The following is a 133,944-nucleotide window of genomic DNA, read 5'->3' as shown; positions in this document are numbered from 1 at the left end:
AATGGGACTGTCGAATAAGACGGGTTTTCAAATTACACAGGTTAAAAGTGAATGAAAGGTCCATACAAACAAGAAAGAGACAAAACATTTAGTATGTAGCCTTCAGTGTTGCTATAGGAAACTGCGAACACGATTGCCAATTTGAGCATACATCATTCAATAACCATGGTAACGCCATGCACAAATAAGAGGGATACAGATTTCAGAGGTTTTCCAAATAAGAGGGACAAAAATGTACTAGATATGAAGGAACTGTAAAAAATGTTCAAATAACAGAGGTTTTTCAAATTGGAGAGGTGTCAAATAAGAGAGGGTTCACCGTATTATTATTAATAGTCCTATTCAATTTTTTATTAAAGATATTTTTTTAAATAAATACTATAAAAGCTATATCCCCACTGAACTAAAAATAAAACAACGCCACCAACAAGAAGCCACGAAGCGCGTTCGCCGAGGAAATCACGTATAACAGTAGAACAGATTCCCATAGATACACATCATCAGCATTTCTGCGATTCCGCGGTGACGTGAACGTATGGCATTCCATTGCTTTGACTGGATTGACAGTCGAGTACTACGCGTTAGATGTTGCGAACACACTTCCCCTATTTGAGACCTAAGGTAGAGTCAACGTGGATTTAAATTTTCGACAAAAATCACACAAACCGAGATCGCTGCAGTATTGACAGGAAACGCGTATAGCTTGTATTGTCAATTTGATTATACAATGTAACATTCAGTTTATATAATCGCGGAAATATTCGTAGTTCAAAAACTGTTTTTGGTCCTATTTTCGAAAGTTTGTACTTAATTACGTTAGTGCTCCTATTTTTTGGCAACGCAAATACGGGTCAAAAAACGTAAGCAATATCAATAGGTAGAAAAATGTTTAAAATAGTTTTACTATCTCACATTCCTCATATTGACGTTGAGAACCACTTTAGTTAATCATTTCACGTTGTTTTGATCACTTCGCTGACAATATTTACAGTCCTTTTGATATGAGTTACACATTAAGTAGGTATTGAAAAAAGTAAGAGTCTGACGGCTAAGGAGTACGGCACAAATTATTATTTTTCTGTTAAGTTTTTGCATAATTCGTCCTGAAAATTGTGATATTTAATACTATAAATATCGTAGTATGTGTCGACATACGCATTCTAGAGTTATGTTCGAGTTGTAAAAGAATATTCAGCAAAATGCAAAGTGGGTTATTGTTACAACTTTCGACAGACGCTCATTGATGTGTCAAAAATCAACATTTACTATTGTAGCATTTAAATATACACCTATTCTCACTCTCCTGTAAATCCCCCCCCCCCCCCCCCCCCAGGGCGAGGGCAAATGTAGAACACCTCGAGCACTGTTCTAGCAAAACTGTGAAAAGGTTGAAGTCATTGATACAATTTGATTTTATTTCGACCTAAATATGTTATGTAACGTTATGTTATGTTATGAAAGGAAAATAATCAAACTTCAGTTTTTTCGTATAACTGTTACAATGTTTAGTGCTTAGGAGTTCATAATCAGTGCAAACTTTAAAAACTTTAGTCTCCATTTTAAAGCACATGTGTAATCTAGTTTCAATTACGTTATATTGCGGACTTCTCATTTGTTTATTTAGCTATGACTTACAGTTTTTGACCAAATAATCAAATATTTGATCAAACTATGCATAATTAAATTTAAAAAAAAACAGCAACAGTAAAAAAGGGTCGAATCTATGCAAATGCAAAAATTATTTGTTGCCAAATTAGATGAACGACATGCCGAAATCTGAAGCGAGAAAAGCAAGCATAAGCATGATATATTTCCCTATTGCAAGAAAGTTTTCAAACGTATGTTCAAACCAAAATGTTGATGCATGAATCTTCTTCTTAATTTGAAATAATTTTTTTGCACAATTTTGTACGTGTACTGTTTTTGGAAGGAATATAAATTCCTTAAAGCCATTTAAATAATGGTACGGTTTGACGAGTAGTTGAGCACGCTGTAAAACATAACTTTTTGTTATAAAAGTGATTGCTTCAATTTTTGACGTACAGTAAAACCGTTTTTCCATCTAGGGCATGTTCGAAGTAATCCGAATGGTTACTGTACCAAGACCTTGAAGACGTGAAATAGGCAATTCAAAGCATGTGTTCAATGTTCCTTTCGCAAGGCGTAGGTTAACGTTGATTTATCTATTTATTTTATTTGATCAAGTAAACCCATCGAAGTAAACCCATAGCCGGTCTCGTAGTACAGTCATCAACTCGTACGACTTAACAACATGCCCGTCATGGGTTCAAATCCCAAATGGAACGTGCCGCCATACGTAGGACTGACTATCCTGCTATGGGGGGAAATCAATATGTCACTGAAAGCCAAGTCCACAAGTGGTACAGGCAGGCCTTGACCGGCAACGGTTGTTGTGCCAAAGAAGAAGAAGAAACCCATCGAACTCGTTTGGTTGAAACGATTAATGTTAAAAATAACTATAGTGATATTAGGATAAATGTACAAATTGTGATTATAGCACTAATTATGGCTATAACCAGCAATGGGACCTTTTCCGTTTTAAGTTGGTAGGCTGAAATTTCAGCGTGTCAGCTGTTTGCATTTTATAGTTTTTGAGCAGCTATCTAAGTGGGTATGTAGCGTACCTCATCCACGCACTACAGTTGTCATCCAACCGTCATCTAGTGTCATTTTGTCATCCAACCTATAACTGGAGGACGTGTATGATTGGCAACACCAGAAGAAAATGAGCCTTTTGTGGCAGCACTGGCCCACTCGATGTCAGACGTCAAGCTGAGATCTTCATCCTCTTTCTGTTTCCGCACTTCCAACGCGATGGACGTACGTCGAGTCCGAAGAATCACCGCGCTTTATAGTGCGCAGTTTGTAACATGTACAATAAAGCACTAAAGGTATAATATACAAGTGGGTCTATCCCAAGATGTATGTATTTAGAAAGCTGATTTTTATTGCTTCTGCTTCTGAATGAAGTTTTTAAGAGTGTTTTGTGTATTTGTCAAGCCTCCAGAAAGCCCGTTTGAGCCAAAGTTTTCACCCGTCTTGTCAATAAGTGATATTCAAATTTGGTTATAAAAACATGCTCCGAGACCAGCTGAACTACATACACTTTTATTCTACATTCCACCACCTGATCTCTTTTATACACCTTGGGATAAATTAAAACGTTAAATATTGCGAGGGTTGCGAGTAGTACTATCTACTCGAAGTCTTATGGTATTGTAAATAATCTTTATGTTTAATTCATAATTTGTTTTTAAGGTGTTATTCGTTGAAATTATCACTATTTCAATTTTTGTGGATGTTTGCAAAATAAAATGTCAAAATTCAGGTGTTTAGTATGCTGCAAATTGCACTGTTATACCTGATCTGGGGGTGCTATAATTATAACTGGTAAAACTACCCAAGTGACATTTTCGAGTAGATTTTTTCGTTTATCGAGTTGCTGGAAGCTTAAAGAGCAGACTTAAAGTTAGCTTAAAGAGCTGGCGATATCATCGAATTTCAGCTTGTTATAACAGTTGAAACGACAGAGTGAAGCGTTTTTTTCTGGTGCCATTTTAATAATTGTCATCATGTTCTGCACAAGCTACCGGTCCAAAACAAAACACGCGCCTTCAATCCGTATCAAACAAAAGTTTATTATAAAACACGCTTTTACGTTGTTTTTTTTTTTTGGTCCGTGCGTTTCCTCGCTATTCTGATACTCATGAAAAAATCTTCGTTCCTTCTTACACAGTGTTTTGGTTGTTGAACACGGAGGACGAAACTGTAAGCTTCTTGTTTGGGTAAAAGTAAGGCTCAGCCCTCTACGTTACGCTAGCGTTACGCGTAACGCCTGTTTATCGCAAACCCAAGCAGCAATTTTTAACGCCTGTTTTAACCGCAGTGGATGAGCAAATCAATAAATAATCATGTTAGGCCGTAAATACACGACGCGCGTTTCCGCGCCCACGGAAACGCGTATAACAATCCAACCATAGAAATGAAATGTCATTCGAACGCGCTACCGCGCAAACGCAGAGATGCTCTTGCTGGATATCTCTGCGGAACTGTTATACGCGTTTGAACGCGCCCGCAGAAACTCGCGTCATGTATTTGCGGCCTTATAATATTGTTTATTTTTATATGATAAATAGAAAAGCAACAATTTTTGAACAAACATAAATAAGTAAAGCAATCGCTATACTACTAAGATAATCGACGTTCTATTGTATGTGCATTGCGGTTGTGTATTTTAGTTGGTAGGTGCAGTGCTGCAAAATGTCATAAAAAAATCTGACTGAAACAAAATCCATATCAGCGTCACGTACTCCATTGTGATAATCACAGGATAATCACAAACTCAGAACGATTGGTGTGACTAATACATGCTCATGACATGTTTGTGACCATCGCTTGGTCAGTCACTATATAACAACTTTTTTTTTTGCTGTGATTAATTTTGCAAAATGTCACTGACATAGTCATGACAAGTTCTGGCTGAAACAAAATCATCTCAGCGTCACGAGCTCTACTGTAATGATCAGAGGCGAGCATCAAACAGTTGGTGCGACCATCACATGCTATTGATGTATTGTTGGTTTATTCTATTTTGTGCCGATGCTGATAAGGCCATTTAAAGCCCGTGTCAATAAAGGGTGAAGATGCTCATTTATAAGAAGCGTAGAAGATCTAAAACAAATCCACTTAACACAAATATATAGTGGCAATTTGGTACAGTGGTAATAAAGAAATTGTTCAAAATGTGCCGAAATCTGTCTCGAGTTTTCGGGTCTCGTCACACATACACACACACACACACACACACACACACACACACACACACACACACACACACACACACACACACACACACACACACACACACATACACACACACACACACACACACACACACACACACACACACACACACACACACACACACACACACACACACACACACACACGAGCGGTGTGGTGCGGGAAAAGTGACCGTCCACTTTATCATGTCGTGATCCCTCACCCCGCTCGGTACTTTGGATGAGGATAGTTAAGCCAGCAATTCCTCCGATAAGATAGCGGTAATCCGATAAGGTGCTCGCTTGTGCGCGTACATGCATGCGTGCGTGCGTGTATGTGGGTTCATGCGAGCGGAAAATCCCAAACTGTTTGATTCTGATGCGTGCATTTTCATCCGCTGCGGCGATCAAATTCAATGCAGTTTTACAAAAAGCTCCGTGCGAGCGATTACCGATACCTAAGAGACAACACAACATGTGAATTAGCACCACCTTCTTTACGCCTCAAAGTCTTTAAAAAAAATAAACAAAAAAATCTTCGCGCCCGGCTCTGTTGTTGGGGATGTTAAAAAGACACACGATCGAAGCAAACGTACATATGATATGTAGAACATTTTTTCCAATTCAGCTAGCGGAGGCAAGTGGAAACAACATTTTGAATTGAATCCATACAAAAGAGGATTCTGGTTATGTTTATTACGGTGCGCGTTTGGTGGTACATCTGACCGTCCAGAATCTGGCGGCTTGTTGGCATGGTGTCGTTATTATGACGCCGAGCGACCGGAACTGCCTTGGAATGGGTTCGGTTCGGTAGGTTCATGTTTTGGTCGATTGCATTCCGTTGATTTGGCGCGCCACAGCGGTAGATGTGGGTGTGGACTGCTATGCTAAGTTATTCTTTTTCTTCTTATTATTATTATTATTATTATTATTATTATTATTATTATTGTTTTTACGGCCTACGCGATTATGTCGGCCTTTTCAGGACTAGAGTACCACGTAACCGGATAGTCAGCCCTTGTTACGGCGGACGGTTAATACGCGGTTAGAATCCACGACGTGCATGCAGATGTGCGGAATGATGGCGGTGCTGCGGGACCAGCGGGCAACTTGCATACTGCCACACTGTCTTCTGCCCGATGCATACGCTGCAGGCAAGGGAAGGATACACCTTCACAATAAAATAACACCGTAAAGAACATCTTCTTTTCTTTGACCGATGGATCATAACATTCCGGAAGAACACACATTCGGCGACAGTTTGACACACACATGCACACTCACACCCATGCGCAGACGGCTCAACCTATCTGTATAATATACAACATACGAAAGGTAAAGCTTATTTTCACATAAAGTTATGCTTTATGCATTCTGGTTAAAACTTTCCTTTTCCTGGTTTGCACGGCCATGGCCACCTGTCTCGCGTGCCCTACTTCGAATTAGGGTTCTGCGCGTTGCACAGCAAACCCACCAACGTGAGCTAGCTATTATTTAGCCATTTTTACTTTGCAGCGTTTGAACTACGTTTTATTGGTTTGATTTGTGAAAATTATACACCACAGAAACAGGTGAGAAAGAGATGGAGGGAAAAAGCACGGACGACGGCTGACAACGTTTTGCCGTTTGGCGCACTAACACATCTAAACCTTCGACAGTCCAGGTATAAGGTGGATCCAGGGACGGGTAGCTCGAAACGCTGTTCGAAAACTGCTGTTCGGCGGAAGGAGAAGGCCTGAGAAAATGAGTGAAAGGCAATGATTTCTTCCGGCGCTTTGCACAAGAGGTAGGGGCTAAAAATCTGCCTAGACTCGCAACCTTTTAAATGCGAGGGCGCTGGGGCTGTGAACTTGTATGGCGAGCGAGCCCTCACGCGCCCTCGCAAATCACTAAGAATTGCATAGCGGTACACCGCCTTGTTTTGCCATTTTTTCAAGCAGGTGCTTGAATCTAATTGTAGCTTCGGGGCTAATCTAGGATGAAAATCGCAGGCTAGTTATGTGTGTTGCTTTGTATGGAGTGTTTACATGATTTCAGCCTCCAACTGTCAAACTCCATATGTAAAAACTGACTAGAATCGTGAAGGGCCCCAATATTTTCACTCTAAACCAGTAAAGCATTTGTGCTTCATTATTTTCGTGCTGGTCATTTCTGTTTGATAAATATCATCATTTTAAAATATGTGGTAAAGATGTTTGGTATCTCAAAGTTTATTAAGCCATAAAGGCGTATTCTATTCTGAACTCGATTCGATTCGAGTCGAGAAAAGAACTCCAAAGTGAACTTTTCCATACAAATGAACACACAAAATTCATCAACTGGACGTGGAAACGACTCTATTATAAGAATAAAATACGCCTGATAGTCTAAATAGTCGGAAGATTGAATTTCATATGTACGATAAACTCTGATTAATTCTGATTAATGATTCTGATTAATATTCATTGAAATATCAGAAAAATCAGTGATTTCATGTTCAATTGCATTGGAGCTGTAACTCGGGCTTATGCTTGGACCATTGGCCTGTATCGCATACCATTTTGATTGCGATCGAAATCGAGATCCGATGAACAAAAGTGAATTTTTTTAAAGTTAATTAACAAAATTCACTTTGGCATCGCATACGGATTGTTAATTCGAACGTAATCGAAAAGTCAGTTTCGACCAGTAGACAAATCCTATGTAAAACATCGAGCAGTCGACAATTTTGTCGACAATTAGTATCGCATACGCTCTTTGTCGATCAAATTTATTTCGACTAGGTATGGGGTAGTCGAAATCTCTTGTATAATCTGATTTCATTCAATTTTTTTTTGGAAAAATAATTTCAATATGCATGCAAACATGAAAAATACCAGTGGAATTATCATTCACAAAACAGTAATATTATGTTTACAGTGTGTGTTTATATATTATGTGTTTATAATATTCCTAATAATCAATTTCACGAAAATAATATTCAAAACAAATAAATACATTTTAATTAATTTTAATTACCATTAGGCTTCAAAGGCCTTGGCTAGTTGGACGAAATAAACAGCCAAAAATAGCTGTTGCGTCGCTACTAATTCACATATGAAAACGCAACATCAATAGAATATCAAAACATAATTAAAACAACATCAAATTAACAAAACTATTTCCCATCAAATGAAAAAATGCCGCCAGTCTGCATCAACTCTCTTGACCGCATGCATTAATGTAAACCAACGAAAGAATTGACACTAGACCAACTGCTCTACAAGTCGACCGTTTACGTTTTCTCGATCGAAATCGACAAATCGTATGTGATGCCTATTTCTAGTCGATTTCGATTTCGATCGACAATTGTGGTTCGATCGCAAACGAGTCGTGTTTTCTTATACGATATGGGCCATTATTACATTTACTATAAATCCACACTATCCACAAATTATACCACTTGCCCGTACTAAAAAAACGCTACATCCTGGATGTAGTTTGCTATAATTCTTTTATTTGGCGTAACGTCTTACGCGGACATGGCGACCTGTACAAGCTTTCGAAACTTAATTCATTACTCCTGCAGCCAGGTATTCAATCCTTGCTACGGATGTAGGTCCATTCTGGGCTTGAACCTATGACGAGCATGTAATTGAGTCGTTCGAATTGAATACTGTACCATGGGACCGCCCGTTTGATATGTTATTCATGTTTGCTATAATATACATCACAATTTCACGTCAGCAAGTTTTTATAGCAAAGTGTTGAAATATTTCCACAGCAACGGTCGTTTTCAACCAATAACTATAAAATTGAAAATTGCTGGAAATTTGAAATATTTTTATAATATTTCACAACTGAACCGTTGCAATTCACGTTAGGCCCGGGTCTATGAACATATTTCGGAAATTTTTGTTCTATGGTAACATTTCTGGATACTTCTATTTACATACTTCATTTACTTGGAGGAAGAAGAATCTCTGTCGATCGCGCTTGTTCCGCTTATCCGGCTCAAGTGGTTTAGCTGTATTGTCCAAGCAAGGGGACGGCCGAAAGACTAATTTATCAGAAATTAGTCATCTTGTAGGTTAACTAATTACATTATTCTAGAATGTAAAAAATAGTTTTTCTATTTATTTCAAATCGTATAACCAGACATATCGAGTAGAGGTTCGTGAAATGAACCAGAACCGTGCGGTTCTTTCAGTTCCCGATAAAAAATGAAAGAACTGGTTCACATAGACAGAACGGTATGGTTCATTTGAAATATCAAAATATAATAAGAATCGACAAAATGAGCGCATGCATTAATAATCATTTTGAAAAAGAAAAAAACAACTGAAACTATTCACAAGTATTTTTCGATATACGGTATTAATGCGGACCGGAGACAATAGCGTATCTCGAATATTAGCGTATGTCGAATTTCGAGGTTCTTGGTCAAATTTTAGATAATTTTATATAATTTTGCTGGAAATAGCAGGTTTTAGTCACCAAATTAATTATTTGATCTGATGCCAAACGAAGATTAAAATGTTGCACCTTTTGAAATAGTTTTAAAAATCCAATCAAAATGGAATTGAATTGTAGTTGATAAATGTTGTGCCAAATCAATTCAATTTGCTCAAAGAACAGCCAAATTTAGAATATTGCGTAAAACGAAATCGCTTCTGTCGAGTATGGCGTTTTTGAACCAGGAAACCAGGAAAACCAAAACCAGGAAAATTCGATTTTAATCTGCACAATGCTTACTTTTCTGGCAACCAATCTTTAGTATTACCGATTTCAGAATAGTGTAACGATTCACAGACTCTACAGGTTGAAATTCAATTCACTGCCAAATATTGAAAATGTGATTTTTAGTTGGCACATTCCTGACCGGACCATAGTGACTGACATGACCATAGTGTCAAATTATTATGAACGGATTACGACCATAATAATAGCACCGACAAACCGACGTGACACTTCGAACAAAATGAGCTTCAAAAGTTGTCTCCTTATTTCAAATGAAAATACGTTAAACACTAGCGCCATCTCTATAATGATTCGCTTACTACACTGACATAGAGAAGAAACTGCTAAACCCCCTTTTTGTTTTTCTTCGCAAATTCCAATGCGTATTGTTTTATGTACTTCTCACATCTTTTGCATTGATTTGAAAACTTATAAAATGATTTTCCTGGGTGTTTTGTCCAATAATTCTCACAAAATCTTGCCTCACACCTCCTTCGCCATTTGTATTTAGAAAAGTTGTTTACATCGAAGCAGCAGTGAGCAGAGCTTACTTTGACAGAAGTGTTCGCCTCACTGGTAAATGACAGTACTTTCATGTGGGACACTTTTGTAACGCCAGTATCATGTCGGTTTGTCGGTGATAATAGTGCCAATTATGTGACTCAACTGCTTGAGAAAAAATGCTCATTTTCTATTATGATTCGTGTTAGAGCACTCGATTTGTCTCTGATTTGATATATCGAACTGAACGAAGGTCATTTGCCTTGCATTACCTGACTCAAACGGGGACCGTTTTTTGTCAAACAGCTTTCCGTCAGGTTAAAGCTACGGTAAGCGTTTTGTTTTACGGTTTAACTACTAAATACATATATTTAAACCACACGAATTGCATGTAATTACATTCAAAAGGGGGTTTTTGTAATTATTCACTGCAAAAAGGGTGGGAATAACAAAATACACAGAAATTAGAAAATCATACCACAAGCGCTACTTTGCATGACATTGCCAAACACATTTACAGAACAATAATATGCCACACGTAAAAATAATCATAAATTGGTACGATACTTCCTGCGTTACGCGTTGCAGTTTGTTTTGACAAACAAATCCGTTTCAGATCAATTTGGTAGCAATGTCTCGAGTCAACGAAAGAAGTCTCTAACAATCTTGTATGATACCGATTTCTTCGTGTAGCGCGATTTTGTTTGACACATTTCCGTTTGAATCAGATAATCGACACTAATGTCAACTGTACGATCGTATGAAGTGTCACAATAAAGAACCATTCTGCTTTGGATAGTTGCTTAGGCAACATCTTTAGCATTTCACCTTTAGTCTTCAACCTTCTTGCGTCTTCAGTTCTTCCGCCTTCAGTTCTACAGTCATCGGTCTTCTGCCTTCTGTCAGTTAATTATTGTAAAACCAGTGCTTATTACAATACAAAAAATCCGAAAATTTCTCGGCAAGCCATGATATTTTTGTGATTTTGAGCTATTGAGCGTTCAACTAAAAAGCATACCGACTAAAAACCGTTCAACTATTGAATTCTGACTGTATTGGTATGAATAAAAGAACGAATGAACTGAAATCATGTTCACGTGATAAATAATATTTTTTTACCTTTGTTCCTAACCTAACAAAAATTAAAGCAGCTCGGGATTCTGAGGCGGGATCGGAAACAGGATAAAGGAAGGTTGAAATCAAACAGAAGGAGGGGTATCCTGTATGGTGCGAAGGCATTTGATGAAATTCTAAAACTTTCACACGTCTACACAAGGAAATTAAAAAATCCCTGCTGTCAGACACTATGTCCCTGGTAGGTGACAATGTGCCCGTAAAAGTGTGCTATTGTCTTGCAATACAAATCCGCAGATCCCAGTATCTTCAACGTTTTCACGTATCGTTCCGTAGTCTTGCGATTGACTCCCGCCGATTCATCAAAGTTTCCCGCAGTCTTGAGTTCTATCAGAAACCCTTGCTGTAGAAAAATGAATACAAAATGACAGCAAAATATTCGATTCAAGCACTGTGTAGGAACGAGGTCAAGTATTGTAGAACGATTTGACAAATAGCCAAAAGTTTGTTACAGGAGTTTGACATCTGAAAGCCCTTTTCGATTCAAATTTTAAATTTTAGTTTTAATAGTGATACGGGTTGGTAATTGCAAGACAATTGTTAATACTTTCATAAATTTTACAGAAAGAGTATGTATGTCTATAGTAATAATAAATGTTTGAAGGTATGATGAATTTTCTATGACTCTCTGCTGTCAAATAACAGCCAAAATGGCCAAACTAATTTTGGCTAATATTTGACCTCGTTCCTATACAGTCCTTGGATTCAATTATTTGTTGAAGTATGCATGTAAATTCCAACGGCTGGTGCAGTTATAAGTCAACCAAGTCCCTATACTTACTTTGATAACAACATTCAAAATTTGAATCGAAAAATGTCAAACTGACTGTAACGATCTTTTTGCATCTCGTAAAATTGTTCTACTTTACGGGACCACGTTCCTACACATATTTTGTTCTACATATATTTACATATTCACTTTGAGTGTGCAGCAGATACTATCGATTAAATGTCGGCGACATTACTGCACAGTCGGTGTTTAGGATTGCAATGCGCCAACATATAGGCAATTTGATTTACACCTTAGTTAAGCCACAATACAACATCAGCGCCATCTTAAGCGATAAAGCAACTACTCCGCACTTAACAATAGCGCTATCTACATAGTTAGTTACGCAAATCGTGTGGTCAAAGGGTGTGGTATGGTATGGTAATAATTGTGAAGCATTTGTATATTATCGGTAAGAAAAGAAAATTTTGGGTTTCTCTAAAAATATCCTAAATATCACAACAAAAATGCATTTCATTTGTAAGATATGTTGTACTGAAGGGCTTCATATATCTTCTTCTTATTCTATTTGGTATAACATCCTACGCGGACATGCTGACCTGTACATCATTTACGCCGCCGAATAGACAGTCCTTTGCTACCGGGGGACAGTCTCTTCTAGGACTGAACACACGAGTTGACGACTGTATCATGCAATTGATAGTATTCATTTATAGTATGATTTTTTGAAACATTTTGTAAGGCAATTTTTTTCTAAAGCATGGTATGTATGTAGACAGTTTATAATTTCAGTGGCAATATTCAGTTGGTCCAAATGTGAATTCAAAAATTGTAATATAAATGGCTAAAATTATACTTAATGAAGCTTCACAATAAGTTAATAAACTACTTTCATTTGGCTTATATTAGAATAAGACGTATGCTTACAACCCACAAGGGCCAGCATAGTTACACTTACTTTAAATTTAATTAAATTTAATTAAATGTGACTAGGAACATTATTGCTCTGGTATTATAAAATTGCTGCTCATATCCTACCCATACGATTTTAATTTAAGGGTAAAAATAAAAACGACGTGTGTAAAGATATACTGCATCACGTGTGTTCTGACATGACATACTGAAATGCGGGTGTGTTTTGTCGTAAATGTCGGATGTTTTATTTTAAAAGTTGATTTTATATTCTTGTAAAGGAGCAGGAAATATACAATCTCGTTTGATGTGATGTATGATGTAAGAATATGTTAAATTTAATAGACTGCTGTAAGAATCTTCAGATCGGAGAAAGTAGATATCATAGAAGGTAAATAGGTAACATTCCACGAAACGATTGTTCGATGGCGAATCTTTCGAATTCCGTTTTCCGTTTCCATGACACGATTCTTATGTGGATTCGAAAATGATGATTTTGTGAACGTGTATACATTAACATTCATTATTACAGTATGTAAATCACTAGAAATCTTTAAACGAATGCTTTCCCATGCACAGGAATATCATAATAAAAAATAAAATAAATAAAATGCACAGTTTTCTTGCACCAATCAAAAAATAACAAACAAGGATTCGTGCCATCCAGCTTACAGCAGGATTTCACGAAAATGATTCGCCAAACTCTGCTCGACTTTTTCGTTACCATGGAAAACCGTGATTTTTACACGAGTTTTCAAGCAGCAATCCTTCCGTCAAAACAAAGCTAAACAAAACAAAGTTTAAATTTATTCAAAAACCCAATAGTTGCACTCTTAGCAAAATTCACAATTATTTTACTACACATTGTATAGTCAGATATCGTACACATTCCAATACATTGAAATAAATTTTTCACTGAGGTAGGAGCAAATGAGTCAAGCAGACTGTGGTGAATCTTTTTCAAGCCATTCAAGCTATCCATCGCTGGATGGATAACAAACATATTTGCTTGCCATCTTTTGACAGGCTGAGAGAAACATCGTGTTTTTTCATCCTTAAACATTAGTTTATGATTATTTCCTGGTCTTAAACGTTCTAACGGTTGTATATTGTGTATTTCTTACTACAAGAACCGGTGTTGTACGAATTATTTTGTTAAATTACGAAAATTGTATCCTGCTAAGATTCGTGGCATGTGAACGCAAAAATATTGACGAATCTTTTTTTGACACTTGTTTCTGGTGGAAGGGGAAAGATTCACGAAGACAGATATGCCGTGTCTGAGCGTGCCTTATCGAATAGTGTTTAGCACATTACAAAACGCTGTTACATTACATGTTTGTCCTTGGATTAAGCCAGAATTCCGCAAAACATGTATGATGGCACTGAAGACTTTGGGCTGTGCAATAAATAGGATCGAAGCATAAGTGTTCTACAAAAAAAAATCAAAATGTTTGCTACCTAATCGTGAGAATGAACTATATTTGCTCGATTTCAATCAAAATCAAACGATTCTTAATGTACAAATCCATTCATTGTGTTAGAAATGAATAACAATTTTTTCATATTTTCATATTTTAAAGACTTCTAAAAACGACTTAATACATAAGGACTCTTCAAAAAAAAAAAAAAAATAGTAGGCACAAATGCTCAATTTTCACGAAAAATACTGGTTTTCATTAATGTTTTATAGTTATTTGGATAAACAACAATGTATAGCAAATTACCCTATATGATTTTGTTTTAAAGAACTGAATTTTGTTTATACATTTTTCAATTCATGAAAAAAGTAGACCATTTCACACGACGAAGCTCGTACTACTTCGTTAAATCATCTTGCATACATGACTAAGACTATAACCATCGGCAAGACGGTTTAAGTACATTTAAGTAGAGGTCGGAGCTAGCAGCGTAGGGAGAAGCTCACTGAACGGTTTATGGGCTAGACATGTCTCTCAATCATTACGTTGGCCAAAGTCACGTTTTTTGAACATGCGTAACACGCATAGCAACATCAACTTGAGAAGAAATCAAACAAACCTTTTGTAAAAGATGAGCGTAGTATATGTACTTATTCGACTGTTTCCTTTCGCAGAAAACACAGTAGTCAGCTGTAAATGCCACATACCCTCATTAGTAAAACAAAACATATCGCCAGTCAGTTGCCCTGGATTGTTGGCCTAGTTGAGTTCAATGTAGCTTTGAATATTCTGATGAAATATAAAACTAGTAGGAATGTATAAAACAGAAAAAATATTAAATATATCTTGTATAGAACAATAATTCATACATCCAATCGTTTTTCTCTATTACAGTCGTTATTTGAAGAACAAGGTTCTTAGATTTGTTCAGTCATCCCTACATTACATCATTTTACTATCCTTGTTCAAGAGCCTTCAATGCGTGGAGGGAAATACTTAATTATACTAATTAATACGTTGGACTTTTGCTTAAATAATAAGTAGACCTAAAACAATTAAGTGTGTCACATCGGAATTAAACGTTCGGGCGTATTTCCCAATGTACTACAAAGAAAAAAAGTATTTTAATAAAGGCTAATCCAAGCTGATGTCCGGTATTATAAGCAAATTATTTAAGAAATATTTTATGTTTTGAAATATTTGTTATATTTTTTACTAATTTTTCCCGTTTATTTTTCTTTTCAGAACTCAATAATCCACACTACAGCTTATACATAGTAGTATGCTATGTATAAATGTGTTTTGATGACCTGACTTAAATTAGTGCTTTGAAGCTTGAATTTAAGTTTCGTCGATTGTATTTTTGTTTGCTGCTCGCCTTCTATCCATAGCTCCAAAGCCAAAGAGCATCGTCGTTTGGCAAGCACATAGCAGAACAACAATAAAACATGACTACAACTTTATCCATCTGATCGAACGAATTACAACAACATAAAATTGTGAAACGAACAACCAGTTATGCTCTGATAATCTTTCTAATATTTGCGTATCCACTAATTCATTTTGGTACAGCTACAAAAGGTTCAGGTTGCTTTTGATTACCATTGTATATGCGTTTAGCTAATGATAGCTGAAAAAGTCCTCACCTTTTGAACGTGTTACGATACATTTACATTACGATATATTTCGCTACAGTGATAAGAAATCATCTATAAGTGCTCTTGGCGATATCGCGTCGATTCTTGAATCATATGATTGGAACATCGCAAACACCATTCAATGACATAGTTGGAGATCAAAAACCCAATCCATTAGTAGCCAGTTCTCTCTTGGAACATTCACGAAGGCATCAGTGTTGTTCGATAGGATTCGGTGGACCCAAAACCAAAGCGACGACTGTATAGCTACGCATTTTCATGTGATATCTTTTTGTATTTTATGCTACCAATTGTGAGGAAGAAATTAAACATCAAATTCCACACAAATTCATGGATTTATGATACTCATTTGCTCAATGCGACAGACACATTGGTGTAGCTAACGGAGCTAAGTTGTCTGGTCAAATAATCGTTACTGTCATATTCACTTGCAAATTTTTCAATCAGTCAGAACAATCCAAAGACAAAAGCTAAACATTCACCATGACTATGAGTACAAATAACTGTGAAAGTATGACATCATACTTCACAAATTCCTATATGAACTCAGATATGCACGGCCACTACCCGGGGACGGGAGTGGACGGCCTGGACACGAGTCAACAGATGTACAGTCATCATAACCAAGCCCACGCGAACCAGGCAAACATGCCACCATATCCGAGGTTTCCTCCCTACGATCGAATGGGTTACTATCAACAAACAATGGATCCAGCGGGATACGCGAGGGCAGACAGTCCGTCAAGTCAGGTGGGTGGCGTGATACCTCCTCAATCCAACGGCAATCCGTTACAGCAGACGCAAGTACAACCCCAGCAACAGCAACCTATCGTTTATGCGAGCTGTAAATTACAGGCTGCCGTTGGCAACGGTCCAAATGGGCTTGGTACGTATGGGACCGAGAATGGGTCTCCTCCGCTGGATCAGATGGGGCATCATATGGGCACAGCACAAATGACAATACCTCAGCACCATATGGGTCACTCGCAAGGACAGGTAAATTGAACAGGCAATTGAATGAATCGGTATTTTGAAAAGTAATCCAGGTTGTTATTGCAAATGCCTTGTTAGTTTGTTTAAGATGTTATGTTTTCATTTATTAACGAAACATCTTTGCTATTTATTGTTTACGCCATATCGTCTCTTATTATTTTGTCCTACAACTCTTCTTAGACCGTTTTCCGAATATGTTATCGATAGAAATAACATTATTAAACACTTTCAAGATGTTTTGCCCAGCTGTCATTATTTGCGACATTCGGGGTGTTAAAAAACATCCCGCGATTGTTGAATAATGCTGTTTCTCGCTGGGAACTAATCTGGAAAGCAGTGTATTATGTACTATCTTCCTAAACTACCAATTGAGTAATTTCTGGTACTCCAATAATGATTTGTATATCAAATACTAGTTTTGAATCAAAATTAATAAAACCACTAAATAAATCGGAAAACCAAAGTAATGTTTTTGATAACATTGGTTTCGATATTTTTCGAATTACTGAAGTTTTGCACTCTGGACTTAACGCCATTCGCTAACTTAACGCTTAAATCTGCCATTCATCCATATTTTACATACCATATTTATTTATAACCATAAATTTATAACTGTTTAGTTTCCAAATATTTTTTAATAAGCGTTTACACTTATAATTGTAATATGTGTTAATTACATAGTACGATCAAGTAAGCAAATTGTTTGTATAGAGCTGTTGTTACGTTTGCTGCATAACTTTTCATATGATTGTTGTTTGCTTTTCCAGGAATGCTATCCTGAACAAGTACATCAAACCCCACAACACATGGCAATGTATACGAACGCGGGGGGAGGTCCACCGGGTGTAACACAGCAGCCAAATATGATGCATCAGCAACCTCCTCCACTCCATCAAGGACAACAAGCTCCGCCAAATAGCCAAAATGCTAGCTCTGGTCTTCAGTCGCCTTTATATCCTTGGATGAGGAGCCAGTTCGGTAAGCTAACAAAATGGGTGATTTTTTTTTAAGTTTTAATGTAAGTACTATAGTTTTTGTATTTTTTTTTTCATTGTCTATAATTATGATGTATACCTACATTTGCTGTATTTATACATGGAATCAGAATCGTACTCCTGCGATTTGATGGTGGACATTGCATATCTCGTAAGGCTCATAAATAGCTCCCACAACGATTGAGCTAAGCAATGAAACAATAATTTTATTCATATTAATATCAAGGAGACAGTTCAGTTCCGTTTTGCCCACAATCGTTTTGCTTTAGGCAAAAGGTTTGCATGATCTATTTCTTGGGGCAGTCCCATGGTACATCAATTCGAACGAATTTTCAACATACACGTTGTGGGTTCAAGTCTCATACCCGGCTGTTTGACTTAAATAAATCTCGAAAACCTATATCGGCCGACAAGACCGCGTAGGTCGTTATGTCAACAAAAAGAAAATCTGGCTGTAATAGAACTATCTGATTTTTGTTCACTGTGAACCCTCTTTTCTTATACTTAAATGTTTGAAGAACGATTATGTTAAAATATATTTCTACCTTTTTATTTGTGTATTGCTTAAGGGTTTTCTCTGCTACACATTGCAGAACATTTTGTGGTTGCTACTGTGAGAAGAACGAAAGGATAGAAGCAAAGTTATTTAAAATTTACGCTAAATTTCTCGTCTGGTTAGTTTTTTTTTTCAGATGTTTTATAATACTAGTCAGGGAAACTTACCTTAATGAAATGTATGTGTATCCCTGACATCAAAATGCATAATTGGAAGATAGGGGATTCTTTTGGGAATGAAGTAAACGCCAACACATGATCAGTCGAATTATTTTTCGATTACAATCCTACCACAAGGGTTGAGCCATTTTGAGCTATCTAGCTGAAGTCAATTTTCAGCTTAATCATTAAACCAGTACGTAATGTCGTGTATGCGTCAAATGTATTGTGTCAAAATGGCCTCCTAATGATTTTTTAATTTTATGCTTCACAATCGTCCATCTTCTTCAGCCTCGATTTGCCCCACTACCAAGAATGTACATGATCATTAGGCAGCTTGTGTAGAGTGAGTGCGTACCAAGTAGTTATTATGTATTTTGTTGTGAAGGCACTGATGGTTTTTGATTGACAGGTTTTAATTTCATTGTACCGGTATACTCCAAATACATTAATGATAATTCTCGTTCCTAGAGTTGTTATTGGGCGCAAGGCATTCACTAGGAGGAGCGTTTCACCTGAAATGAAACAAATAATTTCAACATCAATCATTAAGCAAGATACTTAGTTGATTCGAATGTGTGAAAAACTATGTAAAGGATTCTAAGGACTTTGGTCTGCCATTTTGTTAAACCAAAATGTTTAAAACAATGTCTTGAGTTTTTGGTCATTAGAAACCACAATACAACACGTAAAACAATTTTTCAAATAAAGCAATCATTGTCAATTGTTAAAATAATTTCGAAATCGAAATTACACCATTTTCAATAAAACAAATAAGAACATGTATAACTTTCTTTAGTTCTACAGTGCATGAAGTGTTTAACTAAAATACAACAAAAACATATATACAGTGAAATCCTTCTAAGATGGAGTCTCTTGAAGATGAATTATTGAAGTTAAACATTGAAGGTCCCGTCATATTGCATACATTTTAATTCTATTCAAGATGATTTTAGTTGCATATGCGATTTGGCAAGGTGAGTTTTTGCATGACAGTTCACAAAAATATTGATCAAAGGATATCAGTTTTTTCCCACGGTTTATTCGATACTTCATAGTTTTCTTCAATGAATATCTCTCTAAGCTGACGGTCCTTTAAAAATTGACCTTAGAGAGATTTCACTGTATAATAATTTTGTCAAGCTAAATTACAATAAGCATAATTCAAGATCACAAAGACATTATTCAAATGTTTTGCTGTATAACTTTGGAGATTTTTAACTTTTTGTTGCATGTTCGATATTGTAGCTTACCAGTGGTATGTTCGATCCGTTACTTTCTTTTAATTTGTTAAGGAAAATCCTTTCCAACAAACCAGCAGGATATGATTGAGCAATTGTTTCTTGAAACAATGTTCGGTCATTCTAGTATGTACGACCTTAGGTTATGTTATTTCAAGTTACGACTGCCAGCTCTGTGGGATGTCCCATCGACCTTTTTTGCATGCTGCGATATCCTACGTCTGACTGACAATGCGATGCGTGCTCTACTTTTACCGGATCAATGCAAATTTTACACCCAGTTTTGCATTTTAAGCTTGAAGGAAATCCGTAGTACCAGCTTGGCTTTCTATAATTCCCTTTTTGTTTCTGTTTGTTCCATTTTGGTTCTTCTTTGGTTCAGTTGGTTCTTACCAACAAAGTTGACAAGGGTATTGCTCTCAAATGCGGAATACATTCAATTCTGTATTCTCATTTTCAATACAATTTATGGCGTAATTTACAGCCTTTCAAGTTGGCTATCGCAAATTACTTGCTATTTACACGTATAAAACACTGTTGCATTCAATCAGGTATAATACACACATTGCAGAAGTAAAGCTGAAAGAAAATAACAGATAAACACACGTAAAGTTAACCATAGGCTCTAGTTTCAAAGACGGTATGGTAATTTGCTATAATATTCGATGCTGTTTTATTTATTGATATAATATGGTAACAACAATTCATGAGTTTGAGAAAAGCGGCCTCTTAGGTCATCTTTGTGAAGACTACCATGACATAATCCCGACCATACATTGTAAGATTACCTTTGTACACCTTCATACGTCATCTTAATGTAACTTATCCTCATTTTCAAAATGAGTTGGACTCCTACATGCGTTGTGGAAGCAAAAAGGGTATCTTCAACCGAGAGTCTTAAAACGCCATCAGGTGATACCGAAGCAATCAAGCTGGTGAGTAACATTCGATGCACTCCTGATGATGGCTCCTATCCGTGCACATCATGATTACCCAGAACCTATTGCACCTTGTGAAATTGTAGTCTTGCATATACAATCTGAAACTCCGCAAAGTGAACCCTTAAAATATTTCATTTTCTTTTGCAATGTGATCTACATTCTGCTTACCATCCTTTTTCTTACAAGTGCAAACAATTTATTTGGACGTTAGGAATCATGTCTTGAATTTTCTTAGTTCATCAGCGTGTAGTATTCAACTAAGAGAAGCAAACCCAATCCGCACATGACACCGATTCTTTCCAATGTGTAGGAGGAAATTTGATGAAAAATTTCTTTTGATTGTGTTTCCGATGTTGATAAATGCTACTACCAGCGTCGTTTATGGACGGGGAAAGCGAACATGTATGCGTTGAAGTGTGTGAAGCATCCCTTCGGTTTGCGTTCATGCGTCGGAAAATCGGGCATTCAGAAAAAAACGGTAGAAAGAGTGTGTCCAATCTTTCCTTTAACTTACGTTATAGTTTATATTATATTATTCATCCAACAAGCCTTGTACAACAAGGCTTATACACTTTTCAATATTTTTCACTTACACAAGTATACATTGAGTACTGCAGAATAAGTATCGGAAAAGAAGATAGAAACTAAATATCATATATCAAAACGTTTTAGATCTTTGAAAGTAAAGACAAAAATAAAAAATAAAAAATGAAACTGTGAAAGTCTTCCATTTGGCATTCCATGCCAAAGTGTTCCATTTTCAAGCCTATGTACAAGGTAAGATTCTTCTTACCTCATCATTGCTTTGCATCCAATAATCTATAATATCATATAACTATCATATAACCATTTCAATATATTATAACATAATATAATATAGTGAAGCATACTATTTTTACATTAAATTACGTCTCTTTTTCATTTGTATCATGTAAAATCAAATTTAATTTAAACTCAATTTAACACAAATTAATTAAAACTTATGTTTAAAATGTATTAGTTTATTTGCGTAACGACTTCACGTAATCAAGACGTTGTGATTATTCACAGCAAATTGTAATGATAACGTCAAACTCAATGATTTATCCTCAGGAATAAAAAAAATTAAACATTTGTTTCATATTAACATTTTGTGTAGTTTGAATCGATTCTTTCAGTTGCTCAGTGTGATTGATCATTTTCAGACAATCTTTTGTAAATTGTGTTTTTAATGTTTTTGTTTTCAGTTTGGGATCATTTAGTTTTTAAAACTCAAATTTTTGGTAAATGCTGTTTAGAGAACTTTTTATGCTTGTTAGTGAAAGTTGATTATTTCCAACGGTAGTATTGTGCAAAATAACTAAAACTAGACATATATAGTTAACGGTTTAGCAAATGGTGGTGTTTAGATAAAACTTAAAACGAGAGTTTTACGAGCTAACGCAATACTTAAAACTGTAACCGAAGACTTTAGAAGAAAAAATTACAATGTGTTGAAAACTTTCAACTGAAGTATTCAACTTTTCTTTAATGACACTACAGTAAGTGGTATACTTCATGGTTCATATTCAATTTATTCTTTAGAATTATTCAAACGTTGAAGCATCTCCTAGTTGAATATTCTCCTCATTGAAGCACCTCCTAGTTAAGCTGCCGGCAAACTTGGCGACCAAAATAGCCAAATTATACAAAAATGTTCGTAAAGCTTCACGTGAAAGGCCAAATTGTTAAACCAAGAGTAAACATGTTTTATGAAATATATGAACTTTTTAGAGACGCTCTCTCGATATCAAACAGCAGCATGCGGCTCGCGAGGCTTAGCAAACCGATCGGCAAACCGATCGCTGTCCTAGTTAATCCATTTGGGTCGGTCCCGTAATACAGTAGTCAACTCAAACGTCTTAATAACATGCCTATCATAGGTTCAAATCACATATGGACCATGCCTCCCATACGTAGGACTCAATATCCTGCTATATGTAATCAATAAGTCACCGATAGCTAAGCCCATTGGTGATACAGGCATTCTTTTAATTACTAACAACGGTAATTGTGCCAAAAAATAAGAAGAATCTCATCCATGATTAGGCTTTATTAAACTCATGAAAACTAGCTGGTAAAGCCGGATTTAAATAGCGTTTAATGTTTGTGTATATAACATAAATATTTTCTCAGTCACATGACGTATTTTCTCAACAAACATACCATCAAGAAATTTTGTTTACCGCATTTGAATTCAGTCTCAGCCTCATGTGTGAATGCGTCAATCCACGGAGTGTATAATACCCTTTTAATTACCCCTATGAGATGTTTATGGGAACAGCACAAAACGCAGCAAAATTACTCATTTAATGCTCTTACTAGATAATATGGTACCTTTCGCTGTCCTCGATTAGCATGTTATTAAATATTCATTTCTTGCTGGGTACTGAATGCTTCTGGGAGCTTGTTGTGTTCTGAGGGTCTGTGAACTTTATTATCCCTTTCCTGTATGGTAGCACTTAAAAGTTAACTTTTACTTCCTGAAGCTTACAGAAAATAATTAACTACTTAAAAAAGTGTTGCAATTCTCTTAGCTTTTGCTAGAGGCTTTTAGTTTAAGTTTCTAGTCCAAATTTCTACGTGAATGGTTTGTTGGATTGGTTGGTTTTGTATATATTGTTAATAAAATACGGATCAAACGATTATTGATTTTTTTACGTGTCGATGATTACGTTTTCAAAATTGTGTACACAACGAATGAACGAAATGTACATTTAATTATAATTTTTAGTTTTTTATACTTTGAAGATGATAAAATGGATAGATGTAATAAAATGAAAGCATGTGAGATCAAATCAGAGCAAATCTAAAGTTCAATTTTGTCCATAGCAAGTGTTAACAAAATACATAAAATACAGGTCAATATTCAGTACTATTTAAATATGTGCAACATTCAGCCTAATCAATGCTCGCTTGTGTAGTGAATGCTGCACTATGGTTTATTTGGACTTTTTTGCTCTTAGCTCTTTTTGCTTATGAACTGAAAAAGCAACATTTTACATATAGTATCGATGGGTAACCAAACACAACCAGTCTAAAAATACATTCCCAATGCGAAGGAATACACTTCCTTTTTCAAAGCTTGACAGGTTCGAGCGTTTAAAGGCATACGAATCGAAATCTAAAAAATGCCTCGGGTTTCTTAAAACCAGTATTTTTCTTCTACTCACATCCTGTGAAAAGAAAGCTGCGTACAAGAGATGAATAATAAGCATCGTCAACAGCGCAAGACTTGGCCCATCCCAATGTCCCCTATCGTTTTTCGTTATTCTAAGGACGTGTATGCTCGGTCCGATGCGGTGAATCGTTTGCAAAGAGCCTAGATGATAGACCCATATCAACATATTTGACAGCCGACTGGAGTACAAACATGACCACCACCATGGCCCAAAAACCGATTGTTTTCACTTTTCTCCATCCGCTACCAGTGAAACTCCTATCCTTGCTTAGTGAAGAATGAGAGCTTATTTCCCTTCATTTTGTTTTTCTCAAAAAAAAAACGGAACATCAAGCTTCATCAGTTTCTTCTAATACTTCTACTTCTACTTCTCATTCCCAAGAATTGAAAAGAGAAGATATTTGAATTAAACAATAAGAAAGCAGGATCACAGATCGACGGTAAAGTAAGATAAACATTTTTCGGGTAAAAAAGAACAATATTTTTTACTCAATATCTTTGTATAAGTTTATTGCATGTCTAAATCATTCATATTTGAAATAAAAGTAACATTATCCTCAGAAAATGGTATATCTTGATATTCCTCTTAAGACCGCTGGATATGCAAATTTTGCATGTTAAGGTTTGAAAGATGTTGGCCATTGTTCATAAATAAAATTAATAGCTTTATAGACCGTATACATCGTTTTACCTTAAAAAAATTAAGTTATTTCAATAGTAATTTTTATTCTTTACATTACTCTAGATATTTATATGCCTTTTTTAATTATTCGTCAAAATATTTCAGGAATGTTTAGAACCAAGCATGTTTCTGATGCAAATGAAACAAAATTGCATGTGATATATATGTAAACTTGATTTATCGATCGATTTTTTTTTGTGTTACTAATAACTTTCATGTGCATTACTTGAAATTATTGGAATAACGAAATCAATAATAATACACAACAAACAAGAGTTCTTTTTTCCTGGGTACAAAAAATAGTAGCATTATTGAGCATAATTTAGAAAACCCTTGAATGAGTCGCTTAAGTGGCATTGTTTTATTATTTTTTTATGGCAGTGGATTAAGATATTGAAACGGTATGTGTTAATAACATTTTCACAAAAGTGTAATAAATTTTTAAATGGCTAGTTCCATTCGATGAATTAACTTAACAATCTTCAGACGTGTTTCAGTAGAAATATGTTTCAATCAAAAATGAGTGATGCATCTTACATTATATTTCATTACATCGTTTAAAACTGTTTTGTATCTTTCCTGACAATACTTGTACTTCAATAACCAAATCGATCAACTTATATGAAGGAACATCTAACAAATCCAAAAAACCTTATAAGTTTTGTTTACATTTTGAAGGCTTTAATTATTAAGGCTGAAAATCTTCTCTTCTGGGATGGTCCAGTGTTACAGTCGTCAACTCACTTCACCGTCATCGGCCGGTATCAAGCCCTGTATTGACTGTGCCGTCCATACGTTGAACTGATTATACTGTTATGAGTAATCAATAGTCTCTGAGAGCATGCCCATTATTGATACAGGCTGGATACACGTCAAGGGTTGTGGCATCAAAGAAGAAGAAATCCTTAGGTTTGGTATTGGTGTGTAACCAATGTATATCTTTTAACTGTTAATTTTCCGCGCCCGCAATCCCGGATGCTGTTTCGCAACAATTGTTATATGCAGTTCATCTTTGATTTCGCAAATGCGAAATTTCGGTTCGTGTATTTTCATGCTAAGTCAGCGGACCACTTTACTATATGATGTAAGTCAATCACATGCCCGCGGCACGATGCTTGAAAACATTAACCATACTCGGGATTGCGGAACGTAAATCAATCAGAAGCAATCAGCAATATACTAAGCAGAAGAATTATTGTTAAATTTCAGATGCTTTTAATAATGCTCATATTGTACAAACTGTAGACGTATAAGTTTAGACTGGAGTATCAACCAAAATGTTGTTTTCCCAACACCTTATAAATGTAAAAATTCTACGTGTTTGAATAAAAATTTTAGTCAAATGCTCTAAAGAACTTTATAATTATTAATATTTTTTAGTATTATAATTGTTATTAGTATTATGATTATTATTATTATTATTATTATCATTATTATTTTTATTATTATTATTATTATTATTATTATTATTATTATTATTATTATTATTATTATTTTATTATTATTATTATTATTATTATTATTATTATTATTATTATTAATATTATTATCATTATTATCATTATTATTATTATTATTATTATTATTATTATTATTATTATTATTATTATTATTATTATTATTATTATTATTATTATTATTATTATATTATTATCATTATTATCATTATTATTATTATTATTATTATTATTATTATTATTATTATTATTATTATTATTATTATTATTATTATTATTATTATTATTATTATTATTATTATTATATTATTATTATTATTATTATTATTATTATTATTATTATTATTATTATTATTATTATTATTATTATTATTATTATTATTATTATTTTAAGTATTAGTATTATTATTATTATTATTATTTTTATTTTGTTTATTATTATTATTATTATATTATTATTATTATTATTATTATTATTATTATTATTACTAGTATTATTACATCGCTTAATTTTAAGATTTAGTAGTGCACCATCCTTTGTTTGTCCTTATAATGCCATACTAGAAGCATCTCATTCATTTCCATTATTCAATTGACTTACAGAAAAACAATTAAACATGAATATTTCAATAATATTGTTTATCGTTTTATATTTTTTTTCCAGAACGAAAACGTGGGCGACAAACGTACACCCGTTATCAAACCTTGGAACTGGAGAAAGAGTTTCACTTCAATCGCTATTTAACACGACGACGAAGAATTGAAATTGCACATGCTCTATGCTTGACTGAACGCCAAATCAAAATCTGGTTCCAGAACCGACGAATGAAGTGGAAAAAAGAAAACAAAACCAAAGGTGAACCGGGCTCGGGTGATGAGAATGACATGACACCACCGCAGTCTCCAGCATAAAAACGGCACGGTACCGTCGAGAATCGTTCAAAGCAACAGTAATTACTTCTCGTACCAAAAAACAAATAGGAGTAACTGCCGTCCGCGTGTTTGCAGATTATCGGAATCGAGTTCCTCCATCATTAAATTAACGATCTAGGATCAAAAATTTGAGTCTTCGCAGTGACATGAATACAAAACGGTGTGTGTTTCAAGTGTGTGTTACTATTCTTTTGCCTATCGAATTATTTGAGCTCCAATACAATCATTTTATTTACATACATGGTGGTTATGGTTTTGTATTTGAAATTAATCACATACATTTATAATCTCGTTGTACTAGCTAAAGTAAGCAACACATCGAATATGAATTCATTGGATCATGTAGCGATCAATCAAATGTATTTTGGGCTGGAAAATATTAGGAATGCGCAATGTAATAAAAACAACTTATGTGACCTCAAACTTAATTTTAAAGACAGAACTAAACAATTATAAGAATTGACTTTCATACATAAACACGCAAAATGGCCAGCAGGTCGTTAAATTACTACATTGAAATTAAACATAAACTGTTACTAGTAGGTTGTACACTATCAAAGAAAACAAATTGTGTGTACAAGGATTTCTAATAAACATGGACTACTCTAACACAGTAGTTCCAATGACGATGTGTAGTCGAAACGAGGTCATAGAAAAAAATCATCATGGAATTGTATAAAGAAAGGTCAAATCAGATAATAAAAAGGAAAGAACTGGGTTAACTCATATGAATGTACAAAATTGCGTCAGTGACCGCAACCATTTCTCTTAGAGGAATAAGGATTTTCATCCATATGTTGTGGTGCGACTAATTATAATTAAACAAAAAGAGACAAATGTATACAATTATCTTATAATTGTTGTGAACAAAAAAGTGAAATACGTATAATTTGAATCCAGAAAGATCATCATCTGATTAATGTTGGAAAACTGATTCGAAAACTGAAAACATATAAGAGAGAAAACAAATAGTCTGCTTGGTCCTCATGTAACATCAACAAACAACTTGCATTACCAAAAACATGGATCACAATTGTATGAATTCGATTCAAGACTTCACTTTGATTGTCACAGTAAAAATTTGAAATTTTCAAATTCGATCCAGTTGCTGTGTATTGGTATAATATGATCATATTGTAAATGTGACATTGAGTAAAGCAAACATCGTTTTAATTCACTATTACAGCGACGATTCGTATTTCTGTAAGCAGAATGGCTCAGAGTACATAGCATAAAGCATTAGAAATATGTTGTCTAATTCTCTTGAACTACATGTTTTTCTAAGCCACGAATAAACAACAACATTTCAAAGCAACAACCCCCAAAATGAACTCATACCAAAGTCAATAGAATAATTATGTTTTTTAAGCTCCTTTTATCAGCATCATAGTTTTCATAGTAATCATCAACAATTCATGAGTTTTTGTATTCTGTTCAGCTATTTGCAATACCCTGCAATTCATTGTTTGTTTGTTTTTTTTTCTTCATGAAATGTTTTACTGTTATTCTGATACAATAACAACGCATCTAGAAATATGAGCGTAATTTATTATCAAGACATGCTTTAGTTACTCGCTCATTAAACAAAATAGTAGAACAAACTGGTAACAAGCGAAAGTGAATACACAAACACAATGACAACATAATTTTAAATGTCTCAAATAACAAAAAAATTGAATTATTCCTTAAGACATAATAAAACACCCAGTGGAATAATAGTTAAGGAAAATGGAATCTGGTCAATATTCTCCTTCGAGATGAATGTGCATTATAAATAAATGCACCGTTGAATAAATTTTGGTAATTTACCGTCTCATGCTATGCGCCTGAGATCAAAATGATGAAAAGGAACCGGTAACGTTGTATACGATTTTGTACAAAAATCTTACAGTCGCTATTTACTGTGCTATTTAAATAGTAAAATTTACTTGACACTAATTGTATACATTATTTTAAATTACGTTTTCAGGATAATAAGAAACAAAATTGGATGGGTTAGAGTTTTATCATCTCACATGAATGTGTGAATCTGTAAGTTGCAGGTAAATTTATTTTGTTGTGATATTATGGAATTTAAACTTTTCTACTTGTCTGTCTAATGTTGGCACAATGTTCAACTCATCAAAATCAAAACATAAGGGATCATTCAGAAGCCTAATTTCCAAAAATCGAATATACGTAAACAATGATACATTGAAAGTAGAAAAGCAAACCGAAAAATAACAGTAATTTATAAATATAACAATATTTGGTGGTTTAATTTGCGATCGCTGAAATAAGCCGTTCTGAAAAAAGCAACAAAAACAAATAAAGCAAGCACAAAAATAAAAATAAAAACTGTTAGCCTTTAAGGGACTGTGTAACTGTAAAGCAAAACGAAATGATAATATGTATCTTGGATGATCGGAACAAACTCTAGGAAATGTTTGTTGCCATCGTTTTGTTTCTTTTTTTTTAGAAATAGCAGTACTAGTTGCGCCCAAGTGACATGAAAATTGGGGTGAAATCTCTGATTGAAATATGAAAGTGGAAGTATGTAAAAACTGTTTCCGTAACAATTTTTCCTTAATGTAATTGCCGCAAAAATATCATGATGATAATAGGGGACAAAATCTACAACATTATTTTAACTTGATTTTGGAAGAAGCAGTTTACCAGGAGTTGGCCGACGAAATTGGATGTATTAGATGCCCACAGAATTTAACCATTTAGCATAAGAGCAGAAAAAGCAACCTTGCAGAGAAGGTCCAGTAATTTACTTATTGCTGATACACACAAAATTCAAACAGTGACAGCAAATACATGTCCCATCCCGTGATTGACACAAAATTTATCACGTGAGCACAACAAGTGAAACAAAGAAAAAAACAACAAATGTGTAACTAAATTTGTACATACAACTAAGTTCCGAAGGCAGCCAGAAAGTAATAAATGCGAAAAACAAAATTCAAATTTCAAAGCATGAAAACAATATTCTGCAACATTTCGACGAAATCGTAAAGATCGTTGAATCATTGAACCACGCCTACTGCGCAGGTGTAACACACTTTACCACGCCTATTTTACAACAAAACAAGATGAAGAAAATTCGGAATCATGTTCAGATAACGAAGCCATTACGAAATATTTCATATGTTGAAATATTTCGCGAATGACTCAGAGCTAGCAAAAAAAACAAATATTAGATTTTTTTCATTTCGTCTTCATCTCTAGTCGCTTATTGCGTCTTTTATAAATGCTCTATGAAAATATCTGCCGATTTGTGTCTATACGAGTCAATGTAGTTGAAAGTGAAAGAGTGCATTTCTATATTGAAAATTTCATTTTGAACTCGAACAAGATTTTAATCTCAAAATCATAATAATTCAAGGTAAGTCATTATGTAGTCCGTTTTATTACACTTAAAAAGATTTTAGTTTTAGCTAATTCATTGTCTTATAACACTACTAGAAACATTCAAATTAAATCATCATTGTGAAATTCTGCTATTCATTGGCATGTGTTGTGAGGAAATTCCAACAACCTAAGATTTAAGCTTAAATATTTTGCCTGGCGTTTGTAAATCATAGTATCTGACTAGGAACATCAGAAATAATCATTTATTAAAACAATTTTTCTTGTCTTTATACCCTGTGTTGCACATGTGCTACACGCGAAGAAAGGTTTGCTCCAAAAACAATTGAGAGACTGTCATCTGGATTTTATTTTTATTTTTGATAGTTACTGTGATTTGTAAAGCTTCTAAAACTGGAACATTCTTTAAAAACTTTTTAATGTAATTGCTTTTTTTATTATTATGTAATGAATCCAAAAAATATGAACCATTTACTTAAAGCTTTATTATACAATCTTCGGTTTGTTTAATTGTACATTAATCCATTTCATTACAACATGATCATGCCAAGCTATAAATACAACACTTATTCTAAAAAACGAATTTTACATCACCTTAATCACCTAACCATTTCGAAGCAGTGAAATAATTGTGTGGGTATGTAAAAACTCAACTACTTTTCATTCATTTTCGTACACGTTTAATGTTTGCAGTCATATCTATTGTACGATATTATTTAAACTTCAACAACGCGAACATGGTACAACAGCAGAAAGATAAAAACATGTAATGGCTCTCAGTACCAAACAACCAATTCTACAAATCCATCTTATATTCTTCGTTGATGCTCTACTTTTAAAATTAGCTATGATAAAATGAACTATGCGCACAAATAATACAACCATCACACCGGCTTAGTTTCTCGATTAGTATATTTTTTGCTAATTATTTCTGCGTAATTCCCGTTTACCATCGCCTATAGTTACACTCTCATGCGCTTTTGGGTGTGAATGGTCTTACGGAAATTCAGGAGCATACTATAAAATATACACCCTGCTCCAACAGCATTAATCCGAATGTCATTGTCCGTCTTTTTGTTTTCTTTCGTATAATCGGTCAATGTTACAGAGAAAAAACGAACAATGCATTTTCTATTACACAAAATAATTGTACTATTGTCATTCAATTTTCTATTTTGCTTGTGCTACATCCTCTTCAACAACTTTCTAGCAATAGATTAAGTTTATGTGTCCATCTAGCTGATCTGAAATTGATGTGTTTGAAAGTTCTGCTACCTTTGGTCTTATGAAAGATATCCCTGATTTTGATTACGTTTGGAGACAACACAAAATGTTTAAATGCCTGTTTGACACAAAATCTCAAGGAAAAAAGTTTGTTTTACAAATACTTTTGAGCAACTCTACGATTCGTTCGTATTTCATCCTAGTAAAAAAGACAGCTAAGTACTGATGGTTCAGGACACACGCACCTACTTAAACGGAGCAGAAACATAAAGCCATATAACCTAATACGACGGGGTGACGAGTCTCTGACAGAAAATTGATCACTCTGTCAGTTCACGACACAGCTCAACACTCAATCAACGGATATGAAAAACACGCTAGTCTTTATGTGATAAGGAGCACCTATGGAATATCACAAAATAAGCCTACACCAAATGCTAAAGTACCATACTGTATAGTACTATGAAAAAGCCTACACCAAATGCTGAAGTATCATACAGTACAACACATGGAAAAGTCTTAAGAAAAAATCATGTTTGAATATTTTGAAAATGCTATCGGTCTTAAAACACTTGAACCATAACTTTTCAATATTTCTGATACATAGTTTGTAATATTGTTTATAATTGCGATAAAAAAATCAAGCCACATATAGTGTAAGGTTTCCATTTAGATTTCAATTTTTTCTGCTTAAGACATAGTTTGCTTCTATTCAAATTTATAAATAAACATATGACCAATATTAGATATTTATTCTTCCAACAACAATCTTTGCCAACCATTCCAGAACAACAAGATATTTTTTTACGGATTTATAACAGATTTTATGCAAACGTAATGCTGAGAATTAGTATGACGAAATAACATATCCACCATGGATTCAAACCCTGTATTTACTGAATTCCTTTACACTGGACTGACTGCTATAAGTCACCAATAATACACAGATGAAAATCATATAAGCGGCTTAGGGAGGCATAGACCGACTAAGTTGTGCCAAATGAGAAAAGGAGAAAAGGAAGATGGTTATAGGACTATAGAAAACAGGTTTTTTACAACTCCTTTATTGGCTCTATGCTAAAAACTACAACAAATGTTAACGGACAACAAAACGCATTGGATTTTAATAACATTTTTCATGATTTTGTTATTGACAAATTATTATTTTCGTGCTTTGCAGTCTTTTCTAGCGTCAATGAAATGATATGAAATTACAAAAACCCCTGATGGTGAACCAATTTACGGAACTGATTCATTTAAGATTGAAATAATTCGTTTGACTCAGGAAAACATTTTAAAACTAGGACAATTTACTTAACTTCTTGTCGTAAAGAAATTATTTCTGTACACTATGAGAAATATTCTTACTATTATCACAATTGGTACGCTTACCCTTTACCATTTCCAGCACCCTTCATTTACCCATACCCATTCAAAACTATTATCATTACTGCACCATTGCACAGGTAACGGAAAGGCTGAGAAATTGTTTGAATTTATGGTCTGATTTAAGACTGCACAGATTTGACCTTCATTTATGTTCACTCGTCCTATTGGTACTATATTTGGTAATGTGGTATGATTCTTTTTTTCCAGCAACAAATTATTCAGCAAGGACTATACCTTTTTGCGGTTCCTTTTATTGGTTTCATTTTTGTCCTGTTACACTCTACTGTCTTTTATGTTCAATCAAAGAGTTCTATAGTAGTTGAACCCATTATTTTCTCTAGAAATAATGAAATCTTAAGTCAAGGTTGGTAAAGGCTATTTTAAAATCCTTGAAACAAGTGAAATTGACCTGTCCCGTGTGTAGATAGGAGCATAATAATCTTACTGTTAAGCCTTTAATCAAATTTATAGGTTGGACACACAAATTTGCACCAGGACTTTTTTTGTCAATATCTGTACCTGTATATCTGTATCTGCACCTAAAACAGTTACACAATGACTGAACTGTATCAATGTTTCAATCCATCTCAATAATTCCACATCGTTTTATTACATGGTATAATGAAAAGAAATATTACCGAACCAAGTTAAGTCTTTAATTTCGACAATCATAACTAAGTTGTCAGCTTATTTTAATCCTTTCACGAACAAGGGAAATATGTTTTGCTCTTTCAAAATTCTTCATTAATTTAGTCATTGTATTGATTTCATTCATTGTATTGATAAAATGCGAAAGCAAAAAACATATGTCGATGATAGCAAATTTATATCTGAACAAAAATTTTGAAATATTTTCTTACTTTATATTCATAATAGTATTATATTGACATATTTAGACATCGATGTCTTATGATTGTAAAAGAGTTAAAGAATTTCTAATCATCTACGAACATCCTGAAGTGAATGGAGTATTATTTGGTATAACAGAACGACCTGAGTGGTTAGGTAATCTTTTGTTATCACGGCATGAAAATTGATAGAAGAATGTATAAACATAGTGGACCACAATATCGCTTTTCGTGCTTAACTCATTGACAAAAAGCAGCAATACATGAGCGATTGTGCAGATGACGGTTGCGATGGATGCAAAGAAGATGAATCTGGTTTTCTGCTATTATTGAATCCTCAGGCTACATACCATGCTATGCTGTTTCTCGCCATTGACTCAAAGTCTGGCCGATAGCCTTTTTTGCGTCAAGTTTTGAAAAACTGCCACATCGTTAAATTTAATATGAAACTCATTTAGTTAAAGTGCTGCCAATTTATTTATTTATATGTTATGCTTGTTTTGCGCTCTGGTCAGCGAAGAAATGAATATTACATCACGAGCCACTGACACCTTTTGCAGTATTCTCTTGGTTAAAACTACCGTATGAGACAAACTGTCGCTCAAGCAAAGCACCATTTTGCAAAGAGGAGTTTTATATCATCAAGAGTGATCATGAAAACTAAGTATTTGCATATTGCAATTTTAATTTTGGTTGTGTTTAATTCATCAAAATAAGTGATATTGTAACTTTATCATGCTAACTTAGCCAAAATTATGATAACTTTGCACAATTTTAAACTGACGATTGATGAAGTGATGAAAAACTTTATATCGTGTAATTTGTTTCTGTTTTGACCTCAACTCTTCACTATGGAACTTCCTTAAATTTAGATTCACAAGCTAGCTTCACCAAACTTTTAAAACTACTTTTTTATTTACATTTTTACTTTATGTCATATAAAAAACACGTAATCTATATATAACACCCTTCTGCATGCTTTAAAGTACCACATAATTTGTTTTGATGTCTTTAAAACAAAATTTGTAAGTTTTTGGTGAATTTTTCCCACGCTACTACTCAACATCAGAACAAAATCAAAAAATCCAGCAATTGCTTCAGAAAACACAGAAAACATTAATGAGGAAAGCTTAAGAGTCGAACCCATTATCGCAAGGAAAATTTGTAAAACATAATTACACTGACTACTTCGAATTCAAATAAACTACTACTACTAATTTGAAGTGTTTATGTAATGTGCCAAAGGTATTATCATGTGATTTAATATTGCTACAGAATTTAATATAACTTCCCGCAAAAATGCGTTATCAAGTTGACTACTGTAATGATTGGAAGCTAACTAAATCACTACCATAGTATAAACTAGTAGCTTTATATACCAACAAAGCAAACAAAATGGGGATATAATCAATACATTCTACCATGCTCCCTCTTAAAATGACCAACCTAATCATAAAAAAGAAAAAGGTATAGGCAACGTAAGATACACTTAAAATGTATGCAATGCTTGATAGCTCTTCATTTATCATTCGCCGTGTGATTGATGAATCTGTCACCCACGCGTTTTCATTTTCCTATTTTCCTTGGCTAGTCATGCATCGTTTTTCTCGATGTTTTGGAAAAGCCGGAAGTAAAAAAAAAGAAAACGCATGCTTATAGTGCGACCTTCTCGATACATTGTTTTTCAATGTGGAATGGTTTCTTAATCATTTTATCAGTCTTATGCCCAAAGTCTGTTAAGAGCACGTGATAATAATCTATACAAAAGTTTTAAACTAAAACACGATTTGAAATGTAAAAATTACACTAATGATTATTATTATAATGATTAATATTACTCTTAACAATATTGTTAAATTAAAACAAAAATCTGCAATAGGAACTTCAATCTCTGCTTTGTTACATGCGATATTTAAGACCCCCAGGCACTTTACATGGAGTGTAAACCGCTAGACACCAAGTGTCTGCAGTGTTGTAAACAACATCAAAGAATGCTCTTTGTTTGAGAGTTAGCTTAAGTTAGAATTAAGTTAAGTAAAGTGTAACATCTGAAAATGTTGAGGTTTTAAAACAAGCTATACTCATCAAAACAAGCGCTATTAGGTGAGTGCAAAGTTTCCTTGAGAATAATCAGTCAGGGCGAGAAACAAACAAACAATATATATATATATATATATATATATATATATATATATATATATATATATATATATATATATATATATATATATATATATATATATATATATATATATATATATATATATATATATATATATATATATATATATATATATATATATATATATATATACATATACATATACATGTATGTCAATTGTCCATCATTGTTATACAGTCTCAAAAATCGTATTAACGTTTTTAAAACTCTATTACGGGTTATCTAATGCAGGTGCAAAGTCCGGCCCGCCGCAACATTCAATCCGGCCCGCGAAAGTGATTCAGTGCTTTTGAAAGATGAGAATAAACTATTCATATTTAAATTACTGAAGATCTATAAAAATGACATTTTATACCATTGTACTTTTTCAACTTTAATGAAAGTAATATGGAATGACAGACCAATTAATATGTTTGAACTCGTTGTCTATGTGTAATATACAATTCCCGTATGTTATATAAAAAAGTTACAACACGACAATAACACTTTTGGAATAGAAGTCGCATAAGTAATGTTGTGTAGAGAAGATATAATAAAGCCTGGTTGCAGTAAGATTGTTTGATGTTTTCAATGCGACTTAGCTACTTTGTAATACAAATATAGTGAAATAGCTCCATGCAGTTTTCTCGCGATATTGCTTGTTTGCCATTAGTTCTTTTTAATTTCACACAAATCAGTTGGTTTCATTTTTATCAATTTCAGGACTTCTTCTTCTTCATTGGCACAACAACCGTTGTCGGTCAAGGCCTGCCTGTACCCACTAGTGAAGTGCGCTTGGCTTTCAGTGACTTATTGCTACCATAGCAGGATAGTCACTCCTACGTATGGGGGCACGGTCTATTCGGGGCTTGAACCTATGACGGGCATGTTGTTAAATCGTACTAGTAGACGACTGTAACACTATTTCAGGACTTTTTTCAGTCTAATTTGAAAATAAAAACAATCATTAAAAAAAACCCTGTTATTTTTATGAGTGCAACGATTCCACACGGTTGCAATTTACGAGTATAACGATCTTCAAAGTGCTTTTTCGTAAGGAATCAGATAACAATTTGTCTGACATGACATTACTTGTTCGTGAAGCATTTTGATAGTTATTAAATGCACGTTTGTCTAGAAAACTTAGCCGTTAAGGATTTTGTATCATAGTCATAATATCCTCAATAGTTTTTGGCGGTGTGAGAGGATTGACTGATTACATTTTTGTTCCTCTGTTGTCGATGCTTAAATGATTAAACATCACAATTAGTTTTTACAATAAGTACTAGCACTGTTGAACCATGCTTAGATGATATAATTATAGAAAACAGCAAATACACCAATTGCATTGCTTGGCATCATAAACCAATTGTTTTATTTCTGAAATTGTATAATGTAATAATTTAAGCGCAAAATATAAAAAAAACTGCATAAAAAAAACTGGGCAAAAAAACTTTGCCCTTTATTTCAAAAGTTTGCCGATTCTTGATCTAATGTGTTCCCTCCTGGAGGGCTCACACAATACGAAACCACATTACCACATCATTGTTTTACCTACAACTCTCAGTTATGTGTCAAGGTTGTAGTAATTTAAAAAGTACATCCCTCTAGCTACTGATGCTGTATAAATTTATGACGTAAACAAGATTGGAAGCATAAGCAGGACGCGGCTATAAGCTTAAAAACCATATTGAAAGGAATGATTCAATCTTTTCGTAGCAACCACGTTCATTCCGACAACACTTTCTCTACTTTTGTTACGATTGCTGCACGTACATACGTTGCAAATAAGTATTAATATAATTTTTTTTTGAATAACTAAAATGAACGAAAGGAAGGCATTGATACAAAAGAAGGAAATGAAAGTAAGGCATAGGCACCCAAGGGCATCATGGAAGCCTGTAAATTCAACTTGAGGCTGTAATGAATGACTACATGATTTTTAGGACATAAATATTGAGTTTTGCACCTTTGTCATTATGAGAAGACATGAAACATATATATTGTGTTTATTTTGAGGCTAGCATTAAATATAAGAATGAGTACAATTAATAGACAGTAATCATATTTATTTCGATTGAAGGACTACATTTTTGCATTGTTGTATTGGTAATGAAACATTACTAATTAACGTAGAAACTGATTGCATGCTTTATTATTTGTAACATATATGCTAGTGTCTAACCTTTTCATTTTTATCTAAAATAACGAATGTTTCTCAAGAGTAATGGGCAGTAGGTTTTTATTGCATTAATAATAAAATAATATGAAACATTTATTGTGTATGCATAAAATAAACTTTTATTAATCGCTGTTTAGTCAATCAAACAATCAAACATGAATTTAAATACTTTGTTCATATCGTTCAATACTGTTTGATATGAGTGATATTATGTTACAAAATGAAGTTGCACACTGTGTTTTTTTATCATAATCTGCAAGCCTGATCTTTTCTGTACACAATGCTACTATGTCGGCTTCATGTAGTTGATAGCACAAAATATGTGCTGGTAAAATTATCTTATTCATTATTTTGTGCAATACTCTCAAATCTGGTCACATGTTGATTTTTTTTTATTTCTCGTAAGGACGGCCTGGTCTCGTAAGGACGGCCGTATCATTAAATTGTTATCATGTTGGAATTATTATATAAGAAATTTTAGATTTTAGTTAAAGAAAGCATTTCACCCAACAATGACCGATTGATGATTGTAGTACCAAAACATAAAACTAGTTTCACGTTATTAACTAACCTGAACAAACTGATCAAACTGAACAATCAGCTTCAAATGGTTTAATCTTTGTCAAATATTTCTTTCTACAAATACGATTACAATCATACTTGAAGGTACCTAAAATAGAACAGTTCTAAATGACCATTTTTGAAGGATGGCTCATGTTGTCGAAGATTCAAAATCAGAAGCGTCCATAAGTAATGATGCTATTTCTCTATCGCATACATTAATGCAACCATTAGTGCGATATTTTTCCAACACCATTTTGTGAATCTAAAGATACAGATATAAAATTGTCATCATTACTAAAGTAATCATCCGATGGTTAGTAATCCCGGGAAAATTGATTGGTACTTCTTCCATTAGACATTTGAAAGAGGCCACATTTTGTATACTTCAACTACAGTATTGAAAATATAGTTTATAATAAGATGACATGATCATAAGATTAACAAAGGTACATAAAACGCTCTTAAAGCTATATTCAGAGTCCTTTAGGGTATATAGCTTTTGAAGGTTCCCTCCCCGTTAACAATAATTAAAAAAATAAACTACATTCAGAGTTTTCCATGAGAAGCCATGATTAGTTTGTAGTGTGGAACTAGCTGCGTGTGACTCTTTTGGTGATATTAAACGTATCCATAAAACATAATTATTGTTTTTACACTTGTATTACTTTTACATTATTTTTTCCTTTTTTTTACTGGCGACAATGATGGTTTATCGATTCTTCGAAATGGATTGCACTGGAAAGATTCAAAATAATTAAATATAATTACAATCATCCTCATTACTAATGTATTGCCTCTTCTGGGAAATTGCGACTCCAAAGCTTATAAGATGCACGTAAATGTCTGCATATCATCCTTTTGCATTTTTTTTATTTGAACTGATCAGTAGCTCAGCTGGTACGTAGTTCCGTTTGACAATATTATTTTTTCCACAAACTGCTTTAAATTTTGGAAACCTTCAATACGCCGAATTGTCCATCATTCGCTGAAAACCATTATATTTTTCACGCTTTCAAAAAAATAACTACTTCAATTTTAAATTTTAATAAAACTTTTCGCTTTAGTATTTTTAAATTAAAAAAAAATTATTATCTTATATATCAAGAAAGAACAAACCATACAAGTTAATCGCTGTAACTAAATACTTTATTGCAATTAACATACATTTTGCGACAAGAAAAATATCAAATGAGCTGTTATGTTATTCCATAGAGGAGAGAAAATTGCAAGACAAATATGCATAATTTGATATTTTTGTTCATCGCAAACACTTGACTAGACTGTAAATGCATTTATACCTGCAAGGAATGAGCTTAGGGAAAAGGTCAACCTTTTTACTCAATGTACCTGGCCACATTTAGTTTAGTTTTTGTTTCGACATGACCTGGCATGTCCAAGTAGATCGTTATTTTTTAGGATAGCTATAGATACAATATTCAATTATAAATATTATAAATATTATAAGCTGCGATGATCAATAACTAGCTTAAAGTAAACTTACAATCCCGGAATCCCAGTACGCAGTTCCCCTTGTTACCATTGAAATAAGAATACGTTGAAATTCAATCTTTATCATTCCTCTGCCCTCAGAGGTTTTCAAATCGCGTTACTCTTACCGCTCAAAAACAACTGTGTTTCTTTGTCATCATTACAAAGCGTCTCCGAATTCCCCCATCTTTGGTGCTGAATGATTCGGTATGGCGGAGTTTCTCTTGATGTTGACGGATTGCTATCATTAATCTATGACGTGCACGATTTTCCTAGGGAAACACGACTAAGCCGTAGCCGACCTGTCAGTCATTCAGCCAGCCAACCGTCATTCAGCATCCCGATTTTCGGAAAACTCATATCAAGAGAATCTTATTCGTCCTCTGGAGAATTCTATATATTCCTCTCTTTGTCTTGTTCTATGCTTTTACTCTTTTTTTTTCTCTGGCATTCTTTCGATTACGTGCTCCACTCTTTGTCTCCCTCTTGTCAAATTTTCAGCATTCTCTCTCTCTCTCCATTTCACTCTTTGTATTTGTTACTCTACCAATCGTCCTTTCCATATATGTTCGTACTAAATCGTTCTTGTGACTGTTGTCCTGATACATTTTGTGCTTTTCACCCAAATTAGCATTGCTGGAAAAGATATGGTGAGAGTATGTTGTGCCATTGAATTTAAGTGTTAGATGCATCTGAAGGTGATGCTATAGACATATTAAACAACAAACACGGATCCACGTTCGGGAACGCGAATGCAATGAAAATAGGAGAGTTTCAACATATTTGTTTTCCTCTATTCATTCAACTGGATAGTTTTATAATTTTTGCATGAATTATCCTGTTTTACCTATCATGTTAGTAGCAGTTGATTTGAGCCATTTTCTTATCACCATTTGCTGCAGTGATTTTCTCGTTTTTTTTTATTTTTGTTATTAAGTCATTATTATTTGATGTTCACTTCTTATTATCTATTACCGTACTATTCAAATGATTATTTTTATAAAAAAAGCAGACCTAGCTATGAATCACTTTGAACACTCATCGTGGATGTGCCAAAGTAATTTGAGACAAATAGCTACAATTCGTGACCAAATATATTTTTATTTTATTTTGCATTTTATTTATGGTTATCGTCAGTCATTGCTAAAAAGGTCCATTCGAGACTAGAACCAACGACGGGAATGTTAGAAGGTTGTGCGAGTTGATGACTGTATCTGTCAATGTAATTGTGTAGGGTCAATGTTCCCAAATTGTATACAAAGGCGCAAGGCATATCGAAACGTAGGGAAAACCGGGTTCCCTCAATGAATCCCAATATGTTTCATTGCATCGATTACTATCACAATGTTAATCGAGAGTGTTTTTTTTTTACTTTTTCAATTAACTTTTTTATTTTAGAAACAATTCCAAACAGCATGTTCTAAATTCATGTTCGTTGGTTTTGCATTTTGTATGTTAGTATTTTTGAATTTGTCCATGAACAAAAAAAAAGAATAGCTCACTTATAGATTATTTAAAGTTAATCATGAACTTTATATACAGTAACTAATACTAAAATTTGAATGATTTCCATAAACACTGAACATTTGGCCAATAGCTGCGGGATTAAAAAAATCTTAATATCGAAATATCACAATTTTTAAGTAGAAAATTCCCAAACAGCTCAGAACTAACCATATCATTATCAAACATTCATAGCTCCAAACTTACCATAACTAACCTAAAACTCTAAACAAACAACTCAAGAAACCACTGAATGCTATGATCCCTCAGCTTCCTCGAAGAAATGGTAACAAATTTTAGATCAAGTTTACACTATTTTTGTACCTCAGTCCAGATTTTTTTTACTTCAATTTTTCATTAAAGTCGCTTTTGTTTTGCTATGAAAATGTAATGCTTGTTACATCGTTGTGTTTTTATAGCATTATTCTTACCAACTTTCTCATATACACCTTGCACTCTAGATTGCGTTCTCCTCTGTTTCTATTCTTTGCTAGGGTGAATCGTGTCTTCTTTCTATATTGCTATTTTTCTTTCTCTCTTCACTTTGGATTTGGCGCCATGTTTTTGAAATGATGCAAGAAATCATGTTAAGGTAATCTTTAATGTAACGCTAGGTAACGTTATGGTAATGTTATAAAATACGTAACGTAGTGATATGTGTAGTATGAAGAGTCAGAAATATCAAACGAAATCATATTAAACAATATAAACAATCTATGTTTTATTTTGTATTCAAACAGTGCTTAAAACAAAAAAATCTTACGAACGTGAGGTTTGTATCATTACTCACTTTTACCATAATATTAAATGCCAAAAACACACGAACAGGAATTTCGCGGTCGCGAAATTTCACAAGATAAGAACCTATGTAGAAACTGGCAATTGTATCTTTTTCGAACTTTCTCATACATGGGGTTTTCTGCAGGCGGAATATCACGCCCGCGTTATTCCGATACCTGCATTTTTGAAAGATCGAAAGAAAAGACCAGTGATAAGCGATAATGGTTAAAAATGGTTTTGATCGACTTTTTTTAAAGTTGAATAAAAGTATTATAACTCATTTCAAACAGACAAAAACAAAAAAAATTTAAATGCATCTTTGTTTGTACACAATATCTGAAATCCAATATGGTGGACCGTAACTGTCAAATGGATACCAACCGGATTATTTTTATAGAAATTTCAGCTTATGTGCTGGAATTGTTAGCGATTAAAAAGTGACGAAAAATATCTTTTAGATTGAGTTTTTTTGTTTTGCAGAGATGTCTTTTCCGTTAATGTTCATTCATATTTTATATTGTTTGGTACAGTTTTTAAACTGTAATTTTGTTGAACCGAAACAAGTTTGATGATTCGGTAAGAGTCATCACACAAGCACAGTAAAATGTAGCTAAGGTTTTAAAAGCCAACTCGGCTATCCATTCTTTCAAATTAATCCTGCAAGCCGAAATATCACCTGAAATTTTATCGGGGTGCCCCTAAGCATCTACCAAGAATACTTTTTGCATATGACGAGAAAATGGGCATCACGTTGTTTTGAAATTCTAACGGACAGTTTAATTTGTCAATATAAATTGTTTAATTTTCAGTTATTTGTTTTAATGATATTTAGTGAAGAAATTGTTCACTGATTTAGATGATTTTCAGTAAAATATGTTGTAATGTGATCGATTGTGCATGGGGCCACAGCGGCCATCGAGTAACGTCTTGCGGGAGGTCAGTTTTACTGACATGAGCCGAGGTGGTACGAACTTGTTCAACTGTTCGTTCAAGTTGAACACTGTCGGCATCCACACATGCGGTCCAAAACAGCCGAAGTCATACAAAATCATGAAAAAGTCTGCGCCTTTGCGTTCTAACGCCCATCCGACGTTTACCGACCCGCAACGAATAATTGTGTTCGTTAAATGTGTGTGCGTATCAGGTAGCAGCATTTGTACTGCTTACTTGCCGTATTCCGGTGTGATACCGAGCGAGACGCATAGACAACGCATCTAGAGGAAATGTGTAGCCGTGAGGAAACTTTTCTGTGTTTCTTTTGCCTTGTCCTTGCCTTTAGATCCTAATGGGTGAAGCATGCATACCTTTCGGGTACGTTCGTGGTATAAGCTCGGTCTCTCTCATCTTAAGGGTGAAGATAGAGTCGTATGCAATCGGCTCTGCATTCGGGCGTGGGCAGGCCTGTGGGCGCCGTCTGTACTCGGGTAACACCAAATTAAATCCGGATTTCGATAGTCCAGGCAATCATGGAAACCCGGAAGAGGGTTCCCTTACTGGTTGTAGCTTGAAGGGGTAGGTGACTTACCTTGGGTAGGCGACATTTTCAAGCTTATTAAATGAGTAGTTGTAGACGAGTTTAAACAGCTGTAAAACAGTTTCATTTAAACAATAAACTGAATAATTTTTAGCAGTACATTGTAGCATATCTGCTTCACATAACTTATTATAATACACATTAGCAGGTATGCGTGTCAAACGATAAATTTTATGAAGCGTTCAAGACCTCTCAATACCTCGGAGATCACCCGGCCACTTTTTGCGTACTGCTTAATCTGTGCCTGATATTCATAAACGACATCGTCTACGCGCTTCCAAACTGTCAAAAATTACTTTATGTCGACGATCTCAAGATTTTCACGCCTATTTATGATACTGATACTGAGACTGCTTGAGATTTCAGAACTGTCTGTACAGATTCATTTCTTGGTGCAAACTAAATCGTTTGAGTGTCAACGTCAACAAATGCTCAGTGATTACGTTATCGAGAAAAAAGATTTCCAATACTGTAAACTATAAAATCGCAAGTAAATTCAGTTTCTAAGAACTAACTCTGTACGTGATTTAGGTATGCAATTAGACTGCAGGTTAGCATTTCTAGATCTGCATATCCAAAGCGAACCGCTTATAGGTTTCATTTTGCGTACTGGTAACAATTTCAAAGACCATTTTAGTCTCAAATCTTTATATTGTGCTATCTTGCGTCTAATCACCGCAGTAGATTATAGATAGAATAGACACAATTCAAAGAAGGTTTTTACGCGTTCGATCGTTTGCCTTGGTCTCACGATTGTACTTATCCTATTTACCGCACTTGGTGCCTCCGTTTGGGACTGGAGTCTCTCCAATATAGACCAATGACAACATAAGCCGCATTTCTACATACGAAAATGTGTGGTGCTATTGACGCCTCGTGCATTCTTGAAAATGTTAACTTTCGTGCACCTAGTCGAATCCTTTGGTTAGAACCTTTTTTTTTGCTCTAATTTCAAATCGACAGAGTTCTCAAATTGCCCTATTTCAAAATTGATTAATGCCTAATCCTCTACGAATTACCCTGTCGATTTTAATATTAGGGTGAACAATCTTAAATTACTATTGCGAAGCGCATTTTAAGGAGATTATTTTTTTATTTATTTTTGGTTAATACTTATTTTATCTCTTTTGTTTTTCCAGTTTGTTGTATTGTAACGTGTGTGTTGTGTAGGCCTTTAGTAGGTCGATGACTTTTATGAAAAAAATAAATTAATATATAATTAAATAAATAAATAAATAAATAAATTACATTAATGCAGAAATTAAACAAAACAATTTAAAGTGAAGACTCTTCAGAGTAATTTTGTACTTAAAAATGAACTTTTGACGGTGTCATCATATTCCATACATTTTATGCCTCTTCAAGATGAATGTCTCCCTAACACTGGTTTTAGACGAACCAAAAAAACTTCCGCGACATTTTTTGACGACACTTCCCATCTGTCACATTATATCTGGATGACCAACTTTTGTACCGCGAAAAATTTTCTGCGAGCTCTTTGTGCTAATAAAACCTAACGATTTTAGAACAAAATCAAGGGCACCCGTGATTGTCGTGGGTGTGTAAAATTTTCACAGACAAACTGCTTCTAGAGGACCCAAAAAGTGTTCTGCTACAATTTTTGACGACACTTTCCATCTCTCACTCTGTGTATAGACGACCAACTTTTGTATCGCGATAAATTTTTTGCGAGCTCCTTGTTCTAAAACCACGTCTCAGTTGTTTTGTGTTTTTTTCACAAAAAGGCAACGCTCGCATTTCGCAACATTACGGTAGAAGTAAGCGATACATTTGTGCTAAAACATAGACGGTCCGACAGATAGAAAGTGTTGCCAAAAATTGTCACTGAAGACTTTTTGGGTCGTCTAGAAGCAGTGGTGAATATTTTATAAGCTGCATATGCGATTTGGCAGCCCAAATTCTATAAGATAAATATTTTTACGACAGTTCAAAAAATGTTTGTCAAAGGATGCCAGATTTTTTTTAGGTTTCTTGGATACTTCAAAGCAACGCTTTCATTACACTGCTTCTAGACGACCCAAAAAGTCTTCTGCGACCATTTTTTGCGACATTTTCTATCTGTCGGACCGTCCTTGTTTTAGCACGAATGTATTATTATTATTATTATTATTATTATTATTATTATTATTATTATTATTATTATTATTATTATTATTATTATTATTATTATTATTATTATTATTATTATTATTATTATTATTATTATTATTATTATTATTATTATTATTTTTATTTTTATTTTTATTATTATTATTATTATTATTTATTGGTTTATCTTCAACGGGCCTGATGGCCTAATTAAGATGGATAATGGTACACAAAAAACATGGCATAGCAAAATCAAGATTTGAAACTTACTTGTAGACATCTTCGTAGACAAATCTTTTTTGATTCATTATGTGTCATCTTACGAGAAACAACCATTCCTGGATTGATTTTGATAGCATTTTGATAAATATTAAAAAGTGTGTTTTATGGTGCATCAAGACTGAAGTGCAGGTAAAATCGACACCATGATGGGGTAAAATCGACACCTTGTGGAGTGATTACGACACATTAGTTTTAACTTTTAAAATAACAAACTCTCATGGCCGGTTGTTTTGCATTTAAGTTCAACAAAATATTTCGTACCAATTTTAAGAAAAATGAACACAATTTATATGTGCGAAAGAAATAAAGTTACAAGCAAGAACAAAAATTTCGTTACAAACAGCATGGGACCAGAATCCATATAGTAGAAGCTGTGGAGATTGTATCTAGTTTACGGAATGAATAGTTTAGATTCTTTTAAAATATAACCTTGCAGCCAGTATCTTCGAGCAATCTTCTTTTTTTTTCATAAATCGAAGGGTGTTCAATTTTGTTTTTCTCTGTCAACTCGAAAGCCAAAAGTCCAACATCGGTCAATGTGATTCCATACCAGCGACTTTTTTTTCTTCAGTTAAGCTTAAATCGGCCTAAAGTAAGCCCACAATACAGTCAAAGACATAACAATATTAATTTTAATGAGCCTAAACCATATATTAAGTACATGTTTTTTGTGCGAGTTTGGCAAACATTCTATGAGAGAATGATAGCTAAATTCCATAATTATAAGCTCCTTGGTTTGTTGACATCGCGAGTTTTAAAACTTCCAAGGTATTTTTAATTGAGGGTTTGCTCAGCTTGGTTATTACGTTTGCTGTTCATAGCTACGGAACCTCAGTAGAAAATATAGGCACTTTCAAATTACGATATTTTAAAAAAGTTAACATGTTACAAATAAGCATTGCACTATTAAGAAGTGCGATGTTGATTTTACTCCCACTTTCAACACAAGTCTAAGTGACATTTTATACTATATAGTTTAATATAAAAACTACGCACTTTGATGCGGAACTATTCAATAGTGTTTATAAAACAAAACTATAAACGCTGAAACTGTAATTTTGTTGAATTAACGCCACAATTCCTGAAGTCCCAGAAGTAAAAAAATACATCGGCTATCATTTAAAACCATCACGTGTTTATTTTGTTGTTTTTTGACAATTGTAAGATTTCTGATCAGTGAAGTGAACTCAAATATTCGAAATAGTTAAAATGAATAATGTATACCAATTGTTTTCTTCAATAAGCTCTGTAAATACTAAAACGGCAAGGTGTCGTTCTTACCCATAGTATCGAACCAACCCTGACTTTTCCTACGCTTTGTGGAAAATCCGTGGAATGTTCATTATTTCCAAGAATAGAAAATATACCTTTTAATCAACATCTTACCTTACAAAACTTACATGCTTGCAATTATTTCTGCCATGGAATGAAATCCAGCAACACCTGTTGATTAGGTTAGGAATTTGGCAAAGTACTTCAGCACATACACCTCTTTACGATATTGTATTGTTCGCTCATTCTTAGTTATTCTTCCGATTATGAAATGCAGTAAAATGAAGATGCTTAAACATTTACTCTCACACAGCTATAATAAAAATTTTAGGTTTCTGCATCCAACAAATTCAGGGAAAATTGGCACATCATCCTATTATCGAGATCATCATAATTCTGTTCTTTTTTGTTGATCCGTTTTAGTTTTCTGTTCGCTCCATTTACTTGCTACTAAAATCCTTTTTTTGATGTTCACGTGTGTCTGTATAGTTTGATCACTATGTCTAGCTACATCACCTAATGGTCATCATCATTAACATTATCATCACTCACATCATCTTAAGCAACACCATCATCATCATCATTACATTGAGTTAATTGGTTCTTATCGTGATAAAAACTGATTTTCCTTAAACTCATAAACTGCACCGATGCATGAAGAGATGATAAGTCATGCAAATAATTTCTTATGATGTTATGTATGAAGGAAATGACCATTGTGACTTTTCTTCCTTATATTTAATGTTGTTCACCATTCCATTGCAGACCTTGTATGGTGAAGTACACTTTCTTGTGCAAATTATATGTTTCTAAAGTAACATTGAATATTTTTGAAAGTTGATGAAAGCCTTAGCATTTTATTAGGCTTTCACAAAGGTTTAAAATGAACACAATTACTAAACATACTTTTGGTACCCTGGAAGGGAAAATATATTTATAATCCGGCCTTTTTTCCATATTCTACTTGATAGCTGAGTTTTGATTTAATGCATTTCGACAATTATACACAAAAAAACGAAAAATGTATCGAGAAAAGGGCAAGTTGTGATTTTTATGTTCCAATTTATGTTATACTACTATACTACTACTACTACTACAACTACTACTACTACTACTACTACTACCACTACTACTACTACTACTACTACTACTACTACTACTACTACTACTACTACTACTACCACCACCACCACTACTACAACTGCTACTACTACTGCTACTACTACTACTACTACTACTACTACTACTACTACTACTACTACTACTACTACTACTACTACCACTACTACTGCTACTACTACTACTACTACTACTACTACTACTACTACTACTACTACCACTACTACTACTACTACTATATTCAATCATGTGTTTGTAGCTTGCTCGAAGCTATTGAACTAGTAAAGCGTATCATAATTGTGTAGCTCATGTGCTGAGTAAATGTAAAGATTTTATTATTTTCTCTTTTTGTGCAATATAAATGATCATCATTAATTTTTATGAGGAGATAATTTATTGTGATATTATCATCGTACTTAATCTTCGCAGGTAGAGACATCTCTCGCATGTCTTGGGGTTGTGTTTTTTCCATTTTATTCTTGTACTCAAATTCAGCTGATTATATGTCAACGAACTTTACGACTCTATTACTGTTTACTGAGCCTTCGGGTCTATTGAGTAACGGGTTATTTCAAATCAAGTGTCGAAATCAAAAGATTTTAAATCAACGCATCGATTATCCTACGTTGAGCTATCTAAGATTGGTTATATTCATAAGGAGATCTTAGAAATTTTCCGACAATGACTTAAAATAGGGCGAAAAGGCGGCGCTCTACCAACTATCGAACAAAACAAACGTATCGAATTGTATGGAGGTACGCCGTCGGAAAACTTGATCAAACAAGACAAACATCGTCTCAAACCTTGCAAATCATCGTTTTTCGGGCGCATTTAGAGGGGATTTCATGTTCCAAAATAAAGTTGAGAAGTGAAGGAAAAGCTCATACGAACTAAAAAGAGACGTAACATTTAGTACGCAAGCATGCGTTTTAAATGCTTATATGACTTTTACTGTTGAAAAAAAAAAGGCAAACACGATTGCAGTTTAAGGGCGTTTACACGCCCCATATCTCCATATATTTAGAGAATGATTGTGTGTTTTTTTTTTGGTTTCAATACACCGTAAATGAGTATGTAAAGTCCCTCTTTTTGGTCGAAAATGTCCTAAATAATATTAAGGGGGTGGACAATTTTCGTTTGCGTCAGTGACATTACATCCGATTAAATACAAAGATGTTCTGGTGCATGGATATCCAAAAAGAAAATACTGGAAAAAGCCATGAGCTTTGTCTAGGAAATGCAACAAGAAAAAAGTTTGAAAATTGAGAAAACAATAGATCTCACTGCTTTATTAAATGAGAAAGACCAATTCATAAAAGAAAAGCACTTAAGTGTAAGGTCAAAACTAAACTTGCTCAGAAAATAACAAAAGAATACGAAAGTAAACTTTTCATTTGCATGTGCTAGAAGCACGAAGAACATGGCCTGAATCTATTAGTTAAATTGAAAATAGCTTTTTGTAGCTTTTTTATTTTTTAATATAAAAGTGTTGCTACAATATATCTAACAAAGTTACAATGTTTGTATCAAATGGTCCCGTGGTACATACGTTGATTCTCACGACTTAACAAAATGTCAATCGTAGGTTCAAGTCTCTGATGGGCCGTCCGCTCGCTTCAAGCACTGACTGAACTGACTGACTGCTTGGTACCGAAAGCCGGTAAAGGATAGAATGACCGGGGTAGGTCGATACGCCATTAAGAAGTATCCGACAAAGACTCGTGATGGGTGCGAATCTTTTTTAACATTTATTTTTGGTGAAAGGAGAAATATTCATCTACAAAGAGATAGGCTATGTTAATTTACCTATAATTGGAACATGCATTATTGTGTACTGTATGGCAACACCATTCTCAAATAAGTTTTGAAACAGGGTACTTATTGTTTTATTTATTGTTTTATTTTATTGAAACACATATATTCGTCCAATTGAACCAGATAAAATCATCTAAACCAGCTAAATTGTAATTTAATAATATGTGTAAACTGCTGAATAATATAATATAATAATATGTACTTTAATATTTAGATTTTTCAATTATTTTTCCTTAAATAATTTCATTCTTTTGATTTAAAACAACATTTTTTTCGCTTCGGATTGTTTTTTTATCGGGCAATATTTGGCGACGAGTTCTACTCATGAGGTAGAAACATATACAAATACCCAAAACATGCTTTTGGCTCAAAATGCATTTAACAAGGGAAAAAACTTCATAAGGAAGACAGCAATTTAAGGTAGAGAAGAGACAGAAACAGAATAAACAAAAATAGTTACAGTCTAATGTATTCTGACATTGACGAATGAATGACAATTTATCAATCTTCATTGTGTTTTAGCGCGTTTTAATTTGCTAGGGAACGCAAACAGCACGCCACCGGTGCACTACGCATAGACAAGCTTTATATGAATGTTCTTTAGGGGACCTCTATGAGAATCTTAATTCTGCGCAAGGGCTGCTGTGACGATTCGTGACAGTGACGTTTGTAGCAATCGACTTGTGTAGAACCAGCGTTCATATCAACTCAAAATGGTTGATATGTTTGTATTGTCCCTTGACACACTGATATGTAGCATTTGATAGTATCTAACGCCATTCCTTCTTTTCTTGTCTTAAGAATGTCTTAAGAAGAAAAAAAAAACAAAACAGATCTTAACGTTTCTTGCAATGTATACAATAATCTATCATAAATGTTTGCTCTTCGTTTATTTTTGTTAAATTTAACTTATAGTTTCCTTACATGATTACTAAAAACCTGATTAGTTCTACATATTGAGTCAAAATCGACACATTTTAGAGCCAATGTTTCCCTCTGTTATAAATGGCCGACGTTTACAAATCGTGAGGAAACAATGTATATTTTAGTACTAGCTTATGTAGCTTTAGGGCATTTTTACACAGTTTAGTTTGACGATTTTAAGAACAAATAATTTATTTTACTATTCAACGTTTGGGTACTATATTTATGATGTTATTGTGACAGTTTCTTAAACGTCGGTTTTCTTTCTTGCATATTATTTTATTTGTATAAACATAAGGATGTTTTGTCAGTTTACGACAGCTTGATAAATTTTCTTCTTCTTCTTTGAATTAACAACCGTTGTCGGTCAAGGCCTGCCTGTACATCTTGTGGGGTTTGCTTTCAATGACTTATGGATTATCTCCCATAGCAGTACGTATGGCGAAGATCGATATGGGGCTTGAACCTATGACGGGCATGTTGTTAATATGTTTAATATTAAGAGCTCACGACTGTACCACGAGACCGGCTTAACATGATAAAACCGGCTTGATAACAACAATAACAATAAAACAATAATTAATAACAATTATTATAATAATTCATACACCATCCATCCATTCCAGCTGGCTTTGTTTGATTGATCAAATAAACTTTGAATCACTCATATTAGATTCATGTCTATCCATGCAACTTGTTAAACTCTCTTGTCTCATTTTTACCATCGAACAATAAAAAAAGATTGAGTACACTATAGAATTCATATTTGATAAATTAAAATATTGAAAATGTTTACTCCTCTTTCAGATAGCGTGCTAGTAACACTCGACAGAAATCATTTTGTACATCACTTGAAGGTGTGACTGCATAGCATCACCAAGCATTGGACGATTATGCCTGTGTTTTCAATTTGGGTTTCTTTTTATCAACACCATTAAAATATCATCAATCAAAAGCTCTTCATACCACACCCTTTGGTTGGGTTTTACTTTAGCCGTTACAATAGACATGGTTACATTGATAATTTATTGCTTTTAAACGAAAGTCTTCACACTTCAATCGCTTGATGAGGTTATCAGAGCTCTCGTTGACCTTATGTCACGAATGAAGAAATTATGATAAACAATACAAATGAGGATTCACGAACTAAGAAATGGGATCTAAAAAGTCGCTATCAGTTTTCATGCATTTAAATAATGTAACACATTTTTTAATTATGTTTTCGTGCACAATACAACAAAGTATCCGAAGAAAAAGATTTCAAAAAATTATAATACCTTTCGAAATCTTTGGGATTTTTATCACATTAGCGCACTCAAATGCAGCATTAAAATAAACATTTTTCAATGAATGTAAGAAAATTGCACATATATAACATCTGTCCTTTTCAAATTAGCTGCTAGTGCTTAGTTGGTTAGCTGCTTAGTGTATATAACGCCTACCATAACTTTATGTAAAGTTTTACGCAAACTATAGAAAATTCTACAGAGTTGGATAAATACATTGTTCAAAATACTATTTTACATCTATGTTTAAATATTTTTTAATTTTTAGACCATTATTGTATAAATTATTATAAAAAAGAATTTAGTAGTTTAAAATAACTAGAAAAACACTTTCAAAAATAGTTTTTTACTAACTAATGCATATAAAATTAATCCAAAACTACTAATAACATATTTTAGAAAAGTATTACAGAGATACATTTGAATGATTTTTAAAAAGATTGTATTTTTTTTCTAAATGATTTTTATGACTGAAATCAATTTAAAATGAAGTTAATATTTTTTGCAGCTAATGATTGCTAAAAAATACAAACCATAGTATGTAAGAAGATTTTCAAATCATGTTTTGAATTTGCCATGAGAACTTTATCAATTTAATGAATAACGGTTCAAAACTGACCCGATAACACAAAAGTGACATAAACTACAGCGATTTTTAGCGCAATTCAAATATTTGCTGTTAAACATACTAAAGAATGTAATCATAACCTTATTTTTTACGCTATACCATTGCTGTTCTCTTGGACCGCCTCAAAGGCGCCCGTAGTTGCCTGCTTGTAAAACTTGGTCGTGTATTCGCAAGGTTGTTTATGAGTCTGAATAAGAGCTGGCTGATCTCCATCCTGGTTTGAATGATCAAGAGTTATATAATTTCTATTTAAATCTTTGGTAATAATACACATTAACATAAACTACATATGTTACATAAGTCTCGAAAGCCTGTATAGGCCGGCATGTCCCCGTAGGACGTTACGCCAAATAGAAGAACATGTCACATGAATAGTATATTGAATTTAAAAAAAGTTTATGCAGATGCTGCTGTTTGAAAAATGATTCACTGTGATATGTTGATTCCAATAATACTAAAATTACGAGCTAACGATGAAAAACATGACAAATTCAAATGATGATATCACAACCCTTTCAGAAACTTATTTCAAAAAGTCTTACAATACAGACTTACTCAGTGAGTATGCTATCAAATCTGTGAAACGACATTGGAAAAGGAATTTCGACAGGCTTGATAGGTAATCGTTTGTAATTAATGATTCTGTCTTTACATTTATTCGTCTACATTGTGACCTTTTCTCCTAGGATCAGTATATTGGAAATATGTGACGACTGTGTTCTCTCGCAGCTAGCTTAGAAAAATTGAAAGTGTACGAATACGAAGATTTTAAATAGTATTAATCTCTTTGACTATTAACGTATTCTGTTGCGATCAACGTTCATAGAGAGAAGCACAGAGATAGGGCAAAAAGGAGAGACATAGCACGAGAGAGAGAAAGAGAGAGAACTAGTTACATTTTTCTTATGACAACGACAACATAGGTATGAAACTGTTGAAGGAAATACCTTACCACGGTATTGGAAACCAAAACGCTGTCCTCAGCTGGTGGCGTGTCGATCGTTGGTTCGGCATAATTAATGGAGTGTTGCGTATCTTCTGTTTCCTACCTTAAGTCACGGTTCAACGATCTTCGCAGATCAAGAATTCTTTTCTATTCTTTTTTATGGTGTCCACTTTATTAAGTAAGTTGTAGTGTTATTTTTCTTTTGTCGCTTAGTACGGTTCCTCGAGTTTCACCAGAAGTTCCAACACTGCGATTGGTAGATCGAGCGCTTGGTTTGCTCGGCATAGTAATGAATTAAGACATCTTTTTTATTCGTCCAATCCCTACACACATACGCCTACAGCGTCGTCCCGCCGTGACAGAGTGGAAGTAAAACATTATAACTAACTTATTAAATTTAAAGATCATTAAGAAAATTTATCATTATATTTAAGATCATCAATTACAGAATTGTTACGTTCTCTGTTTCTGATTGCAGACGACGCGTTTGGACGATTCATGTAGGTTTTTTTGTTTTACTTTTGGATTCTCTCGATCTTAGAGTTGAAAAATGAACATAGATTGTCGGCCAATACTGCTAACCGATCGACGATCTGATCTAAAGAGTGTAAGATATAAGCGTTGTTACTGCATTTTTAATGCGTTTTAAGCGTTTAATAAAAACATTCCGAATTGGAAAACTTTTTTTTAAATTTGTTTTACAGAGGCTTTGGACCTTCTGGCTGAAATTCGCCTCCAAAAATTGGAAAACAATCCTTTAAAATACTGGTAATATATTTCAGGAAGTGTTTGCATTTGAAAATAAGGAAAATGCAGAAGATTTTCGAGTTGAATAAATGCAGTACAGACATTTTCATTAGATGTGAAAATAATGTTTATGTTATTTATTTATTTATTTATTCGTCATATACAAATTGGTTCTTTTCCAAAACAATTTTACTATCCTTTCCAATATGTGACATCTTGGCAATTGCAATTCAACTGATATGATCTCTGTTTAAATAACCAACTGTAAAATTTGCAGAACATATCTTAAATCGCAACACCATTAATTATCTTGATCCTGGACATGATGCTCTCCAGCGCTGGTGAAAAATAAAAAAAAATCACTTATGTTAAAATTTTCGGTAAAGAGCTGCAAAAATACACCATATCGTTGTATTCTATTCAGTTTTTCTGTAAATCCAGTTGACGTTTCTTTATTAATAAAGTATGTATATTGTATATAATATTGAAACTTTTCGCAAATACTGCCACGTATTAGGCTATTATATAATAGCATTTTCACATTGCAGTAGCTTCGGTGCGATGGTCATTAGACGCGTGCAAATGCTTACCTAAAAATAGCATCCTTATTTGTGCCTGTAATCTTAACGCCAAAGCTAAAGGATTGTGATTGTATGCGACACGGATTAATTAGTGTTCATAAATAATATTTCAAACCACATGAATTGGGATTGGAGACAGCTTTGTCTCCCGGTGAGATGAATCTCGCTACAAAGCCTTTTTCTAGCCTATTTCTCTACTTGTCTGTAAGAGTGAACCAAGAAATAGCTAGAATACGCTAGTTACCAATAAAATTGTTGTCCCTCGTTATTCGCATGCGTGTGTTAAGACTGTTTTCAATAGAGTGAGCGATTGATCTTGATAACGACGAAGCAAAAATTAGCATGATGGAGTTAACTCTCTGTTTTCAGTTTCCTCCCCTTTTGTTGATGAAATAATAGCTACTGCTACAGCAACAATCATAATTGATTGAATGTCAACGTATTTCCAGACCAATGTTTTAGTAGTTATTAAATCCAATTTCCATCTCAAACAACTCTTTCATTTTAAGTCATTAAAGGATACAGGATTCCAACATCTTTTCAATTATTGTTTAAAACTTTCTTACAAGTATCGTTGTTCAAAAGTGTAATTTATTATTTGGAATTGTTTGTTAATGTTATTCATAGATAGAAAACTGGGGAGAACAATTCAATTTTAAATTTAAAACTCCTATGATTAGGGTAATTTGTCAATTGTTGGCCACTTAAGGGAACAGATATCGTATTTCATATGTTTGAGGTGGATAATATTACAATTTTCTTGTTATTTGTGTCTATTTTACGTGATTATTGTTTAAAAAATAGTATGTATATTTTATTTAACTTTTAAGTTGGCAACCGGATACCCGGGTATTTTTTTCAACTTTGAACTGCAATAACTTTTGATTCATTGCTTTTATTGACCTGAAATTTTCCGTAGTCTCCCAACTTTTAATTTATGATTTTTTGGTGCATAAATTGTAATTTTAAATAGCCTGTAAGTATTTTATTTTGATTTTTTTTAACTTTGCCACTTAAGTTGGCAACCAGCATACCCGGGTATTCCATACATTTTGTATGGAGAATGACGTTTCTCTTCTTCCTCTTTTCGTATTGTGCTTATTTTCGAGTCAAACTCAAGCGATTCCAAATTTCAATTTGACCGTTATTTTTGTAATAGAATGAAAACACTTAATGAATAAATGAAATAGAAGAGAATATATGGTCGGCATTACTTGCTTACAGCATTAAAATATAGAAAGCATTGTTTACCTATGAAAATCGTCACTTTTTTGCATCAAAACGTGTGGAATACCCGGGTATGCCGGTTGCCAACTTACGTGTGTAAATCTGGTTGCCAACTCTACGGTTAAGGAAGAAAATTTGTAAATAATGTCAAAACATACTGTTTTTTTAAACCTATTCAAAAGTCCTTTTCTGCGTTATTGTGTGCATTATTAAACACTTTCCAACACACTGAAATAGACAAAAACGGTCCCTGAAATGGATGATTTTTCGATCGAATAGTGCTTAGGACAATACGAAACGCTATTATATTGCACGTTTGTCCTTGGTTCAAGCCGGTATTCCGCAAAATAAGTAGCGAACTTGCACCTGCTGCCGCACGATAATGGTTAACAAAACACTGTCAAACACTGTCAATTACACCTCCTCTTTGTTCCAATTATTAAACAATAGATTAAAATGAGTGTTCTTTACAAAAAGACAAAAATGTTGATATCTAGTTGTGAAGATTAACTATATTTCTTTGATTTCAATCAAAATATTCGGTTCGAGTATTTCACAGGGCGAAAAAAGAATGAGGAGTAGAATTACTAGTTGATTAGCTAAGAAATTCGTTCGATTTGATAAAAAGCTACCGTGTATTTGTGTATAAAAAATAAAAAATTACCCTTTAAAAATTGTAAATGTAGAATATGCGCAAGAAATGCTCAATGTTGAAGGAAAAATGTATCATAAATCTTTGGAAAAACAACAAGTGCAATAATTGGCAAATTACCCTATATGGATTTCAATGGAAGTAAGATATAACTGCAAAAAAGGTAACATTTTGCTATTGTTTTTTTTTTTGTTAAACGTACGCTGGCTCATATTTACAAGAGTTCCGAAAGAAGGCTGTTGTTGAAGCGATTAAAAATCTGGACCAACTGACAATGAAATTTTGTGAAAGGTTGTAGAGCTCTCATTTATCAGTTAGAATCAGGGGAATCAGAATCAGGTGGCGAGTTGGGGGGGGGGGGGCGGTACAATATTTTCATGCAAACGTTGCTCTTGAAACGGAGGAATAAAACATTTCAATAATTATCATAATTATTTACGACAGCCGCAATCGTAGTGGTTGTATTTTCCGGTATTTTAGGATGAATTACATAATTTGGCCAAAGAACAACGTCACACAAACTTTCTTCAGTCCTCTCCTTTCCTCTCAACAAACTTATCACAATCATCACGAAAACGTTTAATGGAAATGGAAATGGATTAGGCCGTATTGCTTTATCCGCCCAGTGCACTTGACATTCTCGAAAATTCTTAAACCACGTTACATTACAACTCATATCCTGCAATTAATTTCAGGCTTTTTTATTCGTTATTTATCTAACACTATCTTTAATATTGTTTTTAATAAATCTACCTTTGGCTCTGCTTAACGGCTATAAGCAAGGTGTATGTATATAGAAGGTGAAGTCATTCAGAACAAATTGACAATTCACGACTTGACATAACAATACTGGGGGCACTGATATAAAAATCGATGCTGGCTGGAGAGGACATGGAAAATTGTATGCATTTTGACATAACAATACTCAATCAAGGAGATCAGGCAAACGCAATAAGACTTCACCTTCTCAATACATACACCTTGGGTTATCAGTGCTAAATTTTCCAATTAACATAAGAAAAATCCTATTGTATGTTTCATCAATAGCAATACACGGAAAGTTCAAAGTACAAATAAATCAAGCTCTACGGATTGTTTAACTCGTGTTGCGGGAACATTCCGGTTGCAAGAGAAACAAACAAATTTGTACAAATTTAAAATCATCATGTCTTTATCTTTAGTCATTTTAAAAAATGAACATGCAAACAGTATTTTTTATAAGAGCTCAACTTTTCATACAATCAATAATATAAAAGTGTTGCCATTGAGCAAATGTTACCGCAACATATTCAAACCCGAACCTGTATCATGGTGTCCATATGTGAATATGTATCCCGCTATAGTGAGAAATCTGCTCGAATCACTGGAACGCAACACGTCTAAAACAAGGAATTCTGTTCAAGCTTCTAGTTTAAACCGCAAGGTGGCACTTTTGCAGGGTTCTTAACTAGGGAATCCAATGTTCCTTGCTAAAACTTACAATTACTGGTCAAATGGAAAACAAAAAGAAAAAAAAAAATAGGTTTATCGGAACAGTAAAAGAGACGAGCGGATAAATAAATAAATAGGAAATATAAAAAATAAATAGAAAAAATACAGATACAAAATTAAATTGCAAACTAGAACAATATCCTAAATAAATTCATAGCTGATCAAAAGGCATTTTAAGGTCAACTTGAATGCTTAAATTGCTATTAACTTGGGTCATTTGTATAATAATTGGCCTTTTCTATTTCTAGAACCTTTAAGAAAGTTGCAATTAAATACAAATTACAATTTAAAGGCATTTTTGCTGTATCATTTGTGGTTCATTGAAAACTCGTGTTTTTTACTTCAATTTTATATTTTTCCGTCGTCTTTACTTACTCTACTGACTAGCAGAAAGTTTGAAACTTTTATTTTTATTAATAGGAAGAGATATCTGGGATTCTTTGTGACCCTATTCCTTCGATCTTTCAATTTTTAATTTTTATTCACTTGCTGATTTTGATACGTTTCTTTGCTTTTTTAGCCTTAGATGGCCAATATAGTCGTTTTCTATTCCACGCTTTTCTGTTTTCATGTCTGCGCTTCTCTAACCGTAGATAAATACCTTTCTGATTATCTCAAGTATGATTATTACAATTATCGCGAGACATACCACCATTTAAAGTTTAAAGTTTGCTAAACATGGTTACTTGACCATAATAATTTAAAAACCCCGAGTGAGTATGATATACAGGTGGGCTTATCTCGAACGATTTGACAACTACACTGTAGAAAAGCCTCAGCACAATTTTTCGATAGATAATCCTGTCATTTTGGTGTCTTTTGACACTCATTTCGTCATCAAGGTGTTCATTTTACTGGTCTTTTTGAAAACTGGTATTCCATGACACTTACGATCAAAATGCACAATGCTACAAAAAATCGATCATTCCGCTTTGTATGGGGAAAAATCTGTGACACATTGAGCGGTGGAAATTATCGACTATCAGCAAAAAACGTCATCAATCAAGGTTGATGTTTTTGAACCAAAACATTATGCAAAGCAAGTTGGTAAATGTTTTGGTTCTTTTTCAGTATTTTGGGTGATAAAAAAGTCATTTATAAAATATAAAAAATGATTTGCCTACACTAAATACTGAACTCGAAGGGAATCGTATTTATGTAGGAGTATGAAAGAAATAGTTATACTGTTAGTTTTACGTGAGCGCCTATCGAATTTTTTCGATCGAAAAATTGAGCTGAGGCCGATAGAAATATTATTGAATATTGTTTAACGCCGTGTAATTATTGGATTGTGTCGTCCTAAACTACTCAAAGTCGTGTGCTAGAACTATCTTGAACTAATTATGGTGTTAGAAGAATGTAAAAAAACTAGATTTTAATCGCCGCTCGTAGATGGTTTGTTGTTATGTTAGTGAAACTGTTCAGTGTAAAAGCGTTCCTCGACCTGACAAAACTGATTATCAATATCACTTAACGAGACGAACTTTAAGCTCACCTGTATATTGTACCCCCATTAAAAATACATTTCTCCAAATTCAACGCAAATAGAGAAAGATGAACAAATATAGCCACAATCACCATAGCAATGAATAGAAAAAGGGGAGAGCGCATTGTAGAGCGCAAAATGCATATGATAAAATCTGGTGAAAATAAGGCTCACAAAATTCGGCGTCATACCGAAAATTACATTTTCACAGCAAACACAAAAGCGACTTCAAAAAAAAAGTGTCTTTCGTCACATTTATATCCTTCATTATAAGAAAAATGTGCAATCTAGATTGTAAACCAATGCTCTATTTTTATAACATATAGGCTTATTCTAATCTCGCAATCGAGATGTCTCGACGTCGGGGTGAATATTACAAAGGATAAAAAGGTTTACATTATAACTAACCTTCCGTGCTTATAACAGCGAGGTGTCCATAGAAATGTGTCAAGTAGTAGAATTTTACCCATGAAAGCTTCCACGTGACTTTCAATTCAAGCCAGTTCTTCTCGATATCAAACCCCTGGCGGGAAATGCTTCAAAAGGGGTACTTTGATAATTGGTTTGGTGAGTTGACGCATACTGCAATTTTCGAAGTTCGTCTCGATTGACATTTTCTTCCGGACTTCTAAGACAAAAAGCATATTTCAAATAGCAATCGAGCAATCTCGACTCGAATCGAATAAATTAAATTAATAGAATAAGCCCCACAATCATGTTTCGTACAACGTCAGAAATTCAAGCCATGTCTTCAGATCATGTATAGTTGGCAAGTAGTTAGGTTATAATAGCATACAAGTTGAAAAAAACTTATTGTACAAATATTTTAACTGTTTTGGAGTCAACGAAGACTTGTCATGGTACAGTGGTTAATTCATACGAATCAATACTATTCCTGTCACGGGTTAAAGCCTCATATGGATTCCTCTAGTAACAAGGAATAACTATTTGGTTGCGTGATATTAAATAAGTCTCGAAAGCCTATATAGGAAGACATGATAACACAGACATGATGTTATACCAAACAGAAGAAAAAGAAGGATTTAGGTGAAGGAAAGATTTTAATTATTATTTTTGTTGTTGAGAGATCGTTCTATATTGCTATTTTTTAACCTTTTCAATACTACACTTATTCCCACGTGAATTAAAATGCGACGTATAAGATCATTGTGGATCTACTCTGCTCCTGCATTGATTACCCTACTCTGCTCGTTTGAATCTACCTTTACGCTACTGATCTAACTCGTTGAACACAGGATCTGATCGTCATTGGTGACCGCCAGTCAAGTTCGGGCCACCACGATTCTTTTTATGTAATGTGTCGTGAATTACATTTCAAAAAGAACTGTCGCGTACTGAGTTCCTTCGTCATGCATGCTAGCTTCTTGTGTGTTTTATCGCTGTCTTTAGGTTAAGACTTAGTGTGTAAATTTATGTGAAAGGATCAAAAAGGTCTATTAAACTGAACAAATGAAAAATGAAAAAGATGGTTTTACAAAATGAAATTGTATTGTATCGAATTGTTGAATGTATTTTAAAATAAGTTTTCTTTTTATCAATGCAGGATTATTTTAATTTCAAGCTTCAACAAAGTCGTATTTGATTCATTAAATGATTTGCAACATATGTTATGGTTCACACATACAACAAAATATCTATCAACAAGACACACTTCTACTAATATTAACTGAGCTCAAGGCCCTACGGAAGATGCTGCCATTCGTGTGGCAGCAATTTGTTTCCGTCGTGGACGCTTGGCTCAAGGAAAAAATCATTAACATTATTATCCTTCCGAGGGTATGGCACGGTTGTACGTCATCACCCACTACTGTTAAACTATACATTGATGAAAGGAGGCAAAAGGTGAAATATCCTGCTGATGCCATTTTGACGGCTACATTCCAGTGCTCGGATTGCTATACAGTATATATATATATCCACAACTACAAGGTCACGGCAATAAATTCGTCGTGCGTAGAAAACGGTGTCGATAGTTCAGTGACCTTGAGAGATCCTGTTTTCGTCTCGTGGCTCGGCCTCTATCTGATACTGTAAATTCAGTCATTATTTTTGAGAGCAGGCAAGATATCGGTCGTGTGACCATCCGATGATAGAATGTGCGAGTATATAGAGTCGTGTGCATCTTTACCCACAAGCCTATACGTTTAGAATAGTGATCCCACCTAGCGGGAAGTCCGGGCGGATCTAACAAGGACAGTTCGGAAATGTTTGCTTTGTAACTTTTAATTTGTTTTGAACAAACTAATAAACAAATAAAGAATCACACACTGCGTGTGTGTAGAGAGCATCGACATGTTTGGTAGAAATAATACACCTTTTAAAAATGATAGTATACCTTTGATTGATTTCCATCTATGTAAGATTTTACTCATGGATAGAAAGTAAGGCTGATGACAAATTTTGATAGAATAAACACAAGTCTTGAGATGCAAATGTCAACGAACCATAGAGTATTTTCAGTGAGCTTAAACTCCTGGTGAGTCAATGATCTTGCTCCAAACCTCCAAATCTCCAATCTTGTTCGGCTAAGAAAAATCGCACTTTTTATTGCGAACGGTATCTATCGCCTTGTATTTTAAAGACACTTCAGAATGTAGATTTATGCATATAAAAAAATCATGAAGCTATATTTGATTTGTAGTTTAGAAAGCTACATTCTAAGAATATCTTTTGCCAAATTTAACATCAACTACCATTTTATTTTGTACAAACCCCTTAGAAAGGAAGAGAATGAGAAAATCAAACAAGGAGTCTTCTCGACGGATTATTTTATCACTTTATTAGGCATATTTTATCATAAACCTCCTAAATTTTCAAAACGTTTCTCAGGGTGTCTAAGGTTAATTTGACTCATGGAAATGTTTTGCCACCATCAAAGCTCGTGCCCAAAAGTCCCAAATGAAATATTATATACTGGTGTATATTTTCAAATATTTTAATTTTTATGATTAGATCCTTTATAAATAGGTCTGATCTGGCTGGATGCCTTACCGTTGTAGCAAATATGACATATCGGTAAATAGAGAAGCGCTTGTCCTACCTATTGTACCTTAAGTATTAAATCTTTGCTCAGCGAACCACAGGGAAGCCTAAATCGTTCCCTTGATAAAGTAGAAAAAGGCGAAGGATCAGACAACGGGTATGAGCGGATTTTATTGGCATCATCACGAGTGTAAACTAATAAAACTATCGCTGGAACACCATCGAGCTTCATCGTTCGTGTGCCTGTACAACATTTTAAAGTTTTAAAGAGTGAGAACGATACTCAATCTATTCCTATCCCCATATAAACGGAAAGCACCAGAACATTTTTATTTTTACAACAGGTAAAACAATGTATGGTCAATGCCTTCTGTATTTGTAAAATATTAAAAAAAAATATCTGAGTTGTCATAATTTAAAGGAAACAAAATTTTGAGAATTGCTAATGTGCCAAGTCTATATCGTTTTTTCTCCAAAATAAAACAAAAACACATTATGATTACCACACTGTAATCAACTATCTATGGAAAAGCAAAAATGGTTTCAATGTTGATGTTTTGTTTTAAGTTTATGTTATGTTTTTAGTATGATTGTATTATTTTAGTTTTTATTTATTACTATTTTTTACAACAAATACCAAAAGAACATTTTGTCTCTAAGCAACATATTATTATTTTACAAAAACTTTATCTATTCAATGCTACGTTATATTATCGCCAGGAGCTCACAATAATACACTATCTCCATTTCATAGCATTAATTTACGTCAGTACTTTTTCGCATTTCCCTCAGTTTCATTCATTCTGGATGATCGGCGTCAAAACTGACAAAATCTTAATCAGCGCATTTTTAAGACGTATCGCGCGTTTAACTTAGTCACTACGTTTAGATGATATGTTGATATTAACTGAGCAATTTATTTATTTATTTATACCTTCTACGTATTTTATTATTATTTTTTATAAAATTCCATTTCCTAATGTGATGCCACAAAGCAACACAAAAAAATCATTAATCAGTTTACAGGATCAAAAACAACCCGGCTAAAAAATAAACCAACCATGTACTCTAATACAGCTAATGATCGTAGCACATACATATGCAGCAGGAAAGACATATACAAAACATATCTTAATAAAAAAAACAATGTTGTAATGACTTCCCTTCGGTCAAACCAGCTAAAAATCGCAACAAAAACATTCAAAAGTATTTCGGGCCACAGCAAATCAAAAAATATGTCATGATTAAAATTATGTGGCGACTGTCACGCTACATAAACATTTTATGGTCCGAACCAAATACATGTTCGTCTTTGGCGGAACTACAATTTAATTATGTTTAGCACTCGAACGTTCGCATATTCTAAGAAAAAACGATGATGATAATGGTCTTTAAAAATCTAAATTATCAGAATAACATTAGTTAAGCAACCAAATGAATTCTAAGAAAACTATGTATCTTATTTACATTTAATCCACCTGATATGGAACTGACACGTCATGTTTGTATTTCATGCAATTGCCCTGTTTATTTTTACATGAGCATTACACTTGCCAAAATTGCAACCATTCGTAGAAGTGATTTTATTCAACAGGTAATTCGATCGGATTAACGTCTAAGCCCGTACGTCCGCCTATCATGACTACTTATGCACTGCTTTAACTTCCAAAACGCCCTTGCTGTGCTAACTGTGAGGCGATTATCGCGTCCTAAGCTGTCACTGTGGCATATTTTACTCGCCTGTTGTTAATTCAATTCAAACGCATGTGGCAGTACATAACTGTCTCCGTCAAACGCCACCCCTGCCGAACGTTGAAACTGCATGAGACTTTTCTTTCTGTACACCGTTCATAGGATACACTTCATAGCATCCCACTACCACTGAGGGAAATGATTGTCCCCTCGTATAGTTTCCTATTCTCTTTTATCTGTTTCCTTCTATAGACGCAATGCAAAGGTGAACATCCAAAAACACATATGGTGTGCATTTTGCTTCACACGTTGGTTCTTTGAAAAGACATATAGTTTGCAAGCTTCCTCTATGCCACACAGCTCACAGATATTGAAACTCGCGTCGAGTAAAGCGAGAATATGAGTCAAATACACTTTACCAAAAATGAAAAAAAAAACTTCGCCCTATGACAGCTGTGTTTCTAGTAGAATGTGGCTTGAAATTGTACCTTTTAGGGTGAATTGCACAAAGATTTCTAATCATGTTAATTTCAACGCGTGTAGAATCGTACTTTTGAAAAAGAGAGTGATTATTTCTTCCTATTTTTATTTAATAATTACAGATTTTGTGCTACAATTATTATCACATTTAATTTAACTCTAAGGCAACAACTAATTCCTCACAACATAAGTTTCTTGGGCAAAATTATATGACATGGTTTTTTGATGACTTCTCACGTAAGACTCGGAGATGAAATGTAAGTTGCAATTGTTTGACGTGGATGATGCCCGTTGTATAGTCCACTAGAAACAGGACCCGCAGTTTGAAAATTATGTTGCGGATAATTAGAATAATTTTGCATGTAATAATACTGGTTATGTGAGTAGTTTGAATGAGGATACGACCAGCTGTCCATCATTTGCTGATCACAATGACGGCCTACCTGTTGAGTAACAGTACTAGCCGACGTATTCATCGACAATGGTTGCGAATCAGACGCAGTATGATGTTGTGACTGAATTGCTACGATAGATTCTAAAGATTGCTGTGGTATTTCACCATCATATGTCAGATCTGGTGTATTGGCCGATGCTGAATTATCCTTTTTTGCCTTCATACGGCGATTTTGGAACCAAATCTTGATTTGCCTTTCGGTGAGCTTCAACATGCTAGCAATTTCGATACGACGTCTCCGATTAAGATACCGATTGAAATGGAACTCCTTTTCCAATTCTATCGTTTGGTGACGGGAATAAGACTGTCGAGTTCGTTTAGATGATTCTTTAGGATGATCTGTGGAAGGAAAGGGAAAAGTTAGTTGGAGATCATCATTTTTATTCATCTAAACATACCTTCATGATCGCTATTTTGGGTCCAAGAATTACTCTCTACTCCTTGAGATGAGATTACACTTTCCATATTCTTTGGAGAAAGGGGTGGAGTGCTAACGCCATCATACTTCGGTGTAGCCGTAATTTGGCGCAGACTATTTAACGTATAGTCCACACATTGCATCGTTACTATATCTTGCTTGGACGAATTATCCAACAAGCTATCAATGCTATCATCGGTTTTGTTGGGTGATAATGGTACAATGTCAGGAACAATGCGGTCACTTGCAGCAGGCGAAAGAAAGCCATTATTATATCCGTACGTAGCTTCGATGCGACGACTAGATTCGTTCGTTATGGAATGAGCATAATGAGGGTTGTACTTTAGTTTTTTGGCTGGATTAGTTAGCAGTGCTCTTAGTGCTGGAGAATCTTTTTCATTGTCGTTTGTTTTTTTCTCACTGATCTTTCTTTTCATGGCAGGTGGTTTGATGGTCTCACAACTCTTCTCGCAAGACCTTTTTTCCACATTAGAGCGTTCGACTTCAGTTGGTTTGTAAAAGTATTCTTCGAGATGTTCTTGTGCTCCACACAAACTATAATGGGCAGAGGGTTGATACGGATAGCCGTAATAATTATCAAACTGATTTCCATAATTTTCTAATTGGTGATGTCTAGTATGTAACGAATTCGAGCTAAATTGCTCATCATGGTTATATTGCGCCGTAGCCGAATATCCATAAGCTGAAGACGATATGGATGATATGTTTTGAATTTCCTGTTGTGACTGCTGCGCGTATTGTGAGTTTTGCAAGAGTTGCGATTGTGGTATACTCATATTGCAGTCACCATATTGAAGTGCTGTTTGATAATAATTTGGAATAAACTGCTCTGGCCCACGTTGAGAATAGTTGTAACATGAGTTATAGTAGCTGGACTGATACTCATTGTAGACTGAATGTGCTGCTGCCATGCTTTCCGATTATAACGTTATATTCTCACTCACTTTCACAAGAATTTTCAAAACTTTTCTGTTGATTTAACTATTTGATCTTATCACATACGAAATTCAGTGACGAATGAATGTTACATCGGCGTCGCAGTTGATTTTTGTCATCGAATTCTCTACCTTTACGTTTTGTCCGGCTTTTCGCGTCTAGGGCAATAAAATCCAGTGGCACACGACCTAACACAACACACGACTGGCAGAAAATAAATACAATAAATGTGTGTGCATCCTTTGCTCTCACGTTCACTTGGACTCTCCGAGGGGTACATTCTGCAACAAGAATAATCGTAGGAAAACGAAGGCAAGCGCAGAATAGAATGATATTTTCCCCTTCGCCCTGGGTAGCACCGATGATTACCCTAATCCTAATGCGGATGCAGTACCCATAAATGCACATGTATGAGTCTATAGTATATAACAACATTCGGCCTAAGGGATGTCTAGAATGTATATAATATTGTGGCTCAGATACATAGCCATTTGCACCCACGAATTATGTATTTAATTTTTCTGAAAGAATTTTAAAATCCTTAAAACCTGTAACGTTACGCCAAATGGAAAAAGAAGAAGAAAACCTGTAAACTTTGATAGTGTTCAATGTGAAAGCATTTTATGCTATCATGCCATAAAATGCTTTCGTCCGATGCTGTGCTATGTTCTTCTTTTTAGAGGAGTGATACATTACGATTAAAATAGGTACATAACTAAAAATAAAAATAAAATAAAACAAATAAAATCTTAATACAAAGATGTAAACGCGACGGAGGCATTACCATGGTTTCTAATGGTTTTATTTTTTCTCATACAAAAAAAAACACCTGTTACGTTAACATGTGCACATTAACTCTCATTTAAACAAGATATTTCAGTGAGTTTTTAAATTATCGTTTTTCACGCTTGGACTGCTATCGACGTTGCGCATTGAATCGTTATAGTTAGCATAAGTTTGACATGAATGATTTTAACACGATTGGATTTGTACTTTGTGACTATTTGGTAATATAAAAATGTTTTAAACATAAATATTCGAGATTACCGAACGACATAAACTGATTCGTAACATATCAACTAACCGTAAAATGTAAAATGGATACATATGCTTGGGAAAAAATAATCCTACCTTACTTTATTCTACAATTCCTTCATAACCACCCGCTAAAAAGAGGATTGACATGCTTCAATCTCGTCCATTTTGATTGCACTGTTGAAAGGATGTTCAAACTTGTGTAGATTTTAGAATCTCTTCCTGTTATACACACCCTAATACCATTATTTTATGATTGTATGGATCTACTGGAATACGCAGCTACGCCATCTGCGGAGAGAAAAATAGGGAAACTAGGGGAAACTCAGTAAAATATGTGGGGAATGTGTTAAATAAATAGTTGTAAATTAAGATATTGTACCAGACCTGGATCAATTGTTCCCAATTTGGTCCGAATTGAATCACGGGGTAGTAATATAAAGGAAGAAAATTTGCGAGAAATGCATAAAAATCTCGCCATTGACAGTTGCAACACATCATTTATCTCCTAACCTGAAACTGCTCTCATATAGAAAAGTTTTATTTTAGAAAGCGACATATGTAAGCCACAATCAAAGTCCTCCGGCTTTAAATGACCACACATATTCTACCTTAGCATGAACACTTCCGTCACCAATAAACCTACTTACAGCTTTACAGTGTCCTACATTAAGCTCCAACAATATTCAATTCATTAATCATCGATGTCGAGCTGTACGTTGTCAAGCAACTGGCGCCGCAAGATTGCATTCTATTTGTTTGCTCGTATCTCTTCCCTTCACAGGCTACAGTATTTTAAAACTGGTGATGATTTTATAACCTTGTCCGTGAAACTCTAGCCAGTGCTTTACCTTGTTTTCTAATGGATTTCCATTCAAGAGAAACGATTACTCCGACAGGTAATCATCAATTATTATTAATAAATGAGACCTGATGCATCATAAATGTAAAAAGCTAAAACAAAAGAATTTTGCTGCATATCACATATTCAAAGGATTATTAACAACAAAGCTGAACACAAACCTTTATTCCAATACAGTATCATTAATTCGATTTGAAAAAAAAAATTACTATTTTTTAAAAAAAATGTGACTGGTCACTTATTTTAAGACTATACAGTGGTGGCAACCGAAAGCTGGATGCATGATATTTTCACTAGTTCACCGAAAGTCGGGCAGGCTCCTTTTTTTTTTAGAAAAAAGACCACGTAGCTTGCCCAAATAGCCAATATGATTGTAAAATCATTTGATATTAGAATCAATTATTAGAGATCATTGGACTATTTGGGACGCGTGTTACATAATCTATACCAAACGGTCTCAGAAAAAGTTACAATAGCATGGCAACTTCGAAGTGAGTATTATGTTGTTTGTTACTTCAACGGACACAAAGAATAATCAACGAAGAGAGAGAGAGAGAGAGAGAGAGAGAGAGAGAGAGAGAGAGAACAACAAGACACTTGAATAATTCATGATTTTAAAGTTTTTGAATCTATGAACAGTGTCAGAAACATAACTGAAAAGTGTCCTCATCGATACATGATTGTGAAGATTGATGCATGAAAAAGATTTCTCATAAGTGGTCTAAGGAACTTTCCAAAGTACCGCAACGTCAGAAAAGAGGTAGAAATATGAGTTGAATTGAAAAATTCCATTTCTAACGAATTTATAATAATATAACTCTGACTCATATAAATATATGAATAATATATAAATAAATATAATTATATTAACTCATATGATATATAAATATTTTTTAAATCGAATGAATGATACTGTATTGGTATAAATGTTTATGTTCGGCATTGTTGTAAATAATCCTTTGAATGTGTGATATCATGTACAGGTGCAATTGTTAGCTATTAAGGTGATCAGCGATGCCTGTATTCAAACAAAAATTATGGGTTTTGGTACCTTGAACAAGGTAAAACTATGAAATATGTGGTTTGTATTTAAAGGTACTGTAAATTATATGGTTTGTATTTAAAGGTAATTTGAAGTATACATATGGTTTGTATTTAAAAGCAGTAACAGTAAAAAAATATTTGATTTTGTACACAGCTTATACTTATTTTCTTATTTCCTTCTCAGCATGATTGAACAGGTTTTCTTACGCTTGTCGAGATATGGATATGGTTGGTATTGAGCGAGAAATTTTGTTTTTACATTTAGGAATAAAATAAATAGCATAAATAGAAATGGATTTTTACCATATTAGTATGAAACGACAGTCCATCTGGATTGAGTTTGGTAAAAAAACTTGTTAGCGATAGCTATGTTTTTAGTGATAAGAAACATGGTTTAGATCTAATCACATATCAAACAATGCTATTAATTACTTAAAACGCTTTTATCAATAAGTTATCAAGTGCAGCAGAGGTCGGAAAGGTTCGGGACCGAATGCGTCTAGCAATCTAAATTTGTTTGGTATAAGAGATTCTTTATAGAGATAAACTGGGATCCGAAAACAGTAGAACGTTAATTGAATCTTTTGTGATATGGCGTAACCAGCTAAACGGCCATGCCGGCCTGCACCAGTTTAGGTGACTTATTTGACCTCGTAGTCACATATTCTTTCCTTGCTACAGAATACGAATCATATGAGACTTGAACTCAATACGGGCATATTGTTAAGTCTTGCGAGTTAATTAGAGTATGACGGGACTGCGCTTGAATATACCACTGTTTATTGCAACGGTTTTCATCATTTGGTCAAAAGTTCGCTAAATATAATGGGTTGCCACGCTCTCATGCCGCTCATGAACTTGTGAGTGAAATCCTACAAGCCTTCTGCATGGAGTAAAAGCTGCTAAGAGGATAGACTACAATGGTTCATTGCATATACACATTACAGTGGATAAGTTTTAAGGCTTAAAAGTACAGATATTTATCGCAAATGGCTATTGGATAAAAGGAAACGGTTTAGATTTTTCTTAAGAGCAACACAGCGACTTCATTGATCAAGTATCATAATGATGTTTTGACTATCATTTCATAGTTTTTTATCTATTTTGACAGAACTAAACAATATTAATAAATTAATATTAATAATAAATTAATATTAATAAATGTGTCAACTACTAGTTTAATGGGATACATTTCTAGCTGTGCCGTTCAGTATTTCTTAGATAATTAATGACAATTGACTAGATGTGGCCAAAATCTTCATTTAAGTAAATTCAACTAACAAGTTTCATCATCATTGAGGTTTTTTTACATATCTGAGTCTACATTCATATAACGTACTGGTTGACTTGGTAACCAATACGAATGCCTAGTATTAAATAATAATAAAACTTAAAAATCTCATACAATTGACTTAAATCTTGAATATTACTTGAATAAGAGTTTAATTGACTTTTGAGAATGTAACCAATGGTTTTTTACGAGAACTGATTGAATTGACAATTTCCGAGTTAACAGTGATGTGTTGGCGGTGTTCACGCAAAAGCATACTTTTAACTATTCTATGATACACCTGTTCTCACTTTCCTTTGAATTTTTATCCGGTTGCTATGGATCGCAATCCATGGGAATGGATTGTAGTCAACTACGCCTGAATCGTTTTCAGCTACGTTTGAATCCTTTTCAGCTACGTTTGAAGTAAGCTTCAAATAAAAAAAAAAAACAATTAAGACCGAGCTACATTTATCGTACTCGCAAGTGTAATTTCGGTTTTCACTAGCGCATCTGGCGGCGGCTGACCGAAGCATTTTGCCAAACAATTTGGAGCCGCTCCAGAAAGTATGTTATTTTTCCATGTTTTTTACATTAACTGGACTGGAAATGCTTTTTGGTTGATAGATAAACATATTGTGCAAGTATTTCAGCCGTTTTCGCATCAAAAAACGATGAAAAAAAAACTACTTAATTTTGAGATCCGGTGCGACCATTCCCTTGATGACCAAAAAAAGCTTCCACCAGTCGCCGCCAGATGCGCTAGTGAAAATAGAAATTACACCTGCGAGTACGATCAATGTAGCCCGGCCTTTAGACTTTACAATTGAATGCATTGATGACTTGATTCTTTCTTGCGATGTAAATGCACCCAGCGGTCACTGAATAAGCGATGCGCTACAACGAAATTTGCGCGGCTACTGCAAAATCCAAACGTAGCAGAAAACAATCCAGGCGTTGCTGAAAACGATTCAGATGTAGTTGACTACGATCCATATCAACCGGATAATGATTAAAGGAAAGTGAGACAGGTGTAAATAACTCATAACCTAACAATGACAAAACTGCGGAACAAATTTATCCGCTCATACTACTGCGTCAAACTAATGAAACTATTTTGTGGTTTTGATGGAAGCTACATTACCTTAAAAAACACCACATGTCTATACTTAACAACCATTGAGAAAATTACCATCTTCTGTCGGAAAACTTGCCACAGTTCATGAATTTCATTACTCAGGCCATTTACTTTAAAGGATTAAAGTGTCCTGAAGTAGAGTGTTTGATTATCAGAAATTATTATGAGTAATCCTGCTACTTTTGTAATTTTGTTATCCATTTTCATTTCATTTCATTTATTGTTAAAATTTATCAGACCATATGTGGCCTCCTTGAAGCAGTCTTAATTTTTAGTGTTTTAAATTAGTACAATCTTGTCATGTCGAAGAAGGACGCACAGAACGAATACAATTTAGGAACGCAGTCGCGACATGTCAGGTTCGTAACGATCACAGACAGCATTGAATTCACGACACATAGCAAAAATGGGATCGGAGGAGCCAAAAAACGTGCGTCGCTCTCCCATGTTAAGTAACGGTCTAACACGGAGCGATCTTGGCGGAACATAGAGGTTGAGCCTAGATAGTAGTGCCGGTGAGTCGATCCGGTGGTCGATTATCCCAGTATTTCCATGTTATCTGTTTGTACATGTACTGTTATCCTTATCTCGTCAGAAAGATCTTACTTGTACTCAGATTTCAACTCCGTTCTAGCAACTGATTATCAGGATTATTTCTGAGCCACTAACCATTATCAATTGGTGGTACAATTCAGTCATAAGCACAATCTAAAAGTACAGATGATGGTATTCCAGCAGGATTTGGTTTATAGCAGCGGTCGGCAAACTTTTGAGGTAAAGGGCCAAACTAAGTAAATGATCAAGTGCCGCGGGCCAGGAGAATGTGGTTTTTTTATCATTGCGCTAAAATTATTACAATTTAAACTTTTAGAAACCTCTTAGGTATTATTGTTGTTTTCTGTAATTATATCATCTAAACATGGTTCAAAATTGATGATACCTACTTTAAAAACTAATTGTAATCTTTAATCTTTTGAGAAGCGGCAATAGATGGCTAAATAAATATCGAAACAAACGTGGAGTCAGTAATTATTAAAATGCTTTGTGGACAAGTCATGCCATGTTAGATAGATTGATAACTGATTCCTTATGATAAAGCACTTTGACAATCGTTGAACTCGTAAACAGCAACAGTGTGGAATCGTCGTTCTCGTTAAAACAACAGGGGTTTTAAATGTTCGCTTTTGCTTTCAAATACGATCGAAAATATCGCTCAAATAGTTTGAAGAGAAATCAACTGATTTGTGTGAAATTAAGAAGAACGAATAAAACAACATAAAAATTTATCGCGTGGAAATGTATGGAGCTATTTTACTATATTTAAAACATTGTATTGCATGTATTGCGTTGGCGAAAGTCAAATGCTCTCCCCATCGCAAAGTCGCATGCAAAACTTTAAATAAAAATATTGTAACCAGGCTTTAGTGTATCTCATCAACATACAATTTCGTATGCGATTTCCTTCATTCCGAAAATCTTATTGTCGTGTTGAAACAATGTTAAAATTACATAACGGTTGACGGTTGAGAATTGATAAATTTATGGGATTATCAAGGGATTATCTTTACCCGCTTTAACAAAATGTTATTTGCACTTTGAAAAGTAGTATCCAATGAAACAATAGAAAACCTCTATGAGTCACCTCACCTTAACACCTCTATCAATCGAACTGTAACCACGATAGCCCAAAAAGGGAACCAACCAACTTAGAAGCGTGCGCGATCAACGAATAACATCCCGTAGCGTCTAAAATTGACTTAGTACAGGAGTTTGTCGTTGCATAAGAACGTTACGGCGTTTTGGTCGCCAACATCTTAGCACTATTAGGCAACCATCAAAGCATCGAAAGAAAGCCCAGGTTCATTTTTGAGGTTCCAAAAGATGCAAAAAATGAAGACAGAGGGACAAGTGTCTACATTAATGCGTTATCTGGATCAGGAGATCGATACAACCCGCAAAACAGTGAAATAGTTCTTGAGAAACATGAACATATGTATATATCAGGAAGCAAAAATCGCGTCCTCTGGCTTCGCAGCGGCAAACCATGACGCCAAAACTCACTGCTTTCATTTGAGGTTAATTTTGGCAGAATTTGGATATGACACCTTAGTCCCCAAACTAAGGTACAACATCCGTCACATGTGTTCCATCGATTTTTTCTGGATCAACATGATGGAAAAGCTTTTCTCTAAAAATTTGTCGAGAAAACTTAGGATGCCTTCGTGCATCATGGTGAAAATTCGGGATAACTGACGAAAGGCAACTTGCAAAGTCTGAGATTAATTTGTGCAAGTAAGCTTAAATAATTATCTTTCAAATGATGTAAATGTAAAGAAATTGTCTCTCCTAGTTTTTTTTTTCTACAGCTATCGAAAAAAGGCATTTTTTCACGTAAAAGTTACGGGGATATTGATCTTGAGTTCAAACATACCGATCGATTCGTCATTCCATAGCCTTCTTCTTCTTTTGGCTCAACAACCGTTGTCGGTCAAGGCCTGCCATTCCATAGTACTTTAATTAAAGTTGAAAGAGTTCGTTGGCATAAAATGCTATTCTAAAAAATATTTAGTGATTTGTATACGAATAGTTTCTTTCCATCTTTCAAAATCAGTCAAAACCTTTCGCGGGCCGGATAGAATGTTGCCGCGGGCCGCATTTGGCGCGCGGGCCGGACTTTGCCGACCGCTGGTTTATAGGAATGTTATAAACGCTTAATCGAATGAGATGCGAAAATTCGACAGTTTTTTTTTGTGATACGCGTGAAAGTCCTGGTGATACAATGTTTCGAACGGTGTTTTTGAAATGGTAAATTAAATCTTTTATGCATACAATTCGTATATACTAGAGTAAATATTCGCTAATTGATTATTGTAAAAAAAAAATACATTTGTTTTCTCACATATCGTTTTCTTTTACCATTAACGAATTTCCGAAATGCTATAGGTTGGAATATAATTACTTTAGTGTGTCGCGTGTATTGTGCAAGATTAATCCTCCTGTAAATAGTTTTCTATGTTATAAAAGCTAGCTTCAACCCTGGCAAAGCAGGTTTTTAAAATATTGTAGTTTCTGAGTTTGCTCGATTTTTTCTTCTTCTTATTCTTCTTTGGCACAACAACCGGTGTCGGTCAAGGCCTGCCTGTACCTACTAGTGAAGTGAGCTTGGCTTTCAGTGACTTATTATTGTTACCATAGGAGGATAGTCAGTCCTACGTATGGGGGCACGGTATATTCGGGGCTTGAACCCATGACTGGTATTTTGTTGAGTCGTTCGAGTTGACGACTGTACCACCAGACCGGACCCTATTTCGTATGAATTGCTCGATTATAAAGGCTTTAATGAATGGGCTACATTGATCGTACTCCGTAGTGTAATTTTTGTGAACGCGTACGCCATCTAGCGGCGGCGGGTTGAAGCTAGATGCTGGCATAGTTTATCTGTCAAAAAACGTTTTGGGTCGAGGAGCCTATAATTTTACCCAATGATGAATAGAGAATGGAAGATGGGGAAAAATGTTGCCCAGCGCTTTGTATGAATGACGATTTGTCCAATAACAACAATTAACTACCTACTTTGTTGCAATTTATGGACGTTTATCAACATTTCCTACGGCAAACAGGTAGCCTGGTCGAAACTTGATGAGACACCAAGCATGAATAATTTTGGCACTTAAATTATACCCACATCTAGCTTGCGCTGGTCGCCGCCAGATGCGCTAGTGAATATAAAAATTACACTACGGAGTACGATCAATGTAGCCCGGCCTTTACACAAAAACACGGCTGCCTATTGTTACAAATTAATCCCGCAAGCCAAAATCTTATCTGAAATTTCATCAGGGTGTTTGTAAGTGCCTACCAAATCAACTTTTTGGACATCACGAGCAAGTGGGCCCGCATTGTTTTGTTTCGATGTTCTGACTAAAATTTTATTGATGTTCAGTAAAAAAAGTTTTCTGTGCACGTACTATGGTTGTGAAGCAAATAGAAGCATACAAATGTATTTCTGTATTGCAAATGAAAGAGTTTCTTTTATTTCATGTAACACTTCTTAGTCCTAAAGGTCCCAAAAATTGTACAAAAGAAACCGTTGAGCTTATTGAAACTCCCACACAATCGTTTCAGTTGTTTTGATTAAATATCCTTCGTGTGATAATTTTGTTGTATAATATATATGTTCAAGAAATTAAATAAATGTTTTAAGTACTTTAACTTATCTTTTAATATTTTTCAAACATTACCTAATTGTATGCTATTGTTTTTGAATAATAAATTATATTTTGAAAACTATGTTGTTTTGGTAAACATCTTGTATAAATCTGTAATAAAGAATATCATGCTTACATTACTAAAAAAACAGTAAATTAAAAGGCAAAAGCTATTACACTTAATCTACACGCGTTGCGTGCCACTTGTTCCATAGTTTAGGCGAATTAATGGTGTTGAAAGACAGTCCAAAACAAACGCATAAACTACTTGTTATCCATCACATAACAATCATTCAGTCGATAGACCAAGGCAAAGGGGACAGAAAGCACCAATCAGATTCAAACGTTGTGAGTCGCCGTTTTACTTCCGTGCTATACAGTCTTCGGTGTGCCGGTTGAAAATATCTGAACCATAAACAACCCGAAACATACCACACCATTGCACCGTCTTTTTTTTACCCGTTGTTCCAATCGCCTGAGTGAGGACAACCTTCGCGTTAATAAATTACAATAATTTGTTGAAATTTATAATTTATTTCTTCATTTTCAATTCGTGATCGAGTCGAGTTGATTCTGATGGACGATTGTACTATGGTTCCTAATATTTAGTATGTTATGATTCCAAAGGGGTTGATAATTTTGAATTTTGAGCACCATTCAAGTAGTAAACGACTAAAAGCTACTCATGTGCAATCCAATCAAGTTCAAGCTTTCACCAAAGTCACAATCTATGGTCCGTGTTTTGCTTTGCACACGACAAAACTTCGCTGAAACTATGTACATACTGGGTTACGAAAGGACGTTCCAAGAGGAAATATCTACCATAGAGCTACGTTTACGCTATTGGGCATAAAAAATAAAAAGAAATGCAGTTTACGCCCCATGCTTTGGTCTGCATAATTTATTGGGTTAAAAATTAGTTAATATTTAATTTATAGCATTTCCAGCATTTCCTTTTTCCAAGCAGCGCAGGAACGAAATACACATATTCTGTGGCCTGTACTCTTGCCAAAGAGAGAAACGGAAACACAAACCCCCACATGATCCAAACCAGTGTCATCGAAACGATCCAAAAACAACAGGCACCCTGAGTAACAACTCGAACAAATTTATATGAGAACTTTCTGTGTCGACTCTACTGTAGCCGTTGGAGACGATAAACGATGCTTATAGAAGCTAGAGCAGTGAAGCGATCGTGTCGGCTCAGGTAGTATTTTGTGTCAAGCGGAAAGAAAATTTATGACCTTTTAAGCTATGCTTTGACGTTTTGGGGTTGATTTTACCTCACCTTTTTATTTATGATAAAAACTTAAGCTTTATCTGCTTACTGTTTCCTTCCCGTGACTTTATCTCATTTTCGTTAGCAAATGCTCGTACGGACGATCTCCACTTCACTTATAAAAAACTAATACGTATACCGAATGCGAAACATGCTCTCAATGAGTTTTCTTTAGCTTCTTCAAAAATTCATACGACTTGGCAGAACGCAGAATATACAGATTGAAGATGTTTAAAAAGCTATCATCTGTTGACTATAGTGGACTGAAGTCTGATCCCCAACAGGCACGTTATCGTTCGCCATGCAGAAGCGTAACATAATATACTTCAATTCGAAACAAAGACCGGGGTATGCTCATGCAACAGCATCAACCGGATACCGAACTATCGCAAGACATTTGAATGAGACAGCAAGGATAAAATTAATTATATTTTTAAGGCCAGTGAAACGTGTGCTAAGTTTTATTTGGACTACGCGCCGCTACTTTTTAATAAATATTTCATCGTGTGCTGTGCAAGATTGTGGATATTTGAGAGACATAATAGTGTTTCAGAAGCTATGATGTACATTAAAAAGGCGATGATTAGCACCTTATCTTTTTTCCCTGTGCCTTGTTATTATGCGCCAAGATTTTTTGTGATGTTTTCAGATCAAATGAGAGCCGTAGTGTATTTGTAACTAAACTTGATATTCTGTCAGAAAGGAACAGATAACAATCGCATTTAGCTTTAAATCCAAATCATTAACATTTCCGACCACTGGTGTTGGTTTTTTCTTTCGGAGTAGAGATTTTTTTATGAATTGAAAGGAGGACCTTTTGCCTTCACTATCAACAATACTCTTGTTTATGTGGATTTTCTATCTGTATTCTTGCAACAACATATATATATATACAATTTATATACACAATTTATATATATATATATATATATATATATATATATATATATATATATATATATATATATATATATATATATATATATATATATATATATATATATATATATATATATATATATATATATATATAGAATAAAACCTCAACCTGTTATCTCAACTCCAATTATCAACTCTTCAACTATCAACAACTCCACTCAACTATCGTTAAAATAAAATTTGTTATCTTTGACTCTCTTCGGAGTCAAATCTTCTCGAAAATCTGCTCCATTTTGACTTAAATTATTTCAAAAAATTTAAAAGCTTTTGAAGTTCAATCTATTTAAAATTCGTTAAATTGTACCAGTTAGTGGTTTAATATCAAGACTGGATAGAGGTTCATGCATATAACTCTTTCCCAAAACAATACTTACAAAAATGTTCTATTTGAGATAACTTTTTTTTCGCAGAACAATTAAATTTGATCTAAATTCAGTGAGTATACTTAGAAAAACACAATTTATTTATCCGATCTTTTCACACAATTAGTAACTTTTGATAAAATTTAAGTCCTGGCAAGTTATGAATAACTTGTGCTGCTCATATATTAGATAATCCTAAAACTTTACTTATAAAACATGTACTCTTTTTATTCTAAACATTCACTTCTAATAATTTGTTAGAAATTGATAAAATGATTGTTCAATTTTAAATTTATAAAAACACACACACACACACATCTGGATATCAGAATATTGTAAATAAATGTCATTTAGTTTTCAAAGAGGCTTGTCAAATACCATATCTTCAGACGTACTAACAAACTTCAACGGTGTAGCCCGTTTGTTTTTGTAGAAGGTTGATTAATGAATTTTCGCCGCAGGTCCAGAGAACATCTTCTTTTGCACTAACAATGTCATTCGTTTTTTGCGGCTAACCAGCAGCACGAGTTCATCCTATAGAGAGCATACATCTATGGTATTGAAGCACTCCCGTGTTCATGGAAGGTTGTTGTTTAAGATTGTTCATTTCAAATGATTGCAGGATCAAACACGAAGTATGTGGATATCAGGATTCATTACAAAGGAAGGAAATCCTACTTGAAACTGAAAAGCTTTTTGGACGATCTGGCATTTGATTTTGAACAACTGTCCCTCTTGAAGGAAATATAACATACAACAACAATTATAGGCTTTTCAATCTAAGTAAATTAGACATGTCATCTGATTATAACAATTTTGGCCATCCTTCTGCATTCTACAATTCTCAAGCCAATAAAAATGCTTCAGCAAAACTTAAACCTGTTCGTAGTATATCAGCAGAAATTATGACAATTTCCGAAGAGACCTTCCACTATACGGGTAAAACATTTGATTTAATAAAGATTATAAAAGAATAAATGAAAAGGAAATACACGCCAATTTTACCAACGCAGCTTCTGCAACATACAGCGAGGTAAATACAACGGATCATTTCCCAATAGAAATTGGGAAATGATATTCTACCGTCATCTATCGGAGTGCGTATGAACTAACTACTCGAATTCAATTAGCTATTTATTTAGAGCAAATATTTTAGAGCGTGTTTCTCACTACAGAATATTTCTTCCTATTTGACTAGGGTATTTCGATCCGCGTATTCGTATTAAAATTAGGCGACGAGAATTTGTGTCTATATGAATATTGCATTTCGTATCGTATAAGCTTTTAAAACATTAATCATGTTGATTGTTTATTGATTAACTAGTTAATGTATTGGATTATCAGCTATCTCAATTATGAAAAAATGAAAGCATCAGCAATATTGTTGCAAATAACAAAAAGCATTTAAAAATTAGCTCTAGTCTGAAAATTATTAAATAACGGAATGTGCATTCAATTCATGTTTCAACTATTTGCGATGTGTCTTTGTTAGAATATAATTGATATGAATTGAATGCACCTCAATTACTAAGAAAACTTGACATATTGCTATAAGGCGCACACTATATGGAGCAAACGATTAACCGCTCGACTGCTACGCGTAACACGAACGTTTTATTGCTATTCAATATAGGTGAAAAGAGTCGCTGAATTAGGGCTTAGTTCGAATTTAAATTTAAGATAGTTCATTAAGTGGTCGTCGCTCAAGTGTCTAGGATTAGAGCTTTCATATGATTAAAATGAAAAAAACTGTCTGAGCAGATGTCAAATTGTGAAGAAAGGGGGTTGAATCTGTTAATCGTAGAATTTGTAAACGGGTAATATCGTTGAGTAGGTCTGGTAGTACAGTCGCTCGCGATCTTCATTCAGAATGTTGTTGATTTCACTAACTAATAAATAGAAATAATGCTTTATATGTTAAAATCTTACTGGAATACGACAGCGCGATATTCATAAAGATACATATTCATTTGATTAAGTCTGAATAAAAGAAAATAATGAATAAAATAACTAAATAACAGATGAGTAAAGTGCAAATGATGAAATTAGTAATTTTATTTAAAAGCCCAAACTTTTTTAAAAGTTAATCATTAACCATCTAAACTAAGTATCCAGTTTGAGCCCTTTCTAAAAATTAAACTTATTTATGTTCTTCAATCCATTATTTCAGATCTTTTTTGCAACACAACAAATAGCATTTGCTTATTGCATTTATAATATATTTCAGTTGACCATGAGTTTTAATTATGGCTAGGAACAGAATGCCAATAATACCAATAATGAAACGGCATGATCATCGGCCCTGAACATATATACCTGCGCCATGGAACGAAACCCTTTGATAGAGGAAATGCTATGACAGCCTATAGTTCAAATCATCCCAATCGCACATTGAAATATTTGCACCAGTTTGGCACCTTACAAAGAATATACAAAAGCTGCCTGGATATTAGTTATATTAAACGTTCTCGGTTACACATATGTTTGCCAAATCGATTGCTCGAATGTGTTTCTATTTAGTGCACTACAGCCTTTTGCTCAAGGTCAGCAACGGAATAGGTCCTCAATATTCTTGTGCAGAGGTATTTTTGTTTGAGTTTCTTGTCAACCAGGCTAATCACTCAAAACTCAGCTCTTTTCGTACCAATTCATTGATTACATTCCTTAATTTAAAGCAAAAGGGATATAGTTTTCCATCGCATTGAACTTGGAAGATCTCATATCCATCAACGCCCACTTGCAATCGGAACGCGAATCAAATGGCTTTGTTTAATGACATATTCATAGCTTTAATTCGTAAATCTACTACTGCACAAATGATAAATTAGGCGCCTGCGTATTCGAGAGAAGCACGTAAGTGGTCAAATCTGTTAGAGAAATCTATGATTGTAGATTGCTTCATGTAGTTGGAGCTTGCGTTTCTTCACTATCCTAAACTATGTATTAAATAATATATATTTAACGTGTAATTAATGCATTTTATATAAACATTTGCATAAATCATCATAGATGCAATCAACATGCATGTTATCATCATTTAATTAGCTCCAAAGGATATTTTTTTAACTTCTTCTTTGTCATGTGATACAGGGTTGTAATAGTCAAAATTAAATGAAAACAAATTGATCATGTGATATAGGCTTGTGATAGTCAAAATAAAATGTCAACAAATCATTTTTAGCACATACAGATTTTCTTTGGCTGTAAAACGATGTTGTTTCACTGTACAAAACAAAACTTTTAAATGCTTTATATAATTTTTCACACGCTCAAGATTGTTTTCCAAAAGCTGGAGCGAATTGTATTTCCTCGTTTAAATTGATAAATTAATCAAATCGATTTAAAATTAGTTGAATATTTGTTTGAAATCAATGTTTAAAAAAAGGACGAGCACTCGCACATTTAAACAAAACTAAGTGTGTTAGAAATATATTAGGCCCTTAACAATAACTGCAGTGTGAAGAAACAAAAACGTGACAGTGAAAGTGAATATTGAGGTACTGAAATTGTTTTGGTGATATTTAATTTTGACTTGCAAGACCCTCTAAAACCGTATCGCAATCATGGCATTCGTCAGCAGCAATTTTCATCCAGGTTATCTCTAGCCAACAATAAAGATCGGAATTTACAATTTGGTATTTATTTTTCAACTTCAATTCACAGAAGCTCCTACATTTTGCTTCCAATATACTTAAAGACAATTGCGATATACGCATTTACTTGATCCTCAGATTACAGTCATTTTGAATCGATTATGTCATCGAGGTATTGCCGTAGTATTGAAAAATAATTTATGTTTCAACAGCATCCAATGTTTCACGGTATAAACTGCCACAAAGCTTTCGTTTGCTGATCATAAGGTGCATTCCCATGCGTCAAGTGAATTTGAAAGAAACGTTTAGGTAACCATTGAAGATTAAATTCGCCTTGAGAGAATTATGTATCTCTTTCTATTCGTTCAATGCATGCATAACTGTGTCCTTGTTAGTGTCGATTTTTTTAGATTCGGTCAAATCACAATAGTGCGGTTATTTACGATTCATGAATTGCTCATGCGCTCCCGAGTAAAGCTAGCTTTTGTTGTCTCGCATTAACGATTCCCGTGAGTTAAGAAGAGATAGAACTGGTTCGATGCTTAAAAATGGGCGGTAACAAATGTGTATGCGCCGTCTCTCTTACACGTATGTTTTTTCAAGGGAACTGGGTGGGCTTTTTACAGCTGTGCGGTGTCTCAGGAATAGTAATGCGATTACATTCGCGTTGAATCGGTCGGCTTCGGATCTCTTTCACTCCACTTTGTTCAGTTTTCTCGACGAAATACGCAAGTTGCTCGACCGTTAAACATATTAAATCGACGGACCATCTTCGCTGGTATGCTATGCACAAAGCCAGCAGCAAACGAGAGTAAAAGAGACATTAAACATGTTAGTAAGAGACTGAAACATTTGTTTGGTTGTACCGACCAGCATCTTCGGTACGACGCGAACGCAATCGAAGGAGATACGTGAGGGACGAATAGTGTTGTAGCGACTATTCACTTCATTCCGGATTTCCAACACTTTCAGTCGTAATGTGAGACTCGTCGCATGGATTGTGTGCTTACGATGTGTCAAAACAATGATTGATCAACCGCGTATCTAGCTGTGTGGCGATTATTTTGATTTGGCCAGTGTTTCAGTGCATTACTGTTTTCTTGAGTGTGTTTGAACATAGAGTGCTACCTGCTTGATCGAAGTATGTGAGTTACAAACATTTGCCGTAAGGCGTGTGAAAAGTATCCAACATTATTCGGTGATCAATACATTATATATTTCTGTTAATAGCTTAAAGTGGTGACATTGTTCCATTCAATACGCGATTCTTCTATAAGTGTAAGGCACATAAAAATGAAACAAAATAACATAATTGTGTACTATTAGTGCTGATGCTGATTAAAGAGGGTTTGCAGCGCTCTTCAAATATCGCAAACCGAAAAAGAAATTATATTGTTGCCTTTTTTTACAATAATTATAGTGTTAATTTTCTAAAGTGTAATTAAACAATAATGAGTGATGCAAAAAGGATATGATAATCAAGTTTGAAATGTCGCATTTAACAGTGTATTATCGAAATGATCGAAGTGTATGAATTCAAAGATTGCAGATGCTGATATATTCCGGAAAATCAATTGCATACTTTCAACGTCATACGTTATTATTACTTCTAGACTTAATTGTAACTGTGCATTATCTTAGTAGATAACATTTCATTTGCATTGTATGAGTGTTTATGTATTCCATGTGTATGTGTGTGTAATAATCAGTAATAATAGTTATCATCATAAGCTTTTTGGTGGAAAATGTCTATGTTCGAATGACTGTCATGCTTCTCGTTTTGTGATTTTAGTTTAAAACACCTGTTTTAACTGCGTTTGGCAATTCAAATCATTCAACTCCAGCTACAAGTGGTTAAACCGTCATTATCACGGCAAACAGCCACCCTAAATCGCACTGAAACATTAACCTGAGGGTGAGTATTGTTGCGGTATGTCTATGAACCCCTATCACAATACAGAACCGGCGTAACCATTGAAAAGGGTCAGACACTAACACATGAAAAGGTAAAAGAAAAGCAACAACTGAAAACAAATACTGTAGCTCTAAACACTATTTTACTATTTTATTCATTTTACTGGCATAATTGCTGCCTATTTATTGTAAGTTTGTGGTAGAAGAAAGATAACATGTAAAATGTTCACTAACCCGCTTAGTTTTCTCATTTCAAAACAATTGATTAGCAACGAAATGGATTTACTTTAATATACATCTACCAAAATCTGTTACTCTTCGCCCCACAACAGTTATAATTGTCCGTATAAAAAGGCAAAACAATCAAATGAAATCATTGGTGCTAGTTTGCTAACTTCAAACGATTCCGGCAGTACTCACTCTCCTCTCTTAAGATAATGAACAGAAACATTAGGCAACCTGTAATGCAAGCTGGTGAAAGATTGAGTTATTATTATCTCATTAAATCCATACGGGTCTTACCTTGATTACCATCATTCTCGTAGGAGACTGTGATTTTTCGTAAACACAAGCTCTCCAACTAGTAATATGGTCGAGTAATAAAACATAAGATAAACGTATGATAGAACCATTGCACCATAAATTTTATTGCCTAGTACTTTGAAACAATATAGAATGGAGTCTTTTTGATGTTTATTGCATAAGGAATATATGATAATATTTTACAATGATTTCGACTGGTAGGATGTTTTCATTTAGAATAATGTTGAACTGCAAAATTTGTGAAGTCCATTTGATGCAAATTACACGAAGTTTGAACAATTCCTAGATTTAATAAATTATTCCAGAAAATTTTAAACTATTAAACACAAACTATTTGGAGAAGGGAAATTAAATGAAAGTTAGTTAATCATTCAACAACATTCAATTATGTGAATGGATCAAACGGAGAACATAAAACGTCTATATTAAAAAAAATGATGCGACATTTTCTATATGCAACCAAAGTTGTACTGTTTTTACATAAGAGCTTTTTAACAACATATGAATTGCTTATGTTAAATTTGTTAGCAATATTTCTCTTAAGTATTTCTACAAACTATTGGCTGTTGATTTATCTATAAAAGAATGGAAATAGAGCGTAAATAGAAAAAAGTAAAAATCTTTTTAGTTAATAGAATGCTTCTTGTAAACCATCTTTGTTAACCGGGTCTGTACCCAAGTGACATTTGTTCGAAATTGTATTACCATGTCTGCTCTTCTAGTACACGATATTCCTGAAATTCTGGATTTTTGTGTGAACAACTGTAATGAAAGCGCCAGGTTTTTGTTAAATCGTAAATTGGACCTTCTTCTATCGATACACGTTAAGCTCATTTTACATTCTTAACTTTGGTTATCGTTGAAGAACGCAAGTATACTTTTTGGGTTGTTTTTTTTTTTGGTGAAAATTCGGTTTTTTAAGTATAAAATTGCTAAATCACCAAAATAGGTGAATGGTTATTTGCCGGTAAAACTATAAGAAAGAAACAAAAATTCGAGTTATAGTTGATTTTATAAGGCTTTTCTAAATTCCCTTAAACTGTTGCTGTTTAAGAGAAGTTTAAGGAGACATATTAAGGAAAATAGCTCGAATTCTAAAATTCGTGCTCGAAAATGTCAATTGGGTATCGTTATCCAATTGACATTTTTGAATTCTAAAATTTCGGTTTTGACCTATGTCCCTTAAACTGGCACCTTCAAGGTTAAAGGACCTATATATTTATAACCTATACCTATACCTATATATTTATAACAAGCCCTATAAAATCGACTGTGATGTGGCTTTTTCGTTGCATTCTTCTCTAACTTTTGGGAAATAACGTTTCCAATTCTTATTACTGGTCGCTTAGTCATTTCATACAAAAAACCACCGAATGCTGACTCCCTGGTCACTAAGACCCATAAAATGCTTGGAGTGTTGAAATGGTTGAATGAAATGGTTCGGCCCGTGGTTCGCATGCGGCACTCGAGAGCCTATATGCGGCCCGGGATGATTTTATGAAGGATAAAGTAAATATCATGTTAGTTTTACAATTTTCATTATTTTTTTTTTATTTCACCAAGAGAAATCAAGTTAAAAAAGAAAAAAAAAACGTAGAATTTTAAAGTTTTCACTAAGTATTTTCTAGTCAAAACGATATTTACGAAACAATGCGGCCCGCGAACTGAAAATTTTGAAGACCCCTTCTATATGCCTTAAGACTTTATACTGCTCTTTGGTCCGGTCCCTGGATGAATATTTTCGGTGATCTGGTCGCCGTCGGCCAGGATCCATGTCGACCTATCGAGAGATAGCAGAGGTTCTTTACAAGTTTCGCTGTTTGCAAGGTCCGTGGGGTTAGCTCTACTGCATTTCATTCTTATGAGGATAGATGCGGTTGTTTTACTTGCTGTTCCTTCCATCTGCTTATATGTTGTTATCAAACAATTTGTGTTTCGCAAATTTGTAGCACCATATAAGAATATAGCTTTGAGTTTGGGTTTTTATATCTTTTTGCCTTAAAATACAATTAATATTCTATATCATAAAAGTATCCGCAGCTTTCTCTTAAATTTGTCTCTTCTAAATGTGTTTACTGTTTGTAAATCATATGATTTGAATTGGATGTTCTACGATTTACCAGACTGAATTACCATACTGTACGGTCTTGTGACATTCCTATAAAAGTGAACCACATTGATCAATTCAATGGGAAAATTTTGAAGATAGTAAAGGGACTTGAACCGGTTTTTTAAAGGATTGTATCTACATTAGAGGTGGCAATTTCGGTTCTTTTAAGTGAACGTGAGTCAATCAATACAATGAACGTGAACCCGATCTCGGTTCTTTCGTTCATTTACAAATAGCACCTTTAATGCACCTTAGGATGAATGAAAACATTGGTCTATCGCGCGCAATTTTTCCCGGTGCGTGTAGATACGGTATCGCAACAGAATACGTACACGTATGCAATCGATGTCTCACTGGTGTTTGATGATCTGGTCCAGCATTTTCTCAGTGTGGCATAATTGTCTGCAAGATCTATGCTCTCGTAGGCTGCTTTTATCAAAATGTCTTATTGGTAGTATAGCTCAGCAAAATCCTCTGCCCCCCATGCTCTCATAAACAACAAATGATGTTAAAGAAAGGGCTGCTCTTACACGTCCACATTAGTGATGGGCGTTTCGGAGCGCACCAACGGCTCCGGAGCCAGCTCCGACTTTTGCCCGAAACCGGTTCCGCACCAACGGCTCCGGAGCCGTTAGTTAATATAATTATTACGCCTTTTATGGCAGCGATGGGCAGCGCAATGCGGTGCAGTAAAAAGCTGGCTCCGGAGCCGTGGGTGCGGAGCCGTTGTTTCGGAGCTGGCTCCGGCTTCGGAGCCGTTTTTCCCATTACTAGTCCACATTAATAGCAACTCTCTAGTGATATGCTTTGTGTCTTTCTTGAGAGTGTGTCTTACAGCTATTCACACTTTAATCTCGAATTTAACTACATAATATTCCTCTTCTTTATCATACATTATTACTACAATAGTGATGGTAATAGTAATTACAGAGTCCATGTCAGGAGTCAGAGTCTATCTTTAAACTGCTCTGAAGATATCCCAAAGTCAAATGCGATGGCACCGTTGAGAAGACCACCGACGAAAAGACACCGTGCGTTTTGTCTCCTACATAGATTCTACATAGAGATGTTATCATCCTTGTCGATACCCAAGTGACATTTGCTCGAAATTGTTTTTCCATATCTGCTCGATTAGTACTCGATACACCCGAAATTATTGATTTGTGTGTGATCAAGTGTTTTGAATGCGCCAAGTTTTGGTGTGTTCGTAAATAAGACTTTCTTCTATCGATGGACTCTGCCGTCGAGCTTATTTTATATTCATAGCTTTGGTATTTGATAAAAAACCAAATAAATCAAATTTTGTGTGACGTTATTTCATAAAAAATCTATATAATTTAAGTATAAAATGGCTTCATGACCTACTATAAGGCTTGGGTAAGAACTACCCAATTGACATTTTCGAGCACGAATAATCAGGAATTCGAGCAAATCCCCTTAAACTGGAGCCTTAAACTTCCCTTAAACTGCACCAGTTTAAGGGAATTTAGAAAAGACCTTTAAAATCAACTGTGAAGCGGCTTTTTCGTTACTTTCTTCTAGATTCGATCGGAAATGATGTTTCCTATCGTTATAGTAGGTCATGAAGCCATTTTATACTTAAATAATATAGATTTTTTATGAAATAACGTCACACAAAATTTGATTTATTTGGTTTTTTATCAAATACCAAAGCTATGAATATAAAATAAGCTCGACGGCAGAGTCCATCGATAGAAGAAAGTCTTATTTACGAACACACCAAAACTTGGCGCATTCAAAACACTTGATCACACACAAATCAATAATTTCGGGTGTATCGAGTACTAATCGAGCAGATATGGAAAAACAATTTCGAGCAAATGTCACTTGGGTATTGTCACTTAGTAAAAGCATTGCACTCTTCTTATTTTTGTGTTGAAAGGCATATCACGACTCTCACCTTATACTGCACCCGTTAGGCCAAAAATACACGAACCAATTTTCGCAGGCGCGAAATACTAGTTCATCTATTTTCAGCCTTAAATGGTTAAACCAGATTAATCTGATTCACAATAAAACGGATTCCCTACAGAATATATGCCATAACTAGCTTCAGTTGGGCTGGTCTGGTGGTACAGTCGTCAGTTCGTCCGATGTAGCAACATGCCCGTCATGGGTTCAAGCCCCGAATAGACCGTGCCCCCATACGTAGGACTGACTATCCTGCTATGGTAACAATAAGTCACTGAAAGCCAAGCTCACTTCACTAGTAGGTACAGGCAGGCCTTGACCGACAACGGTTGTTGTACCAAAAGAAAAAAATAAAAAAGCTTCGGTTAATTGTGTATTAAGCCGACCTTGTTCATTGGTTCATGGTACATTGGAATCTTGTGCTTTTTTATGGTGGATTAACATCACGCAGATTCAATATGGTAGCTGCCACTACAATTTGTATAAAGGAGTGTAAATATGTAGAACAAGATCTGAGATAAATAGATATTAGATAATAATCTTATTATAATATGCAGGGTGGCACGAATTTTTGAGCAAATCAGGTTGTTTTATTTTTATGTAGTGGGTAAAAGACTTCTAGTTTTATGTGCGGATGTTCTCGATACGATGGTGCAGCACGACAAAAAGCCTATTCGTCCGTATCTTGACGAACTCTGCTACCAGGACCACATTGGCAGCTGACCAGCGGCTCTCAAGCATCTCTACCACCCACCAGTGGATGATAAGAATGAAATAGTCTTCAGATAAGTGTTGGAGACCTATGTCTTCTCAATGTTAGAATAGATGTGATAGTACCAAAAAAGTTGGCTGTTTAAAAAACACAAATCCGCAGATTTCCGATGTAATTTCAAAATAGATGATCATGTGTTCATCATCAGGACAGGACAGGACAGGACCTCTCTCAGCAATGGAAATTAAACAAACGAGCTAAAAACAATGGAAATAAAGCTATGAAATCAATGACCTTGTTTCTTCTTCTTCTTTGTCACAATTACCGTTGTCAATCAAGGCCTGTCTGTAACACAAGGAAGATTGTAACTATCATTACACAATTTTCTCTTCAAATTAGTAGAGGGCTATTACTGTTGGAACGATTCTTTAACTCCAACGGAATCAGTTATGAAAAGATGTTTATGCTGATACAAAACGATATAAAAGAGGACAGTCATTCTGATCCTTAGCCTGTCTCTCCTTGCTCATCTAAAATCCGTGAGATCAAAATAAACTTTTTAAAAGAATCTTATAAAAATGAGCAATTGAGTGAACACCTAAGTCCCCGAGGAGTGAAATTGAGTATGTGAATATGAATGAGTATAAGTAGAAGGTTGATAAAAGACTTCTCCCTGTTATCTATTTCAATCAAATCGGTTAGCACTGAGATCAATTCTAGTCGTTCTATACTCGACGCATTAATCCCTCTCCTCTACGCACTGATTAACAACTGTAGGGGGTCTACTAACAACGTAGAACTTCCAATAACTGATGATTGGGCGCTATCACCAAAAATCTCATGAAAACCCCCAGCTTCCAACGCTCTTGAAAACAGGTTGAAAACCAGTGGTCTTTACTAAAACTGTCACTATCATTGAAATGTGAATTTCTATAAGATTAGTTAATGGCTGTAGCCAGATCATACTGGAAACAGATATTGCGGATGCAAATGCTACTAAAGGAAACATTAGCCTTAATACATTATTATTACTATTATTATTTATTTAATTTTCATTTAATTCTTCTTTCTTATCTTATTGTAATTGTCGGCAATTACCTGTTGGAAGTACGCGATATCAATTATATTGAGAGAAGATATCTCCTCTCACCTTACATCAGTGTTAAGATCTCCGTTGACGATATTACGATAATCTACCAGTCGTGTTGTATGCAATGATGCTGTGCCTTTCCCTGATTTGTTTAGTAGAGCTCTTTTTTGTCAATTACTTTCAAGGTTTGAACTGCCGTGAATTCTTACCCTGCGCATTAGTTAATCGCCCGATCTGAATCCGATCATTTGTTGTTACATCTAACCCTGTGCAATGAACATTGAACAAAGCTTAAACTTATTTAATATTGTAATAGCGGCAAATTTAGCACGTTGTTATCCTTTTACAGCTCTGCTTTTAAAGTACTCTTAGCTCGAAGCTGCAGATCTTAATTGGTTCAAAAGTATTTAGTTCACTCCAGCGGATGTCCACTGTTTTGTGTTTCGAAAATGTTTGATAGACTTTTTTTAGCAATGAATTTATCAGATTTTTTCAATTTTGAACTTATGTAAAACATTTCAAAGAGCTAAATCTTATTAGGCTCTTTTGATGATTCTAGGGGGGTATAAAATTATCGTTAATCCCAACAGAAGACGCCATCTAAGTGATGTCGTGTGGCTGACCGCCAATTACCCGGGCCGATGTTCTCTAAATTTCCGATCGAGGCAAAAAATAAATAAAGACAATAAACTGTACTTAAACCTTAACCATTCAATCTGTCTGAATCAGCGTTGTGAACGGTGACGTACTTCTACACGAAATAGCCTACTTTGACAATATTTGAAGCTACGCATTCAATTTTCGCTCTTTTATCCTACAGTCATTTTAAACCATGGGTTGTACCACCAGTACAAAATCTATACGGTTTTCTAAATTTTTATCTAGCGGGCTATGAAATGAGTGAAAATGAGCGTCGCGGCACATTCCCAAGAACGAACGAGTTCGCAGGTAGGGTTGAATGTCGTTAGATTCAATGACATTTGTGTCACTGATATTCTTCAGGTGTACTAGATTTTCTTCTTACATAAGTAACTCTCATTATTATTTATGTATCCCTTTTTCTCTTATATTCGTGTACTCAAGCAAATGAACACGAACTTTCGAACTGTTCAAGTGAAAATATTTTAGGTTTCAATCACTTACAATCGGTGAAAGCACTAGGATGTTCTAAATTCACAAGATGAATATGAAATAATATTCAAAATAGATTTTTTGCAGTCATGTTATTGCAAAGATTTTGACGAAAAGCCTTATGCGAACGCCTAAAAACGTCTATAGTTTACAACACTAGACTATATCATAAGTAGTCTTCTTCTTCTTTTTCTTTGGCACAACAACCGTTGTCGGTCAAGGCCTGCTAGTACCCACTAATGAAGTGAGCTTGGCTTTCAGTGACTTATTGTTACCATAGCAGGATAGTCAGTCCTACGTATGGGGGCACGGTCTATTCGGGACTTGAACCCATGACGGGCATGTTGTTACGTCGTACGAGTTGACGACTGTACCACCAGACCGGCCAATCATAAGTAGTATGTTATGGTAAAATCGATCAATTCTGCTATGTTATAAATTCTACAGTGCTCTCCAACCTTTTTAGGATCGCAGACCACTTGGCTTTGAAAAAAATATTTGCCGCGGCTCATATATATTAAGGGCATTCATTATGTAGACTTAGTACAAATTTTTATGATCAAACATAAGTTTCAATCATACTCTAGACATGATTGTTGAAATTTGAATTTGGATGGTGCAAAAAAATACACAATTTGTTTTGTAATAAGCTTTTGTTTTTCAAAAATACATTCTATCACGGACTACGTCTGTTAACGGACTACAGATGATCCGCGGACCAATATAATATTAGGTTGAAGACCACTGTTTTGGGGAACCAGCAAAAGTAGCCCAGGGAAATCTGATGTTTGAATTATTCGCCTGAATTTCAGTTTCTTGTCACACAAGTCAAAAGAGATATATAGCAAAATATCTTTAAAAAAAATAAAACCCTTTAAAATTTGAGTTAATTAAGTTTAAAAACTTTATGAAAATTCATTCACCATGCTACTACGGTATACTTTCCTCTAAAGTATAAACTCGTTTCGCGATAATCCATAGAAGCATTACATTTTTTTTTTACGAAAATGATTTCAAAATTGAAGTGTTCGGAAAATATGTCTGACAGAATAACACATTTTATCAATACTAATCTAACCAAACCAAACGAACATATAAATATTGCAACCGATGCACAACAAATAATTTTGAAGGGTAATATGGCTTTGTACCCTTCTCAGTGTTTTTTTTAGTACCACTGAAGCCAATTATGATAATTATTTGTTAAAATCATTTTATTTTTTTATTTATTGTTTTAGAAAAAACGGAAAATCGATTTTTTGAAGATTTCCGTTTTTGATAATCCAATTATCCAGCATATGAAATTGCATACGTCAAATATTTCAACATTCAATGAATTAAATATATAAAAAATGTGTTTCCTTCCGTATTGGCATAACTCTAGGTGTTATAAAAATGATCATGTCATTTGAATCTAGTTTCTACACACCCGGGCAGTAATGGGTTAAACATGTGCAAGGAACTTCGAGTCTGTTACCTATTAGTTCGAAAGTCCCGCAAAGCAGCGATCTCAGACCTTTACTGTTTGCGATAGTATATGTTTGCGTTTATATATCGATCATATAGGTTACTCGTTTCCTGAAAATTGTTACACGCGGTAAATGATGTGGCATAAACTCTCTGACGCTATATATAGATGAATGTTTTGTGTTGTCATTTACACGGATGACGAAGCCAATTAAACACACATACGGCCTTAATACCATTTTTCGATCGAAAAATTTCGATAACAGCCGGATCTGTCATGTTGTTGTTATTTTTAGCTTTTTTTCAATGTTTTGGGTGATGAAAAATCATTTTAGAATTATTAAAAAAAATGGTTTGCCTACACTTCATACTTAACTTGATGGGAATCGACTTCATGTAGGGTAATGAAAGATATAGTTACACTGCAAGTTTAACGTGAGCGGCTATCGATTTTTTTTTATCAAAAAATGGTGCTGAGACCGATACTTTATCGATGAGACATCAATCAACAGAAAGAATTACATACATGACCTTGGCGTAATTTTAGAATATGAGCTAGATTTTAGACTCCACTCAGCAGAGCACATCTTCTTGTTATTGTTCTTTGTCTCAACAACCGTTGTCGGTCAAGGCCTGCCTGTACATCTTGTGAGGTTGGCTTACAGTGACTTATTGATTACCACCCATAGCAGGATAGTCAGTCCTACGTATGGCGGCACGGTCCTTGTGGGGCTTGATGTGTTAAGGCAGCGGTCTAATGTTGTTGCGCGCAACATTGTTGCTCGGAAACATATCGGTGAGGTGGTCTATGAATGTTGCTGGCAACAATTCACGTTGACATTGTTTAGCATCAAAAATTAGCCAATCAACAGCTCAGAGTTTATTTTTTATCATTCACTTATTTAATAAAGTGTTGAAAAAATAAAATAAACACCAAAACATGTATTATAAATGCAAAAATTCCAAATTTAACGGATGTCAACAAAACGCACACTGCTGCTGTGTCATTTCATACACCCGATTACCATGACCAAGGTAAATAGAAAATGTTGCCAGACAAAAATCAAATTGGTTTGAATTTGGCCGGCAACAAAGTTGCGCAAGCTGTCAAAAGCCATACATTTTGCCAGCAACAATGTTGCGCACAACAAGATTAGACCGCTGTCTAAGCCGTACGAGTTGACGACTGTACCACGAGACTGGCTAGACAAGCTAATAGAGCACTCGAAACCCTCGAATGACAAACGATTTTGACGAACCAATGTGCTTGAAGTTTTTATTCTGCGGCCTAGCCAGACCGATATAAGAATACGCGTCAGTAGTTTGTTGTCCATAAACAGAGTTATAAAACAGTAGGATTGAGAAGGTACAAAGGAAATTTACCATACACAGTATCCGTTGCAATAGCTGGTATGATATAAGACACAAGATCGTACCAATCACGGTGTCAACAACTAGGATTTGAAACGTGGAAAAGTAGACGAAAAATTGCCTGTTTCGTTGCGAAATTATTGTTACGATATTGTTGTTGTTCTTTCTTAATACGTGCATTTTTGTATGTCTATTGATTTTATCGAAAAAAGAGATGTATTAACGAAAGAGGATGGTGACCGTACGTCATGTGACGAAATGTCAAAAAGCTCCTAGATTCTACCACCTAATATTTTTAATCCATTTTTGTTTTCTCTGGAAGAAAGTGATACTGCTTATCGACCGGACTCACATCGAGCTGTCAGGTAGTACTGTACCCACATATACAGCGGAGCGCCGTTTATCCAGATACCTTTTATCCGGCTGTCTGTTTATTCGTGCTGTTTAAAAATGACAGTTTAATATAAAGGTGATATTGCGTTATGAGGAGGATATTTGAAAAAAAAACGGGTATCAGTGCACATTGTCAGAACAAAAACATTATTCATGACAAATTTCAAAAATTCTCAATGGAAAAGCATGATGTTAATAAAACTTGGGCAATTTTTATAAAAAAAAGGCAATTTTTAAAACTAATCAGGAGTTTGTGATAAAATATATATTTTGACTCATTATCCGTGTTATTTGCATATCCGGGCAAGGTCAAGTCCCGATGAGCCCGGATAAACGGCGATCCACTGTATGTTGGGCAAGTTGTATCAATTGGTCAATTGAATCAGAATGATAGTGGAATAGAATGATAAACCGAATAAACACCGTAATAATTCAGCTGAAATAACTATGATAAACAGTTACTTAACCAACAGAAAAAGTTAAACCTGATATATTGGATCCCAAATAGTTGGCAGCTGAAATCATTTCAACACGCCAACAAAACTATAGTCTCTTCCCGAAATACGCGGTTTATGCGTTCCCGAGGAATTCGCGTAACTCGAATATCTGCGTGAGTCGAATTTCACCTTTTCTGCAACAATGCAGATGATTAATCGATATTTTTAATTATATTCAGTACTTTTATACACATCATCATTTATTTGGTATGATTCGTGCAGAAAATTATGATATTGGGGCCTTTCACGATTCTAGTCAACTTTTTTATATGGAGTATGACAGATGGAGGCTGAAATCATGTCAACACTCCAAACCATACACAAAACTAGCATCAGATTTTCAGTCGAGATCAGCGCTCATTAAACTTTTGAGGCAAAGGTCCAAATTGTGTAAATGATCAAGAGCTGCGGGCCAGTTAAATTGGCACTCAAATTATTACATCATGAAAGATTTCAAACCAAATAGTCGGATAATGATATCAAGCAATACGATTGGTGATATTGCTGTTTTTATGTAAAAGTATCATCCAAGCAAGGTTAAGGATTATTAAATTCCTTGTATTAAAACTAATTGTAATAGTAGTACGGTAGTCAGATCTTAGTTGCTGCTTATTATTATTATTATTTTTAACATAATTTTTTTGCATATAAAATTTATTGCTATTGTGGTAGCTTTGAACAAGCAAAATGATCGTATTTATGGAGCATGTCTTGATATACCAACATTTAACGGCTTCATGATATACAAGCAGTCAAACGATATCAAAACTCATCCCCTAAGTAGATTTGGGGAGCTATATCAACCAAAGAGGAATTGTCATTGTTTTTCATTATCAAAAGCCATTTAAATCCTTGCGCTAAAATACATTTGAGAAAAGACAGTTTTTGCTTCCAACAGGGTTCAGCTTCAAACCATAGGGCTTCAACAAAGTTGTGCTAGCGCCTTGCAATGACTTTGAATAGCGTTTACGAGCGGTTATCAAATACAAATAAAAAAGATGTTAACTAAACTAAAATAAATTCAATTGCAGCTAGTGAAAGACGCTGCTAAAGTTATTATACAAAACATTGAATCGAGACTTTATTGTATTTAGAATGAGCCTGTCCAAAAAGTGTGACGTATAGTCCACTTTTCGAACCATCAAGTTCAATTTCCGTAAGAACGAGTCACGAAAGTGTCAGTAATGATTAGTCCATCAATCCATATTATGATAATCAAGGGTGGACAAGTACGACGGAATGAAATTTAATCTAAAAGTTTTTCAGTAACTTTCTATACGAATAGTTTTTTCCTATCTTTAAAAATCAGGCAAATCCTTTTGCAGGCCAGATTTAATATAGCCGTATTAGCCCCGCGGGCCGAACTTTGCCGACCGCTGATCTACGTGATTATTTTCAAAATGTGCAATGTTACGTTTTATTTAAAACTCTAATCTAAAAGCCTGGTTAGAAAATTAAAACACAACACTGGGTTGTTTCTTGTCTTGTTGCCCGGAACAACATTAAGCAAAAAACAAAGAAAAAGTTTATCTTCTTTAATAATTTAAAGAATCATTCTTATAACATCCTTAAGCAAAAGTACTTTTCATGTTTTGTTTATACATTGCTTGCGAATAAATGGCTGATTAATAGCTAAACCTAACCAATGTTTGAAATTTTTGTAGGAGTTTTATTTTGAATGGATATATCGGATCGGGCCATCACTTAACAAATATACATGAACGATGTTTATCGATAACGGAAGCTGAAACAGAATTATATTTAATAGGTCATGCTTTATGTTTGTCAAAATATAATTAAAATATTTTTTATTGGTTTATTTATTCACAACCAGATTAATCAATATTTTATGTTATAAAATAATGAAGCTGAAATTTGATTGATTATATTTGACAAAATCAGAACAATTTTGAAGTAAAATGGGTTTTGCTATGAACGACACATGTTTTTGTTTAATCGATTGCAGTGCAAAATATCATGTTACCTTTTTTCTTTATTATTTCTCTCATTCTTTTAAAATTCTATTAACAAAAAATAAGGAATACGCAAATGTTTACGCAAGATCAGACTGTTGGATAAAATACAGCCAAAGTGGGACTGAGAAACCGTCTTCAAAGTTTAAAGCCATTTTAGTTTTGTTCTTTTATTTCTGCATGCAGTTTTCAACCGTTTTCTGATAGCTGCGTTGAATTCAGGTAGACTTAATTTTTTGTTCTCATGATGTTTCGTTTTCGTCTTTTCTGTATCTCCGTTTTCATCATCAGAGTATTTTTCTTTGCACGTCTCGAGAGGGTTTTCTCTTTAATTTTGGATTTTGCAGATGCTTTTTGGCATATCTTTACAAAAAACCAATTTCATATTGAGGTAAAATTCAAAGGCTGGGCTGAACGCGTACAATCCAAACTTATTGTCCGAGACTTGCGATAGGTGATACTGCCATCGGGTTAAATTGTTCATTGACTCAAAATTGCAGGGTACCATTGGAAATTATTTTCCTTTCTTTGTTCCTTAATGTTGCTCGTTGACGCTTTCTGTTATCTTCATGGTTTCCAACCACTTACCAGCTTACATTTGTCTTGTTTATGATGCGGTGTTGTCTTCTTTATTTCATCGCAGCATGTTACCTCTGTTAACGTTGTCGCCATCATTAAATACAAGGGAAAAGTTTCAAACGTAACACGACCTGCAAACGGCTGCGATTTTAATTTATGTTGGGTTCGTGATTTGTTTTTCAGTAGCATTTTGTTCGACTTGCTAATCTCAGAGAATGAAGTGAAGACGTGTTTGAAAAGTGTTGTATTATTTTTTCTTGCTTATCTTGAAAAACTTGATTTTCAATAGGACGTTAATAATTGATTTTAAAGTATAAAAACATATTTTTGAGGTAACATTTTGCAGTATCAATGAATGATATAAGCTTTTTCTCTTTGCAGTCAACTGTAAAAACGTTTTAGTGACTCCGTAACTGCACAACCATGGATGCCAACAACTTTGTGATGTCTTCCTATCAGTTCGTAAACTCGATTGCCTCCTGCTATCCGAATAACTCACAGAACACAAATAGTTCACCAAATGCGGCTGGCAGTCAAGGTGGCCAAAACGATGGCTATTTCCCACCATCGACATACGCTCCAAATATTTATCCCGGCACTCCACATCAGGCCCATTACAGCCCTCAATCGTACAATCCGCTTGCAGGGGCTGGAGCGACCAGTGTAAACAGTGCTAGTACTGGCGCTGTAGGTGGCGGGCATCAGTCTACCGATATGGTGGATTACACTCAGTTACAACCACAAAAATTCCTACTTTCACAACAACCGCAATCCGCCCTTACTTCACAAAGTTGTAAATACGCAAGTGAAGGCCCTAGCACAGGTACAAATGTAATTAATAACAACAATAACACTAGCACCACCAGTCCTCAGGATTTAAGTACAGCCAGTGGAGGAGGCAGTGGAGCCAATGATGGAAATAGTGGTAGGCCTGAGATTTCGCCAAAACTGTCCCCAGGATCAGTAGTTGAAAGTGTAAGCCGATCTCTGAAATCGGGTAATCCATCAACTACCGTGAGTTCTAGTAGCACGAACAATAACACCAGCAACATAAGCAATCGAAACCAGGTGAACCTGCCACTCGCAAGTCCGGAAGATGAGTCTGAAGCCAGCGATGATGATAGTGGCACGGAAGGAGGCAGCTCTCAAGGTGGTGGAGGAAGTAGCAGTAAGAAAGGAGGACCTCCACCCCATATTTATCCATGGATGAAACGAGTGCATATTGGACAAAGTGAGTAACATTTTGTTTTGTTTTTTAGAGATTAGACAAATTTCAGGTTGTATTGAGTGATTTTTTTTGTGTAGTTAGTGATTATTTTTACATTTTCATTCATTTTGTAATCAATCAAACTGTATATTGTTCAATTTATTTTTACTTTTCCAACCCTTTGACCTACATATGTTTCATTAACACAGCCTCCACACACATGTTAAAGATAGAAATTATCAATCAATCACTTCACACCTGTCCATAACAACCGTTTTGATGATGGTAAGCATCTTTCTACCATCAATACAAACTATAAACGGTGAAAAGTTCGTATATACACAGACAATATGAGGTTTGCTTCACGTATGACAATGAACGATCTAATAAGACCGTAGCCTTTTCAAAAAATGCGTAAAACGGACAAGTGAAAATTGATGAAAAAGCAAACAAAAATGTTTCTCAAAGTAAACATACTGATTATACCTTTAATTCATAGGTCAGACCATGAGACTAGCAAAGAAAGGGGAAAGAAATGCAAAATGTACAGAGCGATGCGCGGCATGTAATCCTTTTGTTCTCTCACTAATCATTTTCATCACTCATGTAAAATGAAACAGTGTTTCGTGTGTGGAAGACGTTACTAAGAGAAAATTGTTTGCATTTACTCATCGTGTTCCACCCGCCTGTCAGCAAACATTGTACGGTAGCCGCATATTAGGATGTATTTGTTTGGTATACTCAACCATCGATCGCACGCCGATCGCTCTTTCGATGGTGACGATGGATGGTTTGTATATTTACTGTGCCGCGTTGAGAGAACGAGAGAACCATCCCGTTCTATTTCTCCGGCATTACTAAGCTAATATGGATGGAGCATACGATGCAAGTAGTGTTAGCCCAGCTAACTGTGGGTAGCCTTATAAGCCATTTCCGGCTCTTGGGTTTAAAATCGTTGATGAGCGCAACAAGTGTGAATGACAAAATAGAAGCTACGACCACTTATGATGCATATTTCAATCACGCACGTCATATGTTGATTTCCACGCCAATTGAAAACTGAAGCATGCTCATGGGATCAGAAATAAAACATAGAGAAATTTAAGAGCTGACGATATATTCGAGTCATACTGGCACAAAAACATGAGCAGTGTTATTTTAGTTATCCTATTTGCGTTAGTTTTAATTACTAATTCTTCTTCTTCTTTGGCACAACAACCGTTGACGGTCAAGGCCTGCCTGTACCCACTAATGAAGTGAGATTGGCTTTCAATGACTTATTGTTACCATAGCAGGATAGTCAGTCCTACGTATGGGGGCCCGTTCTATTTGGGGCTTGAACCCATGATGGGTATGTTGTTAAGTCGTATGAGTTGACGACTGTACCACCAGACCGGAATTACTTATTACCTCCATTAAATAAAACACACATGTAATTGAAATGGTATGAGTATTTTCGTACCCGTTTCATGAATAACTTTTTGCATTTGAAATTTGAATTCATATTCATGAATGACGTAAAGATAGCAAACATAATAAAAATATGAAATAGTTTTAAATGAACACATTTATCATCACAGAATAAAGAAATTAATCAATGAATCTGTTTTTTCTGTTGATTAGCAATGAATAACTAGCTCATCTGGCGTTAAAGCACTGACAAACCGACGTGACACTTCGAACAAAATGAGCTTCAAAAGTTGTCTCCTTATTTCAATTGAAAATACGTTAAACACTAGCGCCATCTCTAGAATGATTCGCTTACTACACTGACACAGAGAAAAAACTGCTAAATCCCCTTTTAGTTTTTCTTCGCAAATTCCAATGCGTATTGTTTTATGTACTTCTCACATCTTTGCATTGATTTGGAAACTTTTAAAATGATTTTCCTGGGTGTTTTGTCCAATAATTCTCACAAAATCTTGCCTCAAACTTCCTTTACAATTTGTATTTAGAAAAGTTGTTTAAATCGAAGCAGCAGTGAACAGAGCATACTTTGACAGAAGTGATCGCATTACTGGTAAATGACAGTACTTTCCTGTGGGACACTTTTGTAACGCCAGTGTCACGTCGGTTTGTCGGTGGTTAAAGATCAAATATGTATGAGATTTGATTGCAAAACATGTTGTTAAGCATAGCATTGAACGACTTTACTACTATCATATCATCATTCTATAAATGCTTGTAAATACACATAAACGGCAGTTTTCAAACTGAATTTAAAAATGGCAACCTGTCTGATTCTAGGAATATATCTGCAGTATATTCAACCATAATACAAAAAACTCCTAAATTCAGGTATTCTGCATATATTTTATCATTAAAAAAAGTTACCTAATGTCGATTCATTAAAAAGCTTTTTAGCTGAAACTGAGATTTTCCTTTTTTTTAGAAAAGTCAAACATTACTTGAAAAGTTTATTCATAATTACGAAAAATAAAACCCACTAAAACCGAACACATGGTTAGCAGTTCAACTCATGATATTGGTTCGATCCGTCGCGAGTCAATGTTTGTGGCATAATGCTTGAATGCGTTCGCATCATATCTGTTTTACGTTTTGCGCTTAAACTATATAGGGAAAATCGTAAGTGATTACAATGAAGGTATGTTCAGAAAAAAAAAATGATTCACAACGTGTCCTTACGAAAGGTGGATAAGATATATTCATATAAACATATCAGGTTTTTGTTTGATTCAGATGCCTGATTAATTAGCCGTAGTGTAATATTTATATAACAATTTAAAAAAAATTCAGCCGTTTCAGGATGCTCTTAACAAATGGCGTTGTATGGCGTAGGAACAAAATTGAACATGAGAAGTGGAAATAGTAAAAAAATTCCCCTATCAACAAGCAGATAATTTATGATTTCCACAAATTACAAAAAATCCTTTAAATGCGACACCCATTATCGATAAACTTTATAACGTAGAAAGTAACGTATAATGTGGGTTTAGAGGTACAAATAAAAATTTCATTACTTTTATCATTACTTTTCAAATTTAAATATTTGTTTTTTTTTTTTAACGAAACCAAGCTTCAATTGTAGGATACTTTAGTTATGAAATGTAGCTATTTAAACTTTCATCCATTAGCTAAAGTCCAATATTGCTCTCAACAAAGCTACTAGCGAAGCGGCTTGCTAATTGAAAAGATTCCGTATCCTATGCGATTGGCAACAAAATGAATTTATTTTGTGCATGTAATTTGTATCTAAACATACTCATTGTAAAAGTAGAAATAAGAAAGTTGTAATGAACAAAACGTTTAAAGATTTTTATATATATATATATATATATATATATATATATATATATATATATATATATATATATATATATATATATATATATATATATATATATATATATATATATAATATAATAAAATAATAAATAATAATATATATATATATATATATATATATATATATATTTTTTTTTTTTAATATAATCTAAATCATTCATTTTAATACATTTTAAAACATCGTTTCACTCTAACGCGTTTTTTACCTCTCTTGGAATATTATTTGTTTGATTACTTCTTTTCATTCTGAATTTATACAGGCTGAACACTTTAATAACTCCCTTAGGTTGTGGGAATGATTTCGTTTGTTTAACATTATTTATAAAACTGGCTGACATTAAAGGCCCTTCTGTTAGTCAGTTAGTATATATCCTTTGCTGGATTAAGACACTCTTACTTTCATAATTTTGTAAACAATAGCATATTTGCAGGTTCCTCCTGATTTAAAAATAAGTTAAAGGGTACTAGACGAAATAATTGTAATCCTTCTCTAGCGTAATGACCTTATTATAAAAAAATGTTCGATCCGGCTGTCATTTTGATGTCGTTTGACACTCATTTCGCTGCCAAAGAGTTCATTTTATCGTTTCTTTTTTGTTTTGTTTTTGAAACAGGTATACCATGACGCTCACGAGAAAAATGTACTATGCTACAAACATTCGATCGTTCCGCTTTGTATGGGAACAAATTGAGCTGTGAAATTTATCGAATATCAGACAAATGCTTTTAGTTTTTTTTTCACCGTTATGTTTCAGCAATTTGGTAAAAATATGGTTCTTTTTCAATGTTTTGGTAGATAACAAATCATTTATTAATTATTTTAAAAAATAGAGTAGCTACACTAAATACTGAACTCGATCGACTTTTGTAAGGGTATGAAAGCAATCAAGGTCTTTGAAAGAGAACAGGTTGAAGCGTTTAGAATAAATTGACACAAAGCCATGGGAAAATTTTGACAGTTAAAGTGAACATCTTCTTCTATGGCCCAACAACTGAGGTCGGCCAAAGCCTGCCTGTGCATTGGCAAGTACGATTGGCTTTCAGTGACTTACTGATTACCCGTAGCAGGATAGTCAGTCCTATGGAGGCACGGTCCATTCGGGGCTTGTGCCCAAGACAAACATGTTGTTAAGTTGTTCGAGTTGACGGTTGATCCTGTAATGTTTAGAGGAAACTGGGGCAAAATGGACAAGTTAAGCAGTTTAACGAAAATTCATTTTAATTTGAATACTTGAACCACAATGAATTAAGAATTAGGGTTTCATATGCTATTTTGACACGCGGGGCAAACGGCCATATGTTACCAAAACGTAAAACTTAAACATTTGCGCAATACGAGTACCTCCACACTAACTCTGTGGCAAAGTGTGGTTGAAAGATATTTTTCTGTTTAAGCTTGTTTTGACCATGTGATTTATTATTCCGCAATTTAACCTATTTTGTATTAGTCGATTCGCAGCACCCACCACTATCTACAGTGGGGGATTTCATAAATCAGACACCTAATATTTTCACCTAGTTTCTGAGTTTGAGGCTTCCTGGAAAGTTCTTGAGACTACTTTAGACTATTACTATTACTAACATTTTTCATTTCTTAACAAATGACCTCGTAGCTTGCATATACAGTCTAAAATGGTGTTTAAATCGAATAATTGAGGATTTTAAAATGTAAAATTTGTAAACAAACGTCGATGCATGGCAGGCCCGATCAGTTTAGTTCATAAGGATTGCATTTTTTGCTGAAGCGTGAATATTTCGCAAGGAAAGGTTAAACATTGTTTGGGTCGATTTAATTTTCAATCTAATAAATGCACTATAACCCATTTCAAACAGAAGAAAAGAAAAGAACACGATTTTAAAATGCACCTTTGTTTGCGCACAAATAGCGAAATGAATTGTGACGGAACGTAACTGTCAAATGAATACAACCCGGATAATGTTTGACTGACATTCGTGGCGATGCGTTTCGATAACACGATTCATTTGTGGATTTGAAAATGACAATTTCATAAAAGTTTACGTTAATGTGTATTTGTAATTGTTATTACCGTAAGTAAATCACTAGAAACTTTAAGAATAATGTTTTATCGTGCACAGGGATCCCAACACTAAGTTTTAATACCCAAGCACACAGTTTTATTTACATCTGTCAAATATTATAATGTCAAATATCAAATATAATAAATAATACAAGCAAATATTTGTGCCATCCAGCCACCAGCGGATGGTACAAAATGCACGAAAAAGATTCGCCGTACTCTGTTCGGGTTACTATGTGACCTCTGAACATTTTCTTTTCCGTTGTAGGTATTGTTATTGACACACAAAATATGCTAAAATCTGATGAAAGTAATTTTTCGATTAATAACCATTTACTCGATACATTTGATGTTCTTCAGAACGGTCGACCATTTTCATCTTTGTGCCAACACCCTAACTACCAGTTTTTTGCACTGCCCTTATAATTTCACAATAAACTAGATCAGAGTGGAACATGATTGCACAAAAAGCATGATGGGAATCAAATTAAAAAATATTTTCACCCAATAACTGGTTTCGTTTATGCCTCACAGCTCTTTTTGTCTGTTTTCTGTAGTTCCTTTTTATTTATATTCTTTCGTTCCTACCATACGAAATATCTGCTGTACTTATATCGTGTTGGTTGATTTTTAGCACAAAAATCTGCTAACGTAAGCATGATAATTTGCATTTTAAGGGACATCGATGTTGCAATTTTCTTAAATACGACCTACACAACGTTCAGTACCTTGTCTCCACGGTTAATGGTAGGGTTCCTGTCTTCAGTAGTTACTGTGAATAATTACTTATAAGTATTCTTCATACTTGTTTGTTTATCTTGTTTTTTTTTTATACAGAATCATTAAAAGTTTTCGTTTTTAAATATGATCAAATATAGTGACGAATCAAAGACCTTGTGAAGTCTGTTAAAAATAAAACTATTAAAAATATTATAGATCGCTTTCTAAGGTCATTTGCTTACAACAATTCCATTACGACAGATTCATATAGGTGTTCAATAAATTGTAATTATATTTGTTCATCATTATTAAAAATTTAGCAAAAGTTTTGCTAACCAGATAAAAAGCGATATTATTACTCAACAAGATTTGCTCATGTTAAGACGTTTGTTTTCATACCAAAAAAATGAAATAAACTATGTTAAGTAACTAATTTATTTATGTAGATCAGGTATGTCAAACTGGCGGCTCGCGGGCCGCATGCGGCCCACGTCGATTCTGAATGTGGCCCGCGAGAATATTTTGAGAATTACTAAAAGCACTGCAAACCAAAAATCTGTTATTACTATTTGTCGAAGTGTATTACATTTTCCAGAGAAGAACAATCCTTTTGTTGGTATATTTTTCGAAACTAACATGAATGTACCCATAACATCTCATAAACTTATTCTATACAATCGCACAGAACAATCGAGACCCTTAATAAACATTGAATCGAATGCAAACTCAGTCGTATTATGTTTTGATAAAATTCTGAATATTAGGATAATTTTGTGCTCACTCAATTGCACATTCTGTATGGAAAAATAGATTTGTGTGAACTGTCTATAAACGAAAAGGAATGAAAATAACTTGATACACACACTACCAAACTTTGCAACAACTAGTGATGGATTGTCAGAATTGCATCCACGGCTCAAAACCATTTCCGATCTTAGCTGAACGGATTTGCACGGCTCCGACCTTAGAATGTTACATCTTTGATATTCGATTGGAGCCACATCTGTTTTTTTTCATAATCATGCCACCATAAATGTCAACAAAAATTATTGTAGCCAAGTTGTAATTATTTATACCCCCATTAATTCTGCAAGACGAATTAATGTACTTTTCAACCTCCCCAAAAATCAAAACCAAAATGATATGATTACACTTAAGCCTAAAGGATTTAGATTAAGGATTAAAATAACCGAAATGCCGAAGCCTTGCAATATAAAGCTTATTAATAGATTAGCTCACACGGCCCATACTTCAATTAGCGAATCATCTCCCTTTAAGTGTCAAAAAAAGGTTTGCCGATCTTTATAGGATCACATACCACAAATCTGCATCAGACAAAATTATCGTAATTTAAACAAAAATATTCGTAAATACGGGTTCCTGTTATAACAAATGCATATAGGGTAAGTGTTCCGATTATGGACATAGTTTGTCCCCAATTCGCACTTTTGTTCGCTGTTTAAATTCGTTTTTTACACAATCATGTGTTTCTATATCGATTTTGGAAGCCTGAAATGTGTAAAATCTGCACATATTTTTTAATTTGATTGGATTTAATCATTAATTACTGAAAAAATCTAATAACTGTTGCTTTAAAATGTACCAATTATGGCACTAGTGTTCCAATTATGATTATAACAGGGTCCCTATTATGGCCATATATTAAAAATCATGAATTTTACATGCAAAAAATCACGTTATGTGATGAATTTAAAAAAAAGTAATGTAAAACAATTCAGAACTAAAAATTCTTCTTATTCTTATTTGGCTCAACAACCGTTATCGTTCAAGGCCTGCCTTTACCACTACTGCGACTTGGCTTTCAGAGACTTAATGATTTTGCCCATAGCAGGATAGTCAGTCCTAAGTATAAAGTCATGGTCCATATTGCAATTGAACCCATGACGAGCATGTGGTTGATTAAGGCAGAAACGAAAATTAGCATTTATAATTTTAGACACATTCTAGACACAAACTAGGTTAACAACTTAAATTGAGTATTTTGGTGTTTATGTTAGCCTATGGTAAAGATTTGATCATCTTCTACGGTAATTGGTACCCTATAGCAGTGGTCTCCAACCTGTGTTCCGCGGCCGACTTGGGGTCCGTGGCGTTAACAGAAGTGTTCCTCGACAAATTAGAATTTTTTAAATAAACGCTTCTTACAGTACACATCGTAAGATATTTTTTGATAAAAAACTTTGAACTAAGTCTATACAATGTAAGCGCTCTATTAGGTGTGTGCTGCGGCAAATGTATTTTCAAAGCCCGCGATCCTAAAAAGGTTGAAGAGCAGTTCCGTGGTACAGTCGTCAACTCGTACGACTCAATAACATGCCCGTTATGGGTTCAAGCGAAGTATGGACCTTTCCCCTGTAGCAAGTATTGAATATTCGGCTAAGTATCAAAAGTTTCTATAGACCGGCATGCTCGCGTAAAACGTTACACCAAATAGAGGAATAAGAATAGTTGTGCCTATTATGTACACAATATCAACTGACTATTATATATATATATATATATATATATATATATATATATATATATATATATATATATATATATATATATATATATATATATATATATATATATATATATATATATATATATATATATATATATATATATATATATATATATATTAACTTCAATCCGTGACAATTGTAGTAATAATTGCCAAAATTAAGTTTTAGAGTATAATATGTGATTAAAAGCTTTAAAAGTCACCTATATTCAACCGCAATGGTCTTAACAAAACGCTAAGGAATGTCAACTCTTCTGAGGACTCATTTTTAAACTGGAATAATTAATAAAAGATACAGTTCCTTTACGATGTTTTTGGAATCAATGTTCAGAATATAGTTTGTATTTAATATTAATATACTTTAGAAAGTTTTAAAATGAAATAGATTGTTTTAAAATAAAAAGAGCTCCTTATGGCCATGATTGGTGCTATGGCCATAATTGGTACACTTGTCTAGTGCGATAATTGGTACATCGTTGTTTAGTTGTACCAATTATGGACATATGGCAAAAAGGCACATTTTCGATACAAAATTGATACATTTTGATGTGAAGCTTTTAAATAACAAGCATTTTACATCATAATGGTGTTTTTTCATATAACAATAAGTTTAGATGCTTGTAAATCACTAATATCCTATTGTGGTGCTCTTAGCAAAATGGTAAGAGATGACCAAAATCTTAGCTGCACATTTTAAAAGAGTGATATTTTATGAATGCATGTTTCTGACATGTAACTAATGAAGCATGAATGTTTTAAAAGGTTCATATTTGATACAAAAAAACCATCCATGGTTGCAGAATGTAAATTTACTGTTTTATAGCAAAAATACTGGTTGCTATGGCCATAATAGGTACTATGGCCATAATTGGTACACTTACCCTACCACCAGAACACTTGGAACTTGGAATAATGTTTAAACACGTTTTATTACAATTTTTCTCTTGTTATGTCAAAAAATTGCGGGCAAATATTTTTTGTTATTCATCCAGCGATGGATAGCTCGGAAAAAAATTCGCAACAGGCTGCTAGATTCCCCCTACCTCAGTGAAACAGTGGGGTTGAGCGATATTTTCTAAGAGAACTGCCGTGTGAGAACGCGACTAATGAAAAATATCCTATTTTAATAATAAGAATAAAAGAAATTGCATGTGACTTTAAAAGTATATTAAACTTTTTTTAATATAAAAGAGCACAATGAAAAATAACATCCCAAAATTTGTAAATAAGAAACGATTCCAGATTTGAAGCGAGTGTACTTCCAAAAAGTCAGTTTGTTCAACAATAATGTTTTTAAGCAATATGTTATATAAATATTTAGGTATATTTTTTATTCTCAAATTTGCGGCCCGTGAATCATTGAAAATCTGTATATGCGGCCCTATGATGAAATGAGTTTGACACAGCTGATGTAGATGATACAGTCTTTTAGATACTTAGAAAAAAATATTTCAGCTTAAGCTGATAAGTTTTTAAGACTCGCTGATATAACTCTCTGACCGCTTATTAGAATGACTATTTTGTGATGCATAATTATGTACACAAAAAAATAACTTTATTTTTATTTTTTTAACTTTATTTAAATTGATACTATGCTTTGAATTTCAGCTGATTGTTATTCCGAAATTAATGCTATTATGTACTTGCATTACAATGTGACTGTTCTGTCAGAATGAAAACAAAAATAGCATCAATCTGAATACATTGTTAACGCATATTCAGATCACTCTTCACTTCACTGAATCACCTGTACGATATTAGCTTGAAAAAATGTTAGGCTATGGATGCATAAATTGTGATGTATAAATCAATCAAACTAACCGAAGCTACAGCAAGTACGTTTTGGGACGATCAAATTTTTGGTAAATACATAGCAGAACATGCACATTTTTTTTTGCATATTATGCTGTTTGCATGCTGATGCCTTCGCCAGAAAAGATTGCTGCTATGCTCTTCTGATAAAAGCATGAATTTTCATATGCTCCTTACATTCATACATATTGCATGCTAACTTTCTCATCTAAATCGGGAGTTTGGCCCAGCAAGCACATTTAGGTAAAGAATGAAAAATTGAATAACTCGATGTTTTGTCGTGAAGCCTGTACATACATGAAAATATAGTCATCGATACAAATGCATAAACAAATATGTATTATTAAATTTACAAATGTTATGCGTGCTAAAATAGATTTAATATCTCGAAAAAAAATCGATGGAATTAGATTAGCAAAATTGATCTAAGGTAAAACAAAAAAGAATGAAAGAATATCGAAAAACTTTCTTAGAATATTGCAAATAATTAGGATTTTGTTTATGGCACTTATTAAATGATCGTATTGAGAATTATTATACAGCGCCTACCACAACTATATGGACAGTCGTTTTTCGCGATTTGGGGAAAATCGAAGAGATAGGTAAAAATAGTGAATGTATGAGTTTTGCTTAATACTATTTCACATCTTTGTACAGTCTGAACTCACTGGTTGAACTTCGATTCCCTGCCAACTATTGAATATGTGCTGTTTAGTTGGCCCATTTTTCCATACAGAAAATCTAAAAATTTTTTCGCGGCAGGCCATGAGATTTTTTGTGAATTTTACAAAAACCGGGTTTTTCATACAAACTCATGGGTTTAATTGAACTGTCAGCCAACTATTGAGCGTTTAACTTAAAAGCATGCCAACTAAAAAGCGTTCAACTAATGAATTCTGACTGTAGTTATAAATTAATTATTAATCGACTAGACATATTGGTATTCCATTTGGAACGAACGAACGACGAAAATCATAGTAGGCATCATTGTAGGCGAGAATTCATCCTACTTGATTTTTAGGAAGATTTTTATAACAGGGAGCTGACGGGGAAAATGAACTATACTACAGGACAACGTTCCTTCCCATTTCTATGGTGGGAAATCTGCCAGATTTTGAGCTACAGATTTCAAATGGAGTAGTTTTAAGGTGAAAACGAGTAACCTGTAAACTTTACGGTATATAACGTTGAGCCATGTTTTGAATTTTGAACAGTGAACAACTAAACTGTTGGTCAGAAAACCGACCGGATTTTCGTTATTCGCTCCAATATGCTGAGGATACCATTATGCCTAAAAAGTGTAAATAAATAATTTATCTACAATAATTATTTTAATGAAAATCATTTAACACAATGTGGAATACGCTTCATTGTATTGAAGGGTTTTCGATACTAGCCAGTTTCGTATTTATGAAGTTTAACAGTTGGCTGCTGAAATCATATCAACAGTCCATACAAAACCACAGGCAAAACTAGCTTCCGAGTTTCAGCTTTAAAAATATGTAAACAAACTCAAATTCGTGGCGAGCTCGATCAGGATTGTTTTTTATTGAAACATACCTGTTGTGTCAAGAAGAAAGATGAAGTCGATTGTTTAAATTAATTTATTTTAATTTATTAAAAGTGCTTTAACTCATTTTAAACATAAAAAATAAAACAATTTTAAAACGTATCTTTGTTTGTACAAAAATGAAGAAATCGTTTCACGTTCCACGTTCCACTTATTGTCAAATGGATATAACTTGGATGATCAATTTTGTGTCCAAGACTGGCTGAAATTTTAGTTTGTTGGCTAGAAATAAAAAACAGGTGTATATTAGCAAAATAATTGCAGTTAAACACGGCTCAATCATAACTAATACTTTATTTATTTAGGTTAAAAGGTGACTTTAATAAGCAAAATGATAACAATTGTTTTTGATGGCGAACGTATAGAACTCAGACATGGCTTAGAAAAAATGTGTATTATTAATTCTTGATTAGACTCGCACATTTTTGCGTTCATTTAAAATTATCGAGTATCTGTATCGTGCCTATTTCAATGTGTTTTGTTCAGTAACATTTGCTCTTGCGTTGTTTGTGGCATGTGTATCATTCTTCATTGCCTGCTTATTTGTAATGAATGTTATAGTTTTTTTGTAGCTTTTGCTTGGCATGTGCCATCTGGATCTCAGTCAATCTCATCGATTATAAAACTCGTTGAATTAACGCTCATAGCTATTCTCGTATCCACCACGACGTGGGACAAATGATTTATGATCATAAATATCCTGATGCCAGTTGCTCTATACCCGGGACTCAGCAAGTTCGATGACGTGTGCGGTGAGTTTCGAGTTGCCACTGCGTGACCGAACAATATCATATTAATGAAGGTGAAAAAGTGCTATTATTTCCGTGCAGACGAATTGCAATAGCTTTCTCAATAATCTAATTGTTAATTTAGTATTGAAAAGAGTACATCGCGATTATTCGGAATAAAAATCTAGCATTTCTGTAATAATACGGTTTTCTAAGTTATAGTTTCACCTACAATAGGGTCAACCATTTGTCTATATTTCAAATGTTCCATACGCCAGTGAGACGTTAACACTTGATTCTGTAGACTTAATAGATAAAGTGCAAAGGTTAGTCGCTGTCCAGACGGACTGCCCATCTACACAACTCACAAGGTTAAGGATTTTATTGTCGTACAAAAGATTTGATAAACACCCTTGAGTCGATGTTTTGACTTAAGTAAAATTTATTGCTTTTTTGACATTCCTTCTCTCCCAGCAGTATGCCGTGCGTTGAGTATCTTTCATACCATTTTCCACGGTGTTAAGATTATTATCATTGAATCCAAAGACACCGCTACACCAAATGTACCTGTAGTAGCTTTATGCGTGCAGCAACCGGTGATAATCCAATGTGTTCGTGTAAAATATCTTTTAGTAGCAATTAAACAAAAGCAAAAAAATTTTAGTGGTAAAAGGTAAATGTATAAAAAATGAAAAGCCTCATATAAAGATACCCGGTACGCATCAAAGAGTTGTGTCTATTTGGGTTAAATGAGCATTTTTTTAACCAGAGGGTTAGCTACACGATTTTTTTTCATTTTTGCGGAAGCCAAAAAGGTACAGGTCATAATTCAATCGCTGATTTATTGCTCATTCAAGGAATGAATCGAAAAGAAATAGCGCTACACACAAACAGTATAGATGGAAACAAATCGAATGTGGCATATGTTATGTGGTAAAATTAGTTGAAATTTTAATACTTCACACTTTGTGAACCCGTTCGCAAGCTGTTATTTGTATCCTTCTAATGACTTTTTTTGTAAATATTACTTCACCTTTAACTATTAAACGTGTATTTTTTTTTAAATAGTTAGCGTTCTACTTTAATCGTTTATCATGTATAGAATGCATTGAAAGTAATATAATGGTTTTATATTTTGCCAGTCAGTTCGAACACACAACTATATATATATATATATATATATATATATATATATATATATATATATATATATATATATATATATATATATATATATATATATATATATATATATATATATATATATATATATATATATATCCAGTACGTATCCAGTATGCATATAGTTGAAAAATAGATTCATATAAATGTGTTTTGTGTGTATAATACTATAATACTAATATTATAATACGGGCCGGACTGGTGGTACAGTCGTCAACTCGAACGACGTAACAACATGCCCGTCATGGGTTCAAGCCCCGAATAGACCGGGCCCCCATACGTAGGACTGACTATCCTGCTATATGATTACAATAAGTCACTGAAAGCTAAGCTCACTTCACTAAGTGGGTACAGGCAGGCCTTGACCGACAACGGTTGTTGTGCCAAAAGAAGAAGAAGAAGTATATAATACATATGTTATGTAAAAACATATTGGTTTCTTTTATTATCAAAACATGCATGTAGCCAACATTTCAATGGGCCTAGTATTAATATAACAAAACATGTAAATATAACTTGAAACAAATAAGACTCTACAATTAAACAAAAATAAAACTGTAGGTTCGTAACATCACTTTAACACCGTAACCCCTCCACGGCTTAAAAATGTGTCATCTTGACATTTCACGATTAACAATTTGTCCGTCATGGGTTCAAGCCCCTTGTGGATCGTGTCCCACAGACTATTCTGCTATGGGTAATCAATAAGTCATTGAGATCCAAGTTCATTTAAGTTACAGACAGGCCTTGATCGACAATGGTTGTAGTGCCAAAGAAGAAGAAGATTAATTATAAGTTTATAGTGACGTTAATAATACATACCATATAATACATACAAAACACAATGTCTAACGACCTATTTTTTTTGCTGTGTGTAAATAAACTCAACCATATATGGATCGCTTTAAATTAAAAACAAGCTAGTTTCAGCTTTGCAAGCACACCAGCCTTTTAAGAATTCACAAAGATATGAGTCTGCAGTCAAAAGGAAAATGAAAAATTTTAAATCGCATGCCATTACCCGTATAGATTTTTTTTTCATAACGCTGATGCACGACTCTACATTTTGTTTAAAGCGATTCTATTGATTATTCGTTTGATGGACTTTCACTTTAATCATGGAACAACGTTTTTAGAAGCAGATTTTGGAACTACTAATTTTTAATGAATATTAGTGTTTATTTCTAGCATTTTACCTTACATTCTTAAATTAAATTTAAAGAATGGCTATACCTATCCCGCAGTCAACCTGTTCCGCCAGGTCAATTTTTTCCAAATTTTTAAATATTTTGTTGACTCTATGTGCATGCCATTTAAAGTGAACACGCTATCAATACTCGAATTGACATAGTTAGTTAAAAAAAGAAAAGATAGGAAAAAAAACAGCGAAAGAAAATAACTCATTTGCCGTAATTCTGTGTTTGCATGCTTCTCTTTCGTGCTCTGCGATCATTTCAATCGGTTTGCGAACGCAATATACATGTTCTATATGTATGTAACGTACTGGACTGCAAGGTGCACTGGCATGAGCCATTTACTGTTGTGTTTGGAAAGTTTTTTTTATTTTATCCTTATGCTCGGCTACTTTATCCTTTTTCTTAAGTTTTCACTCCATAGCTTAAAGTATGTTACAGTACTTAACTCACGAATTCAGACGTTTGTGCATAGTTGAATCAATGGGTCCCACGATAAAGTCGTCGAATCGCACGATTTAACTACATACCTGCCAAGGGTTTATGCCATTGACATATGCATATTGACTGTGATTTTCATTCGTAAGACTAAATCTTATGCTATTGGTTATAATATCAATTATAATTAATATGGTTGTAAAATAAATTGTTGTTGATTGATTCAAGAGTGTTGAGACTACAATAACGAATGCTAAAAATTGACAAACAATTAATAATTTGTAAAACAGATTCAAAAGAAAAAATGTGACAAGGTCCAATTAATTATAATCTTTGAAAAATCATTGAATGATGAACTTCTAGGATCACAGTTATTTTTATTTGCCATTTTAATAAGGATACTTAGGCCAGCCAAATCAGTCGTTAATTTAAATATATTTTAGTGTTTTTACATCCATTTAATAGCATTGCCGGTCTTGACTTCCTTTCTCTACCTTGTTTCATAAGAGAATGTGTAACCTCTAAACGCAATCGATAGTTCATACTTTCATGTGGATACTATCCTGACCTTGGTTACCAAACACATTAATAACTAATGAACAAAAAGCGAATCGTCAAGGAAAACGACTATTCGGGTATGAAAAATGCATTATTGATCACACCGTCAAAACCGTGTCGCATGCAATTCATACTCATACGATACACAGCCTGTTTCCGAGTTACGCGATTCTTGACTTACGCGGTTTTCTAAATTTGACAGAACAAATGCCAAATCAGTACAATTTGCTTCGACAATGGTCCAATAAAGTATAAATTGTATGTTTGCTTATAAGTTTCAACGGCTAAAAAGCAAGAAATTTCAGATTGTTCTGGATGAATCAAACCAAATTAAAGATAAAGTGTATAAAAGTTCTAAGTGTAATTATAAATACCAAGTAATCAATTGTATTATGATCGAAAAACGCGAAATTCTACTAACGCAAATATTCGAGTTACGCGGATTTCTCGCGAACGCATAAATCTCGCATATCCCGACAACAAACTGTACTTTCCATTATTTGAACTTGGAACTCTCGGTTGAGGAACCAGATAGTAATATTGTTTGTGCACTATCGAATGAATTTACTTGAGTATCGTATCACTTTACCAGTTATACGTACAAGTTTTTTTTAACGTTCCATTTCTTCGATTGCTACGCTTGAAAAATGTATACTCTAATGGTTTCCTTAATTTATGTTTCATACAAGTTGCTTCGTATATGTGATTCAATCTTTTAACCGTATAACATCCTTCCAATATTACCTTGAAGTATCTATGAAAGACCTTAGAAATCATGTTCCTGTCAATTGTGAAAAGAGTGGGAGTTCTTCGATTTTCAAAAGAATTAAAGTGTACAGTAAACATGGGGTTTAGGAAAATTTGTCCCCTCCAGTTTATTCCAGAGGTATTGGTGAAATTTACTTTGAAAATGGTATGCGAAAATGTGAAGCCATGATTAATGATCAGCTGAGTATTGTTCAACGTGCCAATTGCTTGAAAGTTACATTTCTGAACGACATCACACAATATTGACATTATTTTTTTTTTTTCAACATTTTAAGCCTGTGTTTGAAAGTGCTGTGTAAAACAAAAACAATTGAATTCGAATAATTGTTGGAAATATATCTACTTTATTGACTTCCAATTAAAAATAGAATAATAAAAGAAGAAATATAGACTTGTGAAACGATCCAATAACAATAACCATATTACAACTTGGGAAACGACATCAGATGTCGACATCTGTTATAGGTAAGTGAGCTAGACAAAAGTTGGACGAACCATACCTAAGCATTGTTGCGAGCCAATATGATATTGAAGAGAACAGTACATAAGTGGTCACATATGATTACGAGCTACTCACAAGTAGCTGTCATAGTAGCGATTGTCTCGCTTGATTGATGAATATTTGATATGGTTTAGTGTTATTTGAGCCATGTTTTTTCTTCTTTATATTCTATAAGATAGCCATTCGGACCGTGGCGAAAGAGACAAATGGAATGTTTGGGTTATGCTATGAGCTATGTGTTGCCGTTTACATGCTTACGTCCTTTTTGTTGCTTCAACAAAATTTGATTGAATTTGATGTAGTTTAATATTCTTTAATCCTAATATTTAATGTTCATATTTTTTACATGTGATATTATTTGCACCGCTGAAGGATCGCACTGCCCTTCCGTAAAAAATACATATTATTTGGAACATATTACATAAACATATCATTTGGATAGTGGAAAGCAGGTTGACGTGATATACCGATTTCTCCACTTTCTTCGATTCTGTAAATCATTTGTTATCTAACGAGGAAACTAACCCGGTCTCGTGGTACAGTCGTCAACTCGTACGACTTAATAACATGCCCGTCATGGGTTGAAGCCTAGAATTGACCGTGCTTCCATATGTAGGACAGACTATCGTGTTATGGGGGAAATCAATAAGTCACTGAAAGCCAAGCCCACAAGTAGTGGTACAAGCCTTGGCCGACAACGGTTGTTAACCCAAAAAAAAGTAAAAGAAGAACGAGAAATCTATTAAAATACGGAGTAAATGGTGCGTTAGTGCAATGATTATTAACCAGTTACTTAAACAATAGGCTCATCACTGTGAATATCTGATCATCCTTATCCACACAGTTCACGAATGTCTCTGGAGTATCACAAGGCAGCATCACAAGGCCCATACTTACAATATTCATTAACGACATTGTGAACGTTTTTCCTGATTGCAACAAATTACTATAAGCCGATGACTTAAAGATCTTTTTGCCAGTCACTTCTTATGCCGATTGCCCAAAACTACAAGATTGTCTGAACAGATTCAATGCGTTTTGCAGTTATAACCTAATGCGTGTGAATACCAAGAAATGCATTGTAATAACGTTGACTAGAAAAAGATTCCCAATGATCTTTAATTGTAAATTAAATTATGCTTCTGTGTCTCGTTCAAATGTAGTTTGTTATTAAGGAGTTTACATTGACTGCAACCTTACATTTAGGGAACATTTTGAGCAAATGATATCAAAAGCAAATCACATGCTAGGTTTTATGTTACGTGTTGCAAATAATTTTAAAGACTCTTTTAGTGTGAAGGCCTTGTGTTGTGCAATTGTCCGACCAATATTAGAGTTTACTTGTATAAATTGGCATCCATCACAACGATACATGATTGACAGAATTGAATCAATCCAGCATAAGGTTACTCGTTTCATGTTCCATCGTATTCCGTGATCTCGTGTTGTTGTATGTCCATCCTACCTTGTTAGGTGTCTTATATTTGGACTTGAACCACTCGAATATAGGACAATGGTAGCACAGTGCCTATTTTTCAAAAACTTGTTTGCAGTTCTATTGACGCCCCGTCAGTTGTTGATAAGGTAAACTTTCAGGCACCTGGTAGGGTTTTGAGACCTAGGGCTCTTTTGAGCACGAACTGCAGATCAACAATTTTTTAAAGTAATGATCCTTTGATTAAAATGGTAAATGTTTATTGTTCATTAGGATATAATGTCGATTTCAGTTTGAGTTTAATTACGATGAAACATTTTTACGCAGTCTTGTTTGATGGTAGCACATACGATTTATTTTTTTATTACAACGTCGCGATTTTAAGTTGTGTACCGTTCGTTTCGCAAGCAGTTTTGATATACAGTTAACTCTCTCTTATTTGAGAGGCGATGGGATTGTAAAAGGGGTTTTCAAATTACAGTGGTTGAAAGTGAATGAAAGGTCCATACAAACTAGAAAAAACAGAACATTTAGTATGCAGCCTTAACTGTTGCTATAGGAAACTGCGAACAGAATCGCCAATTTGAGCATACATCTTTCAATAACCTTGGCAACACCATACACAAATAAGAGGGATACAGATTTTGGAGGTTTTCCAAATTAGAGGGAGGGACAAAAATGTACTGGAAATGAAGGGACTGTGAAAATTGTTCAAATAAGAGAGGTTTCTCAAATTGGAGAGGTGTCAAATAAGAGAGGGTTCACTGTATTTGGGTTAAATGTGATTAACCCATGTTTATGTCATATGTTAAATGTGATGGGTAAAATGTGATTGTGTGAATAATAATAATAATAATAATAATAATAATAACAATAATAATAATAATAATAATAATAATAATAATAATAATAATAATAATGATAATATAATAATAATAATAATAATAATAATAATAATAATAATAATAATAATAATAATAATAATAATAATAATAATAATAATAATAAATAATAATAATAATAATAATAATAATAATAATAATAATAATAATAATAATAATAATAATAATAATAATAATAATAATAATAATAATAATAATAATAATAATAATAATAATAATAATAATAATAATAATAATAATAATAATAATAATAATAATAATAATAATAATAATAATAATAATAATAATAATAATAATAATAATAATAATAATAATAATAATAATAATAATAATAATAATAATAATGACACAGCAAACTAAAATGAACATCTTGTATTCGTATGGAACGATTAGTTATACTTCTTTTAATCGTATTAAACGATCATCGTTTTAAAGTATACACATCTTAAAACTAATAAAAGTTTTGAAAATAGTCATGTGTTATTTTATTTTATGCCTTTGACTATGCGAGGTCAACAAACAGATTTTAAATATGAGAATGACATCTATCGTGTAAGCAAAAACTCAAACACTAAAGCTAGAGCGGCGTAGTTCTTGATCAATGCTCTAATTATATAATTAACCAAGAAGCCAACACATTTTTCACACTCATCGAACATGCACAGTGAATCTGAATAATTCGTCCATCCGCTTTAATTGTATATGTAGTTTAGAATCAATCAGCCGGATTGTATAAGTAAGTCAGTATATTCATCGTAAGAAGTTTCTTTCAAGTGTGAATGTTGCTGTTGTCTAGTACACTCTTAATACTTAAATATATAAATACAACAATTCAAAATACTGCAACTCATTCTACTGCGATGTATATGAGTATCTTGCAATGCTATCCATAATTTGTGTACAAAGTTCAACGATGAATTTCTGCCGTACTTTTTTTTTATATGAGTGCAAATAGATTTAAAGTATACAATTATATATCATTTGATAGCTTGCAATTAATAGTGCTAATTGATATTGATATAGAATAACATGAATTAAATTATTATAAACATGACACAATTTCGTATAGCAAGTAGAAATATTTTGAACAAAATAAAACATTTGAAAAGCACTATAACATGTTTAATAATCTTAACCACATTTAATGCATCCCCTATTGCGAACATTTATGTCTACCTGAGTTGTTGTCGTTTATGCATGTGTGATTGTTGCGTGTCAACATTTTGTCACTTGTCTTTTAGACGATTCAAGGCATTGGTAAAAAGAAGAAATAACTGACTCGAAAACAAGTGAGAAGCACAGTGGCGTTTTAAAGTGATCATTCGGTTACGAAAACATTCTTCTAAACACAAAACATGATCTTCTTTGCGAACGTACAACGCGGCCATAATGTGATTGAGCAGCAAGCAAGGAATTTAGTTTACCAAAAGCCAGAAATCATGCGTCAACGGAAAAAGTAGCCGACAGCTCTACAACGTGTGATCCGCAGACATTTTCAATCAACTGTAGAATTCTTTTGGCCTTTCCCATCGGTCCGAAGGCCACTGCTGAAGATATTACATATTTGTCAAGACTTGGATTAGCTCTCATTTTAAACGACGCTATGCTGTGATGTAGCAATGATGAATGTGATGTTGTCCTACTTAAAACCATTCAGATCTGGATAAAGAATATGTTACACATATTCTTAGTTTGTTTTGCTTGTATCATTAAGTTTTTTTCTTGATCTTGTTGTTTATGAAAAGAGTTAATGTGAATTATTTTGGTATTCAGCCAGTTCAGAATTTTGAATGTCATACAAAAAATATCCTAAAAAATCATGAGGCATTTTGTAAGTATATTTCTATTTACACAAAAAAACTATTGAAAGTTCATACAAGAACGAAAACAAATATTTTACTTTTTATTATTATTTCTTTGATTTGCATATTTTAGATTTTTTTAATTAATGCTAACTTGCATTAAAACACATTACATATTCAGCTTGTGAAAACAATCTTTTTTTTAATATAAAAACACATAATTTTATTGTAGAATAACATTAACTGCTATTCTATAAAAAAGCTAAAAAGTCAGCTTTCTTCTTCTTCTTCTTCTTCGTTGGCACAACAACCGCTGTCGGTCAAGGCCATCCTGAACCCACTAGTAAAGTGAGCATGGCTTTCAGTGACTTATTGTTACCATAGCAGGATAGTCTGTCCTACGTATGGGGGCACGGTCTATTCGGGACTTGAACCCATGACGGGCATGTTGTTACGTCGTACGAGTTGACGACTGTACCACCAAACCGGCCATTAGTCAACTTTACGATTTTGTAATACAAAAAAAAATGTTTCAAAATATTACAGCATTGACTCGTCTGCAAATGTAGGAAAAAGAACAGGTGTATAAAAAATCACAACATTATTAGCATTACTCAACAATGGTGAACAATTTGATTCATTGTATGTTTTTTTAAGTCCAAAAATTATTCACCTCAAATGAAATGATTATATTACACCGTCTACAGTACCAAAACGGAATTAGTACTCGGTTTTTGGTTCAAACCACTAATGTAGCAGTTCGGGACAACAAGTTAATCATGCAAAATGAATTCAGCAAAGATTTCAATTCAGATTGATATTATGACCTTCATTTAAACTTATCTTGTTACATATTTGCTTTGATAAAAAAGCATTGTAAACAGGGGATAGGTTGGCCGGGCCGTGGTACAGTCATCAACTTGTACGACTTAATAATATGAACGTCATGGGTTCAAGCCCCAAATGGACCGTGCCGCCATACGTAGGACAGACTATCCTGCTATGGGGGGAAATCAATAAGTCACTGAAAGCTAAGCCACCAAGTGGTACAGGCAGGCCTTGGCCGACAACGGTTGTTGAGCCAAAGAAGAAGAAACATGTTATGCTTGAATGAACGTTATATTGCCAATTCTCTATACATGGTATACCAAGATTTTCAACGGCTATGCTCTATGCTTCAACTGACAATCACATCTTGCTCAATTCAGTTTGAAGTCCATCTATATTATAATATTTATTCAATTTGATAAACCATCTATGTTTTATGGCATAAACCATACGGTATTGAAGAAAAAAAAGCACTCATAGTATGTGTATATTCTGTATAACAATCCCTTTGAAATGTCTTAACAGCTTAGAAATGACCAGACCAGCAAGAATGATAAATGACATTTGCTAAATTTTCTATGAATATAACAACCTTGACATCGCTACAATTGAGAATTTTCAAACTTCTGTAACCATCACATTCCTTATTTTTGTTGAAGATTTCCAATGTTTGTTACAGGGTTTACCTAGCCAATCGGGCGTCGTCAAAACGTTATCGGTCGCCGTAAATACTTTTTCGGGCGACGTAAACCCTCAATTCGGCACTGTCATTTCTATTCGAGCCTTGTGAAGTATGAATCGGGCAAAGTACAGAATGAAAGCGTCCTACTCTTGAAGGTGTCAAATCGGTCGCTCCGGTGTGTTTGATCCATCAAGTTGTTTAAAAATACGTATTTTGCATGTTATTTAACTTATTATGTATTATTTTAAAATGTTTACCTAATAAAATCGCCAAACATATTATATTTAAAAAAATATATAAAACCTAATTGCATTGTACGGGTTTGAATAAAAAATAAAAAATAAAAGGAATTTGAATAGTTTTGTATGTAATTAAACTTAAAAATAGTTAATTTTCTCACATATCAGTTAAACTACTCGCAAAAAAAGTATTGTTTTACTGCTAGAAAGCAACAAAATATAAAGTAGGTCCAATTCATTCTGTACTTTGCTCGATTCATACTTCACAAGGCTCGAATAGAAATGACATTGCCCAATTGAGGGTTTACGTCGCCCGAAAAAGTATTTATGGCGACCGATAACGTTTTGACGACGCCCGATTGGCTAGGTAAACTCTGTATCTTCTATGTTGTTTGTTTAGTGATACTAGTTGATGCAGCTCCGGATTGTTTTGTTAAATACAAGTGTTGCATTTAAGCATGTAGCGTAACAAATAATCGAAAACTCATATTTATCCAGAAAAGTATTTAGATCACTTACAAAAAAATGGAAACAGCTCCTTATTCGAGATGACAGTTGGTTCAATGTTTTTGGAGCAAATCCACTTCAACTTACATTTCTGGGTGTGTGCCTACAATTCTACATAAATAATCGTTGGATGTATCGAACTTTTGGGTTTTCGTATTATTTAGAATGTATCAAGTATCATATGAAAATGAGCAATCGATAGCAAAAATTTGAACGTTTCTAAAACGTTCGTACGTTTGTGAGGATGATAGGAACGCGATTGAAAAGGGGTCTCCATTATCATTTTGATAAACCTACATTGTAAATTGAAGGCTTGTCTACGTTGACAGCGTATGCTGAAATTCTGAAACGATTGAGCTACTGACAACCGCATAACACTGCTCCAGTGAGTAAACAACTCGAGGAAATTTCATGAAGAAGATTAATTATGGTTTTCCTGGAAGCTGGCATTTATTTGAATTCTTCTAGTGGGGTGTTGTTTTCTAGCATTTGAAAGAGGATAGGGTCCGTTGTGTTAACGCCGTAATGCTGTAAGAATAAAAGTATAAACTTTTTGCAATTTTTTTTCTTAGTTTTGTTCTTCATCTAATTCCGTAAAATCAAAAGTTACAAAAGGACGTGATTCACTCATTAAATTGTTGTACTCAATATCTCAATTACTCAAGTCTAGCCACTTTCATACTGATTTGCTGATTGTAGATAAAATGTTAATCTATATTAGTCTATCTATAACAGTTAATTTATATCTAATGGATCCTGTTTATTTACTAACTCTTTCTTTTTCTTTCTCTTTCTTACATGTCTCCATATCAACGCTGGTATGTGTTGGACTTTGCATCGTGGTCATCAATTTGATCAATGGACCAACGTACTTGTCAATGGCCGTATAATAAGGCACGGTGAATGCTAATGGAGAAACGAAACGACAACGCACTTCATACACGCGTTATCAAACGCTCGAGCTAGAGAAAGAGTTTCACTTCAACCGATATTTAACTCGCAGACGACGGATCGAGATAGCACACGCACTGTGTTTAACCGAGCGTCAGATCAAAATCTGGTTCCAGAATCGACGAATGAAGTGGAAAAAAGAACACAAGATGGCATCGATGAATATTGTGCCGTATCACATGTCTCCATATGGTCATCCTTATCAATTTGATATTCATCCGTCACAGTTTGCGCATTTGAGCGCATAGGACGCGTGGCACTTTTCGGGTACTGGTTAGAGACTCAACCAGCTCTACCAGGAGCAGTATCAGGGATATCAGGGCAATCAAGATAGCGTACTATTTGGAGGTGGCGGTTTAAGTGGTGGTGGTGGAAGCAGTACGCCTTCTGATACTACGAAGTATAATCAGGAGTTTTGATTTGTCTATGGTCTACAATATGTGACTAGTTCTGATCAAGAAGGGACATCCAATTTTAGTTTAGAACATCTTTTCTCCTGTAAGATGTTCATAAGTCCGTGATATCTCTGATGGAATGCTTTATAGCAACTGTAACTGTATTGTGAGCTGTCGTTGGGATGCTAACACAACATGAATGTCACATTCTTTGTTCAGTAGTATGCATGCTACATACAGCACACCCATCGAAGTGTGTCAAGATTGTACGCTCAATAATGGATACGAGATTTGCAAACTGATTTTCTTCCACTGTACTTTGAAACTCCTACATATCCTTTGTACCACGTGCAGCATACAACCACTTTCTTTGCTCTTTTATTGTAGTTACTAAATTACCATACAATGTAAATAATTTTCGCTAAACAATCCACCCTTCCCACAACCATAACGTACAGTGGAAGAAAATTATAGCGGATTCTCCTATCGATTACAAGCTCTTCTCTAATCAGTATTCGAAAAGCTAGCCTCGCAATACACGTGGCTCCCCTATATTAGATTGTAAGAAATGTTTCAAAAATGTTCCCGAAACATTTATGTAGAATAAGCTAGTGTTGGAAATCTGATGGGTACTTAAGTTGAGAAGAATAAAATATACTCTCAACATGTTCCAGTCCTACCAAGCTCAACATCAATCTTCTATATAGGTTAAAAGAAATCATAATTACTTGTGCAAATTTATTTCAGCAGCTAACTGGCTCTACTATTTTGTTTTCTAAATACTTTCTTTATGTTTTTGTTTAACTATCTTGACTATAGTAGGAATTTCATGTCTAAGGTTTGATATTCCTGATTTGAGTACAATTTCAAGACTCGAATATGTAATGCAATACGAATAGATCACACTTAGGACCATATCGATTTTTTAAACGATAAGCTTCGAGCAGTAAAACATTATTATTTATTTCGTGTTCATTATATCCTACGTTCTATCTAACAAAAACATGATTTCGTGAAGTATATGTTATCACAGATATGAAGAATCACGTATGTTTGGAAAATGCATTTTTTTAAGAAAGTGACGAAAAATTTCAACGGTTAACAAATTCACTATAATATTTACAACGAATTATTTTTGTGTATTTGACAGGTTAAATGGATCATAATTTAAGCACAAAAATCGTATTTAATACATCTACAAATTCCGTCAAACATATTCGAATCACTATTCTTACTTCGTTAGTTAAAACTAATTCAATTAAAGTTATGTAAATTTGACAACACTGTAATGTAAGAACTATGGAGGCTTTTGTGGAAATTTAATATTTGAATGTGATCATAGCAGGGAAGCAGCCAGTTATTCATTGTCAACGTACATCATTAAATGCTCATTATTGACATGCGTATAGTAATGACAGCAAATTCGGACTCGTACAGGGCTGTTTTATTTTATTAGCCTATTTGGCTAATAATCATATCCTGCACATAATTGGATTATAATCATTCATTTTTACTTTGATTGTTTAAGTTACACTGTAGCTATGAGACGAAAAAGTAGGATTAAAACAATTAAATTAAAATCGAAACATTAGTGAATGACTCGTTTTTGTACATAGCATCTCAAACAAAATTTCATATTGCAGGAATCTATAGGAAGTAGAGTGCAGATTCTTTTCTTTTTGTTGCTCGTTAAAAGATTGCGGAAATTCATAGCAATCAATATAATTACAAGAGAAACTCCATCAAACAAAAGTGAGATAGGTACAATGTAATACATTTGTAATGATATATGAAAAATAACGTCTATACCAAGCAACAGAATTATAGACCTTGCAGACTTTAGAAAAAAGGGTCATGAAAAATCTAATAATGTTAAAACATTTGATCCCAAACAAAACAAATGATAAAACCTCCTTCATGCACACTTAAAATAAGGTTAATTAAAAAATGTTATATCATGGAGGGAACAAAAAATCAAGAAGTTATTGATCCATTTTTGCAGCATTCCGGGAAAATTACACAAAACATCTTACAAGACTGTGAAGCATTGTTCTGACATTTGAATAGTGAGACAAATAATTTGAATCATAGTTGGTGTTAAAAAATATACACAGCGATATTCTATTCTGGCAGTGGAGTCATTTCGAGTTCGAGTTTAAGAATTTAGTGAGTTTGTTTGAATGAAGAAAAGTTTAAGAATTTAGTGAGTTTGTTTGAATGAAGAAATTTACATTAAAGTTCATTGTCTCGACTAGTATCGAATGGAGATCAGAATAGATAAGCCTGATAATTTTGATAATGCATACAAAATATACTCAATTTAAGTTTTACGTTCATATATGTACTAGCTCTCACAGACTGTCTGTTCTGAATAATTGAAAACATCTGCTCAGCAATCATTAGCTAAACATACGGACGATGATATTATGGTGAAAATGACTACAAATTCCAAAATGTAATACTGTTAGAGTGCAGCTCTTTAAATTTAACTATGACCTCTGTATGTTCACAATCTTCTTTCTTAATTTTCTTCGGAACAATAACCGTTGTCGGGTAAAACCTGCCTGTACCTCTAATGAGCTTTGCTGATTCATTTCAATATTATTAGGGTCTACCATTTGTTTCACTATTCAATTGTCAAAACATTGTCTTTGTCAGCTGGATGTAAAACCTAACTGGAATACCTCGTATATTCCAATAATATGTTTTTATTAGGGTATTTTATTTATTTTGTTTTAGTACATTTTACATTTAACGCAAGATCCGTCTTGCGAAAGTCATAGATTCAGTAAAGAGACTTCTAACAATATATTCGAGCACATCATGGAAAACAGCAACACACTGAAAGATTATCGTGTACTGATACATCTAGGTATACAAGAAGTAGAAATTATGCTGTAACTACATAAAATACCACTGAACTAGCTTCAGTATCCTCTTCAAAAAACAGGCGATTATTAAACAACAATTAATAATTAATAGCTATGTTTCAGGAGCAAAAGACAGGGAAAGTATAAATTACAAGGATTCTCTTCTTTACGTGATACATGAACTACGGCGCGTTATGTAACAATTGCAATATCAGTGGAAAAATAATGTTAAGACATTGTCATAATCGAATGACACATTAATAAACACTGAATACCTGGCAAAACTGCAGAATAAAGCACATAAACATGAAGCCTATTGAAGTTATTATGTTATCTATTAATTTTACTTTGTTAATTGTTAGCTAGCTGATTTCATCTTGTTTTACTATTTATTTTTAGATGAGGTGACTATTTAATTTGAAAAAATAAGGCTATTTTTGATTATTTCATTAAATAGAGTTATGCAATATACATAATTGTGGGGATATTTAACAACTTGAATATAAAAGCTAAGGTTTTATTTTTTAAGACAATGCAATCCTCAGAGAAATTATCTTAGATTCAAGAGACACATAAAGACAAACAGATAAACGCTTCACAGTCTTGTGATTTTGAAAAAACAGGCCTTTAAATTTTCACGCATTACACCAATATTTGTTTTCCTGTGAAATTAATCCCGTCTATTTGCCGATCTTCACAGGCTTTTGAGAATTATTAGGTAACATGCAGCCGAATAGTCAGTTCTTGCTACGGAAGAATGGTCCAAATGAAGCTTAAACTCAAAACGGGCTTATCATTAAGTCGTACGAGTTGACCACTATACCAGCGGACCGCACCCCAACTACAATTATTCCGAAAAATTTAGTCTAATAAAAAAAAACAATAATCTTTTAGGAATAGATGAAGCACTCGGCAAAATTGTAAAGGCCTGTTTAACTAGCTTGAGCACTACTCGGGCAAAACTGTAACAGGGCTAGGAACCCATCACGATCCTGGTACTGATTTCAAACCCGTGTCTTGTCAGATCTTGAAACTGGTTTAAACCCGACACAGGCCCTGGGACGGATCCCGACACCATAGCGGTCCGGAAACTAATCCTTGTTCCGTGTCGAGATGGAAACTGATGCTGACACCATACAGATACTGAAACTGATCCCATACCAACCCTTGAACCCATACCAGTAACTGAACTTATACTAGGCCTGGAACAGATCCCGTATCTATGATGGTTCTGGAATTTTTTCGTGTACATATCGTTTGGTAATTGAATCCAAACCTGTACCAATCCAGGAACAGATCGTGACATTCGGAACGTTAAACGTTAGCGTTGTTAAAAACGGTTCTTTTTGATGATCGGCTCGGTTCCGGTTCATTCATGAAGGAGATCCGGATCATTTGATCGGACCAATCATTTTATCGTTCGTTCTCTGCTAAACCTGTCTGTTTATGCCAAAAAGAAAGAGAACATCTGTTACATGCCTCTACCAAGGTTTTTTTATTGTTTCCAATTGTTTTATGTTTTACATAGTTTTTGGTGCGTTCGCACTTTTGATTGGGCGTTGCCCCTTATTTTTTTGTTGTGAACTGTATTGATGTCCAATAGGATGGTACCAAAATTATTAGGAAATTATAAAAAAATATATTAGAGATGGTGAATAAATCGTGAGATCAACATTTAGACTTAAAATTTTCGGGAAAAAATTGTAAAAACCCTATATCCAATGTTGTTCGTCCTTGAGTCTGGCTGAAACGAAGCACGAGGCGAAAACATGCATTACGTGTTAACGAGCGAGCGAATGAGAGAGCCAGTTATATTTTCATCGTCATTATCGAGAAGACAATACGCTAACATATTTCTAAAGCTGCATCCACATTAGCGCAAAAAAGCCAAGGTGTCAAGTTTTGTATGGAATTGACGCCTCGCACGCAGATATTTCCATACATTGTGAACAAATATACTTTTCGTGTATACACTGCTTAAAATACTTGTTTGATCGAATTCAAAGCGTGAGTCAGATCAGAGCAGTGTGACCAGTCATGTTTTCTCGTTTTGGTATAAAGATAAAGGTATAAATAATACGTGTAAGATATGTCTGTTCTGCTATCTGAAGAGAGAAGAATGCTGATCCGATAATGATACCTGCTCACTTGCTCATTTGGTGCAATCGTTCATTCGTCTCTTTTTCTTTCAGAGAAACCATGATCCGGATCTTTGAAAAGCTGATTAATTTTTCACTCGCTCAATTTACTGATCAGGATCATTTGAACGAATCCGAATCTGATCTTATATCTCTAATTCCTATGTTGGATCTGGCTCCAAAAAAACCTGTCTGAGACTTCTATCCTTTTATTGTGGTCTAAAACAGTACAGATGCCTACTCGTACGATACAATATGTCCGTCATAGGTTCAAGCCCAGAATGGACTATCGCCCCGTAGAACTGACTATCCGGCTGCGTAGTACTGTATAAATTCTGTTCTCACTTTCCCTTGAATCCTTAGCCGTTTGCTATGGATCGCAATCCATGAGAATGGATCGCAGTCAACACAACGTCTGAATCGTTTTCAACTACAGTCTTCTTTATCTTATTTTAGATGCGATGAGAATCTCAACCAAGAGGGACTTTTAAATTACAGAGGTTGAAAGTGAATACAAAGTTCATAAAAACTAGAAAAAGACGAAACATTTAGTAAACAGCCTTGACTGTTGTTATAGGAAACTTCGAACACGATTGATATGACAATACTATACACAAATAAAAGCTGTACAGATTTCCAAATTAGAGGGACAAACATGTACTGAAAAAAGAAGGACTGTCAACAATGTTCAAATAAGACAACTGCTGGCGGTCCAGGCCTGCATTTACCCCAAATGGTCATAGCTATCAGTCTGTCCTACGTAACGGATCTTCCCGCGAAGCAATGCGAGGGTTTTTTGGGGATCGCTCGCTCTAATAGTCCCTCACTCTGTAGTTGTCTCGCTTCCGCATAGAACAGTACTCGCCAGCCAAGCTTTCAACCTCCCCTCCACTGAACTTCTTCCTATCCTTCGGCTATGGTCGTATGACTTCTAGCATAATACTTTTCATTGTGTTGGTACGCAAGGCTGGCTTTACAGGTTTTCCTACAACTTGTTGGTTAGTTCCGCATTTGTTTGGTTTTGTCGCATCCCAAGCTCCCGACCACGCTGGTTTTCGCTGGTCTTTTCGGGGATAATTCGTTAACGAATTATCCCCGAAAAGACCAACGAAATACAGATCATTTTCGGGGATAGTGAACACACGTGAAAGATGAACCCATGCAAAAAAGAGCTAAAAATAGAAATGAACATTCGGATTCACTCCCTCCACTCATGATCATGCTTCATCCTTGATGCTACCAACCACATCGCTAGTTCTACTTCGAATCACTTTGCCAGTTGCGCCACCATATTATTATTCATTATCGTGCTATTTACTGGTTTGTTTGTATGAAGGGGTACTGATACTAAAAGAATTAAAAGAAATAAATAAAACAATAAAAATAACAGATTAACTATTAAACACGCATTTCTAGCAATGAGTAAATGAGTTTGAAGTTATTGGAGCTGGATGTTTTAAAAATTAAATAAAACTTTAAATCATAAAAAAAAACAATAAAAATGGAATTGAACTCAGGTCGACCATGGTACTAACATTACACCATTAACATTTGACCATAACTAGTTCATGAACATGAATTGTTATCTATCACTTTTAAACCCTTCAAATATAGTACAATGAACAAAGAGATGTGTAAAAGTTCATCGATGCGTGTGAGAGAGTAGGGCTGATGAATAGAAAGAGATGGCATGAGTTTGTGTTCATTATCCCCGAAAAATTTCGCTTGGGTATGATTCATTCACTGTAATCCATAGATTTTCGGATCATTTTCTTACATTAGATGACAATTCCATGCAAATCATCCAATAATAATGGGATTCGCTCAATAAAACGTGGGAACGATTAATAAAACATAAGCATCCAAACATTTTGAGTAAACAAAAAAAGCATTAAAACCCTGTATATGTCGGCTCCTGCTTGGCTTACGGCCTATGTAAAATGTAAACAAATATGACTGTAGATAAAGTGGAAAGTTTTTCAATAATTTTTGCTATACATGTAATGTGGTGAAGTGAAAAATAAAGGATGTAAGTGGTGGCAAGCCGTGGGTGTGCCGCACAATTTGAGCTTCCTTCATTTGAAGCACTGCGCGCGCAGTAAGGTTGTGTTAGAAACGACACCACACCAGAGTAAGGGTAAATTTCATCCAACAATGGGGGCCTTTCCGTTTAAAGCTCGTAGGCTGAAATTTCAGCCTGTCAGCTTTTTGCATTGTATATCAGTTTTCGAGCAGCTTTCCAAGAGGGTATAATATACAGGTGGGCTTATCCCAAGGTGTATGAATTTAGAAGACTGATTTTTATCGCTTCTGTTTCTGAATGAAGATTTTAAGAGTGTTTTTTGTATCGTCATGCCTTGTTTGAACAAAAGTTTTCACCCATCCTGACAGAAAGTGATATTCAAATTTGGTTATAAAACATGCTATGAGACCACCTGGACTACATGCACTTTGATTATGGATTCCATCACCAGATCTCTTTAATGCACCTTGGGATAAATGTAAACAAACCCGTGTTTTCGAGCAGGAACTCGAATCTAATTCTAGCTTTGTGGCTAGTTTGTAGTTTTGTATGGAGTGTTTACATGATTTCAGCCTCCCACTGTCAAACTCCATACAAAAAACTAACTAGAATCGTGAAGGCCCCCAATAATCGTAATCATGTAGCTTCTTCTTCTACTGTTTGGCGTAACGTCCTACGCGGACATGCCGGCCTAAACAGGCTTTCGAGACTTAATTCATTATCACGTAGCCGGATAGTCAGTCCTTGCTTCGGCGGGACGGTCCATTCTGGGCTTGAACCCATGACGGGCATGTTATGGAGTCGTTCGAGTAGACGACTGTACCACGGGATCGCCCCCATCATGTACCATTCATTTGATAAACGATGGTCTCTTTTAACTTACAGGCAGTGGAACTGAATGAAATGAATACGTGCCTACTACAGGTGTGTGCGATTGTTGTGCATCATTTGGTATGTTATGAGCGAACTACCAAAGAAGATGAAGATGGATTGGTAAAGCTAGTTCCTTTGGTGCTAATCGTGTTGTTTTTTCCCTTTTTTGCAGCCAGCTTTCCTCTCGAACATGTCCGACGAAGTCAGGGCGCTGACGTCTGAATCCTCCGGGATTGGGAAGCACAATGAGGACAGCTGTACGACGATGAGTCTGGTCATTGGCTTTACCAGCACAACACGTATAAAGCCTTGTTGGCCCCAGCCAACCCGATTCATAGAATACTGCTAATAGCAGCAGAAGCAGCAGAAACATTAAGCGGCAGCCTTGGGCCTGGCCGGACTGAGGCAAAACGGATTTCAACCGCCCGGCACGATGTGGCACCCGGTTAAATTTACATGACACAAGCAAACGCATACAAATGAGTTCCTTTTCGGTGTACAATCGCTACATCTTACCCTGGTGTCTATAGCAAATGTTTAATATTCCCTCAGATATATTGATTTTCTCGACGTACTGCACTGGTTGCAGTTGCTTGTTACTGAAGAACCCCGGAATGGTGTCAAACACTCATCGTAAGCCGCCAAAAATTTTGCACGAGTTTCATGTATAAAGTGCGGTTTAAGGAACAGATTGCCATTC

The 133,944-nt window shown here is 34.3% G+C and overlaps 3 protein-coding genes across 20 annotated transcripts in view; 2 read left to right on the top strand and 1 right to left on the bottom strand.

Annotated features, from left to right (window-relative positions):
- The window catches only part of LOC121590435 (homeotic protein antennapedia), a 94,143-nt gene extending 64,180 nt beyond the window's left edge, over positions 1-29,963 (top strand). For 7 of the 9 annotated variants that reach the window (XM_041910131.1, XM_041910130.1, XM_041910129.1 and 4 more), the window contains 3 exons: positions 15,444-16,852; positions 17,617-17,827; positions 26,743-29,963. In XM_041910131.1, the coding sequence (XP_041766065.1) occupies positions 16,340-16,852; positions 17,617-17,827; positions 26,743-26,990 (972 nt within the window). In that variant the 5' untranslated portion in view covers positions 15,444-16,339 and the 3' untranslated portion in view covers positions 26,991-29,963. The remainder of the gene's footprint in view (positions 1-15,443; positions 16,853-17,616; positions 17,828-26,742) is intronic. The other 2 variants (XM_041910138.1, XM_041910133.1) reach the window with 2 other exon arrangements.
- Positions 29,964-65,103: 35,140 nt separating this feature from the next.
- Positions 65,104-66,793, bottom strand: LOC121600540 (homeobox protein Hox-C5-like). The gene is made up of 3 exons (XM_041929224.1): positions 66,631-66,793; positions 66,398-66,571; positions 65,104-65,129 (listed from the first exon to the last, which is right to left on the bottom strand). The coding sequence occupies exons 1-3, from the start codon at positions 66,791-66,793 to the stop codon at positions 65,104-65,106; spliced, it is 363 nt and encodes a 120-aa protein (XP_041785158.1).
- Positions 66,794-84,224: 17,431 nt separating this feature from the next.
- LOC121590434 (homeotic protein Sex combs reduced-like) lies at positions 84,225-126,901 on the top strand. Of its 10 annotated transcripts, none has more exons than XM_041910124.1 (4): positions 84,225-84,478; positions 85,130-85,252; positions 99,431-100,280; positions 124,889-126,901. In XM_041910124.1, exons 3-4 carry the CDS (start codon positions 99,473-99,475, stop codon positions 125,191-125,193), a joined length of 1,113 nt encoding a protein of 370 aa, XP_041766058.1. In that variant the 5' UTR covers positions 84,225-84,478; positions 85,130-85,252; positions 99,431-99,472; the 3' UTR covers positions 125,194-126,901. The 10 variants fall into 10 exon arrangements, with proteins under 10 accessions (XP_041766058.1, XP_041766057.1, XP_041766054.1 ...); XM_041910123.1 differs by having other exon boundaries at positions 85,047-85,252; XM_041910120.1 differs by having other exon boundaries at positions 84,758-85,252.
- Positions 126,902-133,944: the final 7,043 nt, after the last annotated feature.

Source organism: Anopheles merus, chromosome 2R (assembly GCF_017562075.2).
Source record: "Anopheles merus strain MAF chromosome 2R, AmerM5.1, whole genome shotgun sequence".
NCBI classification, from domain to species: domain Eukaryota; kingdom Metazoa; phylum Arthropoda; class Insecta; order Diptera; family Culicidae; genus Anopheles; species Anopheles merus.
The sequence above is the reverse complement of the archived record's forward strand: the minus strand, read 5'-3'. Positions and strand labels throughout refer to the sequence as shown.

Excerpts from the sequence above, each read along its gene's own strand:
- LOC121600540 (XM_041929224.1), bottom strand. The coding sequence starts at position 66,793 with ATGCAATGTGTGGACTATACGTTAAATAGTCTGCGCCAAATTACGGCT. Across the intron at positions 66,572-66,630 it reads CCAAAATAGCGATCATGAAG|ATCATCCTAAAGAATCATCT; the intron begins GTATGTTTAGAT and ends TTCCTTCCACAG. Across the intron at positions 65,130-66,397 it reads GATTTGGTTCCAAAATCGCC|GGCAATTGCATGAAATACAA; the intron begins GTATGAAGGCAA and ends AAAAATAAACAG.
- LOC121590434 (XM_041910124.1), top strand. The coding sequence starts at position 99,473 with ATGGATGCCAACAACTTTGTGATGTCTTCCTATCAGTTCGTAAACTCG. Across the intron at positions 100,281-124,888 it reads ACGAGTGCATATTGGACAAA|GCACGGTGAATGCTAATGGA; the intron begins GTGAGTAACATT and ends CCGTATAATAAG.